Source organism: Heterocephalus glaber, unplaced genomic scaffold, assembly GCF_053883595.1.
Source record: "Heterocephalus glaber isolate CG9 unplaced genomic scaffold, H.glaber_assembly_v1.0 deba00000676, whole genome shotgun sequence".
In the NCBI taxonomy this organism is placed as follows: domain Eukaryota; kingdom Metazoa; phylum Chordata; class Mammalia; order Rodentia; family Bathyergidae; genus Heterocephalus; species Heterocephalus glaber.
In genome coordinates, this window is record NW_028258156.1 from 9824179 (window position 1) to 9968357 (window position 144179).

The 144179-nt window shown below is 36.0% G+C and overlaps 1 protein-coding gene across 6 annotated transcripts; it reads right to left on the bottom strand.

Moving 5' to 3' along the window:
* Positions 1-15389: 15389 nt before the first annotated feature.
* Positions 15390-116406, bottom strand: Itgb8 (integrin subunit beta 8). 6 transcript variants are annotated; one of them, XM_021254136.2, is made up of 15 exons: positions 114175-115574; positions 80663-80748; positions 75247-75421; positions 59583-59829; positions 57976-58141; positions 57297-57455; positions 42716-42811; positions 39515-39604; positions 36130-36264; positions 33345-33750; positions 30643-30868; positions 29450-29556; positions 26601-26764; positions 26398-26507; positions 15390-20181 (listed from the first exon to the last, which is right to left on the bottom strand). In XM_021254136.2, exons 1-15 carry the CDS (start codon positions 114299-114301, stop codon positions 20172-20174), a joined length of 2304 nt encoding a protein of 767 aa, XP_021109795.1. In that variant the 5' UTR covers positions 114302-115574; the 3' UTR covers positions 15390-20171. The 6 variants fall into 6 exon arrangements, with proteins under 6 accessions (XP_021109795.1, XP_087062805.1, XP_004839633.1 ...); XM_087206679.1 differs by lacking the exons at positions 15390-20181; positions 114175-115574 and adding an exon at positions 116315-116406 and having other exon boundaries at positions 20978-26507; positions 75247-75408; XM_004839576.3 differs by lacking the exon at positions 15390-20181 and having other exon boundaries at positions 20978-26507; positions 114175-115573.
* Positions 116407-144179: the final 27773 nt, after the last annotated feature.

Genomic DNA, 144179 nt, shown 5'->3' on the forward strand with positions numbered 1-144179 from the left:
CTTCTCTTTCCTTCCTTCCTTCCTTCCTTTCTTCCTTTCTTCCTTTCCTTTCCTTCCTTCCTGCCTTCCCTCCTTCTTCCTTCCCTCTTAACTCTTCTTTCTTTTTCTTTCTTTCTTTCTTTCTTTCTTTCTTTCTTTCTTTCTTCATTTGCAACCATATAGCACATGGTGAAAGAAAAATTTTAAGTTCAGATAGTAGACATTTTTCTTATTTATTATTTACAGTTATTTAAAAAGCTGCTAATCTTCTACCTAAAGTCATCTTGTTTTGTTAAGTATCAGCACTTTTTGAAAAAAAATCTTTCAATATCTGAGGACACAAGAATAAAAAGTAATGAAGATCTTTATTTTCTGTATGCTAAGTTGCAGAAATTTAAAGAAAAGGCTACACGATCTAGTTGTGAAATAATCAAATCCAGAAGATTCTACTAATCATATCCCAAGCACGCAGTTCTGGGCTGTTCAGGAAATGTGTGGGTATTGGTCCAAGCTCCTTGTAAAAGCATTTATCATTCAGTTCTTTCTTGTCATCGAGTCAAATGAAAGCAGTAGCCAGATCAAGACCTGGGAAAAGGCCAGTTTGATAAGTAAGAAGGTCACTTGAGATCAGGGCCTTCCTTAATCTTTCTGCAAAAAGAGGACATTGTTCTTTGGCATTTCCTCAGTCAGGCTTTGCAGCTTTGTTCACAACCTAAAACCACAGGCCTAGAAACAACTCTCAGTTTATTTATTTATTTTTGCAAAATGATTCTCTTTTCCCTGCTAAGTCATTACCATTATTAAATGTTCTCCTGGAAAGAATATGATAAATGATTTCACACTAATAAGAATGATAAAAGCCAAAATATGTTCTTACTCCCAAAGGCTACTACACTTTGCAGAGATGCCTTTGTTTAAAGGATTAAATACTTAAAGATAGAATTTTGTGAGGGCAAAGGGACAATGAACATTTTTTCAGATGATTAGAAAAAGGTTAGAGTTTTTAAAAATATATTTGATATAAGATAAATTTATGAAAAATTGCTTTAGTCAATTTATATCTAGTAAAAGATATAATTAGAAGAACTGGTGGGAATATTTTTTATTGAGCACCAAAAGGAAAGTGTTCTTGAAAAATTTTAAAAATACATGCATGGCCTCTGAAGAAAGCTACAACAATATATTGAGAAGTATTAAGAATTGAATATGTGGAGTTATAGAACATAGATTTATACAAGAAGACTACTTTTAATTTTTATAGAGGTCAATTCTTACTAAATTTTGATACCCAAAGATAATTGTCCAATAGGATTTTTTTGAGGTATTAGACTTAATGAAAAATTCCAAATTTTACTTGAAAGAATGAGATCAGCTAAAAATATTCCTAAGAAAAATGTAGAAAAGAAAGTTTTATCCTAAATGTTTAATTGCTATGGTTAGAATATTGTAGCAGTGCAAGAATAAATCAACAGAGTAATAGATCATAAGCCACCATAAAAGAGAAGGAACAGAGTGGAATAGATAGATCACCCTGGTAATTATTCACATTTCACACACAGTCATGAGGGACTCATTCTTGAAGACTTCTACAATATATCAACTCATTCAAGATTATTCCTGGGTGAATTTCTGTTTATCAACTAGCAGAACTTTAGTGCCCACCCCAATCCCTAGGTCTCATTATTGTACTAAGCATGTTCCATTCCAACCCTCTCCTAGGAGGTGCTATATAAGATCTCCAACTCTCAGGACAACTTTGAGGAACTGGGTCCACACTGATTTCCAGAGCTGCTGCAGGCTGAAGCTGCAGTTACTCATAGCAAGAAAGAGTTGATAATGTACTCTCTAGTGGTTTTTTATGTTTTCTCTTTCAGTTCCCTATTTTCTGAGATCACCTCTTTATTAAACTGCTTTCTTCTGCATATTTATTGGTGACAGCATCTCAGGAGCTCAAACCAACATACAAGCCAAAGATACAGTTGCTGAGTGCAGGGCCAGGGCTTTCCAGATGAGGGGCATCATTGAGCTGAGCTGCGGGCCTCGAGACCACATTGTGCAATACAGTGGTGGCCATGTTCCTTTCTGCAACTGCAATGTTCTTACAGATAATGCCATTCTTGCCTAAATGTTAGAATGCAGATATTAAATGTTCTGCACAAAATGACTCTTTGCTAGGATTATCATAGTAGAATACAGTCTTTTCAAATTTCCACAGTTCAAATGCATTATCAATTCATGTAGTTCAAGTAAAATTACATATTAGTAAAATAAAGAGGTAAACAACAAGTAGTGCTAAGCCAATGAATTAGTTAACTATTTGGAGAAAAAAATCAAGTTCTTCCTAACTTCATATTCAAAAAAGAAAATAAATACCAAATAGATCAATGCATTAAATGAAAATAAAACAAAAGATATATATTTTTTTATTTTGGGGTGGGAAATGACTTTCTAAGCATAAATGCAACATAAAATATTATATTATAATAAAAGTGTCAGTGTCATAATTAATAGAAATAAAACTAAAAGATTATAGATTGCAGAAATGTTTTAAAAAAATTCAACAAAAGCGTGAAAACAATTTTAACCTTATGGACTTTGGAGATACAAATATATAAACTGATTGATGTAAGATATGACTACATTTTCTAGCTTTGTAACCTTGGGGAAATTAATAATCCATGGCAAGTCTTTATTATTTATCTGTAAAATCTGTTAATAATGATTTCTACTTATAAGGTTGTTTGGAGTATTAAATGGGATTTTCTAGGCACAGCACTGTGCAGAATGCTTGAAATGTGGCAAGAAATAAACATCTAATTTAAAAGACTGTTATTTTTAATACTGGTTTATAACTTTTTAAAATATTGAATGCTTATAACATTACTTTTTAAAGTTTATCATTTTTTAAGAAAAAATTATGAAAAGATATGAACAATTCACAAAAGAAGAGATTCAAATGGATTAAGTGCCAGGTATTTATTCTAGGGACCTTACATGCAGTTACAATTTTAAACCTTTCAGGAAGCTTCTAAGTGTTATTATTTTTTCATTTTATTGGCTGAGAAAATTGAGGCACAAAGAGATTAAGGCATTTGTCCAAAATCACACAGCTGTCAATATAATGTTTATTTCTCAATGAGTTTCAGTGAGTATAAAAATACAATTTGAAAATTTCCTTAACATACTACAAAGTTCACCTACTTTTATGATTACTTTATCATTAATAATGTTAAAGTAAATTTTGATGCAAATTAATTATTTCCTTCTTACTAGACTTGGAAATAGTGTAAAAATTAAATTTGGTTGTCATTGTATTTTACCTGATACTCACTAAACTAAAAACATTTAGTGTTTGTGGAGAAGAGTCCTGAGGACAGGTGTGGGAGAAAGGCTTTCAAGAACTTGAAAAAAAAGCTTTCCAATAATGGTCTAAAATAGCAAGATTATTCATGATAAAAGACATAAAATGACAGTAGATAAACAAGCTTTAGGAATCAGGACTACAAGTTTATTTCATAAATTATAATCAACTTTTAATTTGTTTATACAGAAGGAAAAAAAATCTCTAATATTTAGTCCTACTATTTAGATCAAGAGAACGTTCAATTTACTCCATTATAATTTTCCTGACTAAGGAATATACATGCAAAAAAATATAACAAATAAAAAATTGCCCCAAAACAGCAAATACAGCTTGCAGGTAATAGGCCATTCTTTTCTTCAATAGAGGAAAAATATTTTCTCAACTGAATTGTATTTAGGAATATTAAGTATGCCAGAATCATTTGCTTTTCATGGCTTCCTTTTTTGGATACATTAATTTCTTCCTGATAAACTACTGATTTTTTTTTTTTTTTTTGGTACTGGGGATCAAACTCGGGACCTTGTGCTTGCGAGACAGGCGGTGGCACCACTGAGCTAAATCCCCAGCCCTCTACCTGATAAACTACTTGTATCCAGTGACACTGATAACAATAAGGGAAAAATGATAATTGTAATATTCCATTATTACAGAGTTAATAATTTATTTAATTCCATTCATAATTTATGTTTCACAATAGTAAGACAAGCCAAAAATGAGTAAAACAGTTAGTAGGCAAAAATAAAATAATAAAGTAGCAAACTGGTAACCTGAATATCATAAACATACTGGGGATTATTAAGGAAAATTAACTTACTGATATAAAAAAGGTTAATATATGGAGAGGCACTTCATGGTTTAGGCTTAGAGAAAATGAGAGGCACTGAACACCATCATCTATAGTCTGATGAAATACCTGCCATTGTTCTGCCCCGGCCAATCCAGCAAGGCTGAGTCAACATGGAAGATGGTGGAGAAGGTGTCATACAGCAATAACCTTGATGCCGTGGTAGCATCCAAGAACACAACCAGGCAAGCTACCCCAGAGGTCAAAGAAGACAAATGTTCAGGGACTAAATATCATCAGAGCTCAGGGATGGTTAAATCAATGTGAAACAGAGTGAGAAGCAAGAGAAAGAGAGTGGGGGAGGTCAATGCACTTAAGGAGGTTAGACTATTGGAAGGACTACACTCACTCTGTGTTTCTATGTCTTATATTTCTCTCCACATTTCTGCTATTTCCACTGTCTGTGTGACTAAAAGGGCCAGAGTTGATGGTAAAGAAGGACTCATCAGTAGGCAAGTATCCACAGTTAATAAACACTTCTGCTGTAGAGGAGACACAGGGCTAGGTGGACCAAGCCTCACCTGTAGCTTTCTCATTAGCTTACCGAGTAGCTGCGGATTCTGTCTGTGTGCTTTAGGCATGGACATTAGGCTCAGAATAGATGTCACCCACGGGCAGGGGCAGTTTAAAAATCTTATGAATATTTAGTTTTTCATGGTTACATTTTATATCTTTTAAATCTCATTAACGTTTAATAGATCATGACTTTTGGGTGCTCTTTGGTCTTCCATCTCCACCTATGTTTAAAACTCTGATACTCTTTTTACTTTACCTGACATATCTCCCAGGTCAGTAACTTACTACTTGTGCTTACCACTGATGAGTTTCTCCAGTGCCTCACAAGCTGACTTTATACTTATTATTTATGTTTAATATTTCTCCCGTGTTTCTTCAATTCTATTTGCTTTCACTGTTTTCTGTAGGAGAACTGAATCTTGTCAAATAACACAGCAAACTCATCTTACAGAGAGGAGAACATGAACAGCGAGTGAGAAGGTTCAGGAGGTTTGCAGGGGGAAGCCATCCCTGTGTTTGTGGAAATTGGTTCCACAATGGGGTTCCCTCTGCACTCACAAGAGTCCTCACTCCTCTTTGCTCTGGGTTCTCCTACACTCTCTCTGGACTCTGACACCCTAGGTGGTCTCTCCTGTTTTTTTGGATGATACAGACAGGCAGTGAAGAAGGCTCATCATATAACTCTATGCTTTAAAAACATTCCTATATTTCAGTTTTTATTAGTAAATATTTGCATAACCTAATGATTGCATCCCTGTTGGGAGGGAGGTGGTACATGTATGTAACACATCTCAGTTCTTTTTTCACCCCTTCCCCTCCCCTCTCTCCTCCCTCATCTCTAGATCTCCTCATTTGAAAAAGGTCTATCACTCTACTTCCTATTGCCTATCTTTTATTTTCTCTTTATTTATATAAGAGAAATAATATGATATTTAAGCTTGTGTATCTGATTTATTTTAGTCCAAGGTGCATCTATTATAGTCAAAAGTACATCTATTTTCCTACAAAAAACTCGGTTATCCTTTTTTATGGCAAAGTTGTACTCCATTGTGTGTAAATACCACATTTTAAAAAATCTATACATCTTTTGATGGACACAGAAGCTGCTTCCAACATTTAGCTATTATGAATTGTGCTACTATAAATACAGGTATGCATGTATCACTGTAAAATAATGTCTTTGTTTATTTTTAAGTTCTTTTATTGGTACATTTTAGGTATACAATACATTTACATTTATCATTGGGTGCTTATACCTGTACATGATGTATCTTGGTTCTTATTTTTTCCCCATTACCTGTGCGCCCTTCACCCCCTCCACCCTTTCCTATTTACATAGACTTCATTTCCATTTTTTTTCTTTTCTCATAATTTTTCCTTTCCCTGCTTTCCTTTCCCCTTCCCCTCCCACCACCCCTACCTCTTTGGACCTTTTTTCCTATTTCAAATTATCAATTATTCATTTTAATCATAAAATGATGTCTTCTACTCTTTCAGGAAGAAACCTAGAAAGGAAACAACTAGATTGAATGGAATTTCTAGTTTTAATTTGTTGGGGGAATTTCTACACTAATTTCCATAGTGTTTTTACTAGTTTACATTTCCATCAACAGTGTAGAAGTGTTCCCTTTTCCACATAGCCTTGCCAAATTTGTTATTATTTGATTTTTTGATGATAGCCATTTTTTCTGGAATAAAATGGAATTTTAAGTGTTGTTTTAAAATTGCATTTCTTGAATGGCCAGCAACTTTGAACATTTTTTATTTATTAACTATGTTTTGGGCTTATTCCTCTATTGTTACATCTTCTGTAGAACTGATAAATTATTTACTTAAGATTGAGAAGGGTAAATTAGAAAAACACACCAAAAATCAGAGACTCAGAAGATTGAAGAAAGGGGAATTCATAGACTTCTTTAGGCAAGTGAGTCTGACATTATTCAAGGTAGAACTGAGATTTGCATGAAGAATTTGATTGTGGATAATGTAAAACCAGACTCATCATATATTCTGCACTGTAATTCCTACTACAACAAACTTGTATTTTCTGTTCAAACTGTACATTTGATTCTGACTGTTCAGTGCTGTAAATTCTAGGCAAACTTTAATCATCTCAGTTCTAATATAAGGGTGAAAAAAATCCCCACTATCACCTCTTACATAAGTATAAAACGTTCGTCTTTGTTTTTCATCTTGAATCATGGAAATCACCAAAGTTTCACAGCTGTGTCTCAGGATTCTAATCTGAGGGTGAAAGTAGTACTAATCCAAGATTTGGCAATTTCTGTTTTCCCAAGCAGTTACTCTGTGGTGTGTCTCCCACACTGACAAATAAACTTTAAAAAGAAATATTTAGCAATCTGAAGTTCCTTAACCAGGTAACTTAATAATCATGTGGAAACTGTTGTTGAGGCCAAAGCTGAAGATGTTCAAAAGCATAGGTGGCCAAACACTTCCATGAGAAGAGATGTCAGTTTCATCACTGGAAATCCTGGCAATGTCAACCACTGCCCTGTCCAGAGCACATTGCACTCATTCTCAAAGCTGGTTTTAACCAAGGTGCTTTGCATTTTTAATGAAAACCCGTTTACTACATCTTAAGTAGATTTTCTATTCAAAGATAATGAGAAAATACTCAAAATGATTTTTACAAAGTAGGATTATATTTCACAATTATTTGATAGATTGAATAAAACTATATAAAATGGTGCTAAGTGATGTTATTATGTTATTGTGACAAAATTTTTTGTACTTGTAGATTGAATAGCACCTTTCCATTCTTAGAAACTGAGTGTTTTTGGAGTGAGGAACTATAAAGGGGTAGAGATTTCAACCCAGTGAATAAGTATATTCACAACATTATGCACAACTGAAACTCAGAGAAGTCAAATAGGTTTTATTTATACCTCTTGTTTAAAGCTTAGCAAAGTGTCTCACACAAAGTGCTTCTGAGCATTTGTTGAATAAATGAATGGAACATTTTACCTTATTCTCGAATCCAGATTTTTACAAAGGATCTTGGAAGTAACAGGAAGTTCTATTTATTTCTACAGTCCCACCAAAAGAAAAAAAAGCTGATTACAGTCTCCAAGAATTACTGTTCCAAGGGCAGTAAGGGTGGGAGGAGGATTATCTGTGATTATAAATAACACCACTGGAATCTCCCCTGAACTAACACAAGCAATCCCCTGTCTTGTACAAGGAAAAAAAATACTCATTGTTATGCTCAAATATTCTGTCCTGTCCTCAGTCCTCTCCCTACTGACTCTTGTCTTCACTCTCATACTCTTCCTTTCTCCCTGAAACTTCTCCCTCTTCCTGATGTTACCTCTTACAAATAAAGAATGGATTGGAAAATAATTCATGTCCAAAACATCAGCCTATAGAGAAGAGGGTGTAGGTACAGAAGACTCATGGAGAAGGCAGAAAGAAAACCACACCTTGGAGGGAGACACACATCCGAGAGATGAATGGCAGAGAGCACTGCAGGTCAAAGGATAAGCATCAGCCAAGCAGAAGAGTGAAAAACCACAGCTTAGGCTCACTTGTGATTGTACCTCTTATAGAATATGGTGGAATATGTAAAGTGAATTTACACTGTGGAGTGGCTTTAAAAGGATGTAGATTATTTGATCCCAAACAATAATAAATGTAAATTACCATATCAACAAGCTAAAAAAGGCAATAAGATTATGATCATGTCTTTAGATGCAATAAGGCATTTGACAAAATTCAACATCTGCCATGAAAGAGTCCTCAGAAAATTAGGAACAGAAGGGAATTTCCTCAACTTGATTCAGGGAATGTATACAAAGTGTAGGGCCAGTAACTTAACTGATGGAGAAAGGCTGAATACCTTCATCCTGAGGTGGAAGACAATGTCTGCTCTCCTCTTCCTTCCTACACAACATTGTCCTGAAGGTTCTGGGCTCAGGTGTCATGATTGTGTATGTAGAAAATGACAAAAAAAAAAAAAATCTACCAAATAGCTACTAAAACTATTAAGTGAATTTGGAAATGTCTCAGGATGAAAAGTCAATACACAAAAATCATACTTTCTATAGTGATAGTGAAAAAATAAAAATTGAAATTGATAAAACAGTACCCTTAAGATCATATTAATAAATAAAATACTTAGATAATTATAATAAAATATGCACAAAATCTGTATGTGTAAATAAATGGAATGATGTATTGTATTCCATGGAGCAGAGTAATTATTTTCCTGATGTTAATTCTCCTCATATTAATCTGTATATTCAATACTGTCTCACAAACACAGCAGTCTTTTTAAATCGAAACTGGAAAATATACTTTTAAAGGTATACACAAAAATAAAGTAGCTTAAATAGCCAGAAAATTTTTGAAAAGTAAAAGTAAAATTGGTTAACTCATACTACTTGATTTTGAAATTTACTTAAAGCTAAAGTAATCAAACCAGTGCAACATTTGTAAAAGGACAGACATGTAGATCAATGAAGTTGAACAGAGTCTAGAAATGGAGCCATTCGTATATGGTCAATATATTTGTGACAAAGATGCAAAAGCTAATGTTTCGGAGAAATGTTGGAAAATTAGACATTAAAAAGAAATGAACTCACACCATATTAAAAAAGAAAAATGGATCATATTTCTAAATATAAGACTTAGATTTATAAAACTTCTAGAAAAAAATGTAGGAAAAAAATCTATGACCTTTTGTTTGGCAAAGATTTCTAAAAAATGACACCAGAAAGGAAAAAAATTAATTTCCTCAAAATATGGAACCTCTGTAGAAATATGCTGCTAAGAAAATGAAAAAACAATAATGAGAACAAAACCAGCTAAAAATTGGGAGAAAATATTTTCAGAAAACATATCTTTTGGAGGACATAAAGTATGTAAAGAGCACTTAGTTCAAATAACAAGAAGACAAACTGATTTAAAAAACACTTTGAAGGTTTGAACTGACATTTTTCCAAAGAGAAGATATGGATGGTATGTTAGTTTAGTTTATTGTGGCACAGCAATTTAACCACAAAGCTTGGTAAGTTTTGGCATAAAATCAGAATAGGCACTTTTCAACTCCAAGTTTTTGGAGCTGAGGATATTGAAGCAGCCTCTTTAGGTCTTTCTGGGTTCTTAGAAATTGGAATCAAGATATTGACCGGGGAGGTGTGCAGTCTTCTGAATCCTCTGAGGGTCCTTTGGAATCTGCTTTGAAAACTGCTCATTCACATAGCTGGCACAGTGGTGCCAAAGTGCTGGCTAATGTCAGGAAGCCAGGGTTCTCATCCCATGCATCTTTTTATTTATTTTTTTTTATGTCTTCATAGCATGACAGATGGTTTCCCTTAAAGTGCGTAAACCAAGAGAGATTAAGGAGGAAGCAGCAATGCCTTTTGTGATTTAGCCTGAGAAATCTTCTACCATTATTTCTGTGATATCCTCTTAGTTACCAGTTTATTAAATTCAGGAGAGAACTTCATGGGTTATGAATACCCATATCTAGGCCTTCTTTGGGGATTTATCTTGGAAGCCAGTCACTGTTGGTAGTAGAAAAATACATGAAAAGATGCTCAACAATGTTACTCATTAAGAAAGTGCAAATTAAAACCAGAAAGAGAAAGTGGTACATACCTTCTAGGATGGCTTTTAGAAACTAACACTACAAAGCCCTAGGAAGTATGCCAAGCAACAAGAACACTCATGTCCTGCAGCTGAGAATGTAAAGTGGCACAGCTGCTTTGTAGAGACAATTTGGTTGTTTCTGATAAGGTTAATCATATACTCAGCATTTGACCTAATAACCCTCTCTCTTCTAGGTATTTAAAGAGACATTAAAACACATGTCTGTACCAAGAACTGCACAAGAAAGTTTGTAGCAATTTTACTTATAATCACTCCAAAATTGGAACTATTCCAAATGCTCATTGACTGTCAAGTAGATAATCAAATGCAATACATCCATATAAGAATTTTATAACTCAGCAATGAAAAGGTAATGCTTATACATGCAAACATGCTTGAATCTTAAAAACATTATGCTAAGTGAAAGGAACCAAATGCAAAAGGCTATCATAGCATAATAAACCTGACCAAAAAGCAAATATAATTTAAATATTATCCTAGCTTCCATATTTTAGTGTGGCAGTGAACAGATTAGATTATTCTAAGGGAAATTACAGTAAGAAGGCTGCTTATGGTAAGAGAAATCATGGAAGGCGATATTTTAAGGAACTGGCTCCTGTGATAGTGGAGACTTGGAAAGTCCAAAATCAGATGGGAGAGGCTGGCAGGCAGGAGACTGAGGCAGGAGTTGCAGTTCAAGTCCAAAGGTAGTCTACTAAGGATCCAGGAGGAGCAGGGACTGCGGAAAAGGCTGTGGGTGGTCTATTGGCTCAGTGAGGTCACCCTTTGTTCTCATCAGGGCTTTAACTCCCTGGATGACGATAAGGCCCTACCACATTATGGAGAGCAATCTGCTTTACTCAGACTCCACAAATTCAAATGCTAATCTCATCCAAGAACATCATCAGAGAAATAACCAGAATAATATCTGACATTATCTGGGTGTGGTGGTCCAGTCAGGTTGATCCATAAAATTAATAATCACTGAAGGAAGCGTGGCAAACTGTGTCATGACTGATGTACTATCTTATACTCTGTGTGTGTGTGTGTGTGTGTGTGTGTGTGTGTGAAAGCTGATGAGTAATAAAGATTTTTCCTGTAGCATTTTTCTTCATTTGCCTTTTCCATATTAAACCACCTACACCAAGAGTGAAAATTCACTGACACCTTCACTCACCACCATTTTTAAGATCTCATTTATTTTCTCCCCAATTCTTTGGAAGTGTGTGGGCTTCCTCTGTTCTGTTCTTGTTTTCAGGTGATTACTGACTAATGAGACCATTATCTCTCCTTCACCAGAGTGGAGAGATAAGATGTATGCTTATTCTTATTAGATGACTAAGGCAGTAGGAAGAAACTTAAATTGCGTATTTATCTCTTATTAATGGAGGACAATGAGAAGATGGCATATATAGTTTCCATTCTACTCATCTAATTTTATTCAGAGTTCTACATAGTTTTCTTCCTAAATAGAGTTCATGTTAGCAGAGGACAGGGACAAGGCAATGGAAATTCTAAGCTTAGTCACTGGTATTTTTGCAGTTTATTCCAGGACAAATGGATAGCATGATGATCATTTTAAATATTAAAAATATTTTGAATTTCTATTTTTTAAAAAAGGGCTTAGTCTAACAGAAGGATCTGGGAAATTAACAATTGAGAAATAACCAACATTTGAAGAGTAAATATGTAGATTATAGTAAAAATTTTTATACAAAGTAATCTGATTAAATTGAAGTACACCAAAATATACACATGCATGAATTTTAGAAAATAATAGTTACATTGAAAAAACTTTAAGTAAATGATTTTTGTTCTTTTTAGATTCTTTGCTTAGGGAATAGGGAATTATAAATTATATTGAAATGATTTATGAAAAGAGTATGATATTATTGTCTTGATATTTAAAAGGAAATAAAATGGTGATTTTTTTCATTCTGTTTCAAATGTTGTTTTAATATGTATAGTGAGAATAAAAATGTAATTATAATTATGAAAAACATAACAAAACAAGTACTAGCCATTTGTCTCCTGTAGTTTTCCTGGGAGGAGATAGAATCCAGGCTGAAGCTTATTAACACTCAGCTATGACAAAGATTTTTTTTTTTACGCTTCTTTAAATCCTAATTGTGGGGAATACATTTCAAAGCTTCTAGTAGTTTCCTTTGAAATCCAATTGGGTTGAAGGTCGTAGGGACTATCTCTTACCCCATCTGAAAATAAGGTAGAGTGGACGGCAGGGATCTTTCAAAAAAACTCTTTTTAGTTATCTTCCTTTCTTATTTTCCTCCTTTCTCTTCTCTCTCTTTATATACTTTGTAGCCCAAAGGACTCAGAGTCCTATAACAGTTTCTCAATACTATTTCTGTTGAAAATCTGAAAATGATGGTTGGATGTCTCATACTGTCTTTGGTATCTTCATTACTGTTATACTACATACTAATATATAGATTAGTAGATGCCCTTTCTTATATCCTGTACTTCATTTGTCTGCCTGATTATTAATTCTTTGAGGCTCGAAGTGAATTTTTATGGCTACTTTCTACTTTTTAAAATCTTTAATGACTCATCATTGATATTAACCAATCAAAAATATATAAGAAATCACATTTTCTTGGATAAAGACCTTTATGAGAAATTGTAGACAAAATACTTGCACTCTAGTAACTAAAAGTCTAAATAGGGAAGCAAAAGTTAAGAAATGTAACTAATGGTCTAACTAAGGATGCAAAAATTAAGAAATGAGCAATACATTGTTAAGATAATCAAACAAGAGCACCCAGAAGGAAGCTCCCTGCCTCCATCCCAGGCTCCTAGGGCAGAGAAGCTGAGCCAGTCCCAGCACCTGGAAGGAAGCTCCCCCACTGCCATCCCAAGCTCCTAGGGCAGAGAAGGTGAGCCACGTGGGTGCCAGAAGCACCCCCTCCCATGGAAATGAGAAGACAGTTAAATAAGTTTCAAAAACAGACTTCTGGATCACCTACAGCAACCCAAAAGGGAAATGAGATGGAACAATCTGATACTCAACCACCTGGACTCTCTGAACTGGCAACAAAAGAGGATCCGGGAAAAATGAAATCAGAAATAATTACTCGGATAACAGCAAAGATTTTGCTCATGGTGCAAGACATGATTAATAAATCTAGAGAGGACTCAGATAAAAAAATAGAGGATTTGAGGAACATGATGGAATCCCAACATAGGAAACAAATGGAATCCATAAAATAGATACAAACAGATTTCCAAGAGATTAAAAACTCCATTGAAAGTCTGCACAGCAGAATGAACCAGTGTGAGGATAGAATTTCACATATAGAAGATCAGATTGCAATTAGTGAGGAGGAAAAGAAAAACTGCTTTAAAAATGTAAGGGAACACAAAAAATCAATCCAGCAACTGCTAGACGTTGCAAAGAAGAATAACATAAGACTGATTGGAGTCAATGAAGAAAGAGGAGAGAGTTCAGATGACATAAAAAACTGTTCACAGAAGTGATGGCAGAAAAATTCCTAAGGAGGGGAAAAGAACTTGACATACAGATAAGTGAGGCATATAGGACTCCAGCTAGCCTTAATCAAAAAAAAATCTACACATAGGCATATAATAGTTAGGATTCCAGAAACCCAACAGAAGAACAAAATTCTACAAGCAGTGAGAGAAAAGAAACAAATCACATACAAAGGAAAGCCTATCAGAATCACAGCAGACTTCTCAGCACAAATGCTCAAGGCAAGAAGAGCTTGGAGTGATGTATTTCAAGCCCTAAGGGAAAATAGCCTCCAATCCAGATTGGTGTACCTTGCAAAACTATCTTGCAAAATGGATGGAGAAATAAGATACTTTCATGACAAAGAGCACCTCAGGAACTTCATGAGTACCAAACCGGCACTCCAAAAAATTTTAGACAATACCCTAGGAAAAGACTATGAGGATTACAACCCCAGGAGGCCCAGCAGAATGAATCCATTGGGCATGACAAATTAAATGCAAAGGGGGAGAATCCAACAAAAAGAAAAAGTCATGACAAGGCTTTTAAAACTTTTAACTTCATCTCCCTAATGATTGTATAATTATTGTACTGATTAGTATTTTTCTGATTCTAGAGTTGCACACCATTCCTTGTGCTATTCTGGCTATTTATCATCTTCTTATGTCTACATTTTAATTGGCTTGTCTATTAATGAGCTCTAAGAATTCTTTGTATATTCTGGTCATAGGTTATATATATTGTAGGCCAGGGATTTAGCTCAGTGCTTCTGGCGCCTGTCTCGAAAGCACAAGGTCCTGAGTTTGATCCCCGGTATATGTATTGTAAATATGGTCTGTTTAAGGACTACTTTTCATTTTAATGATGCCATTTAAAGTTCTAAATTTTGATGGAATCTCATTTATCAATTTTTTTCTTTTATACATCATGTTTTTTGTATCCTAGGTAGTTCTTGCCTACCCTGAATTCATAAATATTTTCCCTTATAATTTCTTCTTAAAGTTTTATACCTTTAGGCTTTCTTATTTAGGTTCATAGATCCCTTCAAGTTATTTTCATGTATGGAAAAAAAGGGTTGAGGTTAATTTTTTATATACAGATACCAGGTGTTCTAGTGCCGTTTGCTGAAGACACTGTCTCTTCCTCGGCTCTTGAATTGAGTTTATATTCTATAAAATGCTAATGTTAAATATTCTTTCAAAACTCAGTGGACCTTATATGTGTGGTTCCATTTCTAGATTCTCTGTTTTATTCCAATGATCTATATGTCTTTCCTTACACCAACACTGCCTTGATTACTGTAGCTTTAGAAGAAGTCTTAAAATTAGGTACTAAATGTCTTCCAACAATGTTTTTGTTTTTGTTTTTAACTTTTCTAGGTCCTTTGTACTCCTACATAACTTTTAAATTTCAGTATCCAATTCTTCATTTATAGCAAGTATACACAGACCTGAATTTTTATATATACCTTGTGTTTTCTAATCCTGCTAAATTCAAGTACAAGTTCTAGGGGCTCCTAGAGATTTCTTAGTATTTTCTCTGTAGATGATCATTTCATCTACATATAAAGATTTTGCTTCTGCCATGCCAATCCTATCCTAGTTGTGTCATTTTATTGCCAGACTATTTTGGTGGGGACTAGGTTTGAAAGTTTAATGGACAGATAAAGAGTAAGCATATCTGCCCTTGTTCCCCACCTTAAGGAGAAGGCATTGTATCTTCTCCATTCATATAAGGCATTCTTGCTGGAAGTATGGAGTACATGTCTTTAATCTGTTGAGAAGTTTCTGTTCTACTTCTAGTTTCCTGATAGCTTTTACCATGAACAGCTGTAGAATTTAGTCCAATACTTTTTCTCCAACTAGTGACAGGATCATATGGCTTTTTCCTTTCCTCTGTTAAAATGATGACTTTTGGGGGTGGATCTTCCAATGCTGAACCAACACTGCCTTCCCTATAACAAAACCACTTTCTACATCCTGCCAGATCTGACTTCTAATAGTTTGTTTTGTTAAATAAATTTCTATCTATGTTCATACTTTTTTCTTCTATTATCTTTATCCAGTTTTAGGATTAGCACAATGTTGAGTTCCTACAATGAGGGGAGAAGTGTTCCTTTTTTTTTCTGCTTTAATTGTTTGATATAATTTATCAGTTAAAATGTTTATGAGCTTGCTGTTGTCATATAGGTAGGTTTTCAAGCTAGGAATATACTTTCTTTAATAGGTGCTATTCAAATTTTATATTTCCTCCAGAGTTAGTTTCATTAATTTGTCTTCCAAGGTACTTCTTAGAAGTTGTCAAATTTATTTCAAAAATTTTTTTTGTAATATGCTTTCTATATCCTTTTAAATTCTGTAAAATCTGTGGTAATATCTCCTAGATCTTAATATTGTAATTTAAAAATGTATAACTGATATTGTGTAACAGGAAGAAAACGTCTAAAAAAGCAGGGGAATTGTGAGGGGTAAGGGAAGGGAAAAAAGGGAAAGGAAAAAATATGAGAAGAGGAAAAAAATGGAAACAAGGTCTTTGCAAATAGGGAAGGGTGGAGGGGGTGAAGGGAGGGGAGGGGAAGGGGAATAAAATAAGAACCAAGATACTCATGTAATGGTACAAGATCCCAGTGGTGAATGTAACTGTATTTTATACCGAAAATGTACCAATAAACTTAATGGGGAAAAAAAAGATAATCAAACAAGAGAGAAATTTTAAATTGCTACTTGTAGTAATTTGCTCTTCCTCTTTAGGAGAAACAGAAAGCAAAAGCATCTTTGTCCTAATCATCTATGGCTTGTTAATTGACTTGGAATGGCACTCCTCATCTGTGATTCTTTTCTCAGTAATGTTCTGGGAGGCGAGGTTGTGGGCTAACTTTGGTGCTCCCTCTTGCTAGTGGGCCAAACTAGATTCTTGTCCAAAATGAGAGCCAGTCACTCTCTGTAGCTAAATATTAAACACTTATAAGAGAAGATGTAGTTTTTCACTACAATAATTTATATCCTAAATTTCTGTGATCTATTTCCATTTAGTATCTTAGTAGAAAAATGGAATATACAAAACATCACAGCTTGCAAAAGCCTAACATAGCAGATGCCTACACACTTACCTTCAAGATGGAGTTTCATGGAAAATTAAGTTGGACAATTTATACTTTCTAAATTTGTACTTTTCATCAATGTCTCCTTTCTTTTCTCTTTTTTCCCACATACTGAATTGACAGTTGATCTTCTAGCTTCTATCCTGGCTTCATTTTTTTCAATATGGGAAAACTATTTACTTTCCTGATCATTCACTTAATCTTTGGGTCTGACTGACTCTTATATATATGTGTATATTTATTTTCTTTTCCTTTTGCTATTCATTGTAGTCTGAACCTTTTCCCTTTTCCAAGCCCACACTAAAGCAGAATTACTACAAAATAAGAGCAAATTTTAGTGAAATGGTGATAAATTTGAATACATTTTTGAAGAATATATTTTTGCCTCAAAATTGGATAAAACTCTCTGTAATAATGATCTCCCTAAGCCAGTCTTCACTCTTTATGGAAGTGGTTTTCAAACCTTGTTGGGGATTAGAACCAGTTAAAGAGCTTGTTAAAGCTCATTCCTGGGCCTCATTTCCTGTGTTTCTGCTTCAGAAGCTCGGGGCTGGAGACCAAATATCTTCATTTCTAACAGGTTTTCAGGTGATGCTGCTCCTGTTGACAAAAGCCACCCTTTAAGAACTATACACTCATCGATTATACTATATTTAATAGGCAAAAATGTAAAAAAATTGTTCGAGGTAAGTTAGAATTTTCTGAAGCAGATAATTGGATCTTATAACTTTAATGGTGGTTAGGATGGACTTTGTAAGTGTAACTAAGGAAAAGCCGCACAGCACATGCTGAAGTGCAGCAAAAGCATTTTCCTTTCAACAGTATAGTCTGAAAAATATTTTCAGATTTAAAACATTTTTAAAAAATGTATGTATGTACCTACTTGTGTAATGGGGCTTGAACCCAGGGCTTTTGCACAAAGCTGTATCTCCAGAGCTTTTTATTTTTTATTTCAAGACAAGGTCTTTCTAGGTTACTAAGGTGTCCAGGCTGGGTTCAAACTTGTGACTCTCCTGCATCAGCCTTCCCAAGTGCTGGGATTATAGGCAACCACCACAGTATCAACTTTGTTTTTCTGATCTTTAGGTAGCTCACTGGAAAAGGTCAGAGCAACACTAGTTCTAACATTAGTTCTAAATAATGCATCAGCTGAAATAAGTGCTACAGTATTGCTGTATTGATACTAAAAGTGCCGTTTGATTATCTTAGGGTCCACTACTGCTTCTAATCATGACCGTAGTATTGGCATATAAATAATTATACTGAAAGATATATTTCTTATATTTTAATTGGGTTTATTTTAATAGTATTTGAAAGCATAATCATTGACATGGTTTAAAAATTCTCAACTTTAGTTTTGTCTGACTAAATATTTTGATAAAGTGAGAATTTAGTCTAAAAGTCATGGATTGGCAAGAGCAAGTGGTTTGTGAGACCAGATTGGCAGTTTAATCCAGGTTGGATAGAAGCCTGCAATGTCTTTTGGAGTTGACATTATAATTCTCTATGACAAACTCCTTTATCACCTTTATCTAGCCAATGCCCAAGTTCTCTCAAATCTTTGGGCAGTAGATCACAGTCTCTTCCTTTTTGCTTTGTCTAGACCTTTACTTCTTCATAAAAAATCTTCATACTCATTGAATTGCCTCCCTTTGTCATGATTTGAAATGCCTCTCTGTTTCTCACCCCTAGATGTATCCAAACCTTCTCATCATGAACATTTCTCTCTACAGGCTGCCACTTTCTCTTTTGTAAATATGCAGTTCTCTCCTTTTCAAAAACAACTTAACTAATGTCCTCTTGTTGAATAATGAGGTTGGTACCAATGTTTTGTACTTGGTACTATATCCTGCTCATTGTTTTCTTGATGAAAATGGGGTGTGATTGTGGCATTTTCACAGATGGGATGCTATCCACCTATAGAAACATTTGTAAGTGTTGCACATAGAAAAATAATATGCCTTTGAAGAAAAAGTATGCTTCACTAAATAAACCCTAATACTCTTCAGAAAGAACAGAAAGCACCTATTATTTATAGGGTATTTATTTTTTAGTTATAAATAAGTGTGTGTGTGTGTTTTTCTGGAAATATATGGCAACGGTCAATGGAGTGATTGAAATGGAGTAAATTATTAATTTATTTAATTTTAATATTTAGATATTTTGAGATTTTACAATAAACAAACAATACATGTACAATAGCTATAACGTGAATAGAAAAATTTGAAAAATATAATTATATACAAAAGTGATTACCACCAAGAAGTTGGATTTTTAGTATTTTTTCTACTTTTGTAAATTTTTTCATAGCAGTAGTAAACAATATTTAAGTATAGTACTAAGAGTAATTTAATATGTTAAATACTAAAAAGTATTTACATGTAGGATTAGGGAGAATACAAATTAATGTTTAAAAATTATGGTGTATGTAAATGTATGCCAACAAATTTAATTCCAATGGTATTACTTGTCTATGCAAAAACTTCAGCTTGTTCCTTCCTAGTAACCAAATCTTGACATTCTTAGGCTAGAAATTAAGCTTTCCATAATCCAGGATGTTTAGGTTACTCCCTTTTACTATTGTATATTTTTATTTGTTTTCGTTTGTTTGAAATAGGGCCTGCTATGTAGTTCAGATTGGCCGTGAATTCACTGTGTAATCCAGGTGACCTCAAACTCCTGGTGAACTTCCTGCCTCTACCTCCAGAGTGCTAGGATTACAGGCATGGACCACCACACTCAGCCCATGCTTCCGTATTATGCGATGGAGACCCCTCCCTTTGGTCATGCTTTACCATTCCCCTGGTCTCCCAACCTCCCCTTTTAGCATGTCCATGCTCATTTTCCCTGAAATACCAATGCTCCTTTCATGGGCCTTCTGCTCTCCTCACACTCCTAACTCTGACATTTGAGTGTACTTAGAGTTTCATTTGTCATTTTTAAGGCCTGATTACTTTTTTCTGTGTGATATTTGTACATATGTGTCTGCACCTCTACTTTGTAGCATATGTTTTATGGGGCATAAGGGACAAAGATGAACCTCTGATATTGAACTAGTAAAGTCTATCCTATAGTTTATAATCTATATGATCAATCACTTACAGAAAGAAAAATGAACCAGGGTATGAATCCAACCTTGGCTACTTACTGAATGAATATATATAATTGTTTAAAATCCTTAACTTCTCTGTGCTTCATTTTCCTCATTAGGAAAATAGTGTTGGTGTTGCTGAGGATTCAGTGAAATAATACTTCTTCCATCCCATTGTACCTATGGGTAGCTGCAAAGGAGGATGGGAATTTCAGTCTCAGGTTGTGTGTGCTTTGTGAAAACTCAGGAGTTAGATCCTATTACTAAAGGGAAGAGAGAGGAATGGTACCAAACAACAGTCATAACACAATGAGGATTCTGAATCTGAAAGACTAGTTCAGACACAACTGGGATGAGTTCTCAAAAATAAAGCCTGGTGAAACCTTCTGATAGCTTCTATCTGATCTCTCACAATAAGCTTTTTATCTAAAGGTGCCTTACACCATATCTCTTTCTTCAAACTATTAAAACCTACTGAAGGAAAGGGACTCTTAAATGTCAATGATGCTTTATGTATCCCCGCTTCCCACTCTTTGCTTTATTCTCTCCTATAGGTTAAATGAAGGATCTACAGTACACAAGAATCTAATAAATTTCATTTAAGTATGACTCTCTAGAATCTTCAGTTGAAATTATGAACACGTTGCATTTGTATCAAGATTTCTACCATATATTTGATGGTAGAAGTCTTGTGCAGATAGAAAAATTGTCTCAGTTCTTTAATATTGTATCATTCATTTCATTTCCACTGTTGCACAGCTGTGAAAAGGGAAAGGGCAATTAAGATGGGCCTACCTCTTCATCATTAGTCTCACAATAGTCTAGAAGTAGTAGCTTTAAAAAATTATGTAATGTCCTCTATTGATGACAGGGAATTATTAATGACAGGGAACAGATGTTAACTACATCTCCTCATGTGACAATTTGCCATTGTCTGGTAGTGTTGAGGGTCATGTAGCACATGGCAAATAAAGAAGCCTCCTGTGTATTCTTAGATCTTTACATTTTATTTTAAAACACAAAATTTCATATTGATTAACAACTACTTTTGAACAGAATGGTGCATTAATTAAATGCCTTGTCATAATGGTTATAAGCTCTGTTAGAAAAATAAACATCTTACAACAATCTACAGTGTCAGCTCTTTAATAAATACATAAGACAGAAGTTAGTAGTCAATCAAGAATTGTGTGAGCAGGTTCATAGTATATTATGTGAAATTATCATATTTGGAATCTTTTGTATCATTTAAGGCAATTTAACTATATGTATAATCCAAAGCCAGAAATAATATGAAACATGTTCAGGAAGAATTTCCTTTTTTTTCCGAGCTATTTCATATTCAAATATTTTAATTTAAAAATACATTCTATATTAATTTTTTTACAAAGGCAGTATATGTTATGTGAAAAATAGTAAGATTATGTTACTGATAATTTAAAAACATTTGTAATTTTTGCAAAGGTTTAAAAATCTTAGTAAAGTAGCAGATACATGTAAAGTAATTTTAAAGTATGTTAAATATACACAAATGAATTTCTATATTAATATGTGCAAATTTGTATTTTCTTATAATTTAGAATTAAAAATATTCTATACTCAATATTTTTCATAAAATCTTGGTACCATACTCATCATTAAGTAGAAATCTTATCAAAATCACATTTGTCTGTTGGATAGTGTAAAGCTGATAAAGTCTTTATATAAATCACATTTTCAATTCTCAATTATTACAATATTTTTATACTGTTGTATTAGACAATTGAAGTTGGTTGTAGAGGCTAGAAACTTCTCAATATAGTTAGCTTACGAAGATAAATTTTATGCAGAAAATCATTTCAGGTAGATTAAGAGTAGTGTTATTACTTTCAGGTATTTCATTAAAAGCTGCCCAGAGAGCTGAACCATCATTTCATGTAATGAAAATAATTTAAATATGCAATTTTACAGCTGTCATTATATGGATTTGAAAGAAAATCACCAAAAGAACAGAAAGAATGAAGAAAAAAACAAAGTAGGAAAACTGGAGAGGAAAGTTATTTTCCACAAGACTGATTTGTTGTATCATATTTTGCTCCTGCCATTGAAACAAGAGATATAAGATGCTGCAATATCTTTTTTTTTTCTGGTACTGGGATCGAACTCAGGACCTTGTGCTTATGAGACAGGCACAGTGCCACTGAGCTAAATCCCCTCCCCTAACATCTTTTTTTTTTTTTTTTTAAATGCTGTAACATGTAATTATGATGGTTTCATGGGACATTTTCCAGTTAATTTTGTTTAAATGTGAGATGATTATATAAAAATTCCTTAGGATTAGAAAGAATAAAAATTTGTTAAGAAAAGTTGGAGAAACCCACACATTCTTGTCTGTTAAATGAGGTTTGCTGAAATCATCATTCATACCATAAAATATAAACAGGAGTCCTTTGGGAATTTGAGCTTTTATAACTTAAACGTACACAGGATCTGAGCTGATAATAGGAAAATTGGGCTCATTACTGAGTTGTACGTAATTCAGTTGTACTGAAAATTGGCATCCCATGTTATGATAAATTAATTCACAAACATTTATAAGAAAAGAATATTCCAATACTCAGGAACATTTAGTTAAAGTTGAATTAGTGCAATATTTATTCAAAACTATTTTAAACACTGCACCTAAGATGTCAACAATTTCAGGAGACATCACAGTTTCATAGTTGTTAAATTGAAAAAGTGTGTGTCTTAAAATCAGTGAGACACGTATGGATACATATAATCAGTTACACATAATAAATTTGATATAGAGGAATTATAAAAGGGAAATGATCTGAAAGAAGGAAATTCTATATTCCTTTGAAAAGGTTTGCATTGCATTAAGTGGAGACTGTAAGGTCAATTTAGATCAATACAGTCATAACTTGAATATTAAGAGTAAATAAAAGAATACAATATGCACATAATTGAACACCCAAGTAACTGAAGTTCACTTGCTAGATTTATGGCAAGATATATATCATGAATCTTTAAAAATGGAACAAAGCTCAAAGAGTTGTAAAAATTTTAAATTCTTAGTATTTAATGGGTCTGTCTTTGTCTAAAAGCATAGAATCAAATGAATATTAAAATCAGTAAGAGATATGTGGAAATGAAGATCTTATTTATACCATTACATTCTGTTATTTTTCACAATTAGGCTTATTGTGCTTACAGTTTTAGGGAAATCTCTTGGGAAATGTAAGTGGAAAAATATGAGTCAGGAAAGGAAGGAAAAGCCTGTGAGTCTAATCTAGTCTACAGGTACCAGGAGGAGTAAAATTCCGTGGAGAAAAATTTTCAAAGTCTAACATAAACTATTTCAGTGTTTCATGGATGTCTGTTCTTATACATAAAATATCTTCAGTGGAAATGAAACAAGTACTGTAAATATTTGGGATTTATTCTTTGGTGAGATATTGTTCTGATGTATCCATTAATTTTAATTTTTTTGAGTTCTGAAAAATTTGCCTCCAGAAACACCTAGATTTTTTGTTATATTTATAAACCAAAGTTAAATTGAACATCTTGGACATAATCAGAATTTTAGCAAATTTTTAGGTTTTCTAAAGAATGTCTATGGCTTAATAAATACTACCAAATTTCAAAAAAATATATCAGATATGTATAAACATATGTGTACAACAGTGTAAAGGTGTCCCAGAGAAATCAGTTGCATACAGTTATGTTGTAGTGTATGTGTGGTACATTTCTTGTTAGTCATTAACAGATTTTAGGGAATAAACATGATACTGTACCAAAGTGTTTTTCGAGTTCTTAATTTTGTTAGCAGGCTAAAGTTTCATTAATTGTATTTAATATCCATGAATCTCAAAAGGCTGTTGTGGTCATAGTAGCTGAAAATAGGCTCTATTTACATAAATTATTTAATCTAAGAATACCCTGTTTCCCCTTATCTTTTAATTAAGTATAACTAGTCAAATATTAATTATCTTTTCACAAACCATTACACAGAAAAACATCAATTATTCAAGTAATATATAAGCCCTAAAATCTTTAAAGAATTAGCTTTTTAAGTAAAAAAACAAACAAAAAAGAAAGCACAAGACATCCCAATAACTACAATCCCAAGATAACTACAATCATCATGTAGCACTGAATTGCCTACAAGGAAGTTTGTTCCATCCTATGATAACAGCCTTGGTCCATTTTAAAGTTAGTGCAAACAAGTGAGGGTATAAAATATATAAATCTTTAATTTTTTAGGATTTCATTTTATTATGCTGATTTTCTCATTCCTTACAATAATTAATTTATTGTTCACAAACACTGTAATGTTAAGTTTTAAAGTGTCAGCATTTTAGGTAATAGATATCTTTTACTTTTTTATTTTGGTGGGTTTTCAGGCATCCATGTATTTATGTATTTATAAAAGGATGCTTATATACATTAGGCTACAAAATACAATTTTTACATCATCGTTAGTAACCAAAGTTTCTTACATAGGTGAGTCACAGTACAGAATTAAGTCAATGTTCCCAATCTCTTGTTTGGGGAAGGAAATTATGTTCAATTTAGCATCATAACTACTAGCTATTGAGGACAGTTAATGGAGCTGTTGTGCTTGTTTGGTTCAGAACAACTTACATTTCTTTTTCAGTTCTCTCTAGGCCAGAATACAGGATGGAGATTAGTTTTCATCTAGAACTTTCACTCAAATGGTGGAAGACAGCAAATTTGGGAAGTTATTTATAAGAAGACATTTGAAATAATTTTATTTGCTGTCTTAGATAAAATTGTATTTCACACTGGACAGTTGTACTGCTAGCCAATAAACTCAGACTGAATAGGTCTGTAGGGGTATGGCATGTGAAGAAGTTTCCTTTGGAGAAGTTAGGGCTCACAGGTCTCCTTAGCAAAGTCTGGAATTGAGCACAGCACAACTCCAGGGGGTGCTGTTCATAGGTTGCAGTGTGAAGAGATTCCCCTGTGTCATGCCATGATGCTGATTAGAGGAAAGATTGGAAGTCAATTATGGACAATTCAGTTTGTATTGGTCTTCTCTACCTTGCTTTGACATTTTATCATACCTATATACTTAAAACATCAGTAAATCACATTTAAAAATTTTGCCAATTGAGTATTGTAAAGATTCAAGAGGTAGCATGCTATTGTGCAATGAGCACTGGCTTGCAATTAGAAGACATAAATTCTTAACCTAATGCTGCCACTTCATCACTTGGATGTTTCTTTGAGAAATCATTTAAACTTACTAAGCTTCAGTTCTCTAAGGGAGAACTAGCTTATTTTTAAGACATCACCTTTCCTCCTCCAGTTTGACACTTTTATGAAATCTGATGGGTCAAGTTGGGGTGAATTCACGGAAAGAATATATTTAGGTTTCATTGAAGGGTCAAAAATATATACCTTTTCATTTGGAAAATGTTGATATCTACTTGGGGTAAAATCTTAGGAAATTCATTCACAAGTTGTGGGACTTAGCTTGAGGCAGTTTCTCATGGTCTTGTAAATTTCAATTTACATATTAGACTAATGAAATGGTGAAATAATCCATCCAGTTTACCAGGTAAGAAGATACTACATCTTTAGATACTGAATCTATTCAGGTTTAGATGATACTTTACAGTGTTCTTTCTTAACATTCAGTTTTTAAAACCACTTATTCTAATAAAGTGACATTATATTACAGGCTTTTTATGACAGTAGTACCTCAGCACTTATTTAATCCAGTCATCTGTGACATATATAAACTTATCCTGGAAGGAATGAAAATAATGCAAAGAGGAGAGAAGGTTAGAATTAGTTTCCGTTTTGTAAAAAGGAGACCACAAACACATGCATCAAACTACACAGTTTCACAAGCAATATCCCTTAAGAGTAAAGTACTGTCTGTTCACTCCTGAACGAGTCTAGTCATTCTTGGCTAATCACTGCCAATAGTTGATGTGTTTGGCAGTCTTAGTATGTAACTGCCGGGCTATTTGCTCATCTGCATATTCTGGGCAGGGGTGCACCCTTGTAGTGACACAGTGCTATCCTGTCCAAGAATGCTGTGTCTCTCTGGGAAGCGCAGGAATGGCAGGTACCTGTAAAGTGTAATCAGTGCTCTTCAGATGAACTACATTCTATGCTGATCTAAATAAGTTATATATTACAGTAAAGTGCTACATGACACTAGTCTCAAAACAGTAGTAAGACACATTTTTCTCTGAAAAATTCAGCAGCTATGTGAGTCACATGGCAATGAGGATGCATGTCAGTCTTCATTCGAATATACAACCAGCAATTGGCATGATCTTGAACAATTTGTTTCCTCCTGTGACTTTTACATTTATATTTTTAGGAGCAATTATTAAAAATCCAGTTTCCCACAAAGTATTTTAAAATATTTTTTTAGAAGTTGCACCTGAAAGTCTCATGAGCATTTAATTTGTTGATATCCATTTTTATTTCTTCGGGCTTCTCACGTCGATAGGTGACTGCTCGTGTGCAAACGCTCTGCAGAATCAACGTATCCTTGATACAGAAGAAATATTATTGTTAATTTAGGCCCTAAATATTGCTAGGCACTAACATACTGATAATCATCCTTTTTAAAGATTCACTGACCTTTTTTGAGGTGGAAACTCTGTAATCTGATGAGGACTTAATTTTATTACTATTCCACTGCAGTATCACTTGCCTAATGATAAGGACTTTAAGCAACCCAATCAAGAAAGTAACTATGAATATGATGAAAAATATTCTTAAGTAGCTTGGGCTGGATAAACATTCTGTAATAAAACAAAATAAACATTAAAAATCAGAATGAATAAATCAAAGGATTCTATCAAGTAAATGATATTCACATTTCAATTTACAAATCCACATTTCAAGTCAGAGGACTCTTACTCTTTATTGAACATTTATCATTAAAATATTTTCAACATACAACCTTCCTTTAGAAAGTAGCCACAATTAAAGCATTTAATAACATTATTTCTTTGCACCTAGATCCTATAATTGTATCAGTTGGAATATTTTTAAGTCCTTTACCCAAATATAATTTTATCCATGATAGAACAAGGAGCAATTTTTGTGGTGTGTACTGTTGAGCACTAAGTGGAAAATGTATTTAATAACTCTGGGCATATATATATACATATATATATATCTGTTATTATGCTTTCTCTTCATTTGTTGCACATTGCGAATGGAAAATAAACACCTGCAGAACTAAGTCAGTTATCACTCTAATAGATGAATAAATATATCCCCTGAAATTACAGCATAAGATTTCATTATTACCACACATGGCTTCTTCAGGAAATAGGAGTGTCTAATTTGGGACAATACACACTTCTCTTTATATTAATTTATGTTTTACTTCTCTTAACCAAACCTATTCTATTTGCTTTTAAAATTAATTATGCATTTTTCCAGGAACAAATAATTTCTAGCTGGAGAAAGAAATGCTGTATTAAAAGGAGAGGCATGCTAACCCTCTGTGTTAGCACCGTCCTTTGGCAAACTCTCACTAGAAAATCTGTGGCTGACTCGGTTATTGCCAGATGTATCACCCCAACCTAGAGGAACAGCATTGCACAATAGCTAGTATTCCACAGAACTCACCAGCTGCCCCAGATTTGTAAAATTACTTCCTGGCCTGAAGAAGCATGTGTTCCTCCGCCCATTCTGCAGACTTTGGGAACTTTGTCTAAACGCCGAAGTCTCCCTTGTAACTGAGTAGGCCTCTAGCAAGAGGACTTGCCAAGGCTGGGAACAGCGCATCATCCAATCATGGGTGCTGTGGGCCTGAACTTGTAGTGATGGCCAAATATGCTCTTGAGTAAGGCAAGAACTCAGTGACAAGGGCGAGAGGTCCTGTGCCACAGAGCCCAGATTCTTTTGGTCAGTGATAAGGGACCTTGAAAAGAAGGTCAAAGGCAGACCCTTGGGCTACTCATTGGGGTGGAAATGCCAGATTCTAATGCAACTCTTCCATTGTTACAGATCTCAGGGAGACAGAATCCAAAATGCTGTGTTCAAAGGAGCCCTTTGAGTGCAGCACAGTCACCTTCTGGTTAATGGCCCTCCTGCCATTTATGTGGACAGACTGTCATTTCCCTTTGCTGACTCAGGCCACTCAGTTGCTAAGGCAAATCCTCAGCAGGGGCACGTGGTGTGGTCCTACTTTCTGGCTCTTCTCCAGGTGGGAGCTTAGCCAGAGAGACCAAAAGGAGACCCTTTAAGTATGACTGAGTGGGCAGATAACTGAGGTGCCTAAGAAATGCCCTTTCCCTCTTCTTGCACAATAGTTGTCAAGGGGAGGGAAGTCCTCTAGCTACCGACACATTTCACAAGTAGTTCTCATGGATTAAGACAGAGGACATTTTTAAATGCTGTCATGGATGCTCAAACATTTATCCCTGACCTATGCTTTTCTTAGTTTAGGTCAGGCCAGGGCTTTTCCTAAGGAGTTTTAAGGGAATACTATTTGTAACAACACTTAAGTCAGAGTAATGTTTACTTAACATAATAAATGACATGTTAATAGTAAGGGCCCTATTTATTAGAAAGGCACTTGGCTTTCTGAAGTGATTGCTGCAGCCCCAGCTGGCAGCACATGGGGCTCTTTTCAGAGCCAAATTCATTATGGGCTATGATCAATGTAGATGTGAAAGAAAAAGAAAACAAAGCTTGGGAGAAAGTTTGTTCTTCTCTGCACTCTCATTTAATGTTTTACAGACTTTGAGGTTGGTATTACGTTCCTTTCACAGATGAGGAAACTGATGCTCAGGGAAATTTTTGGGAGGGCTGGTATTTCCTAACTACTAATGCAAAGGGCTTTAGGCTAAGGTACTCAGGCTAAAAGTTCCATATCCTTTTCATTATGCCACAGTTATATTCACCCTAAACTGTGGATTGAGAAGTTCAGGAATGCTCTTTGGAAGTTACATATATTGTAAAAGCAGATCATTGTTGCTCAGAATTTTATGGCTTCACCTGAAATATCAGAGCAAATGTTGATTAGATATAAGGATGGTCTGAACTGGAAGTAAGTTTGAGTTATGAAGGAAAATGATGGCTCTGTAGATCTTACCTCTTAGTGAAGTGAGTCTACATGGGGAACCCATATTTTGGGCTTAACTGAAGCCTTTCTAGCCAATTCATTTGGAGGCCCCTCCATGGAGGTGCTTAGTATGGAAAGAGAGCTGTGAAGATGAGATGGAAAACCTAACTAGTCAGGAACACCATCTCTGAGAGATTTAAACAAAAGAATTGTACGTTCACTAAAATGGATACATGAATATGTGCAGTTTTTGCCTGCCTGTGATACCTCAATAAAGTTGTTTAAAAAATAAAGCAGTGTTTTATAATGAAACCAGAGTCAAAGCCATTAGCCTTTTCTTTAGGATAGTTAGTTACGGGGCCTCAATACATACCCTGCATGCTTTGAGCATGAACCTTTGACTTACCTGATGTTTGGTCCACATAATGCTGATCCATGAGAGCACATGAGGTTTTACATTGAGCAAGTACAGCTTGAGACAGATTGTGAGGGTGAAGACATTGCATACAATTCCTGTGAGGGCCAATTTAAAACATTTATTCTTTAAAAATGTGAATAGGCTGTAATGTTTTCTATGGAGAAATACAATAATGTAAATTTTGATAAGGTACACTAGAAAAATCACACCATTATTTTAAAATACTGCATTTCTAAATGACCTAAATAAATTACTACACACAATTATGAAATCTTGCAATGTGAGGAAGTAAATGTTTTAAAAATTTGAATAAAACAAATTGGAAGGTACAGTGATGTTTAGATTAGTGGTCTCTGAGCAAGTCTAAAATTGTTACTGGAAAAATATTAGTGCAAAACAATAATGTTACTTTCATTTAATGTGTCACCTTTCATATATGGATCACATTTCTAGACTGCTTCATAGCTACCATCATTTTTAATCATTAAAATAATAAAAATAAAGCACAACAATAACAGCTAACATTTACTCAGTGACTGCCATGCACTGAGGATGTTTTTTATGCAAGTCATTTAATTCTTTCACAGAACTGTAGCAAAGCATTGTTATTATCCTCATTCTCTATATCAGGAAATTAAGGCACAGAGGAGTTTTTATCAGTATATATTTGCTATACATAATGATGACATTCATCATGGGAAATTTGTGTCTGTACATGATATATCTTAATTCTCTTTCCCATCACCCTCTCCTTCCTTCAACCCTCTTCCATTCCCCATTTACAAAACCTCCATTTCTGGTTTTTTCATTCCATTTTCTCTTTTTATTTAAGTCCCTTTTCCCTTCTCCTTGCCCCACACACTTTTAAGACATGTCCTAATCATGCAATTAACTAGTAGCCAGCTGGGTAGCAGGCAGCTCCTCTTCTTCAAAACTTACTTCAAAAAAAAAAACAAAAAAAACCTGTGTTGTGAATACCTGGATTTATTCTGTTGCCTCCTGCAGCTACTTAGTGACCCAATATTGGAATCCGATTCCTCAAATTCCCTATTCAATTACTTTTTGGGTACGATGGTAACAATTTATCTGGCAGCTATGAAGTTTAAGGAAGGGATAATAAAGAAAAAAACCAGGTGTCCTGAAGGCCTGTCTTCAGTGTATGGGGGACAGAGACTTCATACCAGTTTTCACTGCAGGCTGTGTGGCAGGTGGGGCAGTGTTCACAGAAGCGGCCGATGCTCCTGGGATCGGTGCACTCACACCTGCCGCACACACACGTGCCTCTTCCGCTGCACACCTGGCCCTTCGAATTGACACAGTGCTGAGCTGATGCTGATGGGCACTGGCACCGATCCCCATTCCATCCACTGAAGCACTGGCACTTGCCAGCTTCACACTCTCCGTGCCCTGCAACAGAGTCACACTGGGATCTAAGCAATGGAGACCATTGGCTTTGTGGAGTTTCCAAGCCTGCATTCCCCTCCCATCTCCATGGAAACACACTGGCAGTCAAGTGAATGGAAGCAGCATCAGTTTGTATCTGACATAAATGGTGCCAGCATTTAGGAGTGTCTATTTTTAAAACTGTTCTATTGTAGATCATCTCCCCATACTAATACAGCGTGCTAACAAGTGTAAAGGGAGCTCCTGCTTTGGTGGCTGCCAGACTACTTCAATGTCATTGTAGATTCAGTTTTAAATTAAAACACATAAATATAAAGAAGCTACAAGAGCTGAAGTGATGGGAACATATGAATACTCGATTAAGAGCTTCAACAGTGTATTCAATTACTGCAGTCTCACTATTGCCCAAGGCCACTGACAACTCTGAAAGACTGCAGGACAAACACTGCTGCTGCTCCAGGGTTGCTCAGGCTGGGTTTAAAGATCAGGTCTTCTGAGAAGTTTAAACTATCCTTTCACGTCCACAGAATATCATTTAGTTGGTTATTGGGGCAGGCCTAATCCAGGTTGTTAGCTGGTAAGTGTAAGAGAAAAAGGAAGATGGTGTGTGTGTGTGTGTGTGTGTGTGTGTGTATGGGTGTGTGTGTGTGTTTCATGGGGAGTTGGTGGTGAAGGGCATTTATGTGATAAATATGTTGAGGAAACACAAGTTATACATAATTAAGTGGATTTTAGACTCAGTGACCAAGATTTAATATGCCAATGTGAACTTGAAGTCTCCAAGAGGGAGTACAATTTACAGGGTTACATAGTACTTCTCAAGCTTATTTGGCTACAGAATAACCAACATTTTTTTCCTCTCCCCTTTCCTTCATTTTACCCTCCTTTCCTTCTTTCCCTCCTTTCCCTCACTCCTTCTCTCCCTTCTCTTAGTGCTGAGCACATCATAGGTTAAGTGTCCCATAGAGTCTAACGTTGGATCAGCTCAATTTGCAAGTGTAAAACTAATGAGATCCAGGCCAAACAAACGCCTGCCAGACCCTGATTCTTGTACAGCCTGCATGCCAAATCATAGCTAGATGACCTGTGAACATGTGTTTTTATTCCCAGAGGAGACTAGTGGAGAAATGCATGTCAGCCCTGCAGTTTGCACTTATACACACACATGCAAAGCAGATTCTCAACTGCTTGTGGGTCTGTACCACAGTCATACAGAAGGATCAGTACACTGATTTTTGATACTCCACTGCAGAAACTGGGACTCTCAAATGTATCTGAAACCTCTTTAGGAGACTGACAGCTATAGGTAATGATCTCAGAAAATTCTTTTTCTTCCCTGTAAAATAGTATTTCCTTTTTCTGTATAGTATAATCGACAACTGTTGGTTCATTTTAAAGTCACTTTTAATTCAGCCTACCCTACAATTCTAGTTACAGCTGAATAAATGTTTGGGATATAAAACACTGTATATGTGAAATGAAATAAAAAGACAATTTGCCATTGCACATTGAACTAATACTGGTGAAATTTTTAGCTTATACAAGAATAGAAAATTTTTTTATATGTTTGTTAATTTTCATATGCCTAGGACAATGAATTATTTCTATGCATCAATAATTTAACAAATATTTATCTACTAACATGCAAATACTAAAAAGATGCTTTCACGATAAGTGAATTTTCTACACTACCATGAAAAAAAAATTACAGAATTCAGACACCAAGTAGTTTAACTTATTTAAAAACTACTTTAACTTTCAAACAATGCACAGATTTTGTGGACTCTAACCTGCAGGTGGCAGTAAACTGAATTAGCCAAAAAGTAATCCTTACACGATTTTTATTTTAACTTATTTCATTTTAAAATTTGGTCTGTGTGTGGCCATAGGGACTAATTTTCTAGATTACTTAGTATCCAGTATTTTCTTGGAGAATGCTGTCCTTTGGCAAGTCTGTTGCTGGTGATATTCCAAAAATAAACTGGTGAGGTTTAAATTGCCACAGAGTTACAATATCATCTATGATGATGCATTAAGAATTTTCCAGTGAATGAAAAGTGTATTTTTACAGTTCACTTCCGCTTATCCTGACAGAAATAAAATCCTCTGAGTAAGCTGCAGGGAGTGACCATTTGCCAGAATGATTCAAACCCTGTGGAAGAATACCCTTATTCTTCCAATAAACATGTCAGCCATTATCAGTAATATCCTTCTCTAGTGTAATTCTTTCCCAGATCAAGGAATACATGAAAATAATACTTAATTTTAGGTTTTTATTTGAAAGTATATCCTGTATACTGAAGTTATAAATATATAAATCATGTGCTATAAATCTATTGCCATGGACTAATTTTATAAAACTTTGCACATTAAATTCAGATTCAGTGGTGGCAATTTATAATGTGATTTAAATATATGTTAACATAAATGCTACTGTGATAGCGGTTATTCAAAACTATCTGTACATATTTATACTCACCAGCACACAGATTTCCATGGTGATACGGACAAGAAAAATCATCCTTTTCACAATATTTTCCATAAACTTTTCCAAACTTAGTTTTGTGACATAAGCACTTCCCACAAATACAAACTCCTCGACCACTGCAAACAGGTTGGTCCTTTTGTGACTTGCAACTTTCAGACAGAAATCCATCTTCATCAAAATGACAGTTTCTCTCATCACACTGCAAGCACTTGGAATCCAGAACAGTTTCATCTACACACTTCCCCTTCGGTCTTCTGTGCTCTTCACACTGACAGCTGCAGCTTCTGTGTATATGAATTTTAGTGGTTTCATTGAAACCAATCGGTTTGATTATTGCATAGCTTTTCCCTCCTGTGACATCACAGTTTTTCATTGTAACTGTCACATTGAAAAGAACCTAAATGTCAGAAGAAAAAGAAAATATATTTACATCTTTTAAATTTTCATTGACAATATTATTTCTGCTAATAATATTTGAATCCATATGATATACTATCTTAGAGAAATTAACAGTATTTATAAAATACATGTGTAGTCTCATATGCAGATGAAAAATCTTTTATCATTTTTTTTGAGAATTATTTATTTAGAGAATTAAAGGAAAAAATGATTGCTAATTGCTTAAAGTACATCATTAAAGAGAACTGAGTGTGCCTATAGAAATGTCTACTCCACTTTTTTTTTGTCTTTTGGTATGGGGGATCGAACTCGGGAACTTGCGCTTGAGAGGCAGGCAGCAGAACCATTGAGCTAAATCCCCAGCCCTCTTTTCCACTTTTGATAATTGATTTCTTAGAAAGCTTGACAAAGGATATATCAGTTTCTGGATTTAGCTCTGAAAATTTGAGGTTGCTGAATATTTGGCACTAGGGATGTATAAACCAAAACAAAGGGCTTCTGCTCTACTAGTTTTAAACTCTGAGATGTTCAAATACACATTTTTTTTTTTTAACTAGAGCCCCAAGTAAAGTTTCAGAGTTAAACTTTAGTTTATATAGATTGTCAGTGGAGGAAAAATATGATATTTTCTCTTATATTACCCAAGGAAACAGGCTTAGGACTCATTTTCAAATCTTAAGACTTTAACACAGAATCACACCTATATTTCAGTGAGAGAAATTAATTCAGAACTATAGAACTAGGCTGGAAGAAATTGGTTCTTCCTTTCTTCTCTATTTCTTTTTTTCACAATGGGATTGATTTAATATATCTATTTATATTTTGATCTACCTTAATATCTTCAGGAACTCTGGAAAAATAACTGTGTGTGTGTGTGTGTGTGTGTGTGTGTGTGTGTATTTTCATGTTGGACTGAAATTTGTTACAGTTTAAAAATAATTTGTGCTAGGCTTTTTGGTTGGGAATTATATATAGCATGATTACAAAATATCTAAATTTAGGATTATCTCTGCCTTAGGAATTGGAATCATTATTACAATATTAAAATTTATACAGTTTGTGTTGTACTTAAAATATTTTTGTCTTTATGAATATTAAAAATTACCAGATGTGTAGGACAATGTTATCAATGCCATTACTAATAGTAGAGCAAAATTTGGGGCTTAAATAACTAAGAGGTCAGATGACTATTCTGAAAATCAAGTTGTTTATAATATTTGGTTGGAAGTAAAGGGGGAAAGGGATGTAGGCAGAGAAAACAAAACAAAAAAAGATAAGAAGTAAGGAAAACCATTCTTCTAAACTTGAGATTTTGTGGTTTTGTGTTTAATTTTTCAGAAAATAAATGTGTTATCTTTTGCTAGAAAAATACTTTCTCTCAAGTTAATGGAAACCAAATGTGTATTTTGTAAATGGTATAAATCTTTTGAATAAAATCCAAGGGATTATTACAGAGGGAATTGCACAATTAGAAACTTGTGATAACTAATTTAAAATACAAAAGTTGTACTTTGTAGGCACAATTACATTACCCACAAATTGGAAAATTCAAGAGGAAAAAATACACTTGAAAGAGAAAGTTCTCTTTCATTAATTTTAAAGTATTAGAATATTCTTTTAATTTTTTCTCTATAACATGACACTGAAATAATTAATAACATTATAGAATCTTAAGTTAGAAGGAAGAGATATTAAATATCTAGTCCAAGCCATTCATTTAAAAATGAGATAATGGATGCCTCAAGAGGTAAATGACTAACTAAAAACCACTTCACCCTACAAGGATTTCCTCTAAAAGCATTTTCTGTTCTCTGTTGGGCCAATTCCTGATCCTTTTATCATCTGAGCTTCACTTTCATGCCCTTTTGGTTAAATGGTTCTCTTCATTGTAACAAAGTTCCTTACCTCGTCATGAATGTATTGAGACAATCACAGAGTGAAAGAGTTTGGAATTCTTAGCCTTTCTAAACTTCTCTATTCTCTCCTGTAGTGAATTACTTTCAGCCTCACATTTATTCTGAGAATGAGCAGTTAGGGACTAAAAAGGCATTAGCATCATTATAATTATAGTTACTACTTGTTTAAAGAGATTGAGTTTTCCTTATCTATACTGGTTGTGACACCAAAGTGTGAAGTTACTACTACTGAGTAAGTGTTTAAAATAGTGTGTTTATTTATTTTAACATGAAAGATTGAGAGAATAGTCATTTGAATGAAAACAAGAAGGAACTGTCAGAAGAGACAATGATAGTTACTTTGAAGTGTAAATAAGATTCTTCAGAGGAGCCGGTAGTTTTTCAGAATGGTTTGATATTTCTGCAAGAAAGCATGCCAAAAAATGGAGTGTATCTTAAGTGAGGAAAGCGTGGCTACATACTTCATCATTGCTTGTCACGTTTCCACACCCATCCAGGCCTGGCTTTCTGGCCCCATCTGGGCAGATGGCAGTTATGTTAAAATAGACACCTTGTACCTGGTTTTCCACTTGAACTTTCACTTCTGAAATAAGCTTCTGCAAAGAGATCATTTTTTAATTACTGACCACAGTAAATTCAAATGTAAGCAACCATGCAGAGTCAGGATTATTAAATCATTCTAGATTTAATTTCTAACTAAATCAGAATCTTTGTATAAAAAGATGAATTAAAATCTGTTTTCACAAAATGAACCAATTATATTTGAAATGTGTAAGAAATACTGAAGGACTAGATTATCTGCTTTTAAATTTTCTGTTTGCACACACATATCTATGGCTGCTTTTTGATCATTTCCAAGTTATTTCTCATTCAGCCTGGGTCACAAAAGTAATCTTTTAAAATTCAGTACTACTTGTATTTTGATAAAGTTTAAATAACACACCGAGAACACATTATAAAGAGTGAATTTTGACTACTTGCTTCTGACATGTTGGGCTAAAAAACATTTTAATTTCAAGCACTTTGAGTGTCATGAATGCCAGAATGTCTTCTGATAGAGTTGAAGGGTACTCCTTGGGGAGAACATTTTTATACTGTAGGCACAAGAATTCTCTGACAGACATGGTTCTAATGCTCCAAGAATGACCTAAATTTTTTTTCAAGTCCCCAAGGCTTGCCTGTGTCAATTGAATTTGTTCCAATACTTAATTCTAAAATAGGGCCTCTTACTGAGCAGAAAACCACCATTCATTCATTCACTTATTTAAGGTCATTGAGTAACCATCTTTTTAATGCCTATAATGTATTAGGCACCCACTAATTTCTTCCATCACAATCTCTGACTTCCAAAGGTTCCAGCTTCCTGAAATATATCCTTAAGATATGTGTGCAATATATCCCATGAAACTAGAGCCTACCACATGCAAAAGTCCGTATCTTATACTTGTAAAAAGAAAGGAAGGGAAAAATAAAATATTAGTATCTATATTTGTATCTAAGAAAAGAGGGTGTGTGTATGAAGTAAAAAATTTCCAGTGTCTTTTAATATTTTACTTTAGTAATTTTACTTCTTAAATATTATAATCTATATTTTTAATCTCCTGAAAAGCTCATACATTGAAATTATTAATTGAGTAATTTTAGCAAGCCAACAGAAATTTCCAGTGGTATATAAATAATGTTGACAGGCAATGCTTTGACAGGTCAGAAGGAAATGCTTAATACAGAAATTGTTCTCAGCTTGCCATCATGAAATTTTGCTTCTCTTATGACATTAAACCAGTTAGGCCAATGTTTTTCGAGCTGTGTGTGAACACAAATCCCTAAATCTCTAAATGTTTTCCAGTTTTGAGATTTAGAAAAAAAGCTCCTTACATTGTTTCAAGCTTCCCTTTTATGAGGCCGACTCTTAATTTTTCTCTGATATATAATTCTTCAATGAATTGTGAATGTTTCAGTAGGACTATAGGACAAGGTGAAATTTTAGACCAATTTAAAAATGCAGACACATGAAAATAATAATCTCAATGCAAGGAAATTAGGGTAAGTTTTTTTTCAAATTTGCTAGTATTCTTTCATTGTAAAGGTAATCAGAACCACAGTGGGCTACCACATCCCACACTTCTTGGGAAATGAACATGAAACTGATAACTGCTGTCTTCTGTTGGTACAGTGTGACAACACAGGTAAATGCATACACTTTGAGGTACAAAAATGCCTACCAGTGTAAGTCCCTTTCTTACTTGGATTATTCTAAAAATAAGAAACTGAATAGAAATGAATTGTACCCGGATATGGTGGTGTATGCCTGTAATCCTAGCTCTCAGGAGCCTGAGGCAAGAGGATTGCTTTGAGTTTGAGGGCAGCCTGGGCTACATAGTGAGTTCAAGCCCAGTCTGAACTACATAGCGAGACCCAGTCTCAAAAACAAAACAAAACAAGACAAAAAAAAGAAGAAATGAATTGTATACAGCTTTGATTTTTGTTTAATAAAAAAGTTCCCTGTTCTTAATGCTTTTTTTTAACAGTATGAGAGAGATGTAATTTATGATGTTTTTCGTTTTTTTTTTCGGTACTGAGGTTTGAACTCAGGACCTTGTGCTTGTGAGGCAGGCGCAGTGCCACTGAGCTAAATCCCGGGCCTATGATGTTTTTCCTTATTCAATATAGTTTTCACGCATAGAAAAAAATTCTAGGCAAATAAGTTTAATTTTCCTTTTAAGAAATAAGTTTAAACAGGTTCTTCATTTTATATTCTGTGTCTGTCTCCTGTCGTTTCCTTTGTACCAAAGTTGATGGAAGATACTGCCTGAAGAAAATTAGAGGAGAAGAAGCCTGAGGAATTTCAGCAGCATCCTGGCTGCTATTTACTTGGTTAAATTCTGCATGTGTTGGGAACAGAGTCAGAGAATGTGGGGAAGTAAGACTTTATAAATGGCCCATAAATTCAAGGTAGACATCATACATATGGTATCATACAGCAGGAAGCACCTGGAGCATGGGATAGACGAACACCTGGACTCAGATCCTGCTTTTGCTTATTAGTTGTGACTGATTTGCTTCACTTCTCTGAGCTTTGGTTTCCACACATACAGTAACTAACACCTGCCTTAAAGGTCAAGTATGAACATTAAACGAAGTCATATATGGAAAGTGACTGCTTCTTAGTAGTGTGAAAGTGATAGTCACTATTATCACAACACGTTGACAGTAATTATTATATTCAGGCATGACACAGTTTGAGAAAGCAGATTTTCTTTAATATTCTTGCATTCAGGGCATCACTCTGCAAAACTGATGACAGCATATGACCACTGATTCAATACAATATTCTTTTTGTCAAACTCTTTTGCTAAGACTGGTAAATAATTGTCTAAGCAATCAAATGGTCATAGAGAAGCCAACAGAATCTTCTTAGTAATTTTTACATCCCTGATAGTACATTCATGGAAGATTGGTGCTTTAAATCGCAATGTGAATTGCTTACTTTATGACACAGGGGTTTATTCAATCTTGGTAATAAACTGCATTCTCTAGCTATGATTTGTGACTCCCCGAGCACTGGATTTGAAGGAAATTTAGGTAGCCTCTGGCAGAATCTTAAGCTATTGTCACAAGACAAGGAAGGCACAGAAAACTGAAGTGACTATCACAAGGATAGTGGCAACTTCATGGCAGAGCCAGGGCTAAACTCCATGTTCTAATCCCTAACCTTGTGTTCTTTCTACCACTGCTTTCATGATACCACTCTTTACTTGTACCATCAAGATGATTCAGCATTAGTTTGTTCCTTACTGCAGAAATGGGGAAGTTTCTTTGCAAAATTTGAGTATAACTTATACATACCTTATAAGCTTCGACTACTAGATTGTTGAGGTTTGCAGCTGTTGATTCTATTTCACCAGCAATGGTGCCAGGCAAAAGGGGTAGAAGGTCCTAAAAAAACATATTAATAGCATTTACATAACTCTATGCCATGGGTCAATAATCAGTAATAACAGTTTTTAGTTACCAGTGGAAAGTGAGCCATTGCATGAATGAAAAGAAGTTTAAGACTTGGAAAATTTAAGCAACCCAGAAATGGTAGTGTATGCATGTGCACATGTATGTGCATGTGTGTGTGTGTGTGTGTCCATCCTGAATTACATGATGATCTAACAATCTAATCAAAATATAGACCACCTCTTCCCAAAGTATTTTGGAGGGACATAGCCACAGGAGACTTCAAATATGAAAAGGATTCTGATGTTAAATAAGTTTGGGAAATTCTGTATATGATGTCTCCAATTTAAATACTCAAAATGCACCTTTGCAAATGAAATTGGTCAGAGTAGGCCTGCAATTTGGAAGTAATTTAACGTTATTTAATGCAGCATTTTCCAATGCTTCTTTAGTTACCGAACTCTTTTCTCACATAACATAGATGGATATTTTCTAGAGTGAGTGTTGTATAGACCTTTGGGACATGTTGGGCCAGACGGAAAGAAAAGACAGTTAAAGATGGGAGCTTCAAGTAGCAGATGTTCACAATGGATAATATTTAGTAACAATAGATATTCCTAGAGAGAAAATGAGAATAAGCGGAGGCTCACAGATCTGCCTGAGAAGAAACCAGTCTCATTAGAGCAAAGGGTACATATTTATAAGGAATCAAATTATGAAAAGCTTGAAATTCATCTATTCACTTTTTTTTTTCTGTTCATACATTAAGTTCCAGCCATATTTAGGCACTACTTGGTATCTCAAATCATAGAAAAACTATATCACTTAAATTTAAAAAATTCATTTATTCAACTTTTATTGAACACTTACTATATGCTACCTTAAATGATTAGGCTACATAATTTTTATCCTTAAGGATCTCTCAGGTATATAAGTGACATTTTCATAAAGCAATGTACACAGAAGCAGCAGAGATATTCACAGATGCTATTAAGAGGGTTCTCAGCGAGCATTTCAGAGCAGGGGCAGGTTATCAGGGACTGTTTCCTTGAAGAAGCAACTTGTGAGCTCTGTCCTAAAGGATGAATAAGAATTAACCAAGTAATGAGACAGAATGACTTCCAAGTGTGGGCATGAAAGGAGAGCGGCAAGAACAGAGGCACAAAGGACAGAAAAAGTCCTGCTTAGTGTGAGTATGCACAGGACAACTAGAATCACAGCTAGGGGGACAGTGCAGGCAGAGAACAGTCACCGAATGAGTCCAGACAGACAGGTAGAGTCCAAAAGGTGTTATATGCCACATTAGAGTTTGGCCTTCTAAATCAGAGGGAGCTCCAGGAACCTTTCACTTTGGGCACTCGTATGAATATATACTTGTGGCTTTAGTAGATCATCCTGGCAGCCATGTGTAGAATGGATTTGGGAAGTGGGTTATGAAGCTGCTTCAACCACTTAAAAGATGTCTGAGAAAGAAGACCCCTGGGCACTGAAGTAGGTGAATTTGTGGCACACACAGGAGTTCTCTGGCTTCTAGATCCTGATGATTCTTACTCTGCACAAAATTTCATTAATATTTACAAAGGAGTAGGGAGAAACTCCTAGAGGCAATCATGCCTGAAGAAATAATTAACAACAAGGAAAGAGAGGAGAAAAGCTATTTAAACAACCTGTACATAAAATCAACTATTAAGTATAGAGGCTCAGAGCACAGGATTTGGGTGGTAGACAACTTTGGGCAAGTAGTTAACTTCTCTAAATATTTCCTAATCTTAAAATGGGAATACTAATAAAAGTGCCCTCATTATTAGGAATAGCTAGGATGAGTAGATAAATTAATGTTTAAAATCTCAGTGCTTGACAATAGTTAAGTACATGGTAAATAAAAGCTGTTCCTGTTATTATTAAAGTATTTTGGTTCATTTAATTTGGGCCAGAGTCCTACTTCTGTGGATGTTAGTTGTTACATCAAAAAAATGGTTCTGGGGCATATATATTTTAGAAATTGGGAAATTAAAATTTCATTGCAGATTTCTGCAGTAAGAAGTGATAGGATTAAAGCACTTAATAATAATTAGATGATTAAGATGATTCATAGGTGTTAGGCACATGGGTGAATGAATACCAGCTTTTTGGCAAATGCAAATAAGTTTGATTCTTTGTTGAAGGCAAGAGAAAATATAATTTTCTCTAAAGTTTTAAAAAATAAATAGAGGGCACTGGTGATTGAGCACTGAGAGGGTTTTACAGTCAGTGAGTGGAAGGAAGAAATAAAGCAAGCAAGGGAGATGTAGACCACTGAACAGTGATGCATAATAGGGCAGTGCAGCAGCATGGAAATGATTCTGGGAAGAGAGACCCTAAAAGACTGAAAAGAGTGATGTAGTAAGGTCACAAGAGAGCAGTTCTGTGTGCTGGGCACTTCATGGCATCTCCAGAGAGACACTGCTGCCGGACATCTATCCTATTTGCAAGTCCCATTTGACCCAAAGGATTCTGGATACTACCAAAATTATCATCAGGCACAGAAGCTTTAATTAGCTTGGCTATTCACTACTGTGGTTCTTCTTGGTACTGTTCTGGACAATCTAGAGTCTAGTTTCTTATATCCATTAACTATGTCAGATGTTTTATATGTAGCCTGAGATAATTTCTCTTCACTCAACGTGGCCCAAGCGAGCCAAAGTTTGGACACACCCTACCTAGACCAAAGCTAGGAATGCTGGTGGTATTGAAAATTAAACTGATGTTCTCCAACTTTAACCTATTGTAAGGACATGCCTATGGGCCAGAATATAAGCAGGGCTCTGTACATGGAAAGTGCACAGATGGAGTGTGAAACAGTGTTCACTTTGTAAAATTCTTCTTCGTTACTGTCAAATACCAGGCTGTGTTAATATGTATTGAATTTAATTCTCAAACAGCACTTAGTACACACACTTGGTTCTAGATGTTATAAACCTAGATAGAATTTGTATTTAAATGCTAACTTGAGATACTATAAAGTACACTCTATTTAGTACAGTATTCCATTTCTGATTCCAAGAAGAGTCCTAATTTCAACCACAATGCAAATATTCAAATTTTGTGTTTTTGAAATTAACATACCTTATACCAATGGAACTGTTTTCCTTGAACTGCAAAAATGACATTAATGTTGTTGTCTATTAGTTTTTCTGAAAGTTGACCTAGTGAGGGATGTTCCTGTAATAGATGATAAAATAAAACTGAACTTTAGTAGCTCAGCCCCACACATATCCAAATATATATTGTGAAGAAAATCATGCAATTGACATCACAATGTACTTTGTTGGCAAGGGTTACGGTTTTACTAAAGGAATTTAAATTATTTTCAAATAGAACATCAATATCAATGTATTAAGGATGCTTTTATAGGCAAAGGCTCTATAAAAACCCATAACACAGAAATGAAGAAGGTCTAATTCAACACGTACAAAAAACTATCAAGACCTCTTTAAAAAAATTGACATGGAATCAAAGTAATGGAATTGAAAGATAATTTAATATTTAGAAATAGAGACACATTAGTGAAAATTACATTCTGAGGCAAAATTCAGTAACAAGTATTGAAATGTAAATATATATTTGTGTATATGTATATACCTACAAACATATGCACATATACAACCATATATGTGTATATATACACACAAATATATACACTCATATGTGGAGAGATATATATATATATATTTGATTTATGACATGATACAGTATGAATGTTCTTTAGAAGCAGAAAATCCTGTGCTCAAATCCTAGGTTTGTCACTTTGTGACAAAAGCTCTCAATTCCATCCTCTGTTAACATGTGAATATTTGCCTTCCCAGGACTGATGGCAACATTAAAAAACCCACAATAGTATGTGAAGTATTTGATGTAGTTTCTTGTATCCATTAGGTATTCAAAACTAATAGCAAGTATGATTTTCATTTCCAGCTATTTGTACAAATATAGATTAAATATCTCTCAATTTATTAACACTATACTTAATCTGCTATAGGATATATTATAGACCTTCTTTATTTTGATTGATAAAATATATGCAGCACCAGTTGTGGCATTCTTTGTGGTAGTAACAAATTACAGATAAGTAGGAGGAAGGGAATAAAGTTGTGTTTAAAGGGCTAGAGATGTAGTTCAGAGTTAGAGGGCCTGCCTAAAATGTGCAAGGCCTGGGTCAATCCCCAGAAGTGAAAAATTAAATTTAGGTTAGAAAATGTGAGAAATTAAAAATGACCAAAATTCCTATCTAAAGTTATGTAGTTAAAAATGGTACTCTCATTTTTTTCTGTAAGTGTTCTTCTAGGAATTAAAGTGATTGTTTCTACTACAGTTCATAACTGGACATCTCTCAGAGCGATGATATCAAACTTTGCCTATAGTTCCACTACATGTTTGTTAGTGCCTAACTGCACAAGCCAAAGCTTTTGTGACTGAGCTTAACTAGTATCGTAGTGTCATTCATGTTCAAATTATTTCATTGGTTTTGCTCCTTGCAACATTCACCACTCTTAGCTGTGCTTTCTTTATGGGAAATTTTTGCTAAACAGTTTTGTTATTAATATCTCTGTATTTTGGAAACTATGTGAACTCAGGACAAAGTTAAATTGACTAGTTTCACTTACAAACTAAATTCCATGATCCACATACTAAATTTACAAATATAGACATAAAGTATAGTCTGATGTTTAAAAATATTATTAGGGTTGAGGATGCAGCTCAGTGGTAGAGCGTGTCTTTAGCATGCATGATACCTTGGATTCAATCCCAAAGAGAAACTATAAATATCCTTTTCTTTCTATATTGTCTATATTTGTTGTGGCAGCAACAACTATATTTTCATGGGTAGCATGTAAATGTGATATGAAACTAATTTATGAGAAAGGCTTAAAAAGTATTACCACATGGGTTTGAATAAGAACAATTTTGCCCAGAGCAATTCTTAAGAATGTAATTCTAAAGTAATAGAAAAAATTCTTGCAACATAAATTCTGCCAGCTAAATTCTTATTCCTAATAAAATGCATAATCTTAAAATAGATTTATAACTGTTTGGATGATACTAATAAATTAAAGAGAACAGTAAAGGAAAGGTGAATCTAGTTGTATTGGGAATATTGTTTTAACGGCAGCAACTACTTTTCAAATAATTTTGCTTTGACAAAAAATAATTGCAGCTTGCCAAACACTCACTTTCCTTAATTTAAAAAAACTATTCATATTTTAAGGAAAATTTAATCCATATGTTTTCAACCAGCTAATATTTAGCTCACATAAAAATCAATATTTAAAGAATAGTTGAAAATGTAAGCAGCTTTTGGAGCCTGTTTAATCTCGCTCCCCTTGCAAAAACAGGAAATCACATTGCCTAAACGTACACAAAATTTAAATCTAGAATATTCTAGTTTGGTCAGAAGCTCATTAAAAACACTGGTCAGATTTTTAAGCTTAAAAGAACACATTTCAAACCCTAGAGAGAAATCTGTTTTAAAAGAAAATTCCAAGTACCTTGAGGCATATTTCTAAAAATTACAAATGTGTAACAGATGTTTAAATAAACCGCCGTTGACAAGAGACCTATGGATTAATGGCCCTTTCTGAAGCCCCTTCCCCCTTCCTCCATGAAGCATAGTATCTTTTAGGATTTTATCTTTTATGTGCTTTATTTGGCCAGCAGGAGAACCCACTCCCTCACAGCCAGCTGTCCTCTTCTGGTGACGTCATTGCCCCTCCATCTAACTCTCTCCCGTCTAACTCATTCCATGTTGTTTCTCTTAACCCTGAAAATAATTACTAGAGATAACAGGCATGTCAGGGGCAAAAGGGAGAAGGTAAAGCAATATGCCAAGGCAGCTGCTAAGTCATTAAGGCTGTGGGAAGTAAGTTATAAATGTCAGAAGGAGAGAGGAGGTAAGAAAGATTCATTGGGAGCAATTTCGGTTAAAGAGATAACTGTGTAGAGATGTATGGTAGAAGTTTAATAATGTGTGTAGCTAGGTGGATAAAGAGAAATGTTTAAGTTTCTCTCCATCTCAGGTAAAATTAGTAATAAAAAGTTTGTAAGATAATTTAGAATTTGTAACACTGAATATTATAATAATGTATTTAAACAACCCCAGCAACTTAAATGTCAATTATATGGATTATATTTTAGGGTTCATTTTTTAGAGGAATGAGACAAATAACATGAAAGCAATCTGACAGCAGAGATTTATTTAGAGATGGAAACTTTAAAGTATATGTTGTCAGTCCCCATCTACCCAGATAGCCTATTTTCTAGCTACATGGAGGTACAGTGATAACTGCATAGATCAGGGTTTCTCAACAGCAGGGGTTCTCAACATTTGGGGCTGGATATTCTTTGCTGTGAGGGCATCCTGTGGAGCGCAGGAAGGTTAGCACCATCCCTGAACTACCCTCTAGAGAGTAGCACCTCCTTTCTCCAGCTGTGACTACCACGTCTCCGGATATATAAATGTCCCCTAGAGGGTAAAATTGCTCCATCTGAGAACCACACCAAGAGCAGGAACTCTGGAAACAGACCATCTGGAGCTTCATCTCCCAGCTGGCTCTGTATTTGCTTGCTAAGTGTTATAGTTTGGATCTTCCATGTTCTTTCCCAAAGGCCCATGTGTTGAAAGCTTAGTCCTTATCAGGTGCTGATGGGAGATGGTGTAACATTGAAGAAGTGAGACCTAGAGGAAGGTCTTTAAGTAACTGGGGTGAGTCCTTGAAGGAGGCTGTTGGAACCTGGTTCCTTATTCTTGCTCTCTTTGGCCCCTTGGCCATGATTTATGTGCTTTTACTCTGCCATATGCTCCCACCACTGCATATACCCAAAGCAATGGGAGCACCCTATCAGGACTACAGCCAGACTGTGAGTCATAATAAATCTTTTTTCTTTATAAGTTGCTTATTTCAGGTAATTAGCTAGGAAAGGTGACTAATACATTATGTGACTGTGCAGCAGCGGCCAATATTCCTGGAATCCCATTTCCATATCTATATTTGTACCCATATTCATATCTAACACATATAAATACTACTGTCTACCTCTCAGACTTATGTGGCAATAAATGAGAAATACAAAGACTTTCATTTACCATTCTATAATTACTTTGTCCACATTTATGGTGAGCAGGGACTCCTGTCTTGAAGTTGCACTGGTTGGTGTCCATTGCAAGCATTGCTGTACAAGGGAGTGTGAATGCAGACAGGTACTTACTCCTCATTACCTCCATTCTCTCATTTACAGAACAGAAGTGATGAAGCAGTATCTCACCTCCCTGGGATATTGAGTGATTTTAATAAAAGATTGCTTAGGAAGAGATATATTGGGGGCATATGTCAGATATGCTTTTGATTATGCTTTAATTGACCTGCTTTATGTATTTACCCTTTATAACTGGGCCTTCAGGTGTTGGAATTTGTGGCCTCTGCCAAAAATAGGTATCAGTTGGAATCATGGTACTCTGCTTACTGAAGGAGGGCATGGACTACAGTTTCTGTAAGCATTTTAAGAGTTGTAATAAAAATTTTTTCCCAAATCTAATTTGACCAAGACCTCTAATATCATTATAATATTACATCCCATAAATTTAAAAAAATCAAATTTAAATTTTATTGTGCTGCTATTCCATTCCTAGCTTTCGTTTTGTTCCATTCCAGAGGCACCACAGAAGCAGAGGCAAGCTCCTCAGAGCCTGTTGTAGGTGATATCTGCATGCAACATTTGCTTTCAATAATAATAATAACAGTAATAGTAAATCCAGCTGAATATTATTTGCAGACATCATTTTCTGGCTACTTTTCTGAGAACATAAAAAGCATTCGAATTAGGTTTCATAAAATAATGTCAAAATTTTTATAAGATTTATAATTTACAACAGATACTTCAGCAAACATTAATTTGAAATCAGGCATTAGTTTTAATAACATCTCCATAAGATGTTACATTATTTTAAAAAAATTATATATTGACTTAAATCTTTCTTGTTGTATTCAGTGGCTTGCCCAAAATAAGTGTTCAGTAAATTATTTTTATTAATATGTAGCCAGAACACAAAGCTGGGAAGCAGAAACAGAGAGATATTTAACATTCTTTAAAGGTGAAGAGGCTGTTTCTTATTGAGTAGCAAAAATAATTAACAAACATCTTTACTGAAAGATTACAATTATGTACTTAATGAAACTCTGTCTGATATAAATATTAGCTGTAAATTGTCTTCCAGAATTTGAAAATGTCAAAAATGTTTCTTTTGGAAAAAAAGAAGAGCACGGAAATAAATGTAATAATTTTATAAAAGCTTGTAAACTCACATAGGAAAGTAAAGGATTAAATTAGTTTAAAATGTTCTTAAGCTCTCTTTCCATCTGCAGTTCTAGAAAAATTGAATGTTAACCATGGTGAAAAAAACCCTTCCTAAATAACATACAAAAGTCAAGTACATGTTAAACAAAACTGCATGAGAAGAGGCACAATCGGTGTGGACTATTTTTATCCATAAGGAAATGTATATCTGCAGTGATGTAAAATATGCCTCCTGAAATTCTGCCTTTTGTCCTTTTATTTATATATTTGGAATACATAATAAATATACTCATCTTGGGGCACTGGTATTGGTACATATACATATTGCATCTTGGTATAGTTCTGCCTTAAATCATCTAAGATGAGAATACACTTGCATCCCAATAAGGCTGCAGGAAAAGGAATGGACTATGGAGCCAGCAGTAGGGAATTCTAAGGAGGTATAAGAGAGAAAAGATAAAGGATCACTGATTGTGGTATGGTATGTCTGGGCACATCTTTTTCAAAAGAGAAGATGATCAAGAGATGGAGCAAGTGAAAGAAGGGGAAGAGAATAAAAAATTTAAGATTTGCTATGTACATGTACCAACTCCTTAGGTACTGCAAACATGTACTTAAAAAGATATGCATGGAATATGAAATATCAAACCTAAACTAGAAGTTACTAATAAATTGTTTGCACTGGTACATATAGTAAGAGTATGGGAAGATCCTGCCTATTTGTGTCTCTCTATTCAGGAGTGAGAATCATCCCAGCATCTGAAAATCCCATTGATAAGGTTCACTGCGTGACCTCCACATACTTGCTCCTTGGTCTCCTTTCACTGTGACTGAAGATCTTTGTGCTGTTCTTGGCCTCTGCCAAGGGTGAGGTCAATGGTTTCTGTGAGGCCTCTGACCAAGGCTGGGAATAACCCTGGAGGAGCTGGGTGGGGAGGATCAAATTCCAATCCCTCAGTGTTAATAGCTTATCTTCTGCATCATTAACAATTTTTGTACAACCATCTAACATTTTAAAAAATGTCATTCTTTAAAGTGTCATTATTGCTGGGCAGGTTATAAAACTACATTGCTACTTAAGTTGTTTATTCTGGCATTTAGTCTTGAAAAGACAGTGGAAAATGTAATTTATGCAACAGTGTAACATCATTTGCCAACAGCCAAATACAAATATGAACAATGTATAAACAGAAATTATTTTAAACTATATGGTATCTTGTTTTGTGTGTAAGTCAAATGATCTGGTTTATGCTACCTATATTAAGACCGAAACTGACATGTTAGAAGAGAAATCATACAAAGAATATCTTTTCTGTAATTTTTCTACTTTTTTTGAGACATTGTGACAAAGTAGTCAAGAATCTAGATTTTTAATATAAGTTTGTGGTAGATTGGGTTCTAGATCTGTAATTTATTAATGTTTTTAGTTGTCTATCCTCAGGCAAGTTCAACTTTTCCAATCTTTACCCTTTTTGTTTGTAAAAGAATGATAATGAGGGTCTCCTTATAGAGTTGTTAGAAAGATAAATTTGATACTGTATGCAAAGTGTTTGCTACAATGCTTTAAATCCATGCATGTATATCCTCAAAATTGTAGCTTTCATTAGTCTAGGATTCATACTGACTTTTGTGAAATAGCTATGTATACAAGCAGAACTATGGACCCTGGAATTTAGACATATAAAAAGACTTCTATCAATTATTACCTGTTATAGAGAAAAGAACCAGAGTTTGGCTCTTGTTCCCAAGAAGCTTGGAACTCATTCAATATTACTAGCATTGGCTGCTGCAGATAAAGTGTTTGATTACTTGTCTAACACAAATTTTAAAATGCCTCTACCATAGCTAAATTGAAGAGGATAGAAATAATTTTCAAATGAGCAGGTATGTATGCTTAAACTTAAGGTAAATGCAGCCTTTGATATAGGAGGCTTCAGAACAGTTGCATATCTTGTACAAATAAATGCATGCCCAAGGGTTCAATATAAATGCTTCAGCTTCTTTTGTTTTAGGGTAGTATTCCTAGAAATGGGAGAATCAAAGTTCCTATGAAAAGGATCTTTTAAAATATAGACCTGTGGCAACTGAAATAAAAGTATTTTAAGATATCAACATTCACATCCCTCCTTAGTTTACTCAATATAGTAAATCAATGACATGTGGAAGGCTCATTCCTTTAAATATACAGAATAATAACCAAGAAAGTAAAAGCAGTTCATGATAGATTTTCTAGTTTCCTGACATCACAAGAACCCAAACAATGTCTAAAATTCCACCGGAATTACAATTTATTTTTATAAAGTTCTATGACAAGATATGTCTAAAATTATGACAGCTGTTTTTTTCCCTAAGGGGCCCTCCCTAGATAAGCAACAGCATCCTTTCAAATACACTTATAAAGAGATGACTTCAGTGACTTGGCAAAACTTCAAAACAATAGTGCAACTTGAGAATAATGTCACTGTTATCTCTCCCTTTAAAAAATGCTTTTCGGTCTCACAATAGAAGAGTTCCTCTTGTATTCCCCTCCACTCTCAATAAATAAATTAGACTAATTCAGATTAAAAGAAGTTAAATAGAAGGAAGGATAGATAGGAAATGACTAAGTAGAAGTAGGTGGGTCTGCCAAATGAAGCTTCATAGAAGAGAATTCGCAAGAAGAATGACACCAGTGGAGTAATTCCAAACCCTGAACTTTTAAAAACTTCAATCAAGCATTGAACTTGTTTGAAATGATAATACAATTGTCCCCTTGACCTTCTACAAGAGTGTCAGGGTGTTCTAGATCAACTGGTGATGTATTTGAATTTTATACAAACAAACCACACAAATTTCATTGTAATTTATCTTTCTAATACTGTAGTTCCCAAATTATATGCAAGGAGCTTTGGAGCACCACAGCTCGCTTTGCAAGTGGCATGAAATATTTTAAGGTTTTATGAGAAACAATAGAGTGACCGTAACTGTCAGGGACCCATAAACTACTAGCTGGAGATTGGTCACAGTTTTAGGATTACATGTGGCTCTACTTGTCTAAGTGACATGCATTCACCAACTGGATCCACATGAAAATAAATGTGAAACAGAAACTGAAGGTGGCAGTGTTCAATCTGATTACAAAGTTCGAGAAGTTCTTGTTACTAAGTAATTTATTACAATTGACTTAAATAGGTGAACCTTCTGGGCTGCCATATCACTGCCCCCAGTGTCAAGGAGCAGAGCTGCCACGAGGGCAGAGGAAGTGAACCTTCTGGGCTGCCATACCAGTGTCCACAAGCACTGAGGAGGTGAGCCTCCTAGGCGCCAGCAGCACACATCCCCACCCCCACCCCCATTGAAATGAGAAGACAAATAAACAAGTCTCAAAACCAGACATCCAGATCACCTAAAGCAACTCCAAAGGGAAATGAGATGGAACAATCTGATACTCAACCACCTGGACTCCCTGAACTGGCAACAAAAGAGGATCTGGAAAAAATGAAATCAGAAATAATTTTTCAGATAACAGCAGAGATTGTGCCCATAGTGCAAGACATGATTAATAAATCTAAAGAGGACACAGATAAAAAAATAAGAGGATCTGAGGAATATGATGGAATCCTAACATAGGAAACAAATGGAATCCATAAAACAGATGCAAACAGATGTCCAGGAGATTAAAAATTCCACTTAAAGTTTACACAGCAGAATGAGCCAATATGAGGACAGAATTTCAGATATAGAAGATAAGATTATAATTAGTGACCAGGAAAAGAAAAATTTCTTTAAAATAGTAAGGGACCACGAGAAATCAATCCAGCAGCTGCTAGACCATGCAAAGAAGAATAATATAAGACTGATCGGAGTCAATGAAGAAACAGGAGAGAGTGCAGATGATGTAAAAAAAAAACTGTTCACAGAAGTGATGGCAGAAAACTTCCCAAGCAGTGGAAAAGAACTTGACATACAGATAAATGAGGCATATAGGACTCCAAATAGCCTTGATCAAAAAACACCTACACATAGGCATATAATAGTTAAGATTCCAGAAACCCAACAGAAGAACAAAATTCTACAAGCAGTTAGGGAAAAGAAACAAATCACATACAAAGGGAAGCCCCTCAGAATCACAGCAGACTTCTCAGCACAAATGCTCAAGGCAAGAAGAGCTTGGAGTGACGTATTTAAAGCCCTAAAGGAAAACACCCTCCAACCCAGACTGAGGTAACCTACAAAACAATTTTTCAAAAATTGATGGAGAAATAAGATATTTTCATGACAAAGAGCACCATAGGAACTTTGTGAATACCAAACCAGGACTCCAAAACATTTTAGACAATATCCTAGGAAAGGACAACAAAGATCACAACCCAAGGAAGCCCAGCAGAATGAATTCATCGGGCATGACAAGAAATTAAATGCAAAGGGAGAGAATCCAACAAAAAGAAAAAGTCATGACAATTAAAAGTCAATACGCATCAGTTATTACCACCAATGTTAATGATATCAATTCACCAATCTATAGAACTAGACTGGTAGAATGCGTCAAGAAGCAAGATCCAACAATATGCTGCATACAAGAAACACACTTAATTAAAAAAGTAACTCATAGACTGAAAGTTAAAGGGTGGAAAACAATACTCCATGTGACAGGAACCCCAAAAAACCCAGGAGTAGCTATCCTCTTTGAAGATCAAGTGGATTTCAAAACAATGCTGATTAAGAGAAACAAAGGAGGACACTATATCCTTGTAAAGGGAACAATCCAAGAGGAAGAGATGAAAATAATAAATATATATGCACCAAGCAATGGTGTGCCCAACTACATAAAACAAATACTAACAGATAAGAAAAATCAAGCACTAATACAATCATAGTGGGGGACTTCAATACCCCACTGTCACAAATAGATCAACTAGACAAAAAATAAGCAATGAAATACTAGAATTCAATCAAACTCTTGAACAAATGAACTTAACAGATGTTTACAGAGTGTTCCACCCCACAAAATCAGAATACGCATTCTTTTCAGTTGCACATGGGTCATTCTCCAAAATAGACCACATACTCACTCATAGATCATGTTTAAGTAAGTGCAAAGGAATTGAAGTTATCCCGTGTATTATCAGATCATAGTGCGATGAAATTGGAGATCAATAGCAAAAGAAACTGCAAGAATTTAATAAACACATGGAAACTGAACAGCACAATTCTGACTAACCAGTGGATCACAGAGGAAATTAAAGAAGAAATCAGACAGTTTCTACAATTAAATGACAATGCCAATACAACATATCAGAGTCTATGGGACACAATGAAAGCTGTCTTACAAGGGAAATTCATAGCAATGAATACTCATATTAGGAAAACAGAGCAAGCCCAATTAAACAACCTGATGCTGAATCTCAAGCTTCTGGAAAAAGAAGAGCAGGACAACCCCAAAGCTCATACAAGGGAGGAAATTATAATGATCAGAGCAGAAACCAGTGCAATGAAGACTAAGAGAACAATACAAAAAATCAATAAAGCCATGAGTCGGTTCTTCAAAAGAATAAACAAAATTGACAAACCCTTAGCCAACCTTATCAGAAAAAGGAAAGAAAAGGCCCAAATCCATGCAATTAGGAATGAAAAGGATGAAATTACAATGGACCCAGAAGAAATTCAGAGGATCATCAATACCTACTTCCAGAACCTATACACCAATAAGATGGAAAACACAGAAGAAGTGAACAGATTCCTAGATATGTACAAATTACCAAAGTTGAAAGAAGAAGACCTAAAAATTCTAAACAACCCCATATCAATCAATGAAATTGCAAATGTATTCAAAAACGTACAAAATAAGAAAAGCCCAGGCCCTGATGGCATCACTTCTGAATTCTACAAGACATTTAGAGAGGAACTACTGCCACTACTGTTGAAACTCTTCAATGAAATTGAAAGGAAAGCAATACTTCCAAATTCATTCCTGGAAGCAAGCATCACCTTGATCCTCAAAGCAGCAAAAGCCCCAACCAAAAAAGAGAACTATAGGCCAATCTCACTCATAAACATAGATGCAAAAATCCTTAATAAGATACTGGCAAATAGAATGCAGAAGATTATCAAGAATATCATATACCCTGACCAAATGGGATTCAACCCAGGGATGCCAGGATGGTTCAACATACACAAATCAATAAATGTAATACAGCATATCAATAGATCCAAGAACAAAAACCATATGATCATCTCAATAGATGCAGAAAAAGTATTTGACAAAGTCCAGCATGCATTTCTGATAAAAACCCTATAAAATACTGGAATAGATGGTCTCTACTTCAATCTGATAAAAGCCGTTTATGAAAAATCAACAGCCAGTATCATACCAAAGGGTCAAAAACTGAAAGCCTTCACACTAAAATCAGGAACTAGGCAAGGATGTCCACTATCACCACTCCTGTTCAATATAGTCTTGGAAACATTGACCACAGCAATTAGACAAAAGAAAGAAATAAAAGGAATAAAGATAGGAAATTAAGAAGTCAAATTGTCATTATTTGTAGATGACACGATACTCTATATAGAAGACCCCAAGAATTCCACCAAAAGTCTTCTAGACTTAATAACCAAATTAAGTAAAATAGCTGGAAACAAGATCAACACACAAAAATCAATAGCTTTTCTCTAGATGAACAACAGACTCACTGAGAGAAATATAGAGCAGATAATTCCTTTCACAATAGCATCCAAGAACCTGAAATACCTAGGAATCAACCTAACAAAAGAAATCAAAGACCTCTTCTCTGAAAACTGTAGCATTCTGAAAAGAGAGATTGAAGGTGATATCAGATAATGGAAAGACATCCCTTGCTCCTGGGTAGGAAGAATCAACATAGTGAAAATGGCCAAACTTCCAAAACTGCTATATAGATTCAATGCAATCCCAATTGAAATCCCAGGAGCATACTTCATGGACCTTGAGAAAACAATCCAAAAATTCATTTGGAACAAGAAGAGACCTAGAATAGCAAATGCAATTCTACGTAACAGAGACATGGCAGGGGGTATCACACCACCCAACTTGAAATTATATTACAAGCCTACTGTGATAAAAACAGCATGGTACTGGCAAAGAAACAGACCTGAGGACCAGTGGAAGAGATTAGAAACTGCAGAAACAACTTCAGACACATTCAGCTACCTCATCTTCAACAAAGGAGCCAACCACCCTCATTGGAGGAAAGATAGCCTCTTTAATAAATGGTGTTAGAAAGATTGGGTTTCAACTTGCTAAAGATTAAAACTAGACCTCTATCTCTCATCATGCGCTAAACTAAAATAAAAATGGATTAAAGATCTAAATATAAAAACAGAAACACTGAACTGCCTGGACTCTTGAATACATTGGTGTAGGAAAAGATTTTATGAACAAAACCTCAGTTGCCCATGAACTAGCACAAATAATCAACAAGTGGGATCTCTTCTTATTAAAAAGCTTGTGCACAGCAAGAGAAACCACCAACAGTGTGAAGAGACAACCCACAATGTGGGAAAAAATTTTCACCTGTTGTTTCCTCAGACAAAGGTCTACTATCTAGATCTGTAAAGGACTTTAACAAATTAGACCTCCCAAATTTAAGGCCTCCATCCAAAAATGGGCATCTGAAATGAACAGACATTTCTCAGACAAAGAAGTAGATATAGCAAATAAACATATGAAAACATATGAAAATCACTGGTCATTTGAGAGATGCAAATGAAACAATGCTGAGATTCGACCTCACTCCAGAAAGAATGGCTGTTATCATGAAATCAACCGATAACAAATGCTGGTGTGCCTGTGGGGAAAGAGGAACCCTGCTACACTGCTGATGACAGTGTAGACTGGTGCAACCACTGAGGAAATCAGTATGGAGATACCTCAAAGAACTAGGAGTGGAAGTCTTATTTGGCTCAGCATTTCTCCTGCTTGGTATCTTCCCCAAAGGATTAAAAGAATCCTACCACAGTGATATATGTGCACCCATGTTCATAGCAGCACAATTTATAATAGCTAAAACTTGGAAGCAGCTCAATTGCCCACCAACTTGAGACTGGATAAAGAAAATGTGTTTTTTAAAAAATAAAATGGAGTACTACTCAGCCATAAAAAATGAGAAATTAGAGACATTTATAGCTCAATGGATGCGTATTGAGGTGACACTCTTTAGTGAAAAAAATAGGACACGTGTAAATACAGAACAGTTTCTCTAGTGTGAGAAACTGAAAGTGTAAATAAGGACTAAATGTGAAATAGGAAGAAAAGGGGCAAAGGGGAAGGGGAAGTGGGAGGGGTAGGGGAAAGGAAGGAATGGAATGGTATTAATATGAGAAAATGAAAACAAAATCCTTGTAAATAGGGAGGGATGGAGGGGCTGAAGGGAAGGCAGGGGAATGGGGAAAAAATAAGAACCAAGAGATATTATGTAAAGGTGCAAATTTCCAACGATGAATGTCATTATAGTGTATACCTAAAATGTACCAATAAAATTAATTTTAAAAATGACATAAATATATACCTACATATTTTATTCATATATCTTATTAAGTTGGTAGGCAATAAATAATTAAGGAATATGGACTTAACTACTTAATGAACAGAACTGTTAGGTAATTCTTTTGCCTGAAAGTGCTGTGGAAATAACTTCTGAGACTCTGAGGTCCATAAAGTAAGAAAGTTTGACAGCTTCTATCCTGCCATTTGGAAGAATGTGGAAATAGGCCTCAACGTTGATGCCAAGGTTTAGCTAATCTGGGGAAGATATGATACTACAAGTTTATATTTAAACATATATTCTAAAGCCTATGTGAACCCTCCAAAAGCAATTCAAATCCCATAAATCTAAAATGCAGCCCTACACAAATGTAAGTTGTAGAGGCAGGAAGCAAGATGTAAAGTAGGTAAGCCTGCCTTGTTTTACGTGTTTTACTTTGTCCCTGGTCTGTATTGCATTTCTATCTTTTGAACTGAAATGATTCCTCAGGCCAACTGCATTTTTCTTACCACTACTTAATGTATTTGTAGATATCAAACCTGTAGAACTAGTCTATTTGTACAAAGCAAAGGCTGTTATCTTTTTGCTTTTCAAGGAAATGATTACAAAAAGTAAGTTCTTGCATCACATTCATTTTAAAGCATTATACAGTGCCTTGTAGTTTATCAGTCAGTTACTAGATGTTGCCAAAGTATGATAGCCACATGTTTTGTTGAGTTCCTTACATTCTCTTTCATGGCTTATTCTGGTTCTTTATCCTGCCCCTTTGGGTAATTTCTGGTAAAATACCTGAACTGCCAATTTAAACTTGTACTTTAACCCTCAAAGCCATAGCTACAATGGAGCTATTGCTACATTACCATGGTTGTTGATTTGACGTAGACATTGTTTTTCAGATGGCAGTTTCCATCATTCGGCACCACTATCCCTGCCAACTTGCTATCAAGAGCAAGATGAGATGTCTGATCTGTCATCACCAGCAGCAATCTTTTAGCTTCTTTTCTCCATCCAATGTGACTCTTAAAATAAACATGTAATTAGACCTTGTACAATAACATAGATCTGTACTGTGGTTTTGCCTCAAGTAAACCATATGTTTGAGTTGACAAACTTTAAGTCAGGCTGGAATGATCTACTTAAGTACAATCCTTCTTGCTTCATAAGTAGCATTCACATTTATTTGTACATCCTCTAATTCACCACAGTCATTTGACCACACTGGTTCCTGGCTGCATATTTCTAGTGTTCTGCAGGAGGAGGGATAAGCCAGGTTGCAAAGCAGGACACTAAGGTCATGTGAGTGGGAAAAAAAGCTATTTCTGGTTTTTCCTTGGAGTGTGTTGCAAGAAAAGGGCAACTCTTTTAGAAAGGCTTTATCTGTATACATGGTCCTTTCCCAACTGATCCCCTCACTCCCAAACATATACCAAAATAACTAACCCCAGAGATTTTCTTCTATGCTATGTTTTCACTCCATAAATCAAACAGAAAACAAAAATTCCAAATTCTTTGAGCACCCAGTGACATGAAACTTCCTACCTCACAGACAGCCGCCTGAAGCATGGCGTCAAATCCTCCTTCAGGGGTGTCTATGTTCCCAGAGATTTTTTGTCTGTGAACTGCTTTTTCAAACTCAGTGATGTTTTCTGTCAGAGACAGCACATGGATGTACCCATGGGGAGGCATACAGTCTAAATTGTAGTCACTGTATGGGAAAAGAAGAAGTGCAAAGTCCATTTTGCCATGCTGCCTTACAAGTTCCAGAATACTACTACTACTGAATTCATGTAGGTGGTATGAGAAGGAAGTCAAATTTTGTTTGCCAGGGAAATTTTGTAACATAAAAATGTGTAAAATTATCAGTTTAATATTGGTGAACATAAGAGCAGGAAATAAGAGCTTTAAGGTTTGGTGTTCAAAAAATAAAGAAGATTAAACAATGTGTTTTTTAATATGGGTAACTAAGGGTTTTCCATATCCTAATAGGCATTGTGAATTTTTAAGAAGAAAGTAAGACTTTTCAATAGTTTCCTATCATAATTGGTCATGGAACAACTGAAAAACATTTTTGGGGAAATAGTTTTGGAATTCAGACTAAATAGCATATTATTTGATTTATAAGCAAGAATATTACACTTATTTTAAAAATGATGCTCAGTATGGAATTACTGATGGCCAATTAAAATTAATTAAAATTATTTTGACCATTCCATGATATCTCAGAAAGTGAGATTCCTTCCTTAGACACATTCACCTTCAAGGAGAAGGCTCATGAAACTCCAGTAAAAAACAAATCACTCACAGCTTAGTATAATGGACAATAGAGTTGTTTTGGTAATTTGGAATACATAGTTTAAGGTGATCTGAGCACTTTATGGAAGTATGAAATATGTTAAAATAAAATTATATGTGAGAAAAAATTATACAGATTTATTCCTCAAAATGGGAAGAAAATGTTTGAATAAGAAGAGGAACAAGGGAGAAGGGAGAGGGAAAAGAAAGAAGGGACAAGGGAAAAAATGGAAGAAAAAAATGGAAACAAGGCTTTTGTAGATAAAGAGGGGAATGGGATTGAAAGGGGGGGAAGGGAATGGGAAAAAAAGAAGCAAGATATGTACAGGTACAAATTCACTATGATGAACGTTATCATTATGTATATCTAAAATGTACCAGTAAAAGAAAAAGTGAAATAAAACACTTATCTTTTGCAAAAAAAAAAAGCAACATAATTATAAATAATCATGATACAGTAGTGGAGAGAGAGACTCATTATCGTCAAGACAGATACTTTAAAATGTACTAAATCTCAATTCAACAATTTTGGAGCAATCAAAAAGGAGAAATACAGAATTTCCACAGAGGTATTTATATATACAATGTCTGAGTGTTGGGAGTTTATTAAAAGTTACTAATATGAGATAGGACTTTTTTGTATGTATGACAAAATGGGAGCAAATAATATTTTAACAAATGTAAAATAACAAACCCAAGCTGCACATAATAGTTTTCACCTCCTCCTCAAATATTTTTGATTCTTATTTAATAAGACAAAATTATAAAACCTTCTAAATTCTTTACATATGAACAAAATGAAATTTTATAAGACAACAATTCATTTAGCATTATCCACACCAAAAATTAAATACCTGCACTGATTATGAATCCTCTCTGGGTGGATGCTAATGTATGGTGAAACGGTTTTATCAACGTATGAGCCAAATCCAAGGCGGAAGTCATGGGAGAAAAATGCCATTTTTCTAGATAAATCATTTCCAACAGAATTTAATTTTTCTATGTTATTGTGCATTGATGCTGATACATCAACAAGATAATAAAGATCCACAGGATATTTCTTCAGAGGATGAATTTTCATCATAAAATTAGCTTCAGATCCTAGATCAAAAAGAAAAACATCCTGTAGTTTTCATTTTGTATATCTCAGGATAAGCTGTCAAAAACTCGGTCACATTTTAACATCTAGAACAAATGTCACAAATTTGTACATTATGGAATCTGGAAGATTCTATAAGGCATCTAAAAAACTAATTTATTAATCTTCATATTCTGCAATGCATATCTAACAATTCTGTAGGCCAGACAGGGATAATAATAAATGAACCAACTCAATGTAAATGTTATAGGATATCATCACATAAACCATTGCCCTAAGTAGCCAAAAAAGCATAGTGCAGGGCCAGGGATTTAGCTCAGTGGCACCGTGCCTGACTAGCAAGCACAAGGTCCTGAGTTCGATCTCTGGTACCGAGAATAAGAAAAAAAAGCACAGTGCAAAGCAGTAGCATTCTGCCTCCAGTGAGGATGTAGGTAGCTGCCATTATGCAATGACTCCAAGCAAACCAGAAAGATATTTAAGATTGAATACAGATGAGATGTGAAGTCTCTGGTACTGGATATACCTTAGGGTATACAAAATAATGAGTATTTCATCATGAATTAGCTAATGAGAAAAATGAGGAAAAGAAAGGTATTCTATGGTGGCACAGCAAAGATCTGGAGAATATTTGCCCTACACATAGTAGGGGCTCAGTAAATATGTGTAGTGGAGGGATCACAGAAGCAAGGCATGAGCCCAGAGCAAAATAACCTCCAATGAGAAATGTGTGGGGAGTTTCTCAAGGACAGCTGTCTGCAACAGTTTTATTTAGTTTTCTGTTACATTATCATTCGGTACATGGACCTGAGTTATTCCCAGAGGACCCTACAGAGTTGGTAAGTCTGTTTTTAATTTAAAATATATTGGGAAAAGTTTTCTATTTATAATTTGTGAATTTTACTTTTTAAACAATAAAGCAAATGCATCTTAAGTCATAATTATTTGTCTATGAAGAATATGTTGAATGGAAAGCATTTCTAAAAATTCCAACTTGTATACATAATTGGTAGTCTGAACTCCTTATTAGGACAATCCCTTAAAGTGGACCAAATCATTAAGCACTTAAAAGTATCAGTATTTTCTTTTCAATTGTTTCACAAATCAGATGTTTTCCAGTTGAATCACCTAATCTAAAAATTAGTAAAGTTTTAATGCCACATAATAATAATTACAAGAGAAAGAGGGTATTTATTCATGCCTGATGTTCTTTATGTGCAGTAAACCTCTTTGGTATAATTTACCTACTGTGGCAGCTCAGCAGTTTGGTAGAAGCATATGTAGTCCAGCACCCCTTCCCTTTAGGAGCTGAGCTGCCTTTAAAGAAGATTTGGTCTGCTCAGCTTTTGGGCCTCTAGTGGAGAGACCTATCTGTAGAAATGGGAATGTTAGAAACTGGTACCAAGGGCAAGCAAATGAGAAATAAACACAGAACAAATTGGGCAGAAGAGTTTATGTAGAGGGGTTTGAACTGTACGTCAGTGTTTTTATTTTAAATTCATAAGTTATGTAGTTGTCTTTTTAAACAGTTGACTTGGGCATATGGCTGAAGGCCTTAGGCACTGGCCACTTGGTATTTTAATTTTGGTGAATCACTGCAATTTATGAGGGTGCTGTCTAGAAATGAATAGCTGGCTGTTTTTGAAGAGGCACTGCTAGAAGCAGCAAACATTCAGCATATTGTGCAGGGGCCTCAGCAAAAGTATGGGTTGGTGACCTAAGTAAAATGGCAAGAGTCTGTATAGCATCAGCAAAATCCCAGTCCTTGGAGACCCAAGTTATTCAAGGCACTCCAGCCAGATACTAGCCACGCAGAGGACCTCAGCAGATACCATCTGTTTGCACCCTACAAGCAAATTCTGGTCTCACTGGCCTCAGCAAAGAAGAAACTGTGAAGAAGCCTTGTCAAATAGTCAGGATTTAAGCATACAGCCTACAATGGCTTGATTTTGGATGATCCAGATGCCAGCCTTATCACAGGTACCTGGATCAGTTGAAGTCTTTAGCATGGGTGAAAGCCTTAGTAAGATAAATTTTCAATAATGGGGAAAAGAGAATCTTTCCATATACAGGTCTTTTAGTCATTGCTGGAAAGAACAATAAAATGCTACTTTACATTGCAAGCCCCCTAAACTTATGAAGTTCAAGCTCTAAGTATCAGCTCAAGATAGGTAGCCTTAGATAGGCTGATACCAAATTCTACTTTATTAAGGAAACTGAAGGGGCCAGGCTTGGATTACCATTCTTTGCACATGAGCTTCAGATATTTCCCACAACCTCAAGCTGGCTTGGGGTTGGATAATTATATGAGAGCAAAAAGTCTTGGAGACAGGTTTTCTAGGCACTGGTATTCCCTAGCAAGAAACAGCATGGATAGTTCATACTGGAGTGCTACCAACAGAGAGCTCAGAGCAGAGGACATAAAAGCTATGGAACATACCAGATCATAGAGAAACATGTCTAAAATATGTCTTAATATCTGTGTCTGTCACCATTGTGAAGTTATTAACAAGAAAATTTATCTTGATGCTAGTTTTAAAAGCTATGCAGAAGTAGATTGTGTTTATAGATTCTATAAAACAGGCAAGGAATAACTGATATAACCAAGAAAAAATCACTATGAAACTTCTAAATACTATTGAGTCTCTGACAATATCTTTAGGAATTATCTTTGGACTAGAGCACATTCTTAGATCTGGAAACATAATTTGGTCTAAAGGAGCTACTAAACAGCTTGGGATTGGCTTGTTTTTAAGTTGAGTTGGCATGGGCCTATGGTATGAAAATCTGGTTTATTCCATTAACTGTAAAATCTTTTTAAAAGTGAGACATATAGGGGCCTGCAATGAAATTAAAATTGAATTAAGCTATTAAAATGTTGGCGAAACTATTAATCTCCCTTTAAAAATATTCAAGATTTAGCTAAAGAAAGATCTCAGTCTCACCCTGGTATCAAGAATCCATATAGATACTGAGATAAAGCAGGTTCAAAAGATGGGGATGAAAAGCTTTAGGCTAGAATTTTTTTAAAAATCACATAGTCAGATAATTTGATATTGGACTTTAATTCCTTCGATCATTCATTTGAGTATTTGTGTGTGGCATATCTTTTAATTTTAATCAAAATATTTTGAACTTCAAATTTCTTGTGATGTTCAAAATGATGTGAGGTTTTTGCTGCAATTTTGGGAATTTTAGAATTTTATTATTTGACTATCTGAACATTTTGTAGAATGTCATTATGAAACCACTACACTGGACAAGGTGCATAGGCATAATTTGAGGTTAGAAATAGAATGAAACATGAGCATTATTTAATTAAGGAAATGTTATGACCTGTTTCAGGGTGTCCAGGCAAGTCTTCACTTTCCACCATTGGGCCTAAGTTTGCTACCACAGGAACTACTGGGGAAAGTGAGGTGGCCATGTGAAAACAACAGCAGAACTATTTTGATAAACCACTGTATTCTTCCCTAAGGGAGACCATACTCTTAGTTATATTCAATCATTTAAAATAAAGAGCCTGGGAATGTTGAAGAAGGGAGGGAAATCTTCCTACAAGAATAACCCTTCTTCCAAATGCGCCTCCTCAGGGGTAATGCATAGTTTACAAGGTAATTTTATCTAAAGAATTTCATTAAATTTTTACAATCCATGTTCAACACATGTCTATTACTACTTTAAAACTATCTGGAATATTCCAAGCATCAGGTTTTATTAGTAACAATTCAGTGAGATTTCTTTTTACATTAATAAGAATAAACTTGACTGGAGTGTATTCTTCACATATTTTGAGTTATAAGGTGCCATGGACTAACATTTAGATTGGAATTTAATAAAAGATATAAAAGTCAGTATGCCCCTTTTATTTCACATGAAGTTAATTATAGCTGCTCTTGTCACTATAGAGGCTTGAGGTATTGGAGATAAAAGGTAATGATTACTTCGTTTTTGTTTCTCATATCTTTAACAATCACAGAAAATAATGAGTAATTTTCTATGATGAGACTGAGATTCTGGTGATGACTCAGTTCTTTTTTTTTGTTTCATGTTCTTTTTTACCATGATACCGGTACTTCCTTCTTTTCAACAGCTTTATATTTTTGAAAGACAGGTAAATGTGAATAATCTGAGTGTGTGTTTATGTGAATTTCTTTAAAATATATTCATATTCTCCTGGATGTAGGGCTTCCCAATTTTCCTTTTATCCCCTGGAGTTTAAATCACAAAATCCAGATATGCATTTAATTCTTTTTTATAATTTCCATGGTATCTTCATTTGTCTTCCTCTGTATTTCCACTTTCCTACAATTACTGTCTACACCTTGGAGTCCATTTTTTTGAAGCTTAAAATTGCCTATGTCACTGTCTGCCTAGAATATGTCAATAGCTCTCCATCAGTAGCTAATGTTCAAGTGACTAAACATGGCAGATTAAATAAAGTGCCTAATAACCTTGATTCTACCTGCATATTTAGCTCTACCAATACAAAACTACATGTTTTGTAAATGCCCCCACTTACATTCCACAAGTACATATTCCCATCCCTTGCTTATGTTCCTTCCTCTGGCAGTGGTGTCCTAAACTCCCTACTTCATGTAATTACTACTTCAAGGCACTGCTCAGGAATCTGCTCTTTTCTGAACTGGGCCAATGTCACGCCCCTGTGTTTCCATGGCAATTTCCATATATATATTATATTATATATATATTATATGGTGTGTATATATATTATATACCTTATAATTATGAGATTCCAGACAAGGCATCTTTATCTTCTGCTAGTGGCTAAAAAGTACTACAGGAGGTAGCTTGGTAGAATATTTAGCATATTATTTGGTATACAGTAAATACATGTGTGTTATTAATTGCTACTATTAGTATTCCTAGAGTAGAATCTAATCTAGCAACATTAGGGTAAGAACTGTTTCTTCACCTCTGAAGCCCCTGCGTTTGGCACATGCATGATCACTCACTGGGTAGTTATTCGGTAACTACTCCATGCTTGAAACACACTTTTGTATGGCATTTCAAAAGGCCCTAGGACTTCTTTCCCACAATGCAGGGAGTTTAGTGTTTCTTTAAGAGGAAAGAGTATCAGCTGGTCCCAAAATGTTCATGGTACTACATGTATTATTTTCAGGAATGCTCTCTCCTCATATCTTTTCCAGTTCTGAATGATCAGATCCTTATTTCTTTCAATTAACTTCAAAGGGAAGAAGTAAGTCTGTGACATAGAATGAGAAACAGGAGTTGGAGGAAAGTTGATGACCTACTTCTAGCTAATGCCAGTGATTGGTTTGAATAGCCCAAAGAAACAACAGGGTTAGAATGAGTTTTAAACAACTCGGATAATGATGTGAGCATCTCTAATGTACTGGCCACAACAAATATGACTGGACACTAAGAACAGAGAATGGAAAAGTGTTCTGCATAAGATGAAATTGAAAAACGATAAGAAAATGTAAAAAACGGTAGGAGGAAGAAAAAGAGGCTGATGTTTACTCAATACATTTGAGTAGGGGAAGGGAAAGTTCCCCCAAGTAGGATTGGTTTAAGATAGAAAGACACAAACTCCAGCCCATTTCTAAATCTGGGGAGAATTGAATGGGATGTGTGCCAGGAGCTGGAGTTAAAATGTTGACTTTCTTTTTTTTTTTTTAATTCTGAAGTCAAGAGAGAATGGGAATCTTGATAACACTTAAATTTAAATTTAACTATACTGAAGACATTTTTCTTATAATATTAAAATGAAACAAGTGTGCAACATTTTCTTAAATTAGTAAGGTATATAGGCTATACCAATCTTTATCATATATAATACGTTGTATTATTTCTGAATTAAAATTAGAGAATTTCCTTCTCTTCTATCTTCCTAAAGATTTAATATTATTGTTTTTAGAGAACATCAACTAAGATCATTAATTTTTCCATAAGATTTATAGGTAAAATTCTTTTTTTTTTTTTTTTGGTACTGGGGATTGAACTTGGGACTTTGTTCTTGTGAGGCAGGCAGCGGAACCACTGAGCTAAAGCCTGGCCCTATAGGTAAAATGTTTTTTAAAGGTAAGGTTTAAAGAGTAAAAAGTGAAAGAAAATGTCATTTTCATCTCCATTTATAATATTCAATTTTAAGTATAGTCCTTCTTTAGAGGAATCTAGCCAGTACATGTTCTTAAAAAAAGTAGCCATGATGAATTAAAAATTAAGAGATACTATATTGAACAACATGAATTTTTATCAGATAAGAATAACGTGATAATTTATAAATAGATCAAAGTTAACATTAGAGAATAAATATAGTTTATACTTTTGCATTATATCAAGTCTTCAACTCCTGTATGATTTAGGAAAATACTTTTATACCCTGGACTCATGTTCCATATAACTGAAGTTGGTAAAATACAGCTTACATCATGGTAGGCTACAAAGCTGGTATGTCTTTAATGTCAAAATTCATGGTTTAGTTTTCATCTTATTTTAATAAGTAATTGCTACATCTGGGGATTATAAAGTACAATTCTGCCATTAAAGAGCTCATAGCTATGTTGGAAAAATGATTTATACACTTTAAACAATTAGGCTAATTTGCATACAGTCATTCAAATAGTGAGAAATGGAATAAAATCAAGCCTCATAGTGACTAAAACAAAATTAAGCATTTCTCATTTCATTCTCTTAATCCTTTAACTACATCCATATTGACTTCACTTTCTATCTCCTATTGATTTCTCCAACACTTTTCTGTCTCTTACTGTAGCTGTTCCTTGAGCTTCAGCCTCAAGTAGTCCCATTTTGAACAGAACACCAGTCCTTCCATTGAGGTGAGTGTCCCCTACCTTCTTAAATTATTTGAGCCAGATTCCAGGGGCCCACCAATTACCAACCCTAATGATTCCACCTTCCCATCATCTGTCACATCTATCTGGTTTCCTCTTGCCTCATGATCTTTATCATTTCTTATCTACAGCACTGAAACCTTTTCCCAGCTTTTGAATTGTTAATCTGTAGTCTCAGAAAACTAAAACATTATATTTACAAAGGGAGAAAAGCCAAATTCATTGAAGTGTATGCATTAAATGTAACACATGAGTAGAAAGATGTAACTCAGATCAGATGTCAAATCTCAAATAGTTTCAAAACTGAAAATATAAATAAAAGGCCTGGCTGCCATTCCACTGCTCCAAGGGCAGAGGAGGTGAGTCAATCCCAGCACCCAGGAGGAGGCTCCCCGGCCTCCATTCCACTGCTCCCAGGGTAGAGGAGGTAAGCAACACAGGTGTCAGCAGCATCCCCCCCTCCCCCCGTCGAAATGAGAAGACACATTAAAAAGCCTCAAAAATAGACTTCCAGATCACCTACAGCAACCTCAAAGGGAAATGAGATGGAACAATCTGATACTCAACCACCTGGACTCCCTGAACTGGCAACAAAAGAGGATCTGGAAAAAATGAAATCAGAAATAATTTCTCACATAACAGCAGAGATTGTGCCTGTAGTGAAATACATGATTAATAAATCTAAAGAGGACACAGATAAAAAAATAGAGGAGCTGAGGAACATGATGGAATCCCAACATAGGAAACAAATGGAATCCATAAAACAGATGCAGACAGATTTCCAGGAGATTAGAAACTCCATTGAAAGTCTATGCAGCAGAATGAACCAATGTGAGGATAGAATTTCAGATATAGAAGATAAGATTGCAATTAGTGACCAGTAAAAGAAAAATTGCTTTAAACTTATAAGGGACCACGAGAAATCAATCCAGCAGCTGCTAGACAATGCAAAGCAGAATAACATAAGACTGATCAGAGTCAATGAAGAAACAGGAGAGAGTGCAGATAACATAAAAAATTGTTCACAGAAGTGATGGCAGAAAACTTCCCAAGGAGGGGAAAAGAACTTGACATACAGATAAATGAGGCATATGGGATTCCAACTAGCCTTGATCAAAAAACATCTACACATAGGCATATAATAGTTAGGATTCCAGAAACCCAACAGAAGAACAAAATTCTACAAGCAGTGAGAGAAAAGAAACAAATCACATACAAAGGAAAGCCCATCAGAATCACAGCAGACTTCTCAGCACAAATGCTCAAGGCAAGAAGAGCTTGGAGTGATGTATTTCAAGCCCTAAGGGAAAACAGCCTCCAACCCAGATTGATGTACCCTGCAAAGCTATCTTTAAAAACTGATGGAGAAATAAGATACTTTCATGATAACAAGCACCTTAGGAACTTCATGAATACCAAACCAGCACTCCAAAAAATTTTAGACAATATCCTAGGAAAAGACAATGAGGATCACAACCCCTGGAAGCCCAGCAGAATGAATCTGTTGGGCATGACAAATTAAACTAAAAGTGTGAGATTCCAACAAAAAGTCATGACAAGGCTTTTAAAACTTTTAACTTCATCTCCCTAATGAATGTATAATTCAATCTTGTTATTATACTGATTAGTATTTTTCTGATTCTAGTGTTGCACACCTTTCCTTGTGCTGTACTGGCTATTTATCATCTTCTTGTGCCTACTTTTTAATTGGGTTGTCTATTAATGAGCTGTAAGAGTTCTTTATATATTTTGTTCATAGGTTATATGCATTGTAAATATGGTCTCTTTAAGGACTACTTTTCATTTTAACAATGTCATTTAAAGTTCTAAATTTTGATGGAATCTCATTTATAAGTTTTTCCTTTAATACATCATGTTTTTTGTATCCTAGGACATTCTTGCCTACCCTAAATTCATAAACCTTTTCCCTTATAATTTCTTCTTAAAGTTTCATAGTCTTAGTCTTTCATATTTAGATTCATAGATCCTTTCAAGTTATTTTTATGTATGGAAATAAAGGATTGAGGTTAATTTTTTATATGTGGATACTAGGTGTTCTAGAGCCATTTGCTGAAAACACTATCTTTTCCTCGGCTCTTGAATTGAATTTATATTCTAAAAAATGTTAACGTTAAATAATCTTTCAAAACTTAATGGACCATATATGAGTGGTTCTATTTCTAGATTTTCTGCTTTATTCCAATAATCTATATGTCTTTCCTTATACCAACACTGCCTTGATTACTGTAGCTTAAGAGGAAGTCTTAAAATTAGGTACTAAATGTCTTCCAACAATGTTTTTTCTTTTTATTTTTCTTTTTACTTTTCTACATCCTTTGTGCTCCTACATAACTTTTAAATTTCAATATCCAATTCTTCATTTATAGCAACTATACATAGACCTGAATTTTTATATATACCTTGTGTTTTCTAATCCTGCTAAATACAAATACAAGTTCTAGGGGCTCCTAGAGATTTCTTAGTATTTTTTCTGTAGATGATCATTTCATCTACATATAAAGATTTTGCGCCGACCTTGCCAATCCTATCCTAATTGTGTCATTTTATTGCCAGACTATTTTGGTTTAGGCCTATGTTTCAAAGTTTAATGGACAGATGAAGAATAGGTGTATTTGCCCTTGTTCCCCACCTTAAGGAGAAAGCATTGTATCTTTTCCATTCATATAAGGCCTTTTTGCTGAAAGTATGGAGTACATGTCTTTAATCTGTTGAGAAGGTTCTGTTCTACTTCTAATCTCCTGATAGCTTTTACTACGAACAGCTGTAGAACTTAGTCCAATACTTTTTCTCCAACTAGTGACAGGATCATATGGCTTTTTCTTTCCTCTGTTAAAATGATGACTTTTGGGGGTGGATCTTCCAATGTTGAACCAACACTGCCAGCCCTATAATAAAACCACTTTCTACATCCTGCCAGATCTGACTTCTAATAGCTCATTCTGTTAAACAAATTTTTATCTATGTTCATACTTTTTCATCTATTATCTTTATCCAGTTTTAGGATTAGCACAATGTTGATTTCCTAAAATGAGGGGTGAAGTGTTCCTTTTTCTTTTCTGTTTTAAATGTTTGATATAATTTATCATTAAAATGTATATGAGCCTGTTGTTGTCATATAGGTAAGTTTTCAAGCTAGGAATATACTTTCTTTAATAGGTGCTATTCAAATTTTATATTTCCTCCAGAGTTAGTTTCATTAATTTGTCTTCCAAGGTACTTCTTAGAAGTTGTCAAATTAATTTCAAAAAAGATTTTTGAAATATGCTTTCTATATCCTTTTGAATTCTGTAAAATCTGTGGTAATATCTCCTAGATGTTGATATTGTAATTTTAAAAATGTATAATTGATATTGTGTGATAGGAAGAAAAGGTCTAAGGGAGCAGGGGAAGTGGGAGAGGTAGGGGAAAGGAAAGAAGGGAAAAGGAAAAATATGAGAAAAGGAAAAAATTGGAAACAAAGTCTTTGCAAATACTGAAGGGTGGAGGGGGTGAAGGAGGGCAGGGGAAGGGGAAAAGAAATAAGAACCAAGATACTCATGTAAAGGTACAAGATCCCAATGATTAATGCAACTGTATTTTATACCTAAAATGTACCAATAACCTTAATGGGAAAAAATATAAATAAAAGGCAAAATAAAAAAGATAGATAATAGGAAGTAAGGAGGCAGATCTTTTTCAAATGGAAAGGGGATCAAGAAGTGGAGGGAAGGGTGAGGGAGTGAATGGAAAGGAGATGAAAAAAGAATTAAGATGTGTTATGTACATCTCCCAACTCCCCACAAGGAAAGTAACCATTATGTACTGCAAGTATGTACTAATAAAAATAAAACCTGAAAAAAATGAATAAGACATTTTAAGGGTACAGCCACATCCATTAAAGGTAAATAATATATGATAAGCTTCTTGTATGATAATCTGCTGAACATTAGCATTTAATTAAAATAAATTTTTTATGGAGAGCAAAATCACACTGATAAAAGACAAAGATGGCTCATAAAACAAAGATGGCTCAAAAGCTTAGAAATATGTTCAAGTTTTCTAGTTAGCATAAAGGCAAAAGAAAACAACTAATGGACTAGTTACACTTAACAAACTGAAAATATTAAAAATGAAAATAGGCAAGATTGATTCATGTAAGGCTAAACAACCTCAATATTTCTTGTGAATTATATGGCATTAAACCTAAATAAATTTACATACATTTGGCTTAGTGTTATGGTTTGGATCTTAAATGGTCAATATGTTGAAGGCTTGAACTACTTATGGCTGTGTTGGGAGGCAGTGGGATTTCTAAGAGGAGAGGCCTAGTTGTGGAAGTTAGGTGATTGGAGGATGTGCCCTTGAAGGCCATATTGGGACCCTAGTGCCTTCCTGTTTCTCTTGGTGCATCATGGCCACCTTGAGATGAATTAGTTTCCTAGGCCACATGTTTCTGCCGTGATGTACTGCTTTGCCACTGGCCCAGAAGCAACAGTGCTAAGCCACCATGGGCTGAATCATCTGAAATAATGAGCCAGAATACATCTTCCTTTTAAGTTGATTTTCTCAAATATTTTGTCACCATGATGGTAAGCTGACTGACAACCTACCATGTCTATTTCTAGCAGTGTATCCTACAGAAATATGGTGTTATATTTAAAGATGCATGCACAATGAGTTTTAATTCATTAAAAACAACTGCATCGGAATTTATTGATTCACTTGAACTTTGATATATTTATAAAATCTGTTTACAGAGAACTATTATTATAATATTATTTTTCTATTCTGAAATGTTAAATTCTTCTCTCTTCAGATTTTCTTTTAGGTAACATGATGGGTCCTACACATTTTTCAATAAAAGTTTATTCCTAGACAGTTTACATTTTAAGTTGTTCCTATGAATTCATCTTGTTTTATTATCTTTTATATTAAATAGATAATTTATTATTTTTTAATACAATGGGCTGTAGCAAAAAATCAATAAGCACTTTGATTTATTTGGATTTTATAGTTAGATATATATTGTTATTTTGCTTTATCTTTTAAAAATATTTATAACCCTTTTGTGGCTTTCTTATCTAATTGTATTTATGCAAACCTTCAGAAGAATTTTAACATATATAGTAGGGAAGTAGTATAACTGTAGGGCCAGGAATGGGCTTTAAATTTCATTGAATAATTTTTCAGTTATCCATTGAGATAACAATGTTTTATCTATTTTTCTCAGACTGAGATAAAAAACATATTAATTACAAAAATAAAACACCTTTGCTTCATTAATTTAAGCTAATTTATTTTGTGATACTGCTCTTAGCATATACAATCTGATTTGATTTGCTAAAATTTTATTAAAGATTTGATAGTAGGATTATACTAACCTTGTAACAACTGAGTAACTTCTTGGCCTTTTCTAAATCTATCTAATTTATAAGAAATAAAGACAATATGTTCCTTGAATGTTTGAATGAAACATTTCTTATGATAAAAACATTTAGAATTAATGTCATTAAGGAGTATTTCTTATTTTATTAAGGGTATGTTTATAATTATAAATACTAATAATTTTTAAACTTCTATGTATTTTAAATTTCTCTGGAATCAATTTTAGACATATATATTTTCCCCCAAATTGTCTATATTATCAAGATTTAAACATTTTATCACATATTTGGGGGGTTATATTTTCTTTTTAAATACTTGTTTCTGTGGCTACTGTTTATATAACTAGGTTGTTTTTGTCCTCTTTTCTTAATTAGATTTGTGCACAATTTATTTATTTTATTGGGCTTTACAGAGAACCAGCTCTTGGATTTATAAATTAATTTGGACTTTTAATTTTTATTTTGCATTTCATTAATTTTTTTGTTTATATTGTTACTTTATGAACTCTTTCCCTTTGTTTTTTTATGGTTATTTTATTTTTGCTGCTCCTATTTTGCTGGATCCTTAGTTCATCTGTATTCATTCTTTTTTAATAAGAGAATTTAAATATTTGTGTTTTCCTAAGAATAATTTCAGCCACATCCTATGTATTTTGATGTATTTTGTTATTGTTATAATTAGTCTATGATTGGAGTTTTGTTTTGTTCTTGTAAATAGAATTATTTAGGAGAGTTTTTTCTTAATTTTGCTGTTCTTTGATATTTATCTTTTTTATGTTGATTTCAAAATTTGTTGCATTGTGCTTAAAGATATTAGCCTATAAAATGTTTTCACTTTTTGGAACTGAGTTTTCTTGTCTAAAATATGATAAATTGAAATAAAATTTGTATGGACTTTAAAATGATACTTTATATATCAAGTACTATGGAGTGAATTATATCTCCCTCAGATTCATATGCTGGAAGTTTTAATTCCTAATTGAGATTTTGGGAGATGTGTCCCTTTGGAGATAATTAGGTTTAGATGAGGTTATGGGAGTGAGCTGACACCTCGATCTTGGACTTCCCAGCCAATAGTACTTTCTAAAATTATGAGAAAATATATTGACATTATTTATGCCACCCAGTGTATGTGATTTTGTTATGGCAGCCAAACAAACTAAACTGGATTGTCTAACCTGCAGATAGCAAATGGCACGTGACCATGGAGAACTAGTAATGCGATTGTACAAGACTGTAAATGTTTACCATTATTCTGTAATTGTTAGAGATATTTTTCATTACTTGATTCCATAGTGCTGGAATATGGTCTGCATAGCAGACAACTGAAGGTTGTGTAGGGGAAGGGAAGGTGGAGTGCAGTACTAACTCCTCCTCCGGTGCTTACTACACTCAGTTGAAATAAAACCAGATGTATAATAGACGTAACATATATAGCTTTGTTACTTATATATATTTGCTATGTTATATATTTTAAAAGTAGCCCAAGACAATTCCACTCATTGTGGACCAGGCAAGCCAAAACGTTGGACACTCATGAACAAAGACATCCAGCTTACTAATTAAGTTGAATTATTTTACTGTTCTTCCTTTTATTTCACCACCAAATATCAAGGCATGCTTTTAAAAATTCCCTTAATATGAAGAACTTGTTGAAGGAAAATGAAGAATGGAGAAACAGGAGTGTGCATTGCTGGAAGAAAGATTTGTACTAAAGAAGAATTAATAACTTGCCCTCAAATTCAAGTGTGCTCTGTTCCACACTGTTCCATATTAATTCAACTTGAAATGGGCAATGGCCTGGATTAAAACCCTAAAGACTCTTGTGGATGAACAGTGGGAAAGGTACCAGATGAGAGCGTTGCCGGGGATATGGAAAGTTATAAGAAATTGGAGGATTTAGAAATAGTCTAGGAGAAGACCTAGGTTAGACTCAGGTAGATCAGAAAAACTGGGATAATCAACCTATTAGAATAACAGAAAGACAAAAAAGAAATCATTAAAGATGGATGAGCAATAATAACATAAAAAGCTCTATGTGTAAAAGAGATTTGTGTGTAATTATAGGAATATCAAAGGATAGATTTTAGTGAACATACTATATTAGAATTAGGTGAAGAGTGTATAATCTCTCATAACTCAACTGTGCTAATTTATTTTCAATGGAAGGTGGCAATAACCACAATTTCACCAACCTAATTACTTGAATGTTTGTGCATCCTTTTCCAGCTGTTGCTCATATGTGACCATACTGGGCTGTGTTGCTATTTTATGTGGTGAAGAGCACAGTTTTAATTGGAAGCTGGGAACATGCCTAGGGCCAAGAAAGAAGTGGATTCTGTTTTTCTGGCAATCAAAGAGTCAGGAAGAAATAGCTCAGCATTTGGAATGGGATGAAGAATGTGTCAAGATTGGTTATTTTAAAAACTAACGACAAGACAGGACCACCCACAATGAAATAATGAAAAGTTTAAAGTAATTTCATACTGCTTTGATGGTTTAAATTGAACCATCTAATGCATCTAATTGAGTGATGTGTACCTGTGTACTTTGACTTATTTTCCTAAATGTAGTTCATGCACTGGAATTCTCTCACTGTAGAGGATATGAATACTTTTTCAGAGGCCTGCAACAGGTAGCAAACTGTGGGATACACAAAATGGAACGGAAAGTACCAGAGAGCTATAGGAGGAAAGATATATTTTAACCTTGAGAGCTATCACAAAGCTTCCCAAGATAATTATGATAATAATGAACTACAGTTTTCTGCTTAACAGGTCATCACAAAGATCATAGTTACTTAGCTTAATTCACATCTCCTACTAATTAATTGATCAGTGCACCAGATAAATATTATGCAGTTCGTGCTACATCCAGAACTCTGCTAGGCATCTGAGAGATTGTGCAATAAAACATGTTTCCTTTGTCCCAGAGCTGCAGTAGTGCAGGAAGACCGTTAGATCACAGTGGGATCAGAACACTTCGCTATAATATATTGGGGTCAGGTTGGCAGAGTGTCTGAGGTCATACACTTAACTCTATGATAAAAACTAGAATTCTTATTTCTTGATTTTGAGCTCACTATGATTTCTTCTCTAGCAATGCTGCGTGTTACATGCATTAAATATAAGCAAATTATCATGAGTTGTAGTTGCAAATTAAGAATCATAATAGATTTATTTGAAAATCACCAAACCTGGACGCAGTTGGATGGACACTTCCCCTGGTGTCACCTGAGTATTAATTTCATCTTCACTTGGTATTATGACACGTACAGATGGGTATTCTATGGACTCCACCGAACAGCCTTTGCTTATTAAATTGGGAACAGTATCACAGTGTTCACTCCTTGATCCACCTGAAATGAAATCCTGTTTAAAAGAAGGAAAATCACTGATTTTTTACTGCATATCATTTCATTTATAATCAAAGAAAACCTAAGATAGAAAATACTGCTCAGACACCTTTTCCAATGTAGAATAAATTAGGCAGCTGTTTAAAATAGCTGCATGTTTTCAATAAGAGTGCTGGCAAATTTATCATAAATAAAACTTAAATTTCTAAATCTCATTTAAAAAGAGAAAAATGAATTATTAAAGAGAAGATTTAAATGAAGCACTCTTAATGTTAACTGATCACTGTAAAATTATACCAGTTTAATTCTTCACTTGATCTTAGCCAAAAGGCCGAGAAGCGATACCAGTTTAATTCTTTCCAAATATTTTACTTTGGAACGATAGATCCAAATGAAAATTTAGCCAAAATAGACCATTCATTGCTCCCAAATGTGAGCCTCAGTTCTGAAAGAATTCAACTGGTATGTTTATCATATATTGTTATGTTTGCAATATGAGAGCAAGTCTTTAGAAATTATATGCCTAATTAAATACTGAAAATTCATAACAGAAATCTAATTTCTTAGACCATAAAATTGCCAAGCTTCTTATACATACAACAGTCTATAAATAATTCAACAAATCAAGGAAAATGCTTATGAAGAGATAGAAAGATATAAGATTAAAGCTCAGATTATCCTGACTTTCCAACTGATTCTAAAACTTTCACTAACATTCAACATCAAGTAGCTAATAATTATCCAAGATCCATGCAAACAACCTGAAATTGATGGAATAAGTTTTAATTTATCCTGACTGAGAAAAAAATGATATTCTTTTTCACATAACCATTCTGATTTTCCTCTAAGAATGGAAAATATATGGAAAATATTAATATACATTTTATTTTATGTTTCTTTTGTTTGTTTTGAGACAGGGTCTCACTATGGAATACTCACTATGTAGCCCAGGCTGGCCTTGAACTTGCAGCAGTCCTCCTGCCTCAGCCTCTTGAGTGCTGGGATTACAAGTGTGCAGCACCATGCCTGGCTATGTTTTATTTTCTATCTTCTTGCTCTGAATATTTGGGATATATGCTTATTCAGGAGCTGAATGTTTTCTCAGTGCTCTTCATGACAGTGGCTATTTTGATCCAGCATTCACTCATTCTTCCTTTATTTTGGATGATTCAGAGCATTGTATTTCTAATCAGTTAAGTTAAAGCAGGTTGATTGAATACTTACTCGGGGACCATAGTTTGGTAGGTGCCAAGTACATGGAATACAGCAAAGCAAATTGAGTCCTTATTATCAAAGTCAATAGGACATGGGAAAATTTGGTAATTAATCAAGTAAAATAATTATTATGAGAATTAAATTTAGGGAAGGACAGAATGTCAAGAGTTATGTAGATGGAATCATCAAGTTTATGTGGACATGAGTGTTGAATATGAGGTCACAAATTAAAAACAGGGACATTCTGGCACCGGTGAGTATTAGCTAGGATGATGACATATAAATAATATAGAGTTCTTCAGAGAAAGGTGGCAAATAACTACTACAGTATGAGTCACATTCTTTCAGAGAGCCACAAGCTAAGTAGAGGACCCAATTCTCCCAAGCGTGGGGAATACTGAGAATATGTTAGGTTTGGTATATGTTTACTCATTTATGACTCACATGACTTGTTCCAGATAAAGGGCCATATGCATTTTGCAGATGTAAGTGTCCCAAGATTTCAAATCATGGAAAAGAAATGATGTACAAATAGCTTTAAAGTTTCTCTTCAGTCAGCCAGGAAATCTATTATTTGTGTATACAGAATGGAGAAGAAGGGCAGAGAGGTTAATTTACTGTAACTATGCATCAAGCTATGTCATGTGACCTTTAAATGTCAAATAGTTTTGCTGAAATTGTCAAAATATTCTCAATTATTTTGCAATATCTGAATCAGCATGGTTGTTTTTACCCCACTATAAAAAATAAGTCAGGAAAACATTGCCATGGGCCAATTAGGTTTGAAAAGGAAAGAAAAGACTGGTGGCATCAAAGTTAAAAATGGAATGCTGCTCCTACCCATTGTGGCCTGCTTTTCACTTTGTATAAAAGAAAGGCAATTGGAAACCACACCCTTTTAATTTTGGGTGTTTTGTGTCATTTTAATTTCTTTTAATCCTTATGTTTTACTTTTTCTACAAGAAAATCATAGACAACCTCTGCCTCTATAACCTAGTTGAGAATGAAAAGTCCAAGATTAATGACACTGTGGCTGGCTTTGTGTCAATTGTTACTTCATCCATTTTAATATGATTTTCTGGTGATATACATAAGACAAGATTTCTCTCTGATTTCTGAGTCTTTTTGACTTCCAAACATGGCAACCTGCACAGAAGTGGAAGAGCCCTATCATCTTCCTTTAGACAGTGAATGTCCTTATCATAGTGTAGGACAGGGATGGCAAACCTATGGCACGTGTGCTGCAGCAGGCTGTTTGTATCATTGAAGGTTCGCCAGTACTAGTTTAGAAGAACTATCCTTCAAGGTTCTGCTCTTAACTTGTGACACCCTGTGACAGATGTATCAGTCAAGAAGAAAGTTCTTCAAAACTTGACATATCTAGCATAGACGTTAACAAGAAACATGAAACTCTGAGCTAGGTAATATTGATAAGGTCCTTTCTATCATAATGATTTTCTGAGTACTTTTATGTAGCATAGAAGGAAAGAGAAGATAAAGGATATGGAATGAAAGATTGACATGCTACGTAAGAATGCAAGCAAACTCAGTATAACCTGTGTACAATTTTTAGTGGCTCTTTTACTTTTGACAAACTTTGAAAATTATGTATGCCAGGTTTATTTTGTTACTGTTTTCATCACAAAACAAAGAAACTTCCTCGTTCTTCCCTTTCCTTCCAGCCTTGCTAGCTGAGAAATAAGACACCAGTTGCATCTGTGCTTCAATGATGGGTGATCTTCCAAAATTCAACAATACATTCTGCCTGCTTATGGTGCCAGGTCAGCCTGCAGGGAATGGACAGGTTCTTCTTTAGTGATGTGGATGATAATGATGGCCTTGTCCAAGCATGCTTCTCCCGAGTTTGTACTCTTCACCCAGTCAACGTTCCTCATTTTCTGAACTACACCAAAGTCTGTGAGGTTGCAACTCCTTTGTTTTAAGCAATGTCCATGTGTCACATGCTTCTCACATATTGTTTCATTGCATCTTCATGCTAGTGCAAGGGAGGTACAACTAGTATTTCCATTTTACAGCTAGGGAAAATTGAGGTTCAGAGTGATCAAGTAATGTGTCCAAGTTTACACAGTTAAAAACTGGTTGAACTAGGACTGGAATCCAGTTCAGTCTCTTTAGAGCCTAATTTTTGAATAAATTAGATTACACTGCACTGTGTAGAATATTTAGGGCATGCACAGCCAAGTGACATTCTGAATGTGTTTCTTGAGACATCACTGAAGGACTGCCAGTGAAGGATATAGCTTTGCCTCCTTCCCTCGGACAATCATCTTCCTTTCCCTTTGTCTTACCTTCTCTCATCTGACTTCTCATCTTTCTCAAAACCCCAAAACCCTCCTTCTGTGGTAGGACTGGCTATTATTCTCAGAGCCAAGACTTTGCTGACTTTTTGTGCCCGTTGGAGTTGTGAGATGGAACAGGAGTCCCTCTAAAATCTGCCATTGAAATGACTGAAAACTGGGCTTCTGAACTATTGTTTAAAAGTTCTTTCAAACATCCCTCCTGTAAGCATTCTGTAGCCAAGGTCAGGTTGGCTCAGACTTCAGGGCTCTAAGAATCTTCCTTGGTGAAAGAGTAAGAATTTAAAATGGAGTACTGGCTTAGAGTTGGGAAATACCAAGCCATGAAACCTTCTTGATAAAGAGAAAACCTACAAGGAAATTCCAAATTTGAGTTTATAGAGATGAGAAAAGGGAAGTTCCAAGAGTAGATGAATTCTATCTTGTCCTTGGCTTATCAGAAGTGATGGGACTGGATCTAGACATTCTAGAATCTTCCTCTGTATGATCTTCATCACCTGTCTCTACAGGCTGTGAATCACTTCCTAGTGTGTGAATGACTTTGTATTTTCTCACTGGTGGAGCCCAGAATATATCAAAAGAGCTTCCAGATGTCAGCAAGAAAGGGCGACTTGTGTTTTGTGTGCTCCTGCCCTGCCTTTAATCTGACTTGGCTCATAGAAGGAATCGATGCCCACACCCACAGTCATTGGCTACTTTTCAGTTTTCTTTTTCCTTCCGGGGGATGTCCCAGGACAAGCAGTAACAACGAAGGGCGGAAGGATGATGATAAGTATAGTTGTAGTGTTAAATCAGAGGAGGCAAAAACAAGAGATTTATCTCCATGTCAAGCAAAAGGTCCTTAAAAACCTACCAGTTCCAATTCCCAAAAGCTACATAAATAACTGTAAAATTGCCTAGGCAACTGCATCAAAGAAAAAATTCCCAATATAGCAGAAAAGGTTTTTTTTCATGCAACTTTTTATATACAGGTAGTTCTAATTAAAAAGAAGGAACAAAAGAAAAAATTTGCAAAACAAATTTAGAGCCAAAAATGCATTATAATTGTTATCCTAAGAGTTTTGTGTTGAGGATTTGTTTCTCTTGGTAGAATACAAATATACTAATTTTGAACAATAAACATTTTCTAAATTATTCTTCATTCCATGGAATTAAAAAGTGCCCAATAGCTCATGAATAGGCTCATGTGTCAAAAGAAAAGGATCACATTTTCCATAAGTAAACAACAAATTGATGCATAATATTAGGAAATGTAGGACATGAGTTATCTTCAAATATTTCAAATAAAAACAAATGGAATAGACCAATAAATTAGCTTACTTTTCTTTAACAAGGAGATACAAGAGAACAATCCAACTTTGGTAAAACCTCACACCTCAAGCCTCAGCAAGAATTTCACACCAAAGCTTGCTGAACTATCAAAAGTTACTATCTGTGTTTGCCAATCCTGTGTATAGAACATATGGAAAACATAAAAAGGTTTGTACTTTATTTCAAAATTACTATAATTTTCCCAATAAAAAGTTATATTTGATTTTATATTTAGCCAGATATGCTATTTCCAACTGCATAAAACCAAATAAAAATTTTCCTGATGCTCAGTATTATCTTTTTTTCTTGATGCACCTTCAAGACACAAAATATTAGGGCAATGAAAAAATGCTGGAGACAAAGTCAAGCATGAGGAAAAGAAAAAAAAAAAGAAAACAAAAGCAAAAGCACACCTCTTGTACACACCATCCGCATTCTGGACCCAGCTCAAGGCACCTGGCACACGATGCTGTGTTTGAAGAGACGCATCTATTGCCTTCTGTAACAGAGGACAAATGAACCATTAGGGTTACTCTCATTAGGAAGGGATACAGTTCCAACCAAAATGTATCTTAAAAACTAAAACAAGATGATCTTTTGTTTTAAATACATGATATCAAATAATGAAAAATTTAGAGTTTATACTGTTTATTGCAACTAATCTATCCTGGGATGATTACTATTTAGTTTTATAAAATTAGGGGGAGAAGAGAGTAACAAAAATGTGATTTTAGACAAATTTTGGGATTTGGGCTGAATCTCACTATAATAGTATGAGATCTTCCAAAACTTTTAGTGTGTTGAAATCTTGCTAAATTTCATATTCTCTGAACCAAGTATTATTTTTGTTCTAGAGTTTTTTCTGTAAAAATGTTTACAATTTTTATAGATGTCAATTTTAACAAGTAAAGCTATGTTGAGTCATAATGAATGAAGCTTCTGAGAAGTAATCTAGATGGACATTTAAAAAATTACAATGGAAACTGACTGTGTTCATCATGATTATTTTGGTGTGAAGAATATCAGAAAGAGAAATACTGGCATGATTCAGTATTTTTGAAGTGAAATATTTAAACTGAATGAATTGTTTCAGTTAGCCCAATTTAATTTCTCAGACTGGATTTCTTTAAGGTCACTAAGAATTTACTTTTCCATAGATCTGTATACTAGAACATATTTTAATAGCATAATTGTGCCAGCAAATTATTTTTCCTTTATTCCTCTATATAGTAACTACTTTAGGTTAAAATAAGGTTCACTATTACAGATTTCAATATGTAAAGTATAATACAGAATGAGTCACATGCCATTTTATCATGAGATTGTGGTGAGCAATACATTCTTTCCACACTTTGTCCTTTACCATGAGAAGGCCTAAGGATACTGGAAATCACATGTCATTGTATCTGCCTCACTCGTAGGCACACAGTGTATGATGTGAACATCCTGGATCTAAGTAACTCAAAAATAAGACATACTGTGACAAGCACAGAGCAATCTCACCAAATTACTATAGGAGCCTGGAGGAAGGGGCTTCTCACTCTGGTTTAGAAGGAAGGGTAGTGGTGGAAGGAGGATGGTGTCTTTAAGGCTAACCCAGAGGCAGTGCTATCTGGTACCTCTCTCTGTTGTCTCAGTTTGTTTCTCCTAACTGTGTTCATCTGCTTTAAAATATGCAATAGGCATTAAAGAAAAGCATGTATGTGTGTATCTGCATACACAATCACGCAAGGACGTGGTAGTTTGAAGGAGATACAGAGCATATCCCTATCCCATTCCAAATGGTCTCTCTCTCTGAACGTTCCCCTACATTGTGGAATCAAGGGTAAGGGAGTTGTTAACATGATGTGCTGTGGGTGTTGGCAGTGCGCAGAGAGAGAGAGAAAGGGGGCTGCAGCAGAGATGCTAACTGGTGTTGCAGTGAGCACCTGTCCCTGCATTCTCCCATGCCTGGTTTGGATTAAGCTGAAAACATCCTTTCCTAACACCCTGGAGGTTTTATTATTTCTCAGCATCTCTTGTACCCTTTGTGCTTGGCTTTATGTTTTTTCATATATATTAGCCACAAGTTCTTCACTGATCTTTCCATATCTGGCCTGGAATTCTAAGAACTAAAAATAACTGTTTTGGGCTCCCTTCACTCCCAGCTTGGCCACTTAAGTATAAAGTCTCCTTAGCCTAAAAATCTTCCATCTGGTTTAGCTTGCAGAATGTAAAAATTGCTTAGTCCTAAAATACTCAAAAGAGTGAGTGACGTTTTTAGTTTTGTTCCCAGAAAAAACCAATATAGGTCTAGAAATGAAGCATGTTGGCAATCTGCCATGGTCTGAGTGCATTCCCTGAAATTCATATGCTAAAAGGTGGTCTCCAATGCAATAGTGTTAAAAGGTGGGGCCTTCAGGAAGTGATTAGGTCTGAGGTCTCCCTTGTGAATGGGATGGGGGCCCTTATTCCATAGTGTATGGCCCTTTGCTAGCTTCTGCTTTCTGCCCTGCGAAGGCAGAAGGCCCTCGACAGACATTGAATGTGCATCTTTCTCTTGGATTCCAAAGCATCCAGATCTCTAAGAAATTTCAGTTAAGGCTGATGATTTAGCTGAAAGATAGAGTGTTTGCCAAGCATGCAGGAGGCTCTGGGTTTGGTTCCCAGTCCTGCAAAATAAAATAAAATAAAATAAAATAAAATAAATTTCCGTGGTTTATAAGTTATACAATGTCAGTTATTTGGTTATAGCAACATGAAAGAACTAATACACAGATCTAACTTGACTTTTAGCAGCTGTGAGCCTTGAGCCAAGTGGAACATAGGGGGAAGTCTATTTCAGTTCACACTTGACCAAGCCTTTCACTCAGCAGGCAGAACATTTAAGACCACAGTGTCATGGAAGGGAAGCTGCAGAGGCTTGGACTCTGATTTTAATGATTGTTGGATTCTGTCCTAAGTGGACCCATATTCCAGCTCAGTTTGGAATCTTACTTTCATAGCACACATGGTACACAATAAATTAACAAGCAAAATTATTTCTCTGTATTCACTTTTGTTCAAAAAAACTCCAGTGTTATCCTTTCTTCTCAAACTGCAGGCATATAAATATAGTGACTGAGAATAATACAGACTTTGGTCCTTTCAATACTTCCCAGGTTCCAGGGATGACATTTCTTAGAATACATGTGGAAAAAAAATCCAGTAAATGGATCTGGAGGAGGTAGGCCTTGTGGTTCTGCAGAAGTGGAGGAAGGTCATAAATTGAATTCCATGGGAACAGTGTCAAACATTATTTCTGGAGAGTATTATAGTTACACTTCACAGGAGAGATCCCAGATACACTTTGACATGGCATTTTAAGGGTTTTGTTTTTTAATTTTAAAATATGCAAGTGAGTAAAATACCTAACATGCACATATTGCATCAGTTATAGCAATTCTAGTTACTGAATAGGCAAATTATCACGAGTGCTGTTAGTAAGCATGTGCTAAGGATCTCTCCCCCACCCCACCCCCATGATAGCAGGAATCTCTACACTGCACACACATCAATGCACTGCTGTTTAAAGACATTGGCATCTATCATCAGCCTCCAGATCTGCCCAGCTCATTTTCCTTCCCATCCCTGATGCAAGTATGCACATGGGAAGCTTACTTTCCAGTGGTGGTTTCCTAGCAGCCATTGGCACTGCCCTGACACCTCATTAGGGTGTGTGACTGAGTAGTTCTTCTTCCCACTCTACAATTGTGGTTGCTGCTTGTTCAACCATTTGTCCAGTGATGTTTCATGAAACATTCTATTCTTTATATTCTAGTGTTGTGTTTTATGGTGGATAATTTATTGATCCCAATGAAAATTCTTAGCACATGTGAAGTAGAATGATGTTTTTAAATATATGTCTTCAGAGCCTCCTTTTCCACCTCTTTGCTTTAGTGCTTCATGCCTCATGAACAGCATGTGACTAAAGTGTGTTAACTTGACAAATCAGTACAAGATTTAATGGCCTCTTGCCAATAAGTGGATATTCTAAACAATTCCATTTCTTGATCTACAAGTATCAGTTGCAGTCTTACTTTTTCCCTTTATGTTACAACTGGAGATAACAGATGAGATGAGGAAGTATTGCTGAACAATTACTAGGAAAGAACTTTCAAACTTCCATAGCACTGACACTTACTAGCTGTGTGCTCTTAGGCTAGTTCCTTCAAATCTGTAAGCCTTCATTTCCCCTGCTATAACACAGGGCTACTACACTCAGACCCAGTGCTAGTATGAGGATGAAGTGAGGCCAAGCATACCAGGCATAGCGCTCAGGGCACAGAAGGCATCAGTAAAGCAACTGTTATAATTTTATTAGAAATAACTGTATATTAAATTATATGTCTCTCTATATATACAGACATGTATGGATGGATACCTATATATGTATTTATGCACGTACGCCTGTGTGGTGTGTATGTATGCGTGTGTATTTAATTGTAAGTTCAGGAAAAAAAGGGAGATGTTATGTGTCTTTAAATTTGTACTAAATGAGGAAAAAGGAAGAATCAAGATATATCATGTACAGATGTAAATTCTCTATAATAAATGTGATCACCATGCATATCTAAAATGTACCAATAAAATTAATCTAAAAAATTTTTGTAGGAAATGTAATTTGCTGTCCTTCATATGAATATCCATTGAGTCATAAATTTTAAAAAATATAGCTAACATAAAAATATATACCTATTTAGTAAAGAGTTACTGCATTTAGTTTTCAATACATATCAGTCCAATCTATTATAAATACAATGGTGACATAACACTGAAAATCTAGAACACCTTCATTTTTTTCATATTTTGTGACACAAACATCGACTAAAGCTAAATTATTTTGAAATTATTTCCCAGAATTAAATGTCTGTGATATCTCTATAACTGCTTGTCATAAAGTATAGTAAGTATAATCACCAAAGGAATAGAGCACACACAAATCAGGAAACTACATATTCCTGATGAGATAGCCCTTATTTTACATGGTACTGATTATTCATATTAGTTTTGAGAATATTTAATCCATAGAAATGAGAAGGAGAAGCAAATGAGCAAGAAAAGCCCACAAAAAATAGAAGTCTCAATATTTAGATTGGGATCTTTCCATAAGTCAAGTGATTATAGCAAGTGAAAGCTATGAGAAATACTGCTCTTTTGTTCCTGCTGTAAAATGTTTACAACAGACTTTCAAGATAATTTAAAGAGTGATGTAGTTATCTGGAAAAAGGAATAAATAAGATGGATAAAAGATTTTAGTCCCTGATATTCAGAATTAATTATTCTAGATTCTCTTGTTATTCCTGGATGGAATGATTTGTGAGAAATGCATTTTTCCAGCCACATCTCTTTCCTAACTGCATTTACTATACAAATTAAATTAAAATTAAAATTAGATAATTATATAAAGCTACTTCCTTTAAAAGAACAAAGTGAACAGAGTTATAATGAATACATATTGTACTTTGATAACAGTCAAAAACAAATTGTGCACACCTAAGGGTAAGTTTAGAGTGTAACATAGTCTTGTAACTGTGATAAGTGCTTTTAAAATACAGTAACTGATTCTTGACACTCTCATTCACACTATGATTTGATATAAAAATTTAGACAAATATATCCTAACTACATGGAATTACCCAGTTATTGCAAGTTTTGATTTGAAGTTTCCTAAAGGCCTCTTCAAAAATAAAAGAAAAAAGGTAAATGGTTAGATCTGCCTCTCAGAAAGCCAGGCACAGGAAACCAAAGAAAGATCAGTTTTAATAAGGATTTAGTAATAAGGGACTGGGAGAAATAGAGGAAGCATGGAGACAGGGCAAGGTAGATCTGAGTGGGGAATCTCTAGAGAGGAAAAGAAATACATTCCCAGTTTAGTGTCTAAGACAGTATCTCAAAATAAGGGGAGTAGGAATATGTTACAACTGTTTCCATTTCTTCTTCCTGTAGGTTTATGCTTGCACTTAATATGTACATAACACAAACCACATTATTTGTTGCCATTTTTCAGTTGCTGTTTTTAGTACTCAGAATATAGGAGACAATTTTAATGTTGTAATAGACAAAAAGACAGATATAATTAAAAGAATTATAATACACTAGCAACAAATGAATATTTCAGTTGTACCCATATGTATGTAGCTGAAAATTCAATTTAATATTTGTAGTTTTCTTCTAAGTTATAGATTCAGAAAATACTACTCTACAGTGGTATCACCTAGAACTCTCTTTTTCTTCTATCATAGTTTGTTTCAAATTTGTAGAAAATAAAAATATTCACTCCATATCAATGAAAATGAGCGTCTTTAAGGGGAAAACGATTTTAAATAATTTTGCCTCTTCTTTTCACTTGAAAAACATGTTACAGTATGCACATGTAATAAAAACAGTCTGAATTCTTTTCATTCTTGCCTGCTGTTAATTGTATGAGTGACTAAGTGGCAGTTTGGAGGTGTATTTGGAAAGAAAAGAAGTGATATGACAATGTTAGATTCTTATGTGGTTGTTCAAGAAAAAGCCAAAGTAATAAGGACATTATAAGAAAAAACTTATCTTAGTTTCTCAGAAGAATCTAAGATTGGGATTCTAAGCAAGTGATTTATGGATAACAGAAGTGAGGTAAGAAGGTCAGGAGAGGAGAAGGCACTAAGCAAAAATATTGGTACCATTGTGTTTTAAGCATAAATGCCACCACAGTGGTGTCCCATCTTGAGGCAAGGGGCTCTTATCAGAGACTCATTGGCTGTAGGCAGCTGGGCGTGTGGGGGGGGGGCGGGTGGTTAGAGTGGACCAGCATGGGTTGCCCTCTCAGACATTTCTGCGCATGTGTCTCCTTTTGCTGGAGGACAATTCTTTTCAAAGGTGGCAGCTGCTGACCGTCAACAGTTACAATGAGCAGCTGGGGATGGATACTCTGACCCTAGAAGAGAAGTCTGGGTGGGGAGCTAGCAACACCTACTACTGTGGCCTAACCCAGAGAGTGAGAAAAAGAGTATTATGGCAGAGATTGCTATTTGTCTGCCTATTCTTTCTTACTAACAGCATCCAAGATTTATTGCAGTTAGCTTGGAGAGGAACTCAAATGCCACAGTACCCAGCTGCTCTTTATGATGGTGGCTGTATGATTAGTTCTGATGGTTGGGATGAAGCTGGAAGCTCCTTAATGGAGTTCCTGTGAAAGCTTCTCAAAAATAAGTTTTTCCCTTTTTCTTGTCTTGCTTTTTTTGTTAGGAACACGGATGTGATGTTTTCACTCACAGCAGCCATATTCAGACCCAAGGAAACTTGTCTCATGGAAGCCAATGCTAAAGATGCAGAACTGAAGGGGCTGAGACCTGTCACAGTAACATGGATTTACTGCCTGTCTGAGGGTAACTGCATCTGTTGCTGAGAAGAAATTTTACCCCGATCTTATTTAATTCACTGCTTTAAAAAACCCTCTTACTAACAGATTAGCCCAATTCCTAATAAATTTTCCTCAAAGTTTTTTATTTATTTTTTATTTTTTGTACCGGGGATCGAACTCGGGTCCTTGTGCTTGTGCAGCAGGTGGCGAAACCAATGAGCTAAATCCCCAGCCCTCTTGAAGTTTTGAAAAATAAGTTACTAAGAGACAAAAAGAATTCAGGTAAATGTTTTTAAAAGAGCTGTTAACCCTATCATTACTCACTATGAAGTAAACCATCCATATTTTTTATGATTTGTTTTGTTTTTTTTCCTTTGTTAAAGTAAGATTACTAGACATTTCTCAGAGGACTGGGTCTTAAACATATTTTCCTTAACTGTCCCCCTTAGTGTTTGAGCTTAGTACTCAGTTCACAATGACTGTGTAATGAATGAATGGTATTATAAGTTGAAAATAAGTTTGCAATATAATTTCTGAAGTTCTTGATTATTTGCATTTTTAAATCTTCATTTCCAAAATTGATCTATTTTGAAATATAATATAAATATACCATTTAATGATACACATCTGGATGAATCTTGATGTTTTAAATGTGTGAAAATAAACATACCTATAGTGATATTATTTTCCAACATTTGGTCTTCTGATGTTATATAGTTCTGCTCATTTATTATAAAGAATATTAAGTTTCTAAGAACTCTGTTTACATTATGAAATGATCCTGTATTGAAATAGGATTTTTAATGCTACTCCCATCACTAGATTCATTCATACTTTAGTAGTGCTGAAGTCTGAACCAAATTTCATCCAAAAATGTTCTCTTTCCCATTAAATTTGAGTAATGCCTTACTGAGCAGATTTCTTATAATGTCAACATTAGGAAATAGCATTAATATCTTTGCTTTTTAAGTTACGTTTGTAAAGCCTTTTATTATATGTAACCTTTGTGTTCTAGAGACAAATTTCAACTTTTTTATTACATAGTAAATATTTCATGTGATTATAATAAGGTTTATGCTGGCATAAAGATTTTTGAAAAGTGAGAAGGGAAATAAAGGCCCTTTTAACTTCAAGCAGTTTAAGAAATGTTGGGCAATGTTACGCATTCCACTTCTCTGCCCTGCCCTCACTGGGCAATCCCAACATGAGTCAGAGTTTAAATGGGCTAGGATGGCATTAATCGGAACTCTAGTTCATGGTGGAATTTACAAGAACAACCACTGTACAGCCACCAATGACATTCATTTGTATTGAAACCAGTCATTACAAGAAGCTGGATCAGATAGGATCACCCCAGAATTTTTCACTGTAATTCATTCATACACATTGTAATCAGTTTTGCTTTGAAAATGCTCTGATTGTAGCACACACTGACTGTAATTTATGCTCTATCTTGGCTCATTTTGTACCTAGAAAAGAGCACTATTAATTACACTGCTACAGCAGATGTAAACTGGTACTCCTTGGGTAAGCTAAAAGCTTAGGTCACCCTAAATGCACATTTTTTGCTGATATTAAATGAGAAATAAAAATACAGAAGGCAATTTATGAAGTTAGAAGAAATGTGATAGGAGAAAGGGGACTCTAAATGTTAGTGATGGAGGACTCTCCACATTCGGGCTGGCCTAAAGCTGGTTTTGAAGGATAGGTGAAATGTAATATCTGAAAGTTGTTTATTTTAAAATTATATCCTATGTGTATCTTGACTTACATTATTTGATGCTTGGAGCAAATTAAAAAGCCGAAAGAATATTTTTCATTGTTATGGTTAGGTCTAAAATGCTGCATGAAAGTCTCATGATTTCAAAGGTGGAGCTTTCAAAAGGTGATTGTATTGTGAGGGCAATGACCTTATTAAGGGATCAAGTTACTGATGAGTTCATAGATTGATGGTTTCTTAGGAGGTGGAACCCACTTGGAGGAGGAGGGTTGCTATGGGCATGCCTTTGCAAGGTATATCTCCCACTCTGGCTTGGCTCTTTCCTTGTCCTTCTGCTCTGGCTGCCACAAGGTGAGCAGCTTTCTTCTGTCATGTTCCTCTGTCATGATAATTCTGCTTTGGAACCAGCCAACCATGAAGTGAAATCTCTAAAATCATGAGCTAAAATAAATCCCTTGTCCTCTAAGTTGTGTATGTCCACATTCTGTCCTCGCAATGGAAAGCTGACCAATATAGTCATCTACATTTGAAAATGACTTTTTGGTGCTTAGTTTTTGCTTGGCCATGAAGTTTCATGGGTAGGCTAAGTGGTCACTCAACATACAACAAGAGTAGTTCCCGAAGAGGACCCAATTAATGTTGCAGCTGATTGTTTAGCAAAGCACATCAACCTGTCTTCTGACAATCACCTTGAGAGAATTCATGATAGTGAAAAAACTCATGAAGAAAAATGGGGTGCAAGACCACAGGATCTCTTAGCACATACTTCCTACTTCAGACTTGGACCTTCAAAAAGCACTAACAAGTCAAGGAGGACTTTAGAGGCCCCTCTGAGGTAAATTCTCGTTAGAGCTGTATTTGTGTAACTCGGGAAAGCAATGTTAGTCATGTGCTTTGTGTCTTGTTTTAACTGGAACTTTTCCATACATTCCAACTGTCCTGTTTATGAGGCACACTCCCTTTCTATAAAAGCCAAAATATTCCCTGGTTTCCCACTCCGTTGATCTAAATAATGTTTTCAATTTAACATACTACATTGAAAGAGTTCCAGGGCTCTTCCTATTTTTCTCTCTGTCTCTAGACAGGTATGAGGGGTTTTTTTTCTCTCACTTAAAAAATGCACACTGTTTCTCATGTCAAAAGTTTAAATGCCTTGGTAAAGTAGGTAAAAAAACAAAGCCCTATGACAGGAGGAACACATTTTTTTACAGTGTATATTTTAAACCTGAAGTCATATTGCAGGTGTGTACTTGATTAGAACAGCAAAACGACACCCTAAATTTTAAGGAATTTAGTTTTAAGCAAAATAAATAATTACATGAAGCCCAAAGTGAATTTTAGTTCACTCAGAATTTGGTTTGGCTCATCTTACATTTTAGAGTTCAAAAAAGTCTGAAAAATTGGACTCTACCACTTGAGAAGTCAATTTCATATACATATTAGGTTAAAATTAAGGAAAAGAATTATATTCCCTATACAAAGCTCTGCTTTTCCTATGAAGAAAGCACTACTGTGCCCATTTTGCAGATGGGGAACTGAAGCATAGAGAGGCTGTGTCTCATCCCAGAGGCACATGGCTAGTGAGTGCTGGGACCAAGTTGAACCCAGTTTTTACAACAGAGGTTTTTGTGAACACTGTCCTACATAGAATAGAGAAAAACACAAAGGCAATTATTCCAAAGTATGATTAAAAAACCCCTCAGTATTACTGAAATTAGTCCTTAGGTGATGACTCAATAATAATTCCATCATCATTTTTCCTATCATCCATGCTAAGGTAATCTCATTTTCTCACTGTACAAATGAGGATTTTAGATTTTTCCCAGTAGATTTATTTTCTACCCTCAGTGCCGAAGACTTCCCTAAATACTTCAGTGCCCTTTTCAAAATTCATTTTATTTCTATGCACAGGGAAACTCTGAGTTTTAGCATGAGAGTCCTGGCCTGCACCTCTCTCTTCCCTAGTGCATGAATCAGATTGGCTGGCACTTATTCAGCATGGAGGAGAGAGGCTCCTTTTACAACTGTGTTTCCCCAGTCCCTTGCCAGGGGACAGCTCTGAGCTGCATGATAATTAGGCAGAAACACATGAAATGGTGTTCACAGTTGCTGCCTCCATTTGTGAATTTCCAGTTCTGTACTGGAAGTCAAATCTGGGACAGGGAAGAAGGCAACTTGTTCTTGTCCTAACCCTGCTATTTCTCTGACCTTGGCTTCATAATTTAACTCTGCCCAGGCTTGGCTTCCTTGCTGTTGAGGTAGGGAAACTGCTTCAACTCATTGTGTGCTATGAAAACCTTTTAAATAGTAGTAACCAGGAGTCAGGGTGCGTGACTGTAATACCAGCATGCTGAGAGGCAGAAGCAGAAGGATCACAAATTTCAGACCAACTTGGGCAACTTAGTCTCTGTCTCAAAATAAAAGACAGAATAGAGGCTGGAGATGTAGCTCAGTGTGACCCCCCCACCCCCCAAAAAAACCCAGTAGAGTATGACAAAATGACATGATTGGTGGAGAACATTCTCGTTATTGCATCTATAATTCTCTTAGCTTATGAGACTGTCTCAAGATATAATTTATAATAAAATGTTTTAACAAGCCAGCAAAGTCATTATGTTTTAGATAGAACAGTTGCCCATGATGCATAGTGATTATTTATTGTTTCATGTTTTAACACTGTTGCAAAAAGGCACAAGTTTTGGGGGATAGGAGGGTTCTGCATGTTGACTGTGGTGGTAGTTTCCCAGGCCCATAGATCTGTCAAAACCCATGCCCTGATACTTTCAATGGTTGTTATTTGGTGATTAAATTATAGTCAGAAATATATATAAGACTGACATTGTAAGTTAACTTGGATGTGGTATGGTTAGGATAATCAGTGCACAATGAAAAAATATATTTTTCCTGAGAGTATATAGAAAACATTAAATTACATTATATAATGTTTAGAAAGCAAGCCAGTGTTAAACTTGTGTTATCTTTTGACTTAACAGATCACTTATTGGTTGAAGTTATCAGTATATAGTATTTGAATGATTTGTATATCTTTTATGCAGAGTAAGAGGTAACATTCCAGTGCTCCTTCAAATGGGTTAAGCTCAGTTGAGACAATAAAAATATCTTCGAAGTAAAAAAATGTTTATACTTTACTTGTAATTTCTTGTGAACTCTCAGCAGTGTGAAAAAGTGAATGGAAGGGGCGTAGGTAAAAAAGGTTCTAAATTATAATAGAAATATTTTAACCTAACTTTCATATAGCATACTTAATCTTTTTAATACCTAAATTATTTAAAACTCTTTCAGTAAATATTTACACAATTTAATTTCATTGGCAATAATTTTATATATAGCAGTAGAATTACTATATTCAGGAAACTTGATATTGATACTAGTAAAAGCAAATTCTTGTTCCATAGTCTTCATATTTCCCCAAATAGTCCAGTTACTGTTTCCCCTTCATCAAAACTCAGCTTTCTCCAGAGTTCACCATTTCTTGGAGAAGATTTTAAAGGAAGTTATAACATTCTCTTTGCTCTCGCTGGCTACTTGTAGGATTCTACCCCAACCCCACCTTCCAACACTTATCAATATTTATTCCTTCCAAGTTCACAGCTCTGATTTAATAAGCCCCTGCCTGTCATTGTTACCATCACCAGGCACTTTTTAACCATCACCTTGCTCTGGATTTTTCCACTTTCTTCAGTCACTTCTGGGCCTCACTGCCTCCACCATGGACAGAGGCAATGGAAATCTCCCAGAGCAGTGACAGCACCGGGCATGCTGTGGGCTGTATGAGGACCACTGAAAGTTCTAGGCTCAAAAAACCAAGAGTAGCAGACTAAGTGACAAATTCGAGAATATCCAGAGGGTGGGACAGAAGGAAGGTTACTGAGCCAAGAATTCTGAAACATGGTGTTGAAAGTAAACAGAAGTAGGTCAGACCCAAATCATGTGATGCATCCTAACCAACAACTTAGACCATTGGATCTGAAGCTGCCTATGGGGCACACCAATCAGCCTACTGGGACCTGAGTCCTCTCAAATTTCCTTCTAACCTCACCTAGGTTTGAAACCCTGCTTCTGTTCATCTCTTGTTAACATCCCATCATATTGTTTTCTCACACTTACTATTCTAATTCTTTCTCCTTAAACTCCTAAGAATACATTTTTACCAGGTTTTCCTTTTTTTGTGGTACTGAGGATTGAACTCAGGGCATTCTAAACTATATCCCCAGCCTTTTTTAGTTTTATTTTTATTTTGAGATAGGGTCTTGCTTAAGAAATAATCTTTACTTACCTTTGTATTACAAATATCAAAGCATTCTTTTCAACTCAAAATTGTCTTTGTTCTCTTTTTAGAAAAAGAACAGTTTTCCTCCTTGCCAAGATCATTCCCTCCCTCAATTTAGTGAATTGCTGATTCAGACCCAGACAATAATTTCCTAATTATATTTAGCAATTAGTGTTTAGCAATATTTAAATGTCCTCTGGCTTTGACAGTGATTGGCCACTCTGTCACTTCTCCACTTTCATCTACTCCTCTATGCCTGTCTATTTTCACATCTCTCTCTACACTCAACTCTGTGAGTCTCCATGAACTAACATGACCCTAAGATTCAACCTCCTCACACATGGCCACCAAATTAGGTTCTTCAGTTTCAAACTCTCACTCAAGATGCTGTCTTGGATTTTTAACATTTTGCTGGACCGTCCCTTTTAGAGTCCAAATGCATCTTCAAAATTCACAAGTCTCAAATAAAAGTCATGTTATTCTTTCTATGCTAAATGACCTATTTCTGTTAATTCTATTATTTTCCCATTTATTCTGATTGAAATCTTTGTGGTTAACCTGATCCCCCACCACCACAGTTACAACAATCTATTAGTCACCAAGATTCTCTGTTTTTACTTTAGTATCTCTAGCATTCATGTCCCCGTTTTCCATTAACATTGATTCCATCCTAGTTTAGACATTTGTCATCTGCTGTGTTATAACAGTTTTCTTCCAGCCTCTTAAAAATCAGCATTTGCCATGAAAATCATTTTATACGTTGTTGTGAGATCCATTTCCTCAAACAGTGTGTCACATTAGGACCCTGTTGAATAATAAGGAAAAAGAAAAAGCCAGACAAACAAAATCAAAAAAATATTGGGTGATTTCTCACCATGTAAGAGGTAGGAAATATCTTACACTGCTAATTTATTAGCAACCTAACTTATTGCTCAGTGTTCTGGAATCTGGAAAGTCTAAGATCAAGGTGTCAACAGATTTGTTACCCGGCGAGGCCCCTCATAACAGGTGGTGTCTTCTTGCTGTTTCCTCACGTAGGAGAAGGACAGAAGGGGCAAATGAGCTTCTCTGGGCCTCTCCTGTAAGGACACTAATGCCATTCACAAGGCTCTGCCTTCATGACCTAACCACCTCTCAAAGCTTCCACCTCTCAATATTATCATATTGAGGATTTGAATTATCTGTATTCTGGAAGGGCACAAATATTCATAGCATCAAATTTTGAAAAATCTATTCCTAACTACAGAGTTTGCTTTCACTTCTCCCTCAGGCCCCTCATCATGGCCACTACTCCTCTCAGCCTGCAGAGCCATCCTGTGTGTGACCATCTGTTGCTGTGCTAGTCTAGACACCGACGTCACTTACATAGGGTCTCTGCCCCTCCCTTCAGGAGTGTTTGATCTCTTCCCTTTTAAATTCTTATAGAATTCGTACTGTAATCCTCATATTGTGCATAGTTATCTCTAGGAATGTTATTTGTTTTGTTTACTTAGTTATCAGTATATTCATATGTGTTTAATTCATACATTATACATATATAAATATAATTATCAAGAAGCAAATTTTGGAGTCATCCCTAGACCCCTTCACTGATAAAGCACTGGTGGTCTACCATCACCAGGTATAACTTCAGGAGCTGAGGCAACTACATTCTGAGACCACAAAGAAAGCCCATTCCCTCTTGGGAGGAGAAGGGGTAGAGTTCCTGTCATGCTGGAACTACATCCATCTTTCTTAGACCTCTTCCCTTCCTTAGGAATCAGGAGGCAGCACCAGAAGTTTTCCTTCCCCTCACCACACACAGTGTCTCACAGTATCTGCCCTGAGTTCCTAAAATCTGATCTCATCGAATGTTGTTTACATCAGTCCCACAAGATGCCCCACACTTCTGGGTTTGCCCTCGTCTTCCTCACATATTCTAACCCTGTAAGGCTCTGCACAGCCCCTCTTCTTCCCACCCCATCTCCTGCCCCCCCCCCCAACTTAGCTCCCATGCTGACCTCCTGAGTAGTGACAACATCTTTCCCATAGCTCTCATATCTGAGCCAGGAGATAGATATGTGCCTTCCTTCGTTGCCACTTGCAGGGTATTCTCCCTCCCTCATTCTCAACCACCCTTGCCCAGCTTGGACACTTGTAACCTGAGCTCTGTCATCCCCTACCCTGAATGGTGCCAGGCAGGCATTACTGACATTTGCTGACCCCACTGTCATCCTGTCTCATCTCTACAAAATTGTGACTGCTTGTTTAGTACCACTTTCCCACACACTATGCCTGTTTAAATTCCTGACATTTCAATGTATGCACAAATCATCTTTGCCATACTTATTATGACTCAGTGCTTTCCTCTCTTTCAACTATTTTGTTCACTTTCCCGATTTATGCACCGCTCTATAGAGCTTGTAATTGGCCTTAACTTCAACCCCTCTACAATCTGATTTTCATATAGCACTTCCCTGATCACCACCTCCTTTCGTTCAATCTGAATCCCTCTTCCCAGTGTCCAGACCCCAACATCTGCCTCTTCCAGGCCTTTGATTCTCCCAGATGTCTGGTATCACCTATTCTCTCTACCGGTCCCCAAGTATCCCAAAATCTAACTGCCTCACTGCCTTCAGGTCCTTACTCAAACGTCACCTCCGTTAATGAGCCTAACCCTATCTAATCTACTTAAAATGACAACTCCTCACTGTTCTCCAGCTCTGTTCTACTTTCCTCAGCTCTGTTCTACTTTCCCCATTGCACTTATCACTTGTTAACATTCTAGATAATTAGTTATAATCATGTATCTATTATTTATCTTATCTTCTCTCCCCCAAACATAAGACTCACTAGGACAAGTACTTTTGTCCTTTTATTCCACAACTTTTTTGCACCTTGATCAGTGCTTGCCATTATCATTTTGAAAAAAAATCCATTAAATGATTACTTTAGATCTCAGTGGAGACTGTAGACTATCCCAGATTGTAATATATGTTTAAGTATCAGTCTCCTTTAAAGTGACAGTTTCAGATTAGCCATGGCAATTAGACAAGAGAAAGAAACAAAAGGAATAAAGATAGGAAATGAAGAAGTCAAATTGTCATTATTTGCAGATGACATGATACTCTATATAGAAGACCCCAAGAACTCCACCAAAAGTCTTCTAGACTTAATAACCAAATTCAATCAAGTAGCTGGTTACAAGGTCAACACACAAAAATCAATAGCTTTCCTCTACACAAATGAGAGACTCACTGAGAGAGAAATAGGGCAAATAATTCCTTTCACAACAGCACCCAAAAAACTGAAATACCTAGGAATCATCCTAACTAAAGAAATCAAAGACCTCTTCTCTGAAAACTATGGCACTCTGAAAAGAGAGATTGAAGATGATATCAGAAAATAGACAGACATCCCCTGCTCCTGGGTAGGAAGCATTAATATAGTGAAAATGGCCATACTTCCAAAACTGCTGAATAGATTTAATGCAATTCCAATTGAGATCCCAGCAGCATACTTCATAGACCTTGAGAAAACAATCCAAAAATTCATTTGGAACAAGAAGAGACCCAGAATAGCAAAAGCAATTCTAGGTAACAGAGACATGGCAGGGAGTATCACAATCCCCAACCTGCAACTCTACTACAAAGCTACTGTGATAAAAACAACATGGTACTGGCAAAGAAACAGACTTGAGGACCAGTGGAACAGATTAGAAGATGCAGAAACAACACCAGACACACTCAGCCATCTCATCTTCAATAAAGGAGCCAAACACCCTCACTGGAGGAAAGATAGCCTCTTTAATAAATGGTGCTGGAAAAATTGGGCTTCAACTTGCCAAAGATTAAAACTAGACCTGTATCTCTCACCATGCACTAAACTAAAATCAAAATGGATTAAAGATCTAAATATTAAAATAGAAACTCTGAACCAGTTGGAACAGAGGTTAGGTAGAACCCTTGAAGACATCGGTGTAGGACAAGATTTTATGAACAAAACCTCAGTTGCCCGTGAACTAGCACAAACAATCAACAAATGGGATCTCTTCTTATTAAAAGGCTTCTGCACAGCAAAAGAAACCACCAGCAGTGTGAAGAGACAACCCACAATGTGGGAAAAAATCTTCACCTGCTCTTCCTCAGACAAAGGTCTACTATCTTGAATCTATAAAGAACTTAAAAAGATCAGACCTCCCAAATTGAAAGACCCAATCCGAAAATGGGCATCTGAAATGAACAGACATTTCTCAGACAAAGAAGTAGAAATAGCAAATAAATACATGAAAAAATGTTCAACATCACTGGTCATTCGAGAGATGCAAGTGAAAACAATGCTGAGATTCCACTTCACTCCAGAAAGAATGGCTGCTATCATGAAATCAACCAATAACAAATGCTGGTGGGGCTATGGGTAAAGAGGAACCCTGCTCCACTACTGGTGGGAGTGTAGACTGGTGCAACCAGTGTGGAAATCAGTATGGAGATACCTCAAAGAACTAGGACTGGAAGTCCCATTTGACCCCACTATTCCACTGCTGGGGATCTTCCCCAAAGAATTAAAAGAATCATACCACGGTGATATATGTGTGCCCATGTTCATAGCAGCACAGTTTGTAATAGCTAAAACTTGGAAACAGCCCAAATGCCCATCTACTGGAGACTGGATAAAGAAAATGTGGTGTTTTTTTTTTATAAATGGAGTACTACTCAGCCATAAAAAATGACAAATTAGAGACATTTATAGCTAAGTGGATGCACATTGAGGCGATACTCTTAAGTGAAATAAATAGGATACACGTGTAAATACCGAATAGTTTCTGTGGTGTGAGAAACTGAAAGTGTAAATAAGGACTAAATGTATAATAGGTCATGTGAAATAGGAAGAAAAGGGGCAAAGGGGAAGGAAGTGGGAGGGCTAGGGGAAAGGATAGAAGGGAATGAGATTAATATGAGAAAATGGAAAAATAGGAACAAAATCTTTGTAAATAGGGAGGACTGGAGGGGTTGAAGGGAGAGCTGGGCAAGGGTGAAAAATAAGAACCAAAGAGACTATGTAAAGGTGCAAATTTCCAATGATGAATGTCATTATATTGTATACCTAAAATGTACCAATGATTAGAACGAATAATCGATAATGCAAAATAGTTAGAAATGGTCCAAAGGGGTAGGGGTAGTGGGAGGGGCAGGGGAAAGGAAAGAAGGGAAAGGAAAAATGATGAGAAATGGAAAAAATAGAAATAAAGTCTTTGTAAATAGGGAAGGGTGGAGGCGGTGAAGGGAGGGCTAGGAATGGGGAAAAAATAAGAACCAAGATGCATTATGTCAAGGTACAATTCCCAGTGAGAAATGTAATTGTGTTGTATACCTACAATGTACCAATAAAAGAATTTAATACAAAAAATAAATAAATAAAGTGACAGTTTCAGAAAGAGGCTATACTGTTCATATTTCCCTCCCTGAGGCCTAGGGACTTGGCTCAGATGTCAGCTTCTCAGGGGTACCTTCACTAACCCTTCCTTCTCCAGCACACCTCACTCCCCATCTCTGTTTTTCTCTGTAGAAAGTGCGAGGCCCAGCACTTTCTAATGTGCTATGCATTCTACTTTATTTGTCCATTGTTATTAGAATATGAGCTCTCATACAGCAAATCTCTTTGTCCGTTTTGTTCACTGCCATATCCACAGGGCTTAGAGAACTATCAGAATACATTTGTTGAATGAAAGGATGAATGACTGTCTTCTCTTTGACCAAGATGGCCTGTGTGGGAATGTACACACTCTCTCTCACTCTCTCTCTCTGATATGATGTGCTTATTTCTGTGTCATTCATGTAACTTTCTCCCAGCTGTGTCCCCTTCTCTCAATCAGCTCAGGAATGGTGGATGCCTGCCTTGAAGAAGCTTTTTCTGGATACTGCACTTACACCTCTGGCTGTTCTCCCCTGTTTGTGTGTGCGTGCACATACACACACAACACACATACACATACACAGAGAGACAGAGAGAGAGAAAGAGGGAGAGAGAATTTGTTTTCTGCAGGTTGTCCCTAGATTTTGCTTCTTTGGTAACCTTACTCTACACATTTGATAAATTAGCGCTCACACTTTTGTTCTTTTTGTCTGCACACACAGACATTTAACAGTTTCTACTAATGGCTAAAAGGAGCACAAGTAATTATATATGCCATTAGGGTACCAAATACACAGCCTGGACTCTACTTTATAGTGCTTTTTTATGACAATCTCTAGGAACATACTGTGTTTGGAAAGGTGCACCGTGTGTATTGTAAAACTGTAGTAGCTGGAACCTTCCATTAACCAGGGCTACACTTCATGAAAGAAGAGAAGAAACTAAAAGCAAGTATTAATATTTATAGAAGTCTTTGAGGTTCTGCTTGCATCAGATCATATTTACCCTATATCCTGCCCGATTAAGAAGTCCAAAGCCCAGTAGCACTAGTGGCCCAAACCCCTGCCCATACCACTGTCTGAAAACTGTGCTCACACTTCCTCAGGGCATTCATCCTGGCTACAGGAAATCTTTTTTTCTGTTCCCAAAGCAGCTATTCCAATGCCACATTCACTGAGTAAGTGATCTGGCAATACTTTCTGACTTAGTGATTAACTGATAACCATGTGCCTTTGCAAATCTGATCAAATAACTGTGAGGTTTTTCTCAAATGTCAGAAAAAATTTAAATGATTTACTTTCCAAGTTAGGAAAATGTACATACATGTATTAAAAACATTTTCAACAGAAAGAGTCAGAATTTGAATGATCATAGAATATAATTAATTAAAATGTCTTTCACATGTACTTTAGGTAATCATCTTCTCATGGGCATCTCTGCTAGTATTATTAAAAGGTGCTTGATTATAAGAAAGAGATGTGCAAAAATTTAGTGATAAGAATAACATCATTTGGGAGTAGGGAGCAGAAAATATCATTTCCTAAGGAATACTGGAGTTGTAATGATTTGGATGGTATTTTTCTATCCATGAATTTTTTTTTTTGATACCAGGGATCGAATTAGGGACCTTGTGCTTGTGAGGCAGGCGGTGGCACCACTGAGCTAACCCCCTGGCCCTATCCATGAAAGTTTGATAGTTCTTTCATACCTGCTTTTAAGTCATGACATTGTGGAGTATCTTAGGAATATGATACTTGTCTGTATGAAGCTTAGGAGGTAACAGAAAAACCAGACATAAGACATAACCTTGAGAAGTGTGCCAGGAAAAGGAGCAGGCAGGGTGCTGTGGAGTCAGATTACAGGAACCTGTCATCTCAAGGTGGGACAGGGAGGGTCAGAGAAAAGTTCCTTGGAGAATTTTTGGTGTCCCTTTATTACAGGGTTGGGTCTCTGTTCTATCTGGCTTCCAAATATATACTGTCTGCTAAAAATCACAGCGTATTGTTTGGATGCTATTGAGATCTGGCACATTCAGCTGGATCAGTGATAACTGGCCAAACAGCAGCAACATGTTCAGAGATGTAAAATCGTTCCCCCCATGTCCAACACTCAGGTCTAATTTTCAACTCTGGAACCCCTGTAGTCCCAACTAAGCTTCCCCTTAGACCTTAGATCGGTCATGTTTTCCAAAACTTAACAGCTCCTTTCAGTTTTGGCCCCAAGTTGCCTTTAAAGTCAAAATAATATTTGAAAGGACAACATAGGGACAATTCTCTCACCAAGACTGAGGCCAAAGACCTCTCTCCACGTTGTCCAACCTACATTGCATTGCAGATCCACTGATCCATGCAAAGATGGCTCAGTTTATCTATTCCTTCTGGTCTGAAAGGCTCTGCTGTATTCCCAAATGAAGAAAAAGAAAGCCCCAGACTTGGTGGCTGTAGGCTTCTGTGCTCTCACATGCAGCATAATTGCCTATGGGCATTGATTTCTCCACTACTGGACAACCTTGAAGCTCTCCAAACCCTATCATATTTCACATTTGAATGCTAGTGATTTTGAAAAGAAATGTTTCAAAGGCCTTTTACTAAATATGCTGTTGGTATATATGTGATTCTTTATGGTGTTATCTCTTGCGATATTTTGGATGGCAGAGGTCACTGTCCTGGGCCCTTTCTGCCTAGCATGCTCAAAGCTTTAAAAAGATGGGCTTACATTACTGATAGTAGAGTTCTTAGGAAGTTAAATTCTTCCCAGGAAAGTCATGTGTAAGAGTGGCACCATTCTGGTGAAGTGATCATCCAAAAGATGAGGTAATTCAGTATTTCTTAAGATTCTCTGGGGCAGTTTCTTGCTTGTCAAGAAAGCCCCTTCATGAAGAGCCTCAGATGGATTGACCATTTAGTAGGTCTTCTGCCATCATGGCAGCTTTACAGAACTTGAAGTCTTAGCCAAATCCGATATATTCTGTGGCTGAATGTTCCATGGCTACAATAGCCCTAGAAGTATCTAGTTTGGACAAAGGACCAAAAATGCCTGCATGCTAACCATGAGATTTTTTGTGGAAAATAATAAATCCAAAGGAATTATACTTTTCTACTCTAGGAAAAAATACCATGCCATGTGGGCAGTATTTAAAAATTTATCCATGAAAAAGAGTATAACATCCAGTGATAATTCTATCTGACAAAGTATTTCTACTGCCAGAGAGTTCAGTCAGAAGCAAGAGTTTTCTTATTGTGGCTTTAAAATAAACACATCTATAAGAGACAAAATTTCTCCCCAAAGCCTTGATGTCTGATTTTTTATTAATCAATCAATACATCAATCTCTGTCTCACTAAGTCTGTCACCAGATGAGCTAGCCTCAGATTGTTATGCTGCCATCCAAGTAACCAAGGGTCATCGCTGGTAATGTATATTAATGTCACGTTCACTTGCGGAGTGCAGACCTCACCCTGAGGCTGCACCATGGTGATTTCAGCAAAGCACAGACAATGCCATCACCCCTCCCCTCCTCTTCTCCTGCACTGTCCCAGGCCCATCCGGTGTCACAGTGCATCAGGTGGTCTTAGATTCTTCACAAGGCATACTCTAAACTAAGGCCTGGTACTAACATTTAATTCTTATATTTCTATTACTAAACTCAGAGCTTCCATACTGTGACTTTAGACATTGTCTTTCACCTTAAGTGAAACAGTCTAGCTGTTTATAATTGAAATGCTTATTAAAAGGGACCTTTTCAACCAAAAGTCAGGATGCCTGAGACTGTGACTTCCTTTTTTAATGTTTTGTTTGTTTCAACGTTACAACCTTCCAGATGAATCTTATTGGCGCTTGGGCTCTATCATTTCTAATGGGTTCTCTTTTGCAAATTATGATCCAGTTGTGTTTAATTCACCATAAAAATCCAAACCAAATGCACAAAAAGACAATGGAGCAATACCTTGGGAGGTGTGTCTTGTGCTAAGAGAGACCAGCTCAGTCGTGGTCAGTTTTCTGCCAACAATACACTTTGCTACAATGATTTCATTGTTTCCAACTAGAACAGCCAGTTCTGCAGCAATTCCTGGCTACCTCATAACTTTCTTGCATTCTTTGTTCTGCTACAGTCAATGAATACCTTACATGACTAGGCACAACCAGCCTGGCCTTTTAGCTCCGTCCAGCAGGCAATTAGAAAAGACATCCTAGTTTGGCACTCCTTAAGGTACATTTTGTCAACCCAGTCCTTGTAAAGAAATTTTGAATTTTTAAAATTACTTTGTTTGACCTCCAAATATTCTAAAGCTTCTTTATGGCATAGCAGCAATTCCTCAGTCCTTGAAAATAAAGCTTTCCACACAGACCCTTTGTTTAGTTTCTGTGATAGTTATTAAAGGATTATACTAGATATATGCCCTTCACTGAAATCAGGAGCCATGCCTGTACCTGGGAAAAGTATCTGTGGTTCAGGTCCAAGGAAAGGACCTTGGAACCACATGTACATGTGAGGCTGTAGCTTCATTTAACACTGGCATATCAGTGTAAGTTAAGTTCAAAGCTATGCACAACATCATAGCACTCCTGGCCAAAATCGAACACACGTCTCGTGTATCTAATAGACATAGCACAGTTCTTCAGAGCTAAAATATTTCTAATGACCCATACTTCTGTCTTCATTACCAGCTTTCTCCTCACTTCCAAACTCAGTCCCTTCCAAGAGCTTTGGCTTGAATTGGTCCTTGACAGCTACTCTTATTCCATACTCTGGACTATCTAGGGACTGTGTTTTTGGCATTTCCCTACAATAATCAAACTGCACCAGTACTTATCTGGAATGGCAACAGACTCTGCCTTTGAAAAAAATAACAGTATTTGTCAGTTAAAAGAAGATAAAACAACAATGAGACACCTTGAAAGTAAAGGTAATATATGTCTAAAGCTACTATAATGATAGGTGACTCATTCCTTAGGTCACCATAAAAACCACTTTTTGAATCCTTATATGCTGTTTTAAAATACGAACTTTTAGTACTTTGAAAAGCAGCTCTCAAAATAAAAGCATCTGATAAGATCACTATAATTTAACACTGTAATTTTAATTTAATTATCTTAATTTTATTTCCTAAATTTAGTGGGAGAAATCTCAAAATAACAGAGAACATAATTTTGATGCATCTGTTTAACATTATAATTTCTTATTAAGAAATGATCCTTATACTTTGTTGAAAGGTGGGATTATTTAAATATTAAAATCCCAATGGAAACCACTTTGATTTTTATTATAGTTTTCTTTGGTGTATCAATTATACTAATTTGACCCTGGAAGTAGAAAAATGGCCACATTAACATTGATTTAAAATTGAAAAAGTAGTCTTTTTACTCCATGAAGGCAGTAGTGTTTTTCTACATATTCATTCATTTATAGACATAAAATACATGCCACCTGGATAATTTGACCACATTTAGTTGATTCTTGTCAATCCAATACTTATTCCTGGGCCAAGTTTTAAATCATTAGCAGAAAATAAAAAGTAAAAACTAAACTCTCATTATAACACTGCAAGAGGATAGAATTCAGTATAATCTCATTATATTTGGAGTTTACCAAAAGGGATGTAGCTATTGAAATATAAAAGCACCTTGATTTGAGGCAGTTCTTCTTATGAAATGGTGCCTGGAGCTTTCATTGTTTGTCTCCACTACCTCTCCAATAATATTTAAACTAGTAGAGGAATCTGCCCTAACTTTGTCAGGGCCAAGGGCAAGAATAAAAACAGGAGTGGGAATAACAAGATGAAATATTTAACAGTTACAAATTAGACTAAGAAACTATTAAGTAAGTTCTACCTTCCTTCTTTGATAAATATACATTTATAATGTCCTAGAATGCTATGTCTGAATTTCAAGCTTCCAATACTTTAGATTTCTGGCTGAGAACTTGGCATTGTGTGAAGCATTTGCCAAACTGTGATCTGCTCCCCTCCTCTCCTCTCCCACCTCTGGACTTACTCTGTGCTGCAAGTAATTTTACTTGTCCAAAATCTACTTACTTCCTCTGCATTGGCTACCCTTGGCCACCTTTCACTCCTAGAAGGCTATCTGTCATTGTGACCGAGAATGCTGAGTCCAGCCCACAAGTCTGAATTCAGGTCTCCAGTACTTAATAATTAAGAGACCGAGACCATGGCTGGGGATTGATGCTCACTGGTTCCGGTGCCTGCCTGGAAAGCGCAAGGTCCCAAGTTCGATCCCCAGTACAAAAAACAAAAACAAAACAAATCAAATAATTAAGAGAACTTGAAGAAGTTATTCAGTGTTTCTAATTAGTTTGCTTACCTATAAAATCAAAATAAGAGCACATAACTCAAAAGGTTGTCCTGTTAAAGGGTATATTGTATTTTCATATTATGTGTCTAGTAGAATACCTGGTATATAAAAATTCTCTATAAATTTTGACTATTGTTATTTTTAAATGTCAGCACTTAGTATATTATAACTTTAGGAGCTTGAAGAAAATCTGAATGTACAATGATTAAATGGATTTGAATACTTTGTTAATACTTTTTTGGTATTTGGTTAAAATGACTACAAATTCCAGTTTGTGTAATGTAAGTAGAAATCAATTTTTAAAATAATACTGAAGATAAATGATCAGGATTATTTTTCAAAATTATTTAGCAACAATGAAAATATTTGTTACAGAAATGTTAAAAGCAAAACAAATCTTAAAAGATAATATTCAAGAATACAAAGTCTCAGTTTTTGATCTCTGCTAAAGATTTGCCTGGAAGGTCAAGAGATTGCTTTTTGGAATGGACTGAGAAAGAAGAAATAAATGATTTGTTTTCTTAATGGTGTAACCCATTTTTAAAAGAGAATGTTATTTCTTTAAGCTCAAACTCTTGTAAGGATTAGAGCTGATTAGGGTTTATTTGCTTAGCTGCCCAGTTTTCAACTGCTCACTACTGTCTTCATGTCAATCATAAAGTCATTTACTCCAAATGATTTACTAGAACCCTTTGTGTGCCAGGCACTGGAGACACACAAACAACAACACAGTACCTTTCCTCAGTGACTTCCACAGGTGGCAACCTAGACAAGGCACAGGAGGTTGGGCACACAGTGCTCTGGGAGGGAGGGAGTCACCTGAGGACAATGAGGAACCAGCACAGATTCTGAGTAGAGAGACGGAAGTGTGGACAAAGCTTTCAAATGATCGCTTAGGAAGCTCACGTAGTGAAGGATGAGTCAGACTTTCTCTACCTACAGGCATTGTTTTGTTACTGAGGACAGATTTGAGAAACCACTGTGGACAAATCTTGATGTTAAGAAACATGTAAAGAATCTCCATTTTACTGGAATCATCTTATCTAGTGCTCCTCTCTTACTTATTGTAATTATCAACTTGAAAATCCTGACAATTATCTCCTGTCTGCCCCCCTTTTCCAGGAAAAGTTAAACTCCACGAAAGATTATGAAATGCCTTAAGTGGGCCATAAAAACAAACAAGATATAGAAGTTTAATATCATCTTATTAGAACAGTCTACTCTGACCATCTGACTATTATACATATAATATGGCCTTTTCTCAGATCATTTCAGTATATGGCTTTATTTTTTATTCTTTTTACCCTACCCTTTCATACTCTCATATGCATATGTGTGTACACTTACTTGTCCTCCTTGATTAGAACGCAAGCCTCATGAGCAGGACTTTGCTCTCTGCTATGTCCCCAGCACTTACAACACAGCCTTTGTTGTCTTAGTTTCATATCACTGCCTGAAGAAGGTGGAGTAGTACATGCCTAGGTGTGGCTAATCACTGCAATTACTTAACATCCAAGGGAATGCCTAATTTAGTAAAAATATTTGGGTAAAGCTAATATGAACATGTTAAACAATATAGAGCTTCAAGCTCTAACAGATTGGCTCCAAGCAGTTAGGAATACAGCCCTGTGTTGATCAGTGGTCTGACCATATCATGAATTTGTCCTTGTGAACACTTCTGACAAGCTACTTAGCTTGGGTGGTCAGTTTCTTCTGCCTTTTCTTTCTTCTCACAATCACAAGTCATACACATCTATGACATATTAGGAATCTAGTGTGTAACAGGAAGGCAGTTTTGGAGTTGATCTTCATACAGCCACTCATTTGCATTCCCTTTCTCATTCAGATATGAACTCTTCCATAATGAGGTGCACGGAGATGAGTTGAGGGTGTCCGTGGTCTTCCACAGGAGGGATGCTTTTCCAATGGCTTCTGAATCCTTTCCTTGGAGGTCACTCTGCATGGCAACAAGGATCCCACCATTACCTACATTACAGGGTGGGCCTGAGGGATCACTATGTGGCACCAGTGTGGCAAGGTCCTCAGTCATCTGACAGGGGCACTGAATTCTGGAAATTTCTTGAAGAAAATGTGATGTAATATAAAAGAATTCAAATCTCATCTCTCCTACTTACTTACTGTATATCGCTGGGCAAAATTCTTATCTTCTCTGTGCTTTAGATTCCTCTTTTCTAAAGAAACAATTATAATTCCACTTCTCTTGTTATTGTAAATATTAAGTCAGTACATTAAATCATTTAGATAAATGCATGGCATAGAATGAGAGCTACCATTGCACCTTCTTCCCACTATACATAAAAGCCATACCTACATAATATCTTTAGGATATAACTGGAAAAGTTATATTTTTAAAGATTAACATTTAGTTCACCTACTTTTAAAGCTTAGTATTTAACCATTCAATTCAATACAATTCAATATGAGCTAGCATAAAATGTTATTTTTTCTATAGATATGTTGTTATAATCAATATATAATTTATAGAATATATTTTATATGGGATTGAAGAATATACAAAGGGCCTCACAGTCCTCTGATGATGAAATAAATGTGTATGCCTTGGCTACAACAGGAATTAGGGTATTGAGGACAGAAAGGATATAAGTTTGTCAGCTTATTCAATGAACATGTAAAGAGATTATTTCTTTTTATCAGTTTGGCAAGGTAGAGTCAAGTAGCATAAGTAGAGGATTTTATATGAGTTACTTACGAGACTTGTCAAACCAACAAAAAGGACAGCAGTTCACTGATTGAAGATGCTATATAAGTGGTCACTTTTAAGGAGAATACTATGTGTACCTTTGTTTAATAAGTATAATCATTAGAAAGACTGCATTAAAGGCTGGTGGTTTACTGCTTTTCAAGAAAACTTGATGGTGTCTACATAGGGTCAGACCCTATTAAAGTTTAAAGAACCTTCTGTCAGAACAGTACCCCCACATCTACTCAAGTGGTCCATAAAATGGCCTGGTGTGTGTGTGTGGGGGGGGGGCAGAGGAATTTGAGAACAATGTGAGGAATTTACTACCAAGCTATTTACACCTGAATATATCAAATTTAACCAATGGAAGCAGAAAAGGCTGTTAAGAGCAAACACCAGATTACCTCAAAAACTACATTTTCTACAAAGAAGTTTCATTTTAAAAAGAAGTATAAGAAATCTGGCAAAACAATATAGTGTTTTTATATCATGGTATTTCTTAGATATCATAAAAAACTCAACTGGAACAAAAACTGATTATCATATATATTTTGTGAATTGCCTGTACTAGATCTTATTTTAAAATTATTTCCTTCTTTTCTGAGCTATATTTCTTAACTTCACTTGGCTTATTAAAATGATAACTAATTTGTTTTCAGTTTATAATCATGTCAAAATTGGCTTCACAGGCATATATGTTCATGAGTAAAATACCTATAAAACATAAGCATGCATTTTTAAGAAACATCAATTGGTAAAATGATTCAAACAACTTCTTACACCTGGAAAGTCCTCCAACTTTTCAGAATTCCATATATGGTTCTAACATCTGAAAATATCTTATATTTCTTGTAATTATTATAAAGCAGAGGTTGTAGGAGTGATTCAGCTTTTATTAAATCTAAATAGACAAAAATTAGTCACAGCCAAATTGGCATTATTATGGAAATATCCTTCACCTATGTTTATACTAGATAAAAAACACCTTTTTTTTCCTGGAAGATTTTTTTTTTATCTATTAAAATATAGCAGAACTTGATTCTTACATTTATACATTTGTGTCAAATTGAAAAAGTAAATGAAGCGCTGTCCTCGAATGAACAAGGAACCAATCTAAGATTCAATACAGAATAAATTTACTGATTTGCTCCTCTAGTTTTCAACAAGCCTGTATTGGGGCTTTTTTCATGGTTGGAATTTTTCTGCAAAAGGGAACAAAGTACCTTCCCTCCCAAGCTGTATTCTAGCTTTGGGGTTGGGAGGAGGGGAGGAGAGCAAATAAACCAGGGGATGCTAAGGGCTATAAAACAAAGATGCAGAGCAAATGGCTAGATAGTCTTGACAGGGAAGATAGAGAAGCCCTCTCTGATAAGGTGATATTTGAATAGGCACTGGAAAGAAATGAGGTCTAGGAGTGAGCAATATATCTCAGGGAAGAGCATTCCAGGGATAAGGAACAGCACATTCAAGATTGGAGGTAGGATCATGCTTGGTACATGAAACACATAATGTAGCATTGACCAGTATTGCTACAACAAAATGAGAGACGGAAGGAAGGTGAGGAGGTGAGGTCAATCAGCAGGGGATGGGCAGCTTATGTAGGTTCTTCAAGTCTGTGGGACACCTTGGCCTTCAACTCAGACAGATGAAAAGCTATGGATTATCCTGAGTGTAGGAATGACGAGACTTGATGTGCACCTTTAAAAGATAGGTCTGGCTGCACTGTGGAGTAGGGAAGACCTAAAGTAGGCTTTCAAGGGTTTGGGCAAAAAATGATGGTGTGAACCATAGCTGTGGCAATGGAGGTGGTGAACAAACTGAAGTGTGAGAAGAAGAGAGGGATGAAGGATGCACTGCAGTGTTAGCTTAAACTAGTGGGAGACTGATTTACCATTCATTGACTGAGCTCCTAAACAGGATAAAGAGTATGAAAAGAACAACTTCAGGGAGAAAATTGGGAGACTGAGTTTGAATAAATCAGAGTGAATTTTGTGCTCACAGGCACATTGGAGTTATTGAATAGTTGTTGAATAGCCTGCTGAATCCTCTGCCGATCAGACAAGAGGTCAGGACTGGAGATATACATCTGAGAGGTGTCACCATAGAAATGGTATGAAAAACACAAGACTGGATCAGTCCATTTGAGGATTAAGTGTATATCAACGGAAGAAATTCAGATAGCCAAGTCCTAGGCCACACCTTTATTTGGAGTTTGGGAGAAGAAGCAGAGCCAACATGAGAGATGGAGAAGGACATCAGACCAAGAGATTGTAGGACCAGGAAGCTAAAGGAAGAAGTGTTTTCAAGGAGGGTAAGGTCCATAGTGCCAACTAACTGACGAATAATAATAGGTTGAACAACATAAAGACTAAGAACTGGCCATCAGGTGTGGCACTGGAAAAGTCACCTGATCTGAGTGGAACTGCAAAGGTGATTTTGAAAGCATGGCTGCAACAGACTCAAGGCAAAGCAAGGAACAAAAATGGGAAAAGCCAGGTGTGGATAATTTTTTCAAGGACTTACAGCAAAAGAATGAGAAATAGAACACAAGAGATGTTACAATATACATGAACATTGCTCTAGATCATTCAGGAGAGAGAAAAAAACTGATGGAAAGAAAATCCTTAAAACTGAAACCTTAGCATAACTATCCAGTTGTAATTCTGCTGGGATAAAGCAATTAACATTTGTCTGGGGAAGTAGATTTATTCATGTTATTTCTTCCCCTTCATATACATGCATACCAAAAAAGTGGTTACATAGCATACTTTTTAGGAAAAATATTTATAAATAGAATAATAATAGAACCATGGAAAAATAAATGGTTGAAACTGCATTTTTATATTTTCTTGTGCCCCCTTTCTTTAGTTCTTCCCTTTAAAGTTTGTTAACATTCTTGAGGACCTAAATTTCATAAAAAATTAATCTTTTGAGATTAATGACAATGTGTTTCTTTTCTGAAATATCTTAAGATAAAGATGACATGTGAGATTTGCTCAAAATAATTTATTTGGGAGAAGAGGATGAACTGGGTGAGGGTGGGAGCTGGATTAAAGAAGTTGGTTTTGAGTTGATAATGAAGCTAGGTGATGAGTATATGGATGATTCCTTACACCATTCTCTCCGTTTCCATACTTATTTGAAAGTGTCCATAATACAGTGTTACAAATTAACAGAAATATAGAGTCAATAGTATGCTTAACCAAAAGGAATCCATTAAGTGGTGAAATTTCAGATAGTTTGGAAAATGAGAAAGCGCTATGTTAGGGCACGACTCTTTTTTTGGCATTTTTCAAACCATATCAGCTACTTTGTTTTCATATACAGGGCAGGGACAAATGACTTTTTATTTGATCCCAAAATGTCTTGGTTGCTTTTAGATAGAACTAATTTGGATGCTGTTTATGCAATTAATTTGGAAGACTGAATTTTTTATGAAGGCTTGATGCTTCTAAATATATGATAACTTTAGGTAAGCATGATGAGAACACTTGTGCTATGAAATATGTTTTGAGGGAAAGTCATGGTAATCCAGTTGATTGTGATTTAAAAGAATGAATACTTGAAGTTGGATGAATAAAAGATGAAATTTCATTGCAGGAGTAGTTACTATTTTTTTTTAGATGCCACTGTGATTTTTGAAATTTGTTTCTTGTGATGCTATATAAATACGTATCAAAAGTTCTTTTTAATTTTTAAAAATAAGCAAATGTGCAAATAATAGCATTGCTACATTAACTCTTCAGATATTCACCAAGAGGTACTCTTTATGGTTTCTAGTTGCTCATTAACCATTTTATAGTGTTGTCGTTGCTAATATCAATTGTCTCTAATTGCTGGTAAGCTCTACCAGGCAAAGTTAAAAAGCTGCAATAATTTTTTCTGTATCAGAAATCTTCAGATTTTATTCCTAACACCTTCCATCCACTATACACTCATTTCTAAAAGTGTACTATACATTTGAGACTTATCAATTCTACTTCAAAAATTAAATACAAATTCTTTTGCTCTTTGCAGCTATGGTCTCTTTTGTATGGTTTTATTTCCCTCAACATTTTCTTGGTGAAAACTACATACTGAACATGGGAACAAGATTTCCTTTGTAATTGATACCTAAATTTCTATTCTGATTTGAGCATCTAATTTGTGCTGTAAAGACATATAATTTGAGACTTGTAGCTATATCACAAAAGTACAACAGTTTACTCTGATCTCTAATTTTCTGAGTTGCACTGGCTATAATTTAAATTTTTTGCATGTTTTTAACTGCCATGCAAATCAGTATACATCAGGAAGCTTTGTGTACTGACAGAGAATGGGAAAATGATGCCTTGTTCTGATTTCAGATAAGCATTCTTTTTCAGGTCTGCAGGTGCAAGAGGACCCATTCATAATATTTGCTTAAAGTCAGTTATAGTCACTGGAGAGAAATACAGTGCTAATACAAAATAACTTTATGAATAACAATTAATTTTTAAATTTTATTATTATTCACAAATTCTAGAGGCAAGTGGGATGTTTTCAACTGACTATGTGTGAAGAACAAAATATACTTTGTTGATCTAAGATTTGGTCATTTTACTATTATTTAAGCATATACGTTTACTAAATCTAGAAAGGCAGTTATTACTTATTGAAACAGGATGGAATTATGCTTGGTGGAAATTTTGCTGCCACAAATACATGTTCCATTTAAGAAATAATTGATAATGAATGTTATTTTTTCCTTTGCATTAAATTTCACTTATTTTGAAATCAATATGTAAGCCAAAATATAACCACAAGACAAAGCACTTACTCTAAGTGCCCCATTTCAGATAACTGGGTAAATCTCCCTGAAACATATTAAATAATTATACATGCAACAACTAAATGAAGTTACCTGGATGTTTCCACTGTAAGTCTTTATTTATAAAGTTATGACTTGACTGTTTTAATTAGCTTTGGCAGAAACGTGGCGCATCAGTTCAAAGCACAGAAGTAAGTTAATTTTTGTGTACAAAACAATTACCATGATTGATTAAGCTCGCCTTCAGTCAGGAAAGTTAGATTAAAGCTCTCATAGAATTTAAGGGCTCCGTGACCAGAGAAAAGTAAAACACTCTTTTAAAAAATATAGTAATAGTCACTGCACTTGCAAAAATAACTGTTTGACTTACATGGAAAACCAACAATAACTCATCCTAAACTGATGATTGTTAGTACACTTATGAGTTCTTGTTTTATGGTTTGCTAACAATACAATGCTACCACCTTACATTTCCTTTTGATGACCTAAATCAGAAGTCCCTCAATCCCTTCTCATACACTATTTGAACTTCCCTTTGTGACTTAGGGAGGGTGTTATTATCCCATTTTACAGATGAGGACAACCAAGTTTATAAAAAGGAAACAACTCCAAATCAAGGTAACACTGACCTAAGAGGTTTGGTTGGAAAGAAAGCTGTCAATCCTGGACTAGGATTCTTTCTGCTTCTCAGTCTCTTGACATGGAGCTCAGTGAGGGATTACATATGTGGGAAAGTGGTTTCTTTTTTCTTTTTCATTTTTTAAAAGAGAAAGCTGAATGGATGGCGAGTTAACTCATGAATATTTCTCAAGAGTATTTAATTCATTCATACTGAACCCCACGAGAGAAGAAACTTGTATGTTGCTGCTCTTTTCTTTCATGGGGCAAAAAGAGTATAAGATTCCTATTTACAATCACTTTATGCACAGCCCTGAGTCAACTGCAACTTGGTGTCTGCTGGACCTGCATCCTAGAAAGACAGGAAGCACACTCTGTGTAGAAGATGCCCAAGGGATGCACCGGAACGTCTAAACTGACAGTGTAAATACAGCAACTTCCCTTCAAAACCTCCACTCAGTTAGTTTCCTGGCACCCAGGAGCAAAACCCACGGTCTCTAACTACAATAAGATATTGCTATCGCTCCAGGGCAGAAATTCTTGCACCTGGTCTCCAAGGCCTCCTGTAAGAGAGGACACCGCCACACACCCGCCCTTCTGAAGTTCTCAGGGCAGACTGTGACTGACATCTACCACTTACCTGGCCGGGATGCTCTGGCCAGGAAGCCCTTAGTGCCATCCCAAGATTTTGGGCCAAGAAAATAAAATAAAATAACTTACCACTTCGCCCCAGTCCAAGAACAAGTGAAAAAAACCAGGCTGCCCGGAGAAAGGAGGCAGGACCTTGCCGGCAGTTTTGCACGCAGACAAATGCAGCAGTAAAAAAAGCCAGGGCCGAGCCGCACATAATGCAAAGCAGCCCGCCCCGCGCCCGGCTGCTTTCCTGACGCGCGCTAGCTCCTCCCGGGCGCACCTCTGGGCCCACGGGCCGGAGGTCGCTAGGACGTCGCCCGCAGGCCCGGCAGGCAGACCCCGCGGCTGCGAGCGAGCGGTGCAGGTACGCGGGCCGGGGCACCGCTCCGCATCTCAGGGCCCCGGCGGCCCTCCCAGCTCGGCGCGGCGGGCTCCGCGGTCTCGGCGAAAGGCACCTCCTCTGCCGGCTGATGGCTCGCGGCAGCGACGCGAGCGTGGGCTCCACAGCCCGCTCCCGGACAAAGAAAAGAGCTTTTGTTCCTCTCCAGCCGATGGGGCTCTGCTACATAAATCAGTTTAGCTAAGAGCCAAACACAATCAAACCTAAACAAAGCCCGAAGCTGGGGGGAAAACCACCCTAATGAACATCACTGGGTGATGCTACATTGGTGGGAGGGGACGGCTGGAAGGCCGAAGGGGGAAAAGTCGATGGCGCACCGCGCGAGCGTCTTCCACAGGTGGGCAGGGAGGCCAACTCCACTTAGTTGCAGCTTTGCAGCCTGGGCCGCGAAGCAGCGGGCAAGGACCAGGCAGCAGCGTCCCGACTGGCGAGGCGGGGAAGCTCGGGGTGCCCGCAGTTGGGGAGGCGAGTCCTAGAGGGGCCCGTCGACGCCCGCAGGCACAGAGCGAGGCATCGCCGCTCCCTGCCTGGCCGGGAGTGGAGCGCACGGCGGCTCGCGCAGGAGGGGAGGTTCCGCGGGGGTGCTAGAGCCCGGCCTCGCGGGGCGGGGGCTTCGTGCCCTTGTCCTTTTGGCTCCAGTACGAGACTCAGGCGCTCCGCCGCCCAGAGCCCTGGCAGCAGGCGCTCTCTGCAGTGCACCCCGCAAGCACGCGAGGGAAGCGAGGCCGGCGATGGGGTGGTCTTGCCCTGGCCCCCCGGAGGACTCCTAACCTACTGGTAGCAGGGCGCACTGAGGGCCACGAGTTGCTAGGAAACCGCCCCACGCTACGGTGCGCCGGTCCGGGTAGCCTGCTGCGGCCCAGGCTGCAGCGGCAACAGCTCGAGCGGCGTGGGCGGGACATTGGTGAGGCATGAAGTCACCACGGCCCACACTCGCTCTTTGTTTTGCTCACTCCAGCTCTTTTTCTCCCCTCTGGATCTGACAGTTGCCATCCCCATCGTTCCGAGAATTCCTAGTGCGTAGCCACGCAACGGGATATCGCACTGCGTTCCCTATTCCCTCCTCCTGCACTCCCAGCTTGCCTAGCTGGTATGTTGGGAGACTCGCTCAGCACTAGTGGCCGCTCTGAGCGAACTCCAGTCTCTCTCTTACCCGAGCTGCGCGCTCCTTTGTTTAGAGATACTCACTGCCCCGCAGCTGCTGCATGCAAAGTGGAGTCCAGGACCTCTGCCCGCCCCCCAGACTCTCTGTTCCCGGGGTGCGCATTGCCCGCTTTGTTTGCAGAGTTGGGAGCTCGCCTTCTGCCCCATCCTAAGGCTGTCCCGGGTCTCCCCAGCCCTTGGAGATTTCCACGAGTTTGCAGGGGCTGAGATTTCTCTCCGCTCCTTCTCGCAGGCTCAGCCCTGCGCTGGACAACTTTGTTTTTTTCCCCCAGGGTCTGGTGGTTGCTCTGGGCTTTTTGTTGGCTATACTGTGTCTTTTCACCTTCAGCATCACCTTCCCAGTAAAAGGAACAAAGAAGTTAGAGACCACAGCAAAGGAGGGAGAGACGCTAAGGAGGGGAAGAGGAGGACATTTCTGCCTGGTGGCAGCTCAGAAATTCAGGTGCCAGAGGGGAGCGATGTGATGCCGGGCGCCTGGGGAAGCAGCGCGCCTCCTTCGGTTGATCACCACCACTCCAAACTGAGGGAGGGGACCCAGGCTTCCCCACCCCTTATTGTTTCCAATTTGAGACAGGGTGATGATAGTTTCCTTTTTCCCTCTAGGGGCAGGAATGGTTTCCCAATCTTGAAGTCTGGCTTCTTATTTTTCCACTAGTAGCTTACCGGATCTCTGTAACAGAACACTCGGCTCTTACAGACAGCAGACCAGTCCAGCCAGGTCAAGGTGAAATGTGGGGGAGTTCCCCTCCTTATTTAATAGTTTCCGTCTCCTTATTTGGAGTAAGAAAACAAGTAGGAGGCTCTTTCTGTCTCCTTTTTTCTTTCTGTTTTCTAATTAACTGAGTAAATGGAAAGTACCTGGTTAATACACCACAACATGGAAAACTCCCCTTGGTTCAGGTGTGGCCGGCACCTTGGGGTGCACAGAGTCAGCTAAGTGAACTAGGAACCCAGTTTCAGAAATGCCTGGATCCACTAGGCAGCCCAATTCTACTGGGGGCAATATACTCCACACAAATAGAACTAAATCCTGCTTTGCTTCACTTTAAAAATTCCTGCTTTGGTAGTTCAAGTCTGAACTACCATGGTCTTACTTAGTATATTCAAAATCTGATAAGTGATTCTTCAATTGGGCAGCATGTGTATTTTATAGAGATTATGTCACAGGCCTAAGGAATGCAGCCACTTTTGAGACAGTACAGTTTCAAATAAAGAAAAAAATCCCTAGTTTCCATAAGGATATGTGAACACACTCTACACCATAAGGTGACTTTCATCACCTCAAAGTTCTATGGCATTTTCATCTACCTCTTGATGCTGGATTGTAAAGGGAGGTTATAATATTACATGCACATAAAAATGGATGTAGTTTTGTGGAATGGTGAGGTACACATTAATTTTTGTAATCCTGTATTGTTAGTTGTTGCTACATTCTATAGAGCAAGTCACAACAGCTGCCTAGCAACAGGAATAAGATGAAGCTCATAGATCTTTTTTTTAGGAAGGTCTGAACCCCTTCAGAAAGAAGGATGCCCATAGTCTGTGATGTGACTCCCCTGAAGATAAATTTCAGGGTGCCAGCTTTATGGAGTTATTGGAGAAAAAGCACAGCACCGTTTATCACTACTCTCCAGTTGGGAAGAGATTTTAGTACTGGGTATTAAAGTAAAATAGGACATGATATCCTGGATATTAGACTGTGGTCATGCAAGTTATTCACAAGCAACTTATCTGTATGTTTAGGGCTATAAAGTTGAATGTAAAAATTCTCCTGAAATTATGCAAATCATCATGAGGGTTTTCTTACAGTAACTATAACTAGAGACTTAGAAACAAAAATTTTGCTTGTATTCTATAAATGACATTGGTCACCAAAACTCATCCTTTTTCCTGTAATAACTATATAGGGTATTGTGATAAAATGCACTATTATCTTTATCATATTACCTGAAGATTTTAACAGAGAAAAAAATGTTCAAGACATGATGACTTCACTAATTCCTGGATTTCTAATATGTTCTGCTGCCTTACTTTGAATTTCTGACAGTTAAGTTTATATCATTTATAGTAAGAAGAACAAATGAAATTCACAGGTAGTCTAAAAATAACACTTATTCATTCCAACCTTCCTATCATAAGATTCTTTGAGTTGTTAATAAGTTATATAATTAGATGACTTAAAGGTCTTCCATACTCCTTTTACCTTGATTTGTCACTAATTCAGTTTTTAGTGAGAATTAATAAGCTGTAAGTGGGTAGTGGGAGAGAGAGAGACATCCAAAAGACTACTCTTTTTTTTTTCTGAGTTTGTATACTTTAATCAGATTTTGTTAAAATTATTGACCTCCTAGTTGTACCAATAGTCGTATTCACATTATAATATTATGTCATTCTGAAGTTGAGATCACAGTTACAGCTTTTCAGTGGATAGTCTAAGTTATCTCTGAGCTTGCTGACCACTGAGATATATTACAGTGACTATGACTACTAGCTTCTTCTAGTGATAATGAACTCAAGCCACTGAAACATCCCTTTCACTGAACTGTTCTATAAGACAGTGTTTCTCATCACTCTGTGGACTGACGCCTGCCTGCAACATAATTACCTGCAGAGTAAAATGGACCTCTAATTCTCTGCCTCGAGTCCAGAAGTTTCTGAATTAGTAGATCTCACACAGTGCCCAGCAACCTGTATTATAACAAGCTTCTTAAATTATTCTTCTATACATGGAACTTTAAGGACCTCCTACTGTAATGGATTAATACAGATTCCTCAAAGGCTACATAGGTGTTTATTGACAAAGTTCATTGTCAGATGGAAATTATAAAAAAAGTAAATGACTAGAACTAGAACCAGTGTCTCTTGGCAAGACAGTCTATGGATGATTGAGTTCATGAGATGTTAATGATTTCTGAAACAAGACTCCTATGATTAAACTTGGGGAATGCTAAGTTAAAGTTAAATTCTTTCCTCAAGAAATTTCCAGAAACTCAAGTAGGCCAGCATGTACTGGATTCTCCAGAATAAAAACCTTTTATTTAAAGAATATCTAACAGACTAATTTTCTATGAATCATACAGTTGAGCTGGTCCCATTCTATAATTGTGGAAACTGAGACTCAAATTGGCAAAGAAACCAGTCTCACTGCTTTAAGAAAATTCCCAAGCAGGAGTGAATCAGAGATCTGATTCTTTTGATCATTATATATCAGGGATGAATTGTGGTTCCAAGTAACAGAGTAATATTATGGCTATAACAAGTAAAAAAGAAAATTATTGCAAGGAAATTGGGAGTCCACAGAATCAGCAGGAGGCTGATTGAATAAGGCTAGAAAACAGAGGCGAGATAAATGCAAGTGATAAATGTCTAATGCACAAGAGGGTGTTCTAATCACCCCTTCCTCCTTGAACCACTTAAGATTCAGCATCCTGGTTAAGAATATCTGATTTTCAAGACTTTAGTTAGATGTCAGTATCCAAGTTTATTAGGGTAGAGAAAGGGGAAAAAACACTCTTATCTTTGGCTTCCTCAGTGAAAAATATAGGTACATTTAAAGGAAACATGGTAACTGTTCACAGCCAAATCTCAGCTTTCAGTGATCCTTTTATAGCATGCAGCCAATGAATACTCCTTTAGTTTTTAATTCATCTTCACAATGACTGTAGAGATAGGGTGATGTTTGAAGTGACTCCTTAGCTTTGTGAGATTCTTTTTTGAGCCAAGTCTGCACAGATGCTGCCAGTGACCTTCTTTCTGCCTCACGAACTGCTTGCCGAGTAGCACACAGCTCGCAGTGCTGAAGAATGAGCATTCCTCCTGGGTGTGGTCTCAACTGTAGGCTGACCAGCTGGGAAGTAAGGTATAAATATTCCAGTTCCTTTGTTCCTTGTATGGAATCACTTTGGACCTTGTGTTCCACACACTATTTTTGCACTTGGTTTGTGTTTTCAACCCAACATCGATTGATACTTTAAAAAGTAAAGTTAAATGAATTATTAGGAAAATGAAACTTATCTCAAACTGATAACTTGCTATAAAAGTTTCTAAGTACTTTGAGTTATTATACATTTTTCATTCTGAGCCAATCTCAAATACTGGAAGCACTGTCACACATCACACTTTGAGTAATATTGAGCACCTTTTCCCCTGCATGAGTAGTCTGGTTACTCACAGTGGTAACTGAATTCAAACACAGTCTCCATTGGCACTTTCCCGTGCCTCATTTTCCCACTGCCATCTGGTATTTCCTTGTCTCAGCATCATCTGTGTAAACCTAAACTAAGAAGAGTAATAGATATGACTGGAAATTAGCATTTCATGTCCTGCAAATGCAAATTTGGATTCCATTCCTGTCTAACTACAACATAAGCACAGAGTAAAAAGCTCAAAGGCTTGGGAATACAAAACAAACTAAAGTTTAAATCTGCTACTTAGTAGGATAGGATCATGGGTAAGTTATTTAATTTCCCTAGGCCTCAGTCTGTTAATTTATGCAATGACAATATTAAAATAACTATTCAAGTTAAAAATTAAAATGAGATGCCATTACATTTCTGTTAGAATAGCCCAAATCCAGATGTGAAACAACAAAAACCTTCTTTTACTTCTTATGCAATGTAGCATAGCCACTTGGGAAGACAGTTTGGCAGATATATATATATATACCAGCAATCACACTTGGATATTGGCCCCCAAAGAGGTGAAAACTGTGTCCATACAAAAACGTACACATGGACATTTATACCAGCTACAATTATAAAATTGCTAAAACTTGGAAGCAGTCAAGGTGTCCTTCAATAACAGGTAAATATACTATAGGAATATAGATAATGGAATATTATTCAGCACTAAAGAGATGAACTTTCAAGCCATAAAAATACATGGAGGAAACTTAAATGCTTATTAATGAGTGAATGAAGCCAACCTGAAAAGGCTATATACTATATGATTCTACCTATATAATAGTCTGAAAAAGGCAAAGCTATGGAGACAATAAAAATATCAAGGGCTACCGAGGGCTAGGAAGGCTACAGAAATGAATAGATGGAACACAGGAGACTTTCAGTGCAGGAGAACTATTCTGTGCAATAATATAATGATATATTCATGTCATTATATATTTGTCCAACAGAATATAGAACAGCAAGGGTGAATCCTAATGTAAACTATGAACTTTGGTTGGTAATATAGTAATGCAGGTTTGTCACTGTAACAAATGTACCCTTATGGTATGGAACGTTGCTCACAAGGGAAGCTGTGCATATGTGGGGTGATTTCCCCCTTCAATTTTAGTATGAAAAAGCTGCTCTTAAAAATATTCATATAAACAAACACAAACTTATACATATAACACACACAAAACTACACAGCAAGATTATGAAAATCCAGAAAGATAATGAATGAAAAGATTGGAATTCATTATATATTACCTCAAGGATTTTTACAATGAAACTAGGATAATTTTAATTTCACAATACATACAACATTGAAAATGCATAAATACTTATTTCCAGTCTTGCATATTGTCATAAAAATAACATCAAATATCTTTGGTCTTGCTGAATACATAACTTTCCTTTTCTGGTAACTCTATAATTCTTTACTCATATTAATAAACATAGTGAGCATATCTTTATATTGAAGACTGCACCCCTAACATTCCTTATGACAATCTAGTTTTATATCTCTTTAATCAAACAAAATTGCCCTGCAGTCTTTTCAGGCTGAAGTCATCCTTGTGCAGTTTGATATACAACTATATGACAGTTTCACTTATGTGTACATGAGACATGTATACTTAATATTGCCTTTTCATTAAAATTTGGCATATTTAATGTTCTATGTGATGAGAAGGATAAATGCATATATAATAAGTATTAAATATTAGTACTTTCTTTAAATGTGTAATAGTTTTAAGAAACCACAGCTGGTTTTCCCAAATAGAGGCATCAGGAGACATTATAAAGACAACATTTCATCATTGACGCAGTTCATCTGCTGAGCCACTGTGGTATGTGCACTGATTTGCACATCATTACCCAGCTCTAAAGGCTTTTCAGAACCTCAGTAACTCAAAGTGAACCCATGATTAAACTCTCCCTCTCAGCATTTTCTCATGATCACATGGCCTCTGGAGAGTGAAGTCAGCACAGAATTTACAATATTCTAATCAAATTCACATGGAATTTTTATACTTGGAATACTGCCACTCTCAATCCCTTTCTCTAATTTCAAAATTACTTCATGTTTCACCTTGAAGAATGTGACCTTTTAACATAGCAAGAAAATTCTTCTTAAATTAGGCTCAAGATAGTCGATTTAAGCATTCATGTGATATATATATATATAAAACGTTTACTATGTATAAAGTGAGAAACTTACGAAAAATATAAGCGCATCAATGAAACAATCCTTTTTCTGAAAGATGCTATAATCTGATTTGGAAAAATGATTACTCAGCTGACAAACTGGTAAATAGGATGACTGAGGGATAAACTAATATCAATAATAATTTAATATAATAGAAGACATGCTTTAAAAATCAATGCAAAGGAGACAAATCATTTAATAAGTGGTGCTGAAAAAATTGTTAGCAATTTGGAAAAGACTTTAGAAACTTACTTCATATCAATATATATTTATGATGGATTAAAGGGCTTAGCATAAAATTCTGAGACTATCATTTTTAGCATTATTAATAATGAAATATAAAAGTAAATATAAAAGTAGTTTATTAAACTTCAAAAGAATAAATCAACAAATCTCATGATTTGTTTTTAAACTTTAGGTTTATAAACTCTTACAGAAAAGGAATTCTCATAGCAATTCATTAGAAACCATTGATGCTACAATAGATAGATGTGTAAGAATGATAGGGAATACAAATGCTTAAGGATGTATAGGGAAAGCTCAGCTTCATTAGTTATCCAAAATACTAATTTAGGAAATAAGGCTCGCAAGCGCAAGGATCCGAGTTCAATCTCTGGTACCAAAAAAAAGAAAGAAAGAAGGGCCAGGGATTTAGCTCAGTGGCGCAGCACCTGCCTTGCAAGCGCAAGGTTTGATCCCCCATTCTGGGGCAGGGGTGGGGATTGGGGGGGCTTTAAAACAAGGTTTAAAAAAGGCTGGGGATTTAGCTCAGTGGCACCGAGACTTGCAAGCTCAAGGTCCTGAGTTCCATCCCAGGTACCAAAAAAAAAAAAAAAAAAAAGATGCATCAAATGCTCAAAGAAGCCTAATGATGCATCATGGTAAAAAAGCATTAAGAACATGTACGCATAGATAAGTTCTCCACCTGCCAGTGTTGGGTACTGCACAGTTTACTAGGATGTTTGGTTAGAGATTGGTGTCTTCTGAGAATGCGACCATGGATGTCAGCAGGGACGAGCGGAGCCTGTGCCGGGACTCGATGCTGCAGAGCCCCGTAATCATCCCATTTCAGCGAGTGAGCAAAGGTGACCTGTGACTCTGCGATGGGCTTTTCTTTCTCTTCCTTTCAGAACCCTGAGCAATTATCAGAAGTACGTCATGATTTTTTCCTTGGTTTCTTCTGATTATTTATTCTTGGCATCTCTCAGTATCGCTGCTGCGGAAAATACATAAATTGAGGTGTCTGCAATTTTTTTCTTTCCTCTCTACTGCCTTCTCCATAGTAAGTCTCTTTAGTACAAACATGACAGCCTCCTCTGGAACTCGCAGCTCTCCATTCTCCACAGTGCTTGCCGAGTTTTCCTTCTGAAACACAAATCTAAATGGTTCTCTTCTTCAGTGGTTCAGTTTGTGCCATCTTCCGACCTCTCTCCCAGGCCAAAAGAGGGTCAGTTAGCACCAACAGTGAAACCTGGACACTATGGCTCCTTTTCTATGAAACCCCCTTCCCCCTTCCCAATTCCATCTACCCAGTCTCTGCAGAACAGGGTCCTGCCTTTCTGTCAGCACTTTCACTTGCCTTTTTGGAACCTTTCTTCTCAGCCAGTCACGTTTTGCCCCTTTTTCTTACTTGTCTTACTTAATTGTCAAGAATTCTTTCTAAATCCACTTCTACAAAAATCTTTCCAGATTCCTCTAGGCATGATCTTGTAATAGCCTTCATTTTTAAGTCATTAAATTATTTTCATTTAAAAAGTAATACGTTTTCATTAGTATTTTCAAAAATTGGGAAGACATTGAATTTTCATGATAGATTTTAATTGCTTTACTCTTATGCTGGTGTGTTCATCATGGATTTATAATTTTTGTTCTGTTCTGTGTGGATATCTATGTTATATATTCATCAATAGCAAAAATAATATAGATCGAGGTTGTCTGCAGGGAGGGGATGGGGAGAATAACTATCCCTACTTCATTGTTCTCCCATTCTTTGATTTCCTTTAAAGACATATCTTCGTGTCCTTAAGCTCATCCCAAAGCTAGAGATAGTAAACTTATAGCCTGGGCTTCTCTTCATTGAATTGGATTTACTTTTAGAAAACTGAAAATTTCCTATCTTTTAAGGATTTTCTTTTTCTTGATGTTCAATTGAGTTTGAATTCTTAAAAATGTATTATGTCCATTGCATTCTGTAAGGCTAGTGTTTCTTGACTTTCAAAAGATGTTATTTATTGAATTAGTAATCCTCATGAGAGAAAAACTGGCATTTCTCTGAGTGAATATTACTGAATTCTTTAGGGACAATTGTTTTTAACTTATAAATATGGGGCTATCCTAGCAGTATCTGCCTGATGTTCATAACCTAATAACCTCAATGAATGTAAACAGTATATGTCACAAACATGAGCTAAGATTAATAATGCCAACAGGAATGAAAATGGGGACATGGGATTTAGAGGAGGAGGGAAGGGGAAGGGGATGAAACAAAGAAACAAGTTGTATTATGTATAGATACCCACTCACTGAGATGAATGTAAACTGCATGTACAGCAAACATATATTTTTTAAAAAGAACCCTAAAAAAAGATGAAGGGGAGGATTTGTGAAAGGGTAAAGTCAAGAGATGGGTGGGGGGAGTGGAGGAGTGGAGTGGAAGGGGAAGTGAAAAGAATTAAGATGTGTTATGTACATGTACCAACTCCCCACAATGAATTTAATCATTGTGCACTGCAAACATATACTTAATAACACATTTTAAAATAAATATATAAAAGGCCTGCAGTCCTAGACCTTGGCTGGCTGGCTTCAGATCCTGAAACTAAATAATAATATGGCTTTTCATCATGGACACTGAGGACAGTGGGAGATGCTCAAGTGAAGACATGAGTACAAACTTGGCAACCTCCAATTTTGTTACTTAAGTGTTCAGTGGCAAGTTAAGCCTAGCACCTTTAAGAAACCACTAAAAATACTCTTCAGAATAGGTTCAAAGGTAGATGACAAGGATTAGAGTAATTTAAATGGTCACTTAAAATATTTTAAACATTCTGTTTGATAACAATATGTCTCTAGAGAATAAAAAAAAACAACTCAAAATATAATTGCTATATAACCTTCTTCTGGAAGGATGCCAGAGCTTGAAAAATCACTCCAGGCACCTTCCTCTGTTTTAGTAGAGTGGTGTCAGTGATGAGTTAAGGCATATGGGAAGACATAGGTTTAGAAATGGCCTGAGGAACTTCAGATGGAGATATCTAGAAGACAGTTGAAAATGTATGTCTGACGTTTAACAGAAAATGAACTGCTATTACAGATTTGGAAGTGAAAATATACTCTTCATTAAATAAATTTTATGTGTGAGGGGCTATGCTAAGATTCTATTCATTCAATCATTCAGTCCTCAGAGGCAACTCTGAAGTCAGTCCTATTATTGTCACCATTTTTCATAAGAGGAAACTGAGTCACAGGAGATAAAATAAGTGTGAATAAGGATTCAAATGATTAAAACGAATAATTGATAATATGAAATAGGAAGAAAAGGTCCAAAGGGGTAGGGGAAGTGGGAGGAGAAGGGGAAAGGAAAGAAGGGAAAGGAAAAACTATGAGAAAAGAAAAAAATGGAAACAAAGTCTTTGTAAATAGGGAAGGGTGGAGGGGGTGAAGGCAGGACAGGGAATGGGGAAAAAATAAGAACCAAGATACATCAGGTACAAGTACAAATACCCAATGATAAATGTAAATGTATTGTATGCCTAAAATGAACCAATAAAAGAATTTAAGGAAAAAAGATAACTGACCAAGACCACATTGCAAATGATGGAGTTAGGATTTAAACCTAGGAAATCCGACTCAGAAAAATAAAGCTCTTAGTCATGACTGACTTCTACAAGATATGAGCACATATACTGAACAAAATTATTCTAGATATTCAGCTAGCATTAAATATGACAAGAAAGGGGCTTTCTAATTTGGGCTTTAATGGAAAAGAGTTAAAAACACAAAAGTTACAACTTGATAATTATTGGGAAATTTATTAAATAGGTGTTTTCCTTTGATGAATACATTTTGAAAAGAAAATTGTAGTTTTGATTTTTTCTTTTTACCAGAAGTGTAATGCAATAATGACAAGTTCAGAAAAGCTCATTTTCATGATGAAATAACACATTTTTGCTGAGGTAATTATTATAATAATAGGCTATTTCACATTTTCCCTTTCTCACGCATAATTTTTTCTTTTTAATGAGCAGACTTTCATCTATTTAGCCTCTGAGGCAGACGGGAATGGATTTGCATTGTGAGGGGGCAATGTATGTACTGCTTAGAAAGAAATGAACTGATCTCAGCAGAATAACATCCTACCAGCAACTTTTGTCGTCATCTTTAACTTTGTAAATCATATCAATTTGATTTAGCTAGATATTCCAGTAGTAAAATTCTTAGAATATTGACTGATGTTTTCATATACTTAAGCAAGTAATGGACAATCTAGAAGGCAGAGGTGATTTTATCAGTGAAAGGTACATAGCAGACTGGACTCATTGTCCTGGAATTGGGTGTTCAGTTTTTACTAAAGGATGCTCCCTACTGGTGTAACAAAGATCAATTAAAGTGAGTTTGCTTCCATCCTAAATTTGTACAGAAAAATGAAGGATGGGCCTGGCTCAGGTCTTTTTCTTGATGGAATGTGGTAGGCTGAATGCAGGGGAATACACAGGCCACAGGCTGTCAGTGGGGAAATGGAAGATAGATCAAAATCACTGATTGGGATTTTTAAACTTTACCCTTTAGTCTTCCCCAGTGTTCCTAAGTGAGGAGTCACAATTTCCAGGTAAAGGGTGGAGAGCCTTAGTTCTCATGCTAAGCTATCCATTAGAATTACATAGCTTTTAAAAAATTGCTCATATACAGTGCTTTTAAAAATCAGAATCTCTAGAGTTGGGAATTGAGCATGGGTATAGGGAAAAATGGTACTCTAATTCATAGACATGGTTGAGAGCCACTGGCTCACTTGCTAGATTAGTTCATTCCTGCTGCTGTAACAAAAATACTTTAAGCAATTTAGAAACATCAGCAATTTATTGCTCAAAATTCCAGAGGCTGAAAAGCACAATATTAAGTCACCAGCAGATTCTGTGTCTGGTGAGAGCCCCTTCCTCAGAGATGGAAGTTTCTATCTGTGACTGCAAACCACAGAAAGACAAAAAAGTGTTCTGTAAATCCTTTTAACATGGCATTAGTCCCACTCATGGGAGCCCTCATGAGCAGGTCACTACCCAAAGGCCCCACTTCTCAATGTCATCATATCTAGGGTTAGGTTTTAACTTACAAATTATGAGTTAAATTAAATCATGCTTTAGAGGATCACAAGCATTCAGACCATGATACTTGCATAGGTTAAAAATATAATTTCTTTAATCACATTTCTTTCATTCCTGGTTTCAGACCACCAGAGCTATGTGATGATGAAGAAAGTCATAGGTGAGAGCTGAGTAGCTCACAACAGTTGACCAGATGTAGGTGAGTTTCTCTACCTTGCTACTCTTTAGGTTTGGTAATTCTACTTTTTTTCCCTTGGGGCAGGGGTTGTCCTTATACTCTGTAGGATCCTTAGCAGCCTTTCTGGCTTCTACTCCAGCTTCACGCCTTCTGTGCCAGCTTCACACCTCTCCCCAGTTGTGACAGTCTTTACATGTCCCCAGACACTGACAAATGTTTTGTGGGGAGCAAAATCCCTCTTAGTTGAGAATGGTAGATCGAGGCAATTACCAATACAGAACCCAGTAAGTTGTTATTCTGGGCTGGCAGTAGATCTGGCTAGATAGAGTTAGAAATCCTTAAGTGCAAACTGGAATGCATTAAGGTTTTTCTGTGGCCTTATCTCTCATCTGAAGAAATTGCAGAAGTATTTGGAATTTGTTCTGATTTATTGATTGCTGCATTAAGCTAGTATAAAACTTCAGTTTTAAAAAGCGGCGATTTAATTTTATTCACGAATCAGAAATTTGAGCAGAGCTAGGGAATGGAGCTCATTTTTATTCTACTGAGGTGACGTAAAATGGAGGGTAGAATCATCTAAAGACCAACTTCGCATCTGGTGGTTGGTGACTGGCTGTTTCTAGGGGTTTCAACTGGAGCTGTGGCAAAAAGACCTACACATGGCCTTTCCACATGGTTGCTTGGCTTTTTTACAACATGGTGGCTGGATTCCTCAGGGCACGCATCATAAGAGAACCAGGCAGAATCTTATTGCATAATTGTTCTTACAAGTCACATCTCATCCTTCCATTGCAGTCCAAAGTCTATCCATATTCAAGCAGAGGTAGCATAAATTCCATCATTTGATAGAAGAATGTCATTTTCCTCTTACAGGAAGAGCATATAGCATGGTATGTCACGTGCTGGTGCAGTCACCTTTGGAAAACGCAATTTACTATGATGCAATTTATCACTAAATGTTGCTTAGCTAAGGTTTACCACAATGCTACATAAAGTTTGTTCTAAGAAACATCTATGCCAACTAGACAGGGAGTATTTGTTTCAAATGCCAATTTCTGGGCCTTTCAAGGATTTTCAATTGGCAAGTCAGCCATGGGTATCTGGGATCTGCTTGTTCAACAGGCCCTTAAAATAATGTTAATGCATATTAAGAATATTCTTGTTTCCACTGATGGTTTAGTCACTTATGTATTTCCATTACACATTTTTTAGGCAACAAGGTAATTATACAGAGATAGCTTTGAAGAATGTAGCTATTTTGAAGAGCCACTTTCATATGTTGCTTTTGGATTTGTAGTATGTACATGTTACTTGTCAAAAGACATTGGAAATTGTATCGCTGGATGGGGTTTAGTGGACATCTGATTTATTTGAATCTCCATGCCATATCAAAATGGACAAGAAAGAAAAAAATTACATCATAGTTTCAGTCAGTGCATTTGGAATTATTTTAAAGCTAGTTTTATGGTCAAATATTATATGAATTTTATGTTACAGTTCAAAACTATACTTTAGTCATCAAATGAAAAACTAACATTTATAATGATGTAGCTGAAGCTGTGTCATAAGGAAAAAGTCTTTGTAGAATCTTAAAATGATAATGTATACCATAATGTGAATTTCAATTTTAAGTATTATGGAAATGTGGGAAATAAAATGTTATTATCGGGACATTTCCCTGACATGAATGTTGCTGACCAAGCAACTACAAATGACCTAAAGTATACTTGAGAAATCAGGATGTAAAAAGGGCTCTCTGTGCAGCCAACACAGAAAACAAAAATATACACCCTTTACTTCTAGGCTGAGCACCATCAGCTCATGAAAATGTGAGAGTGAGGTGCCAGCTTCTCACAAAGCAAAGCCAGCATGTCAAAATGAACTCGATGTTGATGGCTACAATCAGGCACAATGAGAATTAAGAACAACTGAGGCCACAAAACAAAGCAAAAAGAATTAGTTAGTTGTTTCAAAAAAATAGCTTTCACTTTTCCAGAAAATGCAAAACTCATTTTTATATCTCACTGTTTTTAGGGGTACCATTGTGATATAGGGACAACTGAGAGATTTTCAAAAACTTAAATTTAAATATATTCTGTCTAACATATTGGAGAAAGATGAAAAACTCCTGGAAAAAAATTATTGAACATGGTAACATAAAATAATCTTTTGATTTTTAAAAAATATTATTTTATTGGTACACTTTAGGTATATAATATAATGACATTCATCATTGGAAATTTGCACCTTTACATAATCTGTCTTGGTTCTTATTTTTCCCCATTCCCCTCCCTTCCCTTCAGCCCTTCCATCCCTCCCTATTTACAAAGACTTTGTTTCCATTTTTTTCATTTTCTCATATTAATACCATTCCCTTCTTTCCTTTCCCCTACCCCTCCCACTTCCCCTTCCCCTTTGCCCCTTTTCTTCCTATTTCACATTACCTATTATACCTTTTAGTCCTTATTTACACTTAGTTTCTCACACCAGAGAAACTATTTGGTATTTACACTTGTGTCCTGTTTATTTCACTTAAGAGTATTGCCTCAATGTGCATCCATTTAGCTACAAATGTCTCTAATTTCTCATTTTTTATGGCTGAGTAGTACTCCATTTTATAACACCCCCCCCCCCATTTTCTTTATCTGGTCTCCACTTGATGGGCATTTGGGATGCTTCTAAGTTTTAGCTATTACAAACTCTGCTGCTATGAACATGGGTACACATATATCACTGTGGTATGATTCTTTTAATTCTTTGGGGAAGATACTCAGCAGGGGAATAGCTGGGACAAATGGGATTTCCAGTCCTAGTTCTTTGAGGTATCTCCATACTGATTTCCACAGTGCTTGCACCAGTCTACACTCCCACCAGCAGTGGAGCAGGGTTCCTCTTTCCCCACAGCCCCGCCAGCATTTGTTATTGGTTGATGTCTTGGTAGCAGCCATTCTTTCTGGGGTGAGGTAGAATCTCAGCGTTGTTTTCATTTGCATCTCTCGAATGACCAGTGATGTCGAACATTTTTTCTTATTAATAGTGAACCATTATTTATAAAATTATATTACTAAGCTATCCATTTGCAGAAGACACTGGACAGATATTAAGTGTTTCTTGATATACAAATTGATTATTCAATTAAATATTTTATATGTTAATATATATTTTATATATTTTTTTCATATTATGAAAAATCAAATAAGCACTAATACAATAGTAGTGAGGGACCACAATACCCCACTGTCACAAATAGATAGATCAACTAGAAAAAAAATTAGCAACAAAGTACTAGAACTCAATCAAACTCTTGAACAAATGAACTTAACAGATGTTTACAGAGTATTCCACCCCAAACAATCAGAATACACATTCTTTTCAACTGCACATAGGTCATTCCAAAATAGACCATATACTTGCTCATTGAACATGTTTAAGTATGTGCAAAAGGAATTGAAGTTATCACCTGTATATTATCAGATCTTAGTGTGATGAAATTGGAGATCAATAGCAAAAGAAACCACAAGAATTTCACAAACACATGGAAACTGAACAGCACACTTCTGAATAACCAGAGGATCACAGATGAAATTAAAGAAGAAATTAGACAGTTCCTACAACTAATTGACAATGCCAGTAGAACATATCAGAATCCATGAGATACAATGAAAGCAGTCTTATGAGGGAAATTCATAGCAGTGAATATTCATCTTAGGAAAACAGAGTGAGCCCAATTAAACAACCTGATGCTGCACCTCAAGCTTCTAGAAAAAGAAGAGCAGGACAAACCCAAAACTCATACAGGGGAGGAAATTATAAAGATCAGAGCAGAAATCAATGCAATGAAGACTAAGAGAACAATACAAAAAAATCAATGAAGCGATGAGTTGGTTCTTTGAAAGAACAAACAAAATTGACAAACCCTTAGCCAACCTTTTCACAACAAGGAGAGAAAAGGCCCAAATCCATGCAATTAGGAATGAAAAGAATGAAATTACAATTGACCCAGCAGAAATCCAGAGGATCATCAATACCTACTTCCAGAAACTATATGCCAATACGATGGAAAACACAGAAGAAATGGACAGATTCCTAGGTACATATGAATTACCAAAGTTGAATGAACAAGACCAAGAATTCTAAACAACCCAATATCAATCAATGAAATTGAAAACATAATTGAAAACTTACCAAATAAGAAAAGCCCGGGTCTTGATGAATTCTACAAGACATTTAGAGAGGAACTACTGCCACTACTGTTGAAACTCTTCAATGAAATTGAAAGGGAAGCAATACTCCTGAATTCAATCTTGGAAGCAAACATCACCTTGATCCCCAAAGCAGAGAAAGACTCAACCAAAAAAGAGAACTATAGACCAATCTCACTAATAAACATAGATGCAAAAATCCTTAATAAGATACTGGCAAATAGAATGCAGAAGATCATCAAGAAGATCATACACCCTGATCAAGTGGGATTCATCCCAGGGATGCAGGAATGGTTCAACATATGCAAATCAATAAATGGAATACACTATATCAATAGAGCCAAGAACAAAAACCATATGATCATCTCAATAGATGCAGAAAAAGCATTTGACAAAATCCAACATGTATTTATGATAAAATCCCTACAAAAAATTGGAATAGATTGTCTCTACCTCAATCTGATAAAAGCCATCTATGAAAAACCAACAGCCAGTATCATACTAAATGATCAAAAACTGAAATCCTTCACACTAAAATCAGTAACAAGATAAGAATGTCCACTATCACCACTCCTGTTCAATATAGTTTTGGAAACATTAGCCACAGCAATTAGACAAGAGAAAGAAATAAAAGGAATAAAGATAGGAAATGAAGTCAAATTGTCATTATTTGCAGATGACATGACACTCTATACAGAAGACCCCAAGAACTCCACCAAAAGTCTTCTAGACTTAATAACCAAATTAAGTAAAGTAGCTGGAAACAAGATCAACACACAAAAATCAATAGCTTTCCTCTAGATGAACAACAGACTCACTGAGAGAGAAATAGAGCAGATAATTCCTTTCAGAATAGCATCCAAGAAATTGGAATACCTAGGAAAGAAATCAAAAGAAATCAAAGACAAAAAAAAGAAATCAAAGACCTCTTCTCTGAAAAGAGAGATTGAAGATGATATCAGAGTCTTCCTGGGTAGGAAGGATTAACATAGTGAAAATGGCCATACTTCCAAAACTGCTATGTAGATTCAATGCAATCCCAATTGAAATTCCAGCAGCATACTTCATGGACCATGAGAAAATAATCCAAAAATTCATTTAGAACCAGAAGAGACCTAGAACAGCAAAAGCAATTCTAGGCAACAGAGACATGGCAGGGGGTACCACAACCCCCAACTTGAAATTATACTACAAGGGTACTGTGATAAAAACTGCATGGTACTGGCAAAGAAACAGACCTGAGGACCAATGGAACAGATTTGAAGATGCAGAAATAACTCCAGACACATTCAGCCACCTCATCTTTGACAAAGAAGCCAAACACCCTCACTGGAGGAAAGATAGCCTCTTTAATAAATGGTGCTGGAAAAATTGGGTTTCAACTTGCCAAAGATTAACACTAGACCTATATCTCTCACCATATACTAAACTAAAATCGAAATGGATTAAAGTTCTAAATATTAAAACCAAAAAGCGGAACCAGCTGGAACAGAGGTTAGGGAGAACTCTTGAAGATATTGGTGTAGGAAAAGATTTTATGGACAAAACCTCAGTTGGCTGTGAACTAGCACAATCAGCAAGTGGGCTCTCTTCTTATTAAAAAGCTTGTGCACAGCAAGAGAAGCCACCAACAGTGTGAAGATACAACCTGCAATGTGGGAAAAAATTTTCACCTGCTGTTCCTCAGGCAAAGGTCTACTATCTAGAATCTATAAAGAACTTAAAAAAATCAGACCTCCCAAATTCAAAGACCCAATTCAAAAATGGGCATCTGAAATGAAAGACATTTCTCAGACAAAGAAGTAGAAATAGCAAATAAGCATATGAAAAAATGTTCAACTTCACTGGTCATTTCAGAGATGTGAATGAAAACAACACTGAGATTCCACCTCACCCCAGAAAGAATGCCTGGTACCAAGACATCAACCAATAACAAATGCTGGCAGGGCTTTGGGGAAAGAGGATCACTGCTCCACTGCTGGTGGGAGTGTCAACTGGTGCAACCACTGTGGAAATCAGTATGGAGATACCTCAAAGAACTAGGACTGGAAGTCCCATTTGTCCCAGCAATTCCCCTGCTGGGTATCTTCCCCAAAGAATTAAAAGAATCATACCACAATGATATATGTGCACCGATGTTCATAGCAGCAGAATTTGTAATAGTTAAAAGTTGGAAGCAACCCAATTGCCCATCAAGTGGAGACTGGATAAAGAAAATGTTTGTTTTAAATATAATGAAATACTAATCATCCATAAAAATGAGAAATTAGAGACTTTGGTAGCTAAATGGATGCACATTGAGGTGACACTCTTAAGTGAAAGAAATAGGACACACCTGTAAATACTGAATAGTTTCTCTAGTGTGAGAAACTGAAAGTGTAAATAAGGACTAAAAGATATAATAGATAATGTGAAATAGGAAGAAAAGGGGCGAAGGGGAAGGGGATGTGAGAGGAGTAGGGGAAAGGAAAGAAGGGAATGGAATTGATATGAGAAAATGAAAAAATGGAAACAAAGTCTTTGTAAATAGGGAGTCATGGAGGGGTTGAAAGGAGGGCAGGGGAATGGGGAAAAATTAAACACCAAGAGAGATTATATAAGGGTGCAAATTTCCAATGATGAATGTTATTGTATTGTATACCTAAAATGTTCCAATAAAATTAATTAAACGAAAAGATATTTTCTCAAAAAAATTTTAACTGAATAAAAATATTAAGTGTTATATAAAATCTAAAATATAAATCTAAATCTAATATAGAAAACTGTATGCACATTTCAAAGATATATTGATATCAGCAAATGCTAACAAGCTGAGAAGGAACTAAGGTATCTGTTGCTGAGACAAAATACCCAACAACCAAAGTTAAAGGGGAAGAGGTTTATTTGGCTTACATTTTATAGAGGTTTCAGTCCATAATCAGCTGGCTCTAAGGCAGGGATGGCAAATAGGCATCACAGAGGAGAAACAACATGGTACGCACAAGGTAGCAAAGGCAACAAGGGGAATAGTTCATGGTGGCAGAAGACAGCAAAAAGCAACAAGAGAGTTTAACAGCGTCTTTCTGGTCCTTTTATCTTGTTCAGACTACCAGAGTTAAGGTGGTGCCAAACTCACATGTAGTGGTTTAGTAATCCTATGCTCTTAACCCCAGTATCACGCATTCCAGATTCAACTATTTCTGAAAAAGAATGTCCCACCTCATCTGCATGAAACTTTGGGGGGACATCTAAACACAAACCATAACATAAATATTTTTTATTGAGTGAATGAATGTGTTCTACAAAGAAATCAAGGGCTAAATGCATGAAATCTATAATGGCAAAGACATGCTAATACAACATGTCTACATGCTTAACAAGGATTTAGGTGATTCATACATTCACTATTTATATGGATTTTTTTAAAAAAATGCATAGATTTCATAATTCCTTTTTACTGTGATATAGCTGGCCATGATTTCATTCTACAAAAATGGCTTTGCCTGAGTCCAAATAGGAGGCTGGAGATACTTGGCTTGAGCAATTGTTTCCTAGAACTAAAATAAAGGGAATGGAAATAGGAGATGGAGCTGGAATAATTAATTCTGACATCTCATCTACTCAAACATAATCAAGTGATTACACCTGTTATTAATATTCTCTGTTAAGGGACTTTTGCATGCATTATCACACAACAAGTAAATAAAGTGAAATTTCATGAGTGAAATTGAATTTACCTTAGAGAGTCAGAAATTAAAAGTATTTCTCTTTGCTTAGGGTTTTTCTAGATTTACTCAGTGATATCTGATTAATGATACTTGTAATACAGACTATGACAAAAGAAAAGCTAGCTTCTTATATCAGTGACTGGCTCATGCTTCTTACAGTTAGAGACAATGACTTAAACATTTTTATATTGCAAGGTGATTTAGGAATGGGATAGTATATAATGAGGATACTAAATATTTCTCCAGCGAATGGAAAACTCTCAGACCACTTAAGAGAATCTAATTTAAATGGCTTTTAAATACCAAATAAATTGAAAAGTAGATACAGTTATATATACACTGCTGTTTCAAAATCATAAAAGTAAAAAGCAAAACTAAGTTCCTCTACCTTATACTTATGCAGAAACCTTTGATAATACAAGTAACAATTTTATTGTAAAAGGAATGCACAGTAGGTCTCGTATAAAATAAAACAAGAAACCTTTAGGTGGCGACCAAGAGCTATGATTATGAATTTCTTAGTCTGCTTTTATAATTTATGATCTTGTTTGAAAGGGGTCATATAAAAGAGGCTACTTAACTCATATTAATTCAGTGAAAACAAAATACAAATAATAGACCATAGAAAGAAATGGATTGGAATGTTATTACCATTAAATAATCTTAATTTTGATTTTCTTTGACAATGGCTGTCAATATTATGAATATTAGAGAACCAGACCCATAAAAAAACTGTATTGTTGTTGACTTTTGGGGATTAATTACACTTAGCATCTAAGTAAAGATTGCTATAATCTTTAAATAAATCATCTTTAAACAAAATGGTAGCTTTTAAAGAAGTCAGAGAATATCAAAGAAGATGTCAGAACTGTTCAGATGCTCATTATACAATTGGAAACTTCACTCGAAGTTGACACAAATCCGAGAGAAAAGATCAGTTATCTAACTCTTTCTCGCAACATCTAGCAGAAGATACCACTTCCTGGACTATGAGTGGATTCTTCCTCCTTTCAGTGTGCACTCCAATGAAAATTTATGATCATAGCCACCTTTCTAGAGCCTCTTTCAGCTCTAGAAAAACAGGAAATAAGAAGACTAAATGCAATACAGGACCCTGGATTGGAATCTAGCCCAGGACAAAGAATATTAGTGGGACAGTTGGTGAAATTTGAATAAGATCTGAGAGTAGCCAGTAGTGTTGAATTGACGTTAATTTGTTGGTTTTGACAATGGCACTGTGATTATGGAAGATGTTAACATTCAGAAGATCTGGGTAAGGGGTATATGGGAGTTCTTTGTGCTATTTTGGCAAGGTGGAAATTATTTTGAACTGAAAAATTAAAAAATAAAATGAAATAAAACCAAACAGGAAAAATGGGAGAGGATAAGATATTTTAAAATTGGCATGATGAAGTTTTGGTGGCATGCACTACTTTTAATTCCCTACTTATTCTTTACATTAGTATGCATTAGTCTTCAGAAAGAAAATACTTTTAAGTATCACTATTAGAATTGTTTTATAGTAATTTTCATTTTAAAGTTTTCCAACTAATGACCAATTCTGTAGTATTTGAAAATGAGTCCACACTCACTTTTCTTTCTTTCTTTTTTTTTTTTTTGGTACCAGGGATTGAACTCCAGACCTTGTGCTTGCGAGGCAGGTGGCGGAACCACTGAGCTAAATCCCGGCCCACACTCACCTTTCTTCATACTCCATCATTCTCACTCAAAATACTGGGTCAATTTTGTACAAATCCACATTGAGATCAGTTCATACTGAACTCTTTTTTCTTGATACTATAGTATATTACTTATTAAAATATGACCGTATCATTTTAAATATTATCCAGCTTTACCCCTGACAACATTTTATTCCTGCTTTTAATTCATTGTATTCCAATTATCCATTCAATGATCACTCTTACTATACTGTACTCATTTATAAACTCCAAGTGCCCAGATTAGTATCTGTATATTGGCTACTATATTAGAAATAGAAAACACTTAACTCACAGATTAATAAAATTAAAAAAATATTTTGTCAAATACATACTCATCTACAGTGATGTGATATTTTGGGAGCTAGCTTTAACCTTAGCCATGTGTACAGAAAGGGGGAACTACTTTATCTAACTACTCTGAAGATATCATAAAGACAGGATCTAACATATGCTTAATTTTTGTCACAACTTCAAGATGATAAGAAAGACATCACACATTCCATCAAATTTTAGTTTAAAAATAACTTTAAAATATTTATTGGATTACTTTTTTCTTTTTATTGTTATTGCTAAAATGTTAATTATACAAATTAATGGATTCACTGTGATATATCCAGCCATGTATACATCACCTCCATCTACTCTTTGAACTCCCACCCTGGCACAATTCCAAGTCTCTAGTAGTCTCTCCTGTCGTGTGCTTTTCAGGACAACTTTTTTCTTAGTTTCCATATATGAAAGATAATATGTGACATTTTTCTTTCTGTGTCTGGTTTCTTTCTCTTAACAGGATGTCATCCAGTTCCATGAGTTTTGCTTCAAATGACAGGATTTTAGTATATGTGCTACCGAAGCTAGCATACAAATGACAGGTTTTGATACTTCTTAATTGAATAATACTGCATTGTGTATATACCCACCATATTTTCTTTATCCATTTGTCTGTCGATGGGCATTTAGACCTGATTTTATGTCTCAGATATTGTGAATAGTACCACAATAAACTTAAGCATTCAGGTATGTCTTGCATGCTAACTTCATTTCCTTTGGAAACACACCCGGGTGTACAGTTGGTTGGGTCATGTGGTAGTTCTACTTTTAGTTTTTGAGGAACTTCTTTGCTTTTTAAATGTAGTAACTAATTTAGATTCATACCAAAAGGGTCCCTTTTTCTCCACATTTATGTTTTTTCAATAGCTATTCTAACTGGGTATAAGATGGTATTTCATTGTACTTTTGATTTGTATTTCCATGATAGGGAAAGATATTGAGAATTTTTCATATATTTATAGACTATTTTAATTTCTTCTTTTGAGAAGTATCTAGATAATTTCCCATTTTAAATTTGGACAAGTCATTTTTTTGTTGTAAGCTTACTGAATTCTTTTTAATTCTGGATATTAATTTTCTGTCAGAGGAAGAGCTGGCAAATATTTTCTCTCACACTAAAGATTGTTTCTTTATTCTGTTGATTATTTCCTTGGTTGTGTAGAAGCTTTTTAGTTTGATATCAATCCCATTTGTCTGTCTTGGCTTTTGTTTTCTGTGCTTTTGGGGGCCTATCAAGAAAACCACTGGCAAAAAAAAGAAAGAAAGAAAGAACGAACAAACAAAAGAAAGAAAGAAAGAGAGAGAGAGAGAAAGAATTACACTGGCTGTACCAGTATCTTGAAGTTTTTTTCCTATGTTTTTTTTCTAGAGGTTTCATAGTATTAAGTCTTGCATTAAGGTCTTGATCTATTTTAATGGGGTCACATTTCAATATTCTGCATGGGGATATCTAGTTTTCCTACTTCCATCTCTTTTGTGAAGAGATTATGTTTCTCCAATTTTTAGCAACTTTGTTGAGAATCAATTAGCTGAAGATGTGTGGATTTATTTCTGGGTCCTCTGTTTTATTCCATGGGCCCATGTGGCTATTTTTACTGCCAATACCATGTTGTTTTTATTTTTATGGCTCTGTAGTGTGTCTTGAAATTAAGTGTTGTGGTACCTCTGGCTTTGGTCTTCTTGCTCAAGATTGCATTGGTTATTTGGAGTTTATGTGCTTCCATATGAATTTTAGGATTTTTTTCTAGTTCTGTAAAGAATCTTATTGGTATCTTGATGGGGATTGCATTGAGAAAATTCTTCAGATTGCTTGTGTAATGTGGGCTCTTTCTTTTTCATTTGTTTTTTTGAGACAAAGTCTCAATATGTGGTCCAGGCTGACCTCAAATTTACCATCTTTCCGCCTCAGCCTCCTGAGTCCTGAGATTACAGGCGTGGTCCACAGCACCCAGCTAATCTTTTAAAAATATTCTTTCTATCTGTGAACATCGGAGGTCTTCCCACTTTTTAGTGTCTTCTTCAATTTCTTTCTTCAGTGTTTTGTAATTTTCAATGTTGAGATTTTTTATTTCTTCAGTTAAAGGTACTCTAGGTTGTGTTTTGGTTTTGGGTAGCTTGGCATAATCTCCTTGTAGCTTTTTTTTGGCTGTGATTAGTAAGTTCGGACACAGTGTATATTGTATTAGAATCAGAGACCCCTAATGTCTGCATAAGTTATGCAAGTGTGGGGACTCTCTAGGACCCCAGTTCAGGCAAGTAAAGTGTAAAAACTACAATGTGTGATGGTACACTCTGTGTCATTACTCCCACAATGGAAATGGCATCCCCTATCTAGTGATGGGGATTTCCTTGGGCACTACTGATATTAACTCTATTACATGAAGAGATCTCTGGTATTGGTTGCTACAGTAGTGGTGAGGGGCCTGAAGCTCTTGCCCTATCGTTAGACACTGGTGTGGACTGAGGGGCTTCATGAGGAAGGGTTAAAGAATTCCAGACCTCCCTCATGTTGCATTGTGGCACTCACTGCCAGTCTTTTCAGAAGTATGTGATCAGACAGGCATGGGTGTAACCAATGCAGGTTATCCATGCAGCTGTGATGACAGCAAAAGTATTTCGCTTCTTTGCTGCTAATATTCCTGTGCCCGTTCAGAACAGAACATCAGATTCCCCTCATTGTGTACACCTGAGAATGAAGTGAAGGCTGAGAGATTTTTCCCCTCTGATTCTTTGAGCTATTTTCTCCACAAGAGATGGAGCAGAAGTGTGTCGTGACTAAAGTCGGAAGAGCTATAAGGCATTGGTTAAGACCCCTCCACCATGCTAGTGGAGCTATGGAATCTCACAAATCTTTTTGCACTATGTTAGTGAAAGGTATCCATATACATCAGTGGCAGAGGGCTGGCAGGAACTGCTCTCAGTCCTGGCACACATCGTGATCACATCCCTGGTCTTAGAGTACAAGCTTCCCAACACCACAGTTCTTAAGTGTGGTTCCCTCAACTTTTCTGTTTCTCGGCACCCATTTCTCATGGTATATCACTCTCAATTGTTTTGTGGAACATTCACTCTACTGAGGCAAGTCTGGTTCTTCAGGCAGCTTCTCACTGAGCCAGTGCAGTAGAATAGCTGTGGGGTCCAGGAGATAGGAATATGCAGTGGTTTGGACCCTTAAAGTGTCCAGATTCAGATAATAATCCCCTTCTTGTATTAGCTTTCCTGCGACTGAGACATAATATTTTACACATACTACTTAAAGGAAAAATTTAATTTGACTCATGGTTTCAAGGGATTCAGTCCACATTCAGCTGGCTCCAAGCCAGAAAGACTGTGTCACAGAGCAGGAAAATAGCATCAGAGAAGAAAGGGTGAAGGGAAGATACAGAAGCCAAGATCATGTCTGCATGACTTACATAAACACAACCAGAAGTATGTTTATTACTCTGATAATTCACTTTAACCATCACATCCCACTCCTTGTCAACTTGACACCAAATAGTTTTCCTTAAACTGTACTTAATCTCAAGATAAATATGAGGTCATAATTCCATCTAATATGATATAACTATTCTGCATACAAACAAAGCATGATAGACCCTTTCCCAAAGTCTCAACAGTCCTAGCACTTCCAAAATATTTAAGGCAATGTCCCTTTGAGACTCAAGGCAAACTCATAGTTATGTATCCTTGTGAAAATCAAAAACAATTTCCACAATCTCGAGGTACACTGACACAGGGCAAAGATTCCCATGAAGAAAGGGAAGAATAGAGGGACAGAAATGAATCAGACCAAAGAAAAACAAAAACCAAGCAGAGCAAATGTTAAGTCCAATAGCTCCATGTTCGACATCTAAGGAATATGATCATGAGATATGAGTTTCAAAAAGCTTGCTGATGGCACCCCACATGACTTTTCTCTTGTGCTGGGTCTGCTTACAGTTTACAGCTTTCCTTAGGAGACATTCCATGCTCCTGCCATCTGTAACTTCCTAAAGTCTCCATGTACCTTTCCTTCATTCCCACAGTTTTACACAGGGCTCTCTTAGAGGTGCCTTGCCTGGCCTCTCATGCTTTCCTTTGAGATCTAGGTGGAAGCCTCCCTGACCCTACAACTCTTTCATCCTGCAACCAGTAAAACTGACCTCACATAGGATGCCAAGATATGCTACCAATGGGACCATGGCTGGTGCCCTTGAAGATGTCTGTAGCAGTCTCTGAGTGCCAGAATGGCTGAATACTCTGAAAGAAATCCAAGGAATGAATTGCCTAGGCAGCCCTTCTCTGGTCCCAGGGGCTCTCTTTTGAAATGAAATGTTTATTCTTGCACCCTAGGGTCTGTGATGGAAGGAGTCTTACTAATTCCTTAGATGCCCTCAAACCATCTTTTCTCTTATTCAGGTATAAAGTATGTGGGGTGGGGGGCTTATTTTTAATGGTGCTATTTTCTTTAGTCACCACACCTCCTTTGCTCCCAACTTTACATTTACATGTAAGTTCTTTCTTGTCAAAATGTAAGTTTTACAGATATTTTTGCTTTTTAAAAATTCTCTCCAATATCACTATAAATCTGGCTAAAAGCAGCCTGGCAGTATCCGTATCATATCCTACACATTGGGCTGCTTTGAAATCTCCTACACCAGATTATGCCACATTTAAACTCAGCCTTCCACAAAACATCAGGACATGGGGAAAATGCAGACAATTTTTTTCAGAGTGTAACTTTCATAGCACTTCCCAGTAGAGACTTCATTCTCACCTGAAATTTCATGAGCCTGGCCTTTACCATCTGCATTCCTATCATTGTTCTGGCCCTCTCTGCTCTGATAGAATCACCCATCCAGCTCTATGCACATTCTCGGGCTTCTACAGCCAACTTCTACCAACTTTTACTAATACTTCCTATAAACCAGTTGCAAAGTTTTCTAATCTGCATGGTCAGATACAGTCACAACAATACCCCTACTTCTCTGACACCAATTTTCTGTATTAGTCAGTTTTCTCATTATTAGTCAGGGACACAACACATGGCACCCACAACTTAAAGAGAAGAGGTATAATTTGATTCACAGTTTCAGGGAATTCATTTCATGGTGAATTGGGTCCAAGGCAGAAACATCATGACAGAGGGGCATAGTAGAACATAACTTCTTAGATCATGTTGGTTGGTAAGCAGAACAGGGGAATAGCACCAGAGAGGAAAAGTGAGGAACCAGATGTAGACCCCAAAGTCACACTTCCATGACCCACTCAGACATACCCCAAAGTGTGCCTTACTAATCCTCTGAGTGGCTCCCAAGCCAATCAAGGTTACAATCCACCTTAATCGTCTCATTTCTGAAGATGGCTTCTGTCTTCAGCACCTGCATTCACTGGGAAATGAAATGAATTTCTTTCTCAAACCCAGACTACTCTGAAGATTTCAGACCTCCTGTCTATTTTGGGCTGTAATCCCACATAGGCCACAAAACTCCAGTAGGTAGGATTTCCAGTATCTGCATTGATAGATTTTTATGGGACTTTCTCTTTCACCTTTATCCCTGGAGAGGAGAACTCCTTCTCACCAGGCAGCAGATTCTGGGATATTTTGTTTCTTTTGCTGCTCTGCTATGCCAGGTGTCTGGATTTTACAGGGTTTCTTCTATTGAATTTCAATGTTTTCCTGTGGTCACTCACCTCAATATGTAGCTGTTCATCTGTTGCTTTTGGTTTTCTTTATGGAGGACCAGTTGTGTAGTAGGTGCTTCTATTCATCCATCTTACTGATTCCTACTTTACTTCTTTTTTAGCTTTGACAGTATCATTTTTAATTCTAATGTTTCCATTAAACCTCATACCTTCCTCTTTTGGATTTTTCCTTCCTTTGAAAATGACAATTGCATAATTATACCACAGGGAATTTACGTGCAAGTCATAGGAGAGTCTGAGTTTTTACTTCAAATTAGTTGAGCTTTATTTACTTTTAACTCATAGGTAAAATTGTTACTACATAGGGACTTATTTTATTCCCTAAAATTAAATTAGCCATAACCCAACTATGTGACAAAGCACAAAGCATAAACACATTATTTTTGGGTGTTGAGAAGTTGTCAGTCTTTTTATCTCAATTTCACGTACACATTTCAATACAAACTGGTTTGCAGCTGTAGCTTTGAGCTTTTGTATCTTTTTTTGGTATCGAGGATTGAACTTGGGACCTTGCACTTGCACTGCAAGTGCCAGAACCACTGAGCTAAACCCCTGACCCTGCAGCTTTGAGCTTCTACTGAACAACCACTGCTAAACTCTGAAAAATATGGTTAAGGAGATGGCCTATAGGCACATTTTTTAATACTATTAAGACTTTTGGTGAAGTTTGTTTCATCACTTTTACTAAAGAAGTTGGTTGACATCAGACCTTTTCTCATTTAAAGTTACCAAGCAGTAAGGGCTAAGATAGCATACTACTGAGAATATAAAACCATATGTAGGGCCTGCAGGGGAATCTTTCCTTTGACATTAACTTCAAATACTTCTTCCTATGTATAACCAAGCCAATGTTAATAGTAAATACAGAATTATTATTGTGTCGCCATATTTACTACATCATGTCTTCCTTGTGTTTCAATTTCTGCTTTTGCCAGAACCACCACAAATGCTTTGGGGTGTGCTAGGCCTTCAGTCACAGAAAGACAAGTAAGCTGAAAAAGGCAGGTTGGGACTAATG

What these genes read in the sequence shown, in the direction of transcription:
- Itgb8 (XM_004839576.3), bottom strand. Translation starts at nt 114,301, where the DNA reads ATGTGCGGCTCGGCCCTGGCTTTTTTTACTGCTGCATTTGTCTGCGTG. An exon ending in ACGTCAAATCAACAACCATG is followed by an intron (nt 42,812 to 57,296) that starts GTAATGTAGCAA and finishes CATCTATTACAG; the next exon opens with GAACATCCCTCACTAGGTCA. An exon ending in ACAGCCTGCAGTGAAAACTG is followed by an intron (nt 29,557 to 30,642) that starts GTATGAAGTCTC and finishes TGGCCCTCACAG; the next exon opens with GAATTGTATGCAATGTCTTC.